The sequence below is a fragment of the Pistacia vera genome, unplaced genomic scaffold (assembly GCF_008641045.1).
Source record: "Pistacia vera cultivar Batoury unplaced genomic scaffold, PisVer_v2 Contig217, whole genome shotgun sequence".
NCBI classification, from domain to species: Eukaryota; Viridiplantae; Streptophyta; class Magnoliopsida; order Sapindales; family Anacardiaceae; genus Pistacia; species Pistacia vera.
Genome location: NW_022196021.1, coordinates 1,656,582 through 1,800,760, shown reverse-complemented (window position 1 = coordinate 1,800,760; position 144,179 = coordinate 1,656,582). Strand labels below are relative to the sequence as shown.

Sequence of the window (144,179 nt, the reverse complement as noted above, 5' to 3'; positions counted from 1 at the left end):
TAAAATAACCGAGTACTGTTGAAGCATCTCCAAGTCGTAACCTTCTAAATTTTTCAATGTAGTTCCTACAATCATTTTGTAAAAACGTCAAATTCTCTACACCTCCTGCCTCAACTAAACATGACTAAAAAATTTTACACGGTCTAATCTCAGCCACATCATTATCTTCAAGCCTCCTTTTCACAAAAGGTTGTATCGTTTGGTTAACCTTGAAATATCTTCTTTTCGTCGGATTTGTAAGATCATCATTATGTTCAAATACAACTGATTTAATTTCCCATTTGCATTCACCATTCAAAGTTGCACTAATCCGACTCTTACAATCTGTTTTAGCAATAGGTTGCTTTTTCAAGGTATTTCTAGATTTACATCTCTTCTTCCCAAAACAAGAACACACCACTATTATGTATCTCATCTCCTCGTCATCTCCTTTCTTTGACATACGTATCCTTGCTTCAAAACCCATTTTGTTACCATACCTTTTGTAATACTTTGCCAGACTATCAACTAAATTAAACATCATTCTAATATGAGGCTCCACTTCTTCCTTTGCACATCACATATCTTCTAATTCATCACATTCATTTTCCTGATCATTTAATAGTTTTATAATTGACAAAATTAAAATGTACTGATACAACACATTATAAGAAACAATACAATACAACAAATTTAAAATCATGTTAACGAAAAGTTAAGGTTTCGAACACAATTTACCTCAACATCATTGAAATGAGGCAAATTGGACTCTTCCATATTCCGTAATTTCATGCAAAACCAATACTAGTTTTTGCGTTCACGAATCTGGTTCACAACAGTCACCAACAAATATTGTCTATCAGTTATTTTCTATTATAACATATATTCAATCCAAAATAGAATACAAAACTAAATAAATGCATAAATTAAATAATAAACTCTTAAATACCTCAACAAATCTTTCTAATCTCAAAAAAGTTTGATCTCCCTAACTCCCTTTTCCACAGTAAATGATTCTTTCATAAAAAATTGGTGGCTTTCTTTTTTGTCACAGTAGCTGCTTGTTGTAGTTGTTGAAGAAGAAATCGGTTGCAACTATTGAGGGAGAAATCAGCAATACTATGTAGAAGGCTAACAAGAACAGGCAGACGAGAAGAAAAAAGGGAATGATGAAGTGAAAGGTATTAGAAGTTCTTTTTTTTCCGTCTAAAAATTTTGGCACTTATTTTGAAGAAGTGTATTAGACAAGCTAATCTTTTTTACAAATCGAAAAAATTATGTAAATTAAAAAAAAAATTATTTGTGTATGGATAGTCATCCATATTATAAGGACGACCGTCCATCTAATATGGAGGCTTGTTCGTATAATACGGACGGGCATCCATTATTATATTACAAAATTTAAATCCTTGCATGGCAATGGATGGGCATCCATCAACTAAGGATGCTCGTCCATTAAATATGGATGCTCGTCCATCATATATGGACGGGCGTCCATGATTTTTGTGTAAAATTTTTTAATTTAAAAATGGATGGGCATCCATCTAATAGGGACACCCGTCCATTCAGTAAGGATGCCCGTCCATAATATATGGATCGACGTCCATGATTTTTGTTTTCAATTTTTTTTAATTTAAACTATGGACGGGCATCATTTCTAACTGGACGCCCGTCCATTGTTATTTTCTCATAGATGGGAGTCCATTTAAAATGAACGATCATCTAATAATCACGGACAATCATCCATATTTGATAGACAACTATTCATTCGCAGAATATTTGTTAATATGTTATGTGGCTACGTCTACTCAACTGACACGTCATTCGGTGCAAGTCTTTGGTGTCCGTAACATTATTGGTATTTGTAATAGGTTACGTGGATGATTATTTGAAAAAAAATTTGTACACCATCGCTAACTACAAACAACAAATTAGCACAGCTTTCACACCAAATTGGTGCAGCTTTTACACCATTTTACTATTGCATCTCTAACACTTTGCACCAAATATTATACTAAAAAGAATATTCTTTAGATTTACTTTCTATTAATTCTCAATAATTAATTTATTTTCAGTAATTATTTTTGTATATATTAATTAAATATTATGAATAATATGTTTTATTAATTAATACTCCCTCTGTTTTTTTTTTAATGTCGTTTTAAGGGTGTAGTTTTTTTTCAAATTAAATGTCGCTTGTCTTGTCTGTCTCCCTTCTCTACTTTTTGTCATGGCCCACATCTCCTCTCTCTCTCTTTATCTTATCTCTTCCCCTCTTCTCCTCTCTTCCACATTTTCCATCACCCAGTTCTTCTTTCTCTACTCTGCGTCTCTGCTTCCATCTTCTCTCTCTTTTTCGCTATCTCTTCCCTATCTCCTCTCTTCCACATTTTCTATCGCCGACGTCCCCTTTCTCTCTTTCTCTATTCCGCCCCTCATCTCTTTTCTCTCTTTATCTACTAAGGTTGTAGAACTTGCAAAAAGGAAGGAAGCACCTTTCAATTAAAAGCATGTATGCTATGATCTCTTGTGTACTCTGTAACCTCTCCATTTTTATTTTTTTTTAAAGATAAAGTTGCATTTTTGTTTAGGTTATTGAGATTCTGAAACATGAAGTGGCTGCCCTTGCTCAACTTGGTCACACATTGATGTTGTGACTCCGGCATTACTCAATCTAGCAGTCTGGAATACGGTTGAGTGGCTGTTATTTCTTCCTTGCTTTGGAAGCATTTAATTGCATTGCTGCCAATGTTTTGTGCTTTGTTTGTTTATGAAGTCAAATGTGTGCGACAAAGAAAAAAATGTTATGGTTGATGTTGTTGCATTATTATGTTCTGCAAATTGAGGTTCTGTAAATACATTAGGCTGTAAACGTAGTGGAGATTATGAGTCGTAAAGTTTCGAATGAAGAATTAGAACAAATGAGGATATAGGTGCCTTTATCATGTAAGTGGTTTTTTTGTGTTTTCTTATGGTAATTTATTCTTAAAAGTGATAATGGTACATTGTTGCATGACTCATTTGACTCTTTAATTTATGAATGATTAGGTTTTGAAGAGAATCATAACATCAACAATGAGGCCAAATTAATTGACACTGAAGGCAGTACAAGCATTGCAAATCAATATGGAATGGTGGATATCAATAGTGGAGGTTTTATTTGATTTTTTCTTTGGTTGATGTCAATACACTTTTTTTGGCTTTCATCAATTCAGTTAATTAGTTACAATATTTTCTCTTATACAGTACATGTTGCAAAAAACAATGTAGAAGGTGCATCAAGATAGATTGTCAAAATTGAAATTTCTGGAGTTTGGAATAACCAAGAAAAATCAGATGTGGGCATTGTAATGCATGATACACGCTGTGGAAATTTGACTTTACTAGAACAGTATGTGTCAGCTTCTAACACACTACATGCAGAATATCTTGCCTTATATCATAGACTGTGTGTTGCTCGTGAAAATGGTGTTAAAGAAGTCCAATGTTTGTCCTACTCTCAAGAACTAATTGACAGCCTTAATAGGAATGATGAACAAAAATGTGTATTGGGTGATTTGCTTGATTCCTTTACATATGTCGAAGTCTATAAAGTGCCTGTTAGTGTGGATATGTTCGCTGATGTTATGGCTCGCATGGCCGCCATGAGATGATCGAGCCTTGTAAGTCTTGGTGAGAGTAATTGTTGGGTGTTTCAATTTTTCTCAGTCGGTTTCTACTTTTGCTGTGGTGAGTCTTGGTTTTTCTGCTAGTTGGGGATTGAAGCTTTTATTGGATTTCCTTGAAGGTGGCTAGAGTTTTGAGACGTTTTGGCTGCAGACCTTTATGTATAGACTGTGCAGTTTGATTTGTGCCTAGATGGCTTGCTTTTATTGCTGGCCTTTTTTTGTCCATGTACAGACTGTAATGAAAATTCATTAGCTTTTATCCCTCTTTACTTATCCATTATGAAGGTTTAGAATGCCAAATCAGTTAATAATTCATATAAATGAAACCCCTTTTTTTTTCTGGGAAACCTCCACAGGACTAGGATAATTTATAAAAATAAAAATAAACTTAATTAATAAAATCTCAAATACTTGCTGATATCGTACAGACTTCTGGCCAACTTTCAAATAATGAAGGATGTTGGCTTGGTATAGGTTTACGCAATGATAATGATATGCTGGAGAAAGATGTAAAATTAAAACTTGTTGTCACACAAACTTTTAACATAGAAGTCTATCATAGGACCTGCAGAAAAGATTAGATTTGTATATGGTTGCTTACTTCATTATCTAAATATCATCGGTCTTAGTTTAAGCTAAAGCTGATTTTCTATATGTGCATCTTTGGCAGGCAGAGTGACACCAGAAAGTGTACTATACAACTTTGGCACCTTGTTATATATTACCATAATAAAAGCTTATATTACAAAATAGAATAAGTTCTTTTCTTGTATGTTGGAGTAGAATTTCTTTACAACAAAAAAACAAAAAAACAAAAAAACAAAAAAACAAAAAAACAAAAAAACAAAAAAACAAAAATCAAAATGAAACAAAAACTACTCCTAAAAGACAATATCTTATCAGAATCCATATGAACATCATGGACAAAACAAAAATAGTCTACAATACTAGATAGGTCAATTGTAACACTTATTGACATTGACCAATTGCTTCTCCAATTAACGCGGGGTCAACATCTAACTGCCGAGGAAGGCAAATTTGTCTCTCCAACCTATGTTTTTTCATGTGTAGAACCTTATATTTGTTTGAACCTTTGACTTTCAAAATTGAAATCATACATGACTGTAAAGTTAAAAACGTATGATTCAATTTTGTTGGCAAGTATTCATCAAATGACTTCTAAACAACCTCTATGAGCGCATCTATAGAGTTGGGCGCCTGTTGGTATTGTAGTCCCTGTATTGCATTAAAAAAACCAAGGTCTAGAACATTCATATCTGGAGAATTCGGTGGTTGACAGATCAAATGTATGTTGAAGCCATCCTTAGTAGCATTACTTTGAAAAGACTCATCATCTAAACCAATATGAGGTTTCGCATTGTCTTGTTGGATAAATATTGGACTTCCTGCATCAATTCTTGGCCACTTATCTCGGATAGCCAGCAAGAGTTTCTCAACTATGTAAGATCGATAAATTTCCTTATTGATAGAATTGATTGTTTTAGTCTCCATGGTTCCGGCAAAACAATTTTACTACTCCTCCTTACAGGTTCTTTATTTATGAAAGGAAATATCTCGATTTTTCTAGAAAATAATTCATTCCCTGATTCATCAAACCTTGGGCGTGTCACTGCAGCCAGAAACATGACTTTAGTAATAAAAGTCTTACTCTTACATTTGCGTAAAGGTTCGTCTTTGTCAAGAAAGAGGTAATACTTCTCTGACTGCTTTGTCATGTAGAACCACTTCTCATCAACATGAATAATATTTTCCATGGTTACAAACCTCAAACAATTGGGGTTGTTGCCATGTTCAATCATCGATAAACAAAAGCGTATTCTAGCTTTCATGTTTTCCACGTTTAATAAAGGTTTTATAGCATTTGAATGACGACGTATGGAGCCCTCTTTTAATCGCCTAAACAATGTTGTCACTGACAAATTTGTGGCAGCAGATAAAGACCTCAGTGTCGTCCTTCTTCGCAATGGAATATTTCAAAATTGACTGACGTCAATTTGAAGACGCTTGCGCCCACAATTGAGTGCCTTTCTGCTAGATACATTAGTGTTAGAATCCAAAACTTCATTTTCTTTTCCCCGTTGCCAAATGTGTTGGACTGTACGCATACTAACTGAAAAAAATTGAGCCACCTGATGTAGTGTTTTTCTTCAATTGTCCATTAACATTTCGCTTCAATAGAGATTCAAAAATTGCTTGCCTTTGTTCATTTGTAAGGTTTTTTCGACTCACATGTGTATTAACTTTCTCGATTATGTCATCAACTTCATTTGTAGCTTCTAATGTTGGAAGAAAATTTAAATCAATTTCCCCAAGCACACCTCTACTATTACATTGTTCGGCCATGGTGACTAACCTAACATAATCAAAGAGATGAAAGTCAGTAAAAAGAGATAGTCATGGTGAGGGACGACAGAATAAAAGAAATGGAACAGAGTAAAAGAAAAGTAAGAGATGAAGATGAGCAGAATAAAAGAAATGGAATAAAACAAATGCAAGTAAGTCAACAATAGGAGAGAGAAAATGACAATATATATATTAAATTATTTAAATAATTCAATGTGTGCAACGGGAAAGTTTTTCTCACCTGCAAAATCAGAGTAAAGTTTTTCCCACCTGCAAAATCAGAGGAAAAAGTCAGGTGGGAGGGAGATGAAATTTTTTTATTAAAAGTCGTGTACACCCTTAAAACGACATTTAAAAAAAAAAACAGAGGGAGTAATAAATTTGAAAATTATACTAATTTAATAAAATTAAGCATTTATTAAATCAAGTAAACATTACATTTAATATATAAAAAAATTACTAACATAAAATGCCACCAAAAACACACAGACACACACAAAAGTAAAATTCCAAAATTCAAGGATCTCAAAGTAGCTCTAGTTCTTTCCAATATTTTGATGATCTTAGAGGATTCGGAACTAATCTACCAGAATACAAAATTATTATTCTAGTTTATGTTGTATTTTCTTTTAATTTTGGTGTTTTTAAATTAGTGTTAATTTATTTTGAGTTATTGAAGTTTAATATTTGAATTGTAATGAAGTTTTGTTTTTAATTTTTCATCATTTTTTTTAATTATATAATTATTATAAATATTAATATAAATAATAATCAAATTAATATAAATACATATTAAAAATAAATAAATAACAAAATTAAAGAAATTAAAAAATACAAAAGATGTTTTGTGGTGGATGAATAGTGTCACACCAAATTTGGACTATTCATCCACACCAATCTGGTGTGCCTTTTGGTGTATGATTGGAGCAAAATCTAGACACCATTTTGGTGTTTTGCATTGTCCCATTGGAGATGCCTTAGGAGGTTTGATGATTACTTTTTTGCATCCAAACTAGAACATGATATAGGTGGCATTCATAGTAAGGAGATTTGTGTTTAGTTTATTCTCAAAATTAGTATTAAATTTAATCCAAAAAAGTAACCGTCAAATCAAATAAGTAAAGAAATACTCCCCCTGTTCCAATATATATGTCGTTTTAGACTTATTACTTTTTTCTAAAATAGGTGTCGCTTGACAAAAAAGTTGAGCGACTCTTTCTCTCTTTCTTGTTTTATGGCCCATGTCTCCTCTCTTTTTCTTTTTCTCTGGCCCCTCATCTCCTCTCTCTCTCTCTCTCTTTCTCTTTCTGTTTCTTGGTATGCCCTTTATTTCCAATAAATTCAAAATCCCTCTTGTCTCAATTTTGAATCTGTCTCCACAGCTTAAACTGACACTGGTCTTAGCTCGTTACAAAGAACTAGAAGCATAGCCTATGTTAGCCTCTTCTACATCTCTCTGTTTATATATTGTGTTTTTGTTCATTCTTTCAAACGCCATTAACTCTTCACATTTCTCTCTAGTTTCAGATAACCGGCATCAAAATGTTATCCTCTCACTAGCTTCTAGCTCGCAAAGCTTCTATGGGACAAATACAGTGACCTTATTTAACTTTTATGAAATTAATTAGCTCGCAAAGTTCTTCAAGGTTCAAAGTTTAAATTATCGGTGCTTTTGTTTGTTTGCTTGAATTTGGTTGATTCTTTTATTTTATGTCTTTGTTTCCATTTCCCAGGTCATTTATACCTTCATTATTGTTAAAAAAATGTTGCTTTCTATATTGGGTATTACTTGGTCGGCATTAAATTACGAAAATTTCATTGACTTTAGCACATATCTGGGACACTGCTAGTCAAGAGAGGTTCAAAGTTGTTACTTCTGCTTACTATAGAGGTGTTGTTGGTGCACTTGTTGTTTATGACATTACCAAAAGAAGTGGCTTTGATAGCATTAAATGTTGGCTTGAAGAGCTCTCTAGTAAGTCTTGTAATTATTCTATTTAGCATTTATCTGTGTTTTAGTTTCTGTTATATGTGATATGGTTGATTCAATAACCTTAATTAACTTGTCAAATTTTGGCTTTTATCGTTGCTGCCTAGTTTTCCAGGTGGAAGTTAAGGTGTTATTGCTATAATGGCGTAATGAGAGAAGGAATACAATGTAATGAGAGGGAAAATACTGTAAAACCAAAAAATTTCCAACCAAACTTTGATAGGGAAGAGTAATTTTAAATTTGATAATTTGTCAATATGTCAATTTTTCGATCATTGAAGAGTAAATAAGAGCTGGCAAAGTAGGAGAAAAAAAATTTGAGTCAGCTTTTGTTAATGTAAAAGAGTGCTAACATTATTGATGAGGATTTGTTTACATTAAAAAATTACTTTCTCATAAGAGAGAAGTATACCATCATTAGCTCATTAAAAATTGTGTAATTTGTTAAAGAGTAGTGCTACTTGGATCAAAAACTTTTTTGGGAAGGTAAATTTACAAATTTACCCTTTAGTAAAAAAAAAAATCTTTTTGGCTCCTAAATCCTACTTTTTGGAGGGAAAACAATTTACACCATTGGCATTATGAAAGAATGAGAGAGAAATAATTATTACTTCAATGTTTCCAAGAACAGAGGTTGGAAAGTAGGAATTAATTTATTGGAAAGTTGAAAAATAGGAATTAATTTATTATAATAATTAAATTGCTTTAAAAAAAAAAAAAAAAAAAAAAAACCATGTAAAGGTACCTTTTTTATCTCCCAAAGTTGCAAGTGTAATCCTTGTTGCAAGTACATGCTTTTTTCTTGTGCAAACCTTTATCACCCAAAGTTGTAAGTGTAATCCCTTATTGCAAGTGTAAGAACCGTATGTGACACATTGATTGTCAACACATTTTCATACAAAGGTACACCCTTTTTATCTCATTTTTGCCAACAAATGAATATGCTAGTTCATCTTGTGATAAAATAGCTACTGGATAAAAAATGTTTTTTGTAATTGATATGAATGTTGTGTGGATAAAATAGACAGAGTTGGATTAAAAAACGTTTTATGTATATTAATCTGAATGTTGTGTGGATAAAAAAGAGAAAGTTGGATAAAAAAATGTTTTCTATATATTGATTTGCATGTTGTGTGGATAAAATAGAGAGAGTTGTAAAAAAAATGTTTTTTGTATATCAATGTTTTATGTATATGTATTCTGAATATTGATAACAAATTTTTTTTTTTTTTACTTAAATACTCTTAATCACCTTAAATCGTGATTATATGTATTTATATATACAATATTATGTGTATGAAGTCTCGTATAGATGTTTTAATATATATTTACACAGGTAATCAAGTATAAAGTCTCGTATAGAATGAGTATTCCATGTCATTATGATAAAAGTCATTTTCTCTTTATTTGTTTAATAAAATTAGATTGTATTAACTTTAAAAATGAACGAAAATATTAATATATTTATTGATCTCTATTTAGAGAATATGATGCATCCTTTTGCATAGATAGTTGTAAACGATAAATTTTACAATCAAACTAGCAAAGAAAGGATCTCGTGATGTGAGCCATTGACAATCTTACAGTTGTAGCATTTGGACGCCGCTAGAGTTTGCTAAGAGCTTGGGAGTGGGAATACTAGAACTTAGAGGTGATTTCTGAATGTCTAATGAGAGGGTTTGCCTCTGTTTATATAGTGAACCCAAGGGGTCCGAATCCTAGTAGGACTCTGAGTCCTACTTAGTAGGAGAGTTCTCCTTTCGGAAGGAGATTAGATTTCTTACCTTTATTGGTTTAGGTTTTCCTCTTTAGGTGAGATTTGGGATCCTATTAGAAGAGGAAATTAACTAGGATTCTGATCCTTATTGTGGACTGCTGTGGGCGAATGGGTTGAACCCCGTTCAGCGTAACTCATGGGATGACCCCACTCATAGAGTAGGCAGTTCACAAGGTATTCTAAGCGTGGGCTTAATCGAAATTGGGCCAAGGCCTTGGGCTGTTACATATTGATGATGCTATTGGACCTCGTCAAGTCCAATACGATGTTTAGCCCATAAAGTTTGTCCCCCACTCTCTAAGTTAAAAGTTATTTAGCTTAGAGAATAGATTCAATTACTCGTATTTTGGATATGGAAAAGTCATTGCTCCTGTCCAGAGGATTTGACTTCGTGGGTGCCTTAGAGGCCGGGAAGAATCGACTCGAAACTATCGGTCGAGCTGGATGGAGTAGGATCACTGAGATCAACCCTAGGTCGATTGGATGGTGATCGCGTAGGCGTCGTTGGCTTAGTCGTGCTCTTCGAAATGGGTTACGGTACTGAGCCGGGGATTCAAAAATGATTTATTCAAATTTTAGAGATTGAGTCGTTCGACTCTACTTCTGCCATGGGATAACAGTTGGCGGCCCATACATAGGGTAGCAAGTGCCGAGTGGTATGGTGGTGGTATCCACATGTCCCCATTCATGCGAGTTGCTTGTGCGAGATATGAGGACCGAGAAATGAAAAGGCTCTATTTTTTTAGCCCTAATAGGAATCTGCCATCTGTCTTTTTGTAAGGGAGGTTTCTTTTAAGGTGATGTCTCCTCACATTCAAAATAAGTTCAGCGTTTTTGTCCAAGAGAGAGAGAATACTAAAAAAGGGGTTAAACTTTAAAGTTTTTGGACTTCTCTGACCATTTTTCACGATAAATCTACATTTTCCTTTCAATATTTTTTTTCTTGATTCCTTCAAATTTTTGGTTGAGTTCTAATAGTTTAGGCCCTATTTTGGAGAAGTTTGGGTCTGTGTAGCATTCAGGATTGAGGATTTGTTAGTAAAGTTGTTTTTGGAGTGTTCTAGTGGTTTTCTAGGCAGAAAGTGGTTTCTGGTTTTGTTTAGGAGGAAGGAGACAAGGGTAAAAAGGGTTTTTTAGGAAAGGTTGAGTTGGGGTAGGTTTAGCCGAACCAAACGAAGGGCGAAACTTAGGACTCTTTGGATAAGCGAGTAAACCCGAGCGGTGATGTCTGGGGGAAACAAATATGAAGGTGCATCCACCATGGTAGTGCTCCTTGATGGTGGTGAGACGGCTCTAACTGGAGGGGTGAACGTAGCTTTCCATGTGGGGTATATGCCGAGCGGCCGTGTTGTAGAAACGAGCGATGACAGTTCTAGTAGTGAAGATTTTGGCAGAGATTCTACGTGGGAGGATGATGCCGATACGAATCAGATAAACGAGAGTGAGGTTCCCTTGACCAGTGGTGGTCTTGGGGATGAGTAGAGTCGTCCTGGAGTTGGGATGTTTGTTGACAACCCGTTGTCCTGACTCAAGCTGGTAGAAATGGCAAAGCTTAGGTATATTTTCAAGATACCTGCTTCCATAGAGATGAGGGTGCCAACTAGACATGAAAGGGTGGATTGGTCCACGCTGGGCTAGATCAGTATCTGTGAACAAACTTTGGTGGAAGGGATGCGTTTTCCCATTCCAAGGCTAGTGCGTGAGGTGCTGAGTCACTATGGGATTGCTCTGAGCCAATCGATGTCGAACATCTGGCAGTTGCTATGTCCATCAAATGTTTGTGCATATGGCTCCGCTTAGAATTCAGAGCAATGGATCTGTTTTACTCATATTACCTCAAGGAGCATGATAAGGAGAAGGGTAGATACCTTTTTATGCTGCGACACGGCTAAAAGTATCTAGTGACTGGGTTGAAGACATACGATAAGAAGTGAAAGGATGGTTATTTTTTTGTGAAGGGCGATTTGATCTTTGGGGAAGGTGGAGCCGAGGGTATTCCATTCTTCTAACAGACGATGGGTGAGTAAACGTTATTTTTGTTTTAATTGTTGGTGTACTGAATCTCATTATTTCCTTTTTTGCAAACTTGCATTACAACAAAGCGTTGTCAGGACTTTGTGTTGAGGAGAAGAGTCGAGCCATTCTCGCTCTTTCAAAGGAAGAGAGAAATTACTACCAGGTGTTAGAAGAGGCAAATCTGAGTAGGAGTCATTTGTGGGGGCACATCTCTAAGGTGCAGCAAGGTACCTTGCTTCCACTTGGAAACTTGTTGCTGTAAGTCCTGTTGGTTTGGTACATCAACCTTGTCATCTTTGGTAGATCTATTCGTCACCCACTAACTATAGAAGAATTGTACCTTCTAGAAGAAAGGATGGCAAGCAAGTTCAAAGTCCCGACCATGAATGAGATAAAGGAGAAGCGTCGAATCAAGTCAGCTTGAAAGAGGAAGAGGTCGGAGCAAGGGGGAACTTCTTTGGCTACTGCTAACGCAAGTCTGAGCCACACGTGTCCACCTGCTCAAAAGGTAGTGCCAGATGATGATAGTGTGAAGATTGTCATCTCATCTGATGCCTTGGCCTACTCCAATACATCTTTTGTCAGGGTTGTCCTAGAATCATTCCCACTTACCAAAGATGAGGGTCAGCTTGGGCAGCTCGATGTTGTGCAGATGGCCAAGTGGACTATGAATCGGCTTTTCCAGGTATCCGAGTTTGTTTCGTCTCGTATTGCTAGTTTTCTCACTTGTTTAAAAATTGTTTGTTCTTCTATGATTGTAAGCTTTTTTCGGGGGTGCCCATCTTCAGAAGTTGGTCACTTTGCAGGAAAAGAGGAATAAAGAGTTGGAACGGTGCAATAAGGAGCTTGCTGATTCCAACTCCGAGTTGGAAGGTAAGCTACTCGTCATACATGAGCAGGAGAAAGAGTCTAAGAAGATATGTACAGAGCTCACATGCCAGCTGCAGAAGGCTCGAGCCAAGTGGGAGGCTGAGAGGGCTTGTCTTATTAAGAGACTAGAAACCATCTCTATGGAAGCGGTCTTGAAGACTCGCTTGGAGCTGATAGAAGAATTTAAGAAAGGGAAGCAGGGCGAATGGGAGTCGGAGAAAGATATAGCGGAGTATAAGGCTTTCCTTGAGGAGTAAGGGCTTGGACCTGAGCCAAATGGTTATTAAGATGGACTTATTACTTCCAAACTCTAATTGGGGAGACGGGTGATGGATTGAAGGAGTCGATGAGGGAGCAGTCGCACCAAAGGCTCAGCCAACTGGGGATGTTGCCAGGCTGAGTGGCAAGACACCTGAGATATTTTAGTTTAAGTTGAAATTGCTTGAGTGTTGAGTGCACTTTTTACTTTTTGTAAGCACTGAGAGTGCTAGATAAAGAACTCAACCCTTGGGGCTTTTTGCTTTTCTTTTTATGATGGGGGCTCGGCTCTGTTTATCTCCATTTTTAATGTCTGGAATTTATTCTTTACTTGCCCGGTGTTGTGGATGTCTGACTATTTGTGGCTTTGACTGTGTGTGAAGGGAGTGTCCCTTATAGCCCTTGGGGCATTTATTGTGACAAACAATTAAACATTTTGTATGACTGAATAATACTTCGATTTATTGAATAATGAAAAACAATATCAATTGGAGAAAAATTGTCTAAAAAACTAGGGGGAGTGGATAGGCCCACCCTTTCTTCCATTGCAAAGAATTCCTAAGTGCAACAAGCGATAGAGTCGAGCCGAGTAGTTTTAGATATGATAGGCCTTTAAATGGGTGGCATTCCAACTATTAGTGATGTTCTTGCCCTTCGGCTTTTGCAGTTGATAGACTCATTTCTCGACAACTTTGATGATTTTGTAGGGGTCTTCCCATGTGGGACCGAGTTTGCTAGCTCCTAATACTTTTGTTTTGTGGAATACTTGGCGTAAAACCTAGTCACCGACTTTGAAGACTCTGGCTCAAACATTCTTGTTGTAGTGTTAAGTTATTTTTTGTTGGTACATGGCGTTACGGATAAGGGCTTGATCCCTTAGTTCATCGGCGGTGTCAAGATTATGGCAAAGTTGTTGCTCGTTGGTGTCTTTGTTCATCCATTGGCGCTGAGTCGAGGGGATTGCCACTTCTACTGGAATAACAGCTTTTGAACCCTAGGCCAAGGAAAAATGTGTTTCCCTTATGGACGACTACGCCATGGTGCGGTAGGACCATAACACCCATGGAGCTCATCTGCCTAAGCTCTTTTTGCCTTTTGCAGTCTCTTTTTCAACGTTTGGAGGATGGTTTTTTTTTAGGACTCGGCTTGTCCATTTGCTTGGGGATAGCGCGGTGTGGAGAAGCTTAACTTAATCCCCCACATTCTACAAAAGTCTTGGAAGCCAAAGCTGATAAATTGGGAGCCGTTGTTAGTGACCATTTCTTTTGGCAGGCCGAACCGACAAATCACATTCTTCCACACAAAGCTCTTTACTTCGCGATCCTTGACTTGAGCGAAGGCCTCTACTTCTATCCACTTAGTGAAGTAGGAGGTAACCGCGAGCATGTATACCATTTGGCCCGACGCGGTTGGCAGCTTACCTACAATATCGATCCCCTACTTTATGAATGGCTAAGATGTGAGGATTGAGCTAAGTCATTCAAGAGGTAGGTGTAATACCTTGGTGAAGCGTTGGTAACTATCACAATTCTTAGCACCGTCTAGGCCAACCGGAGTGACTTCGACCAAGCCAGAAGCAATTGTTGATGCTTATAGGTGTACTAGAGGGATCGTTGTTGGGTGTTGGGTCTTCAGAGCCAAACCGAGATTTGCAAGAGCATCTGCATGGGAGTTTTTAGTCCTTGGGACCTGGGTGATTGTCATCTCTTCGAATGATAATTGGAGCTCTTTGGCCAAATTTAGATACGAAGTCATCTTGGCGTCCCATGCTTGATAAGAGCCTTGGAGTTGATTCACGACTAGCTATGAGTTGGATTTCACTTCTAATTTTTTTTTATCCCTATTCCTTTGGCGAGTAAGAGCCTGGCAATCAAGTACTCGTATTCGGCCTCTTTGTTGGTCGCTTTGAAGCCGCACCGTATGACTTGTCGCAAAATATCTCTTTCTAGGGAGATGAGGACCAATCCTAGTCCGTTGCCATTGATATTGCTTGAGTCATCCACTGATAGAATCCACTTGGAGGGTGCATGTTTTGTCAAACATAAAAGCTCCATTTCTGTTTGAATAGAAGCGCTAGGTGCGAAGTCGACAATGAAGTCAGCTAGCACTTGAGACTTGATCGTAGTGGAGGGTTGAAAGGAGCTATCAAACTCATTCAATTCAACTGCCCATTGGATGAGCCGGCCCAAGAGATCTGGCTTATGGAGTATCTTCTTCAAAGGGTAAGAGGTCAAAACTATGATCGGGTGGCATTGAAAGTACAATCGCAGCTTCCGTACGGCTATGATTAGGTCGAGTGCTAGTTTCTCATGTTGGTTGTACTATGTCTCTATGTCGAGCAAAGACTTGCTGGTGTAATAGACTGGCAGTTGCTTTCCTTCTTCCTCTCGGATCAGCATGGCAGATATGGTGAATTCAGATACTACTAGATAAGTGAAGAGTCGTTCCCCTGTCTTCAACTTGGAAAGTAGTAGGGGTGACGTTAAGTATCATTTCAGTTGAATCAATGCCTCTTCGCATGCTGGAGTCCATTTGAACTTCTTTGATTTCCTGAGGGCGACGAAGACGAGGTGGCATTTCTCTGTCGACTTGGAAAAGAATCGACTCAGTGCGGCTATTCTTCCTAAGAGGCATTGCACGTCTTTTATGCAAATGAGAGATGAGATGCCCAAAACCACCTTAATCTGATCTAGATTGGCCTTGATGTCGTGCTGCGTCACCATGCAACCTAGAAACTTGTCGAATGAGACGCCAAAAGAGCACTTGGTTGGGTTCAACTTCATGTTGTATTTTCACAGCACCTCAAAACCTTGCCGAATGTGGTCGAGGTGTTGCTTAACGATCAAGGACTTTACCAGCATATCATCGATGTATACTTCCATAGACTTCCCTAGTAGGTTGGAGACCATTTTGTTTACAAGTCGCTAGTAAGTGGCATCAACATTCTTTAGGCCGAATGGCATAGCATCACTTTGTAGCAGTAAGTGCCACGTTTGGTAATGAAGGCAGTCATCTCCTAATCGTCTGGGTGCATCAATATCTAGTTGTAACCTAAGAAAGCATCCATGAAGCTTGGTAGCTCGTACTCGACGGTGGCAACCACTAGCATGTCTATGTGGGGAAGTGAGAAAGAGTCCTTGGGGCAAGCTTTGTTCAAGTCAGTGAAGTCAATGCAAACTCTCTACTTCACGTTCTTCTTCTTAACTACCACTACATTCGCCAACCAATCCGAATAATGGACTTCCCGAACCAAACTGTTGCTAAACAGTTTTTCCACCTCCTCATTGATCATTTTATTTCCCTTAGAAGCAAACCTTCTTCTTTTCTATCTTACAGGGGGTAGTCCGGGTCAGTGTTCAGTTGGTGCATCATAACTTCAGGGCTGATCCCCATCATGTTGGAGTAAGACCAAGCAAAGCAATCTTGGTTCTCTTTGAGGAAATCGATGAGCTTTCTTCGGATATAAGGTGAAAGTTAGGCTCCAACTTGTGTCTTCCGGTCTGGAAAGTCTAGGTGAATTTGGACCTCATTCAACTCCTCCATAGCTAGTTAGTCCGGCTCTGCTCTTCTAGTCAGAAAGGTCTATAATTGCTACATGGTGTCTAGTGTTGTCTTGAAGGCATTCTAATAACAATATTTGGAGGCCTTTCTGATCTCTCTTTATCTCTTTGATGCCCCACTTGGTGGGGAACCGGATGGTCTGGTAGAAAGTGGAAGGGATAGCCCACATGTCATGAATCCACGGTTGGTTGAGGATCACGTTGTAAGAGGAAAGGGCGTCTAATATCATGAAGGTGGTTTGATGGTTAATCCCTTTGGTGTAGACCGGTAGAGCAATCTCTCCGATGGTGTATTTTTGCTCCGAGTTGAATCCTATGAGGAGAGTTGGGTGATGGTTGATGCTAGTCTCATCCAGTCCCATCAGCTTGAATGCTTCGAGGAACATGATGTTTGCCAGGGAACCAAAGTCTATCAAGATTCTCTTGACAATGATGTTAGCAATCTGGATAGTAATCACGAGTGTATCATGGTGGGGATTCAAGAGCATCGTTGCCTCATTGTCCATGAACTATATCATCAAGTTGGTGGCTTTCTGTAGTGTCGGTCTAGAATGTTGGAACTGTGGGTTACTCGCAGCTTGAGCATGACGTTTTGTTGATGAGTAGCCCACCCCACTTACTTTTGATTCGCCTGAAATAACACCACACATTTTGTCTGCTAGTGGAGCTTTTGGTGGAGGAGTGACTTAGCGGTTCCTGTCTATCACAGTGTTTTCCCCGTTATCTACCAGATATTCGTAGAGGTGACCCCTTTTTAGCTGTTTGGCTACCTCGAGGCCAAGGGCGATACAGTCAACAGTAACATGGCCATGGTCCCCATGAAATTCACACCATTTGGTGGTATCTCACTTCACTCTGGGGTGTTTTAATTTGGTTGACCATCTGCCCACATTCCCCATCTCCTTGATCACAGCTACTACTTCCACCAGCTTGATGTTTAAGTTGTAATTGGGCATCTTGTATATGGGTGGTGTATTGGAGTTACCCTCGTTGTGCCACGCTAGATGGCGCTCTAGTTGTCGCCTATTGTCACGTACCAAAACTCTTCTTACTGGATCCGGCTCGACCGGTCTTGCGTTGTGGCATCTGTTAAATCAACGGGAGCGACGGTCATCATAGGCGTTCTACTTGGCTCTGTGAGCTTTGTCTTCCTCCCATCTTATTTTGATCCAAGCGCAGGTGAGCACATCTTCCATGGTGTTGCAGTTGAACTTGGTGAGTTCTTTGTACAACTCACCATCCGAGAGGAGGCCTTTCCTGAATGCATCAACTGCAGTCTCTTGGTTACAGTAGGGAATCGAGACCTTCTGTAGTTGAAGAGTCCCACATAGTCTTAGAGCGGCTTATTGCGATGTTGTCGGATCTAGTAGAGATCGCTGGATAGTTTTTCCAGCTTTTTGCTGCTAGCAAATTGCTCCACGAAGGTGTCCATGAGTTGAGTGAATGACACAATGGAGTAATTAGGGAGGTTAGTGTACCATTGGAGTGCTGGTCCTACTAGACTAGAGCCGAAGCTCTTGCACATGCATGCCTCACGAAGGTATCTGAGTATGGCAGCGGCGAACATTTTTTGCTTGTAGGAGACAATATGTCATCTGGGTCGGTGGTTCCGTCATATAGCTTCATATTGAGGAAAGTGAATTTGTAGGGCATATCTACGAGGGCGATGTTGTCTACGAACGGTGACTCGGCGTAGCTTTGGGGTTGGTTCTTTTTTAAGGGTGCTGGATCATGGCTTCCATCTCGGCTAACCATTTGGTTAGTGTCTGCTCAAGGGGTATGAGCATAAGGGCATAGAGGTTGTTTATGAATTAGGGAAACATTATGGGATTGACGTGTATCATCGAGCCATGCGACAAGCTTTGCTGGGCTATGTCAGTTTTTGGGTTCATGGGGTGTGTTTGGTGGGCAAAAGTGGCGTTCAGTAGGGGGTAAGGTAGCTTGTGTAAGTGTTTCAGAGGTTGAGTGGGTGATAGGTGGAGTGGTGATGGCTTGGGTCGGGTCGGCTCGACTCGACCATCGGCATAGTTGTTGTTGGGGCCACGGCATGATGGTGATCGACAGAAACGCCATTATCTGAGGTTAAGAAGAGTTGTCTAGGTTGAATGGGATGTCGAGAGGAAGATGCATGACGATGATTAAAAGACCAATCTAAATAGTAAAATTGGGTTACCTTATCTTGGAATGCTTGGTTCTCCATGCGGATGGTAGCATTTTGAGCCTCCAAGGCCTGATATTTGTTGTTGTTTTCCTCCACCAGTGTTGTGAGAGCCGCGATCTTTGCTCTGCAACATCGGGCGCTGGAGTCTGTGTGTCATTGGTCATGGTAGCTGAATGGGGGGGAGGAGCAGCTTCAGCAGGTCATTTTGGATTAAAAAAAATTGCCAAGACCCCACAGTGGGCGCCAAATTGTAAACGATAAAATTTACAATCAAACTAGTAAAGACAGGATCTTGTGATGTGAGCCACTAACAATCTGGATGGACCTGCGGAGGGTGCCTTTGCGGTTGTAGCATCTGGACGCTGCTAGAGTTTGCTAAGAGCTTGGGAGCGGGAATACTATAACTTAAGGTTGATTTCTAAATGCCTAATGAGAGTGTTTGCCTTTGTTTATATAGTGAACCCAAGAGGTCGAATCCTAGTATAACTCTGAGTCCTACTTAATAGGAGAGTTCTCCTTTTGGAAGGAGTTAGATTTCTTGCCTTTATCGATGCAGGCGTTCCTCTTTGGGTGAGATCTGGGATCTTGTCAGAAGAGAAAATTGACTAGAATTCTTATCCTTATTGTGGACGAATGGGTCGGATCTAGTTCAACTTAACTCGTGGGATGGCCCAACTCATAGAGCAGGCAGTTCACAAAGTATTCTAAGCATGGGCTCAATTGGAATTGGACCAAGGCCCTGGTCAGTTACATATTTATGATGCTATTGGACCTCGTCAGGTCCAATACGATTTTTAGCCTATACAATAGTCGAAGGGTATCTAGGCGATGAATGTTGGGCTACGGGCTATGCGTTGCTCCACCACTACATTATTCATGTGTTCATATATTTCTTGATCTCTATTCAGAGAATGTTCATTGATTTTGTAAAAGGGATTTTTTTATCTATGCACAGACAACTTAAAATTCGATTAAGCCAACCATTGTAATCCAAGTGTTCATGTTTCATTTGGTATGGTTTTGTTTATTAATAAGTGCTAATTTTCGTGTTGGTAGGAAAGCATTATTCATTGTTCAATTTGGAAAGGAACTATGGAATCCAGAAAGTGAAACGCAATATTGGACTCAATTTTCGGCAACAATGAAGATGACAACTCAATGACCTATGACGTGAACAAGGATGGAGTGACCCATGGCAATTTGGATACCGAAGCAAGTACTAATGAAATGGAAGTGACTGTTGAACATGGTCCTCAGCCAGGTATGTTTTTCCGTAGCTTGGAATCTCTCTTCAAGGCATATAAAGAGCATGCAAAATATAAAGGCTTTGCTATTGCAAAGAAATCAGTATGTAAGGGGAGGAATATTGATTGAAGATATCAGACTATAGTTGTGACAAAGGAAGAAAATAATATTATGAGAAGTCCTCGATGCAGACAAATTGTCCTGCTAGGTTAAGCACAGTTCTAAGATCTAATGGGAAGTGGCAGGTTACAAAAGTTCAGACAAATCACAATCATGATTTGGATCCATCAATATGTAGGCTCATGGCAAGGCACATGAATTTGAATCCTGAAGTGAGGAGAAATCTAGAGGCTAATGATATTGCTGAGATCAGGCCTTGCAAAAGCATTAGGTTGCTTGAAGTCCAATCTGGTGGGCCAGAGAATCTAACATGTTTGCCAAAGGATTGTCACGATTTCATTGAAAAAAAAAAAAAGGAGAATGAGACACGGTGAAGGTGATGCTGAGTCAATCCACCAATTACTTTTGAGGCTTTTGAGGATGCAACAAAAGGATAAATATTTTTTTCACTTGATTGATGCTGACAATGATTCTAGGTTGTCTAATATCACTTGGGTTCATCCTCATTCCAAAGCAGCTTACAAGGAGTTCAATGATGTTGTTAGCTTCGACACAACAAACTTAGTGAACTGGTACAAAATGTCATTCGCGACATTTGTGGGCATCAACCACCATGGACAGTCCATTCTATTAGGTTATGCCTTGATTTCACATGAGGATGTTGACACTTTTAAATGGTTGTTCACTTGTTGGCTATCAGCAATGGGAGATGTTCAACCAAAAGCCATAATGACTGATCAATGCGAAAGTATCAAGAAAGCCATCTCATAAGTCATGCCCAATAATGTTCATAGATTTTGCTTGTGGCATATTCTATGTAAAGTCCCAGAGAAGTTTAAGAGTGTTGCAGACTATGGTACTATTGTTTGTGAGTTTAAAGTTATCATATATGACAACTTAACTGTTGAGATGTTTGAGAGCAATTGGAATGGGTTCGTGGAGAGGCATGGGTTGCAGGAAAATGAATGGTTGTTGAAGCTTTTTAGGGAGAGGGCGAATGTGCCAATCTATTTGAACAACATATTGGTGGTGCCGTTTGGGTTTTCAATTGTTTTTAATTATTTTTGTAGAACGAAAACTCTTAGAAACCCAAATGTCTTAAGAATAAACATTTTCAATTGTTTTAAATTATTTTTCGTAAAATGAAAACTCTTGGAAACCCAAACGTCTTAAGAAGAAATATTTGCAAACACTAAACAGCATTATGCGTAAGGATGAAAAACACTGCACCTACACAGCTCCTGCAATTAATATTTGCATTCAATAATGCAGTATAAAGTCGCACTGATCAAATGGTTATTCACTCTATTATTTGTCTCCTTCTCTTGACCGCCCAATGGATCAAACACCTACTAAAGGAAGAATTCCCCAAAACCTTCTCTACCAACTTCTCCATCTGGTCTAGACATTGTACAAAACTAGAAACACCAACTCGATGAGCTCAAGAAAGATATGGATGGTCTTGTCTCTTGATGCATAAAACATGTTGGGATGAAATACATTCGAATGACTCTGCTAAACTCGTCCCCCCTCGTCAAATGCTACCATGCTTTTGAAGAACTCAATAAAGCTCAATTTGCAGCCCCTCCAATAATTGAGATCTCATATGATATATCAAGTTCTAGGGCATAATAGTTTAAAAATGTTGGATGTAATTGTGGCAATTTTATGTTTTTGCTTATGTTTAATCATGTGGATGACTTAATGAAGTATTTTCTTTGTTTTTAAAACCAAGTGTTAAAGTTTGGAAGTTGGATCTATATCAATATCAGATTTAACATTAATTTTTGTTTATCTATATGATCCTTTAAGTTTGCAGTAGGACACTGAAAGCATATAATATATTATTTTAAATTCCTAAGTCCTGCCAATTGAAATGACAGATTAAAGTAAAAAAAAAAAAAAAATACTCTATAAACAAAGAAATGAAGAATATTAAAGAAACCATGGGTGATCAACTTGCTGATTTGAAATTGACATTAACTTTTGAATTCACAGCATAGACTTGACCACGGACTATGCATTAACTTTAAGTCTACGCACTGAAATCATATGATATATTATTTTAAATTCCAAGCCCGGGCAATTAACTTCAAGTCAACACACTGAAATCTTATAATATATTATTTTAAATTCCAAGACCTGGCAATTGATTTAAAATGACAATTAGGTGCCTTTGGTTAAGGGAATATTGAATTACTAAGGATATTATATTAATGGAAAGTTAGATAACTTTGAAGATTACTGAAAATCTTTATGGAAATATGTTTGGCTAGTTGGAATAAATTGGTGGATATGTTATATTAATATGTTTGGTTGAAAAGAATAAATTGGTAGGTATGTTATTTGAATTACTAAATTACTTTAATTTGCAAATATTAATATAATATTATTTTTATTATTAATTTTGAATAATTTCTTTTAGCCCCCAACATTTCAGATTTAGCTAAAATACCCTAGCTTATATAAAACTTTAATTTATAACAAAATCACTCCCACCCACCCTAAGCCACTGCCAGTTGCTAGCCACCATTGCCAGCCACCGCCTGGAGCTATTTGACCGTTTTCGACCATCAATATGGTCGAAAACAGCCATATCATCAACTCCCAGCGACTTTCAGCGACAGTCGACGGTGGTTGGCCAACTGTCGGCGACGGTGGCAGGGTAGCAGTGGTGGTTTGCAATTTGTTTTATATGTAAGGGCATTATTATCCAAAAACTTAATTAAACAAGGGTAAAATTGTAATGGTAGATTAATGTAAATTGATTTTAAAACAAGGGCACTATTGTCCTAAAATTTTATTAATAAGGGGTAAAATTGTAACAAAAACAAGATTACCAAGTAATCTTACCAACAGTAACTACTATTGATATTGAAAGATTACCAAAAACTTATAGTACTTAACAATCAAAGGTGGTAATAAAGTAATATAAGATGACATAACCTCAATCCTATATAACCCCCAACCAAACGCCTTCTTAGATTAAAGAAAAATTTGACTCTTTAAACAAAGAATATTAAAGACACCATGGGTGATCACCACGGACTATGCATTTCCGAAGAGCAAGTCCTTTTCTGGTAATGGAATATAGATTTTGTTTGAAATTGAATTTTTATCAAAAACGTCTTGATTATAATTAAATTTATAATTGTTGACATGAGTCAAGTGTATAATAATTCTTATCATATGATTAAATTAAAATATTAGATTTGTCTCGGTAACAAATCCAATGTTTCGAAAATATCACATTGAAATTTGATTTTCAAACTTAATGATGAGAGAGAGAATTAAATGAAATTTGAATTAATTAAATGAAATTTAAAATTCAAATTTCATTTAATTATCTCTTTCACCATTAAATCATTTTTTCACTTTTTTACTCAAGAAGGACAAATATGCATTTTTATACATGGATCACCTAATGAAAAGTCAAATAAATCCATATTTTATCTAGATCAATTGATCCAACAAATATTTTTGTTTGTTAAAACGACAGATATTTTGAAACGGAGGCAGTAAAATTCATAAATCAAATTAAATCAAATCAGCCTAAATCTTCAGTTTGTGTATCCAGGAAATTAATAATTCATGAAAGTAAAATCAAGTGCACTTTCCATGGAATTGAGCAAAAAATCCGACCATGCTCATTGTGGTGGGGCAATTAATGACTTCCACTTTTCTAAGTACATTGTTTTTTCTTTATTAGTAACAATGTTCTGAAAACCGAACCTGGCCTTGACCCGATCAAGGGCCTGATTCACGGTTTGATTAGTCTGACTAGTTAAACCGACTGGTTGGACTAACGACGTCAGCTTTCCAAAAAAATTTAAAATTTTGCAAATTGGTCCTTTAAATTTTAGTATATTAAAAACAACCCTAAAAATTATAATTAATCCCCTAAAATTTAATATATTTCGAAAAATGCCCAAAAACTTTATTAGTCCCTAAAGTTTTGAAATATTAAAAAATATCCCTAGAAAACTACAAACTAACCCCTATATGTTTAAAATATAGCAAATACCCCCTAGAACCTCAATCGAACCGGAGAGGCTATCGATTCCTGGTCCAACGAGTCCAATCTGGTTTTTAGAACATTGGTTAGTAGCTCTACATTGATTGGTGTAAAAAAAACCATTTTCAAAACTGGTCTAACACCAACTTCTTAGTTCCGATCTAGTGCCAATGGCAGAGTAGTTCGAGTATCTACAACTGTTGCCCAAACTTGAAGTTCAAAGACAATTGAGTCATCTCATTCATCTATTATGTGGTTTTATTCATAGGTTTAAAATGGTTTTTTTTCTTTTTTCTTTTTAAATTAACACATTTGAGGTATATATAATAGGGTAATGAACTGTCTTTGAGAAAAAAAAAATCTTATATCAATTAATTTATTTGAAAAAATAATATATTTTTTAATTATATTAATACATTGCATTTATGTGGTCTTGACATGTTCAATTAGGTATACCTTAAAAGACACCATATAAAACAGAAAAATTAAAATTGATCTTTTTTTTTATAGTTGTTGCATTTATGTTTTTGGTTATAATACATATCATTTGTGTAGGGAAAATTACTTAAAACATCCATTTTTTGTTTTTTGACAAATTAAGTATATTTTTTTAATTGATTTAGTAGATAAAATCTTTCATCTATTTATTTTCCAATTGTACCCTTATAGAACTTTCATGCCTTCACTCTCAACAGTTTTAGCGCTAGTGGCTCACTCGAGCACTAGAAATTTTATTTTAATATTCTTCAAATTATTGTTAGAAATTAAATATTAAAAATGATTTAAGTTAAGAAATTAATTAACTAATTATATTTTTATTAAAAAAAATAAAGGAATAAAATATAAGGTATTTGAAAAATAATAATAAATGTATATAACAGCTATTTTAACTCTACAAAAATAAGACTGTAATGGAAAAATTAAATTTTTTTTACACTAGCCATGCTTTAGAGAGATTTTTTCTAACTACTAGAATGAAAAAAGTGGATAAAAATTATGTCAATTAAGAAGAAGTCAAAATTAGAATATTAGTATGACCTTTAAAAAATTGTTTTCTAAATAATTATTTCTATTTACAAGTATTGTCCTCTGTAAAAACTTAATACAGTATGGGGGCGTTTGGATCATATAATGTTCTATTATAGGGGATGTTATATTAATAGAAAGATAAATCACCATGAAAATTATTGAGAATGTTTAGAAAATATGTTTGGTTGTTTCGAATAAGTGAATAATATTTTTGATTAAAAGGATAAGTGGGTGGGTATGTTATATAGATTACTAAATTGTCTTCCTTTTTAAATATTAATATAATATTATTATTTTTAATCATTTCTTTTAACTCCCTACATTTGAACTTTAATTTGTAGCAAAATCACCTCACCCACCCCAAACACTGTCGGCAACCAGCCACCACCAGCGGCCGCCGCTGACAGTCGATGGAATGGCGCACGACTATGGTCAATCGTGCGTCGACAAACTCATTTTCGACCATGGATCACAAATCCATGACCGTTTCACGGCCAAATCTATGGTCATTTTACAGCCAAAGATGTGGCCGTGAAACGACCATAGAAACGGCTAGATCTGGCTGTTTCCAAGCCTTACCAGTGCAAAATCGGCCAGATCCCGCTGGTCATGCACCGTTACAATGACTGATGCTTGCAATCGGTAGTGGTGAGTAACGGATGATGGTGGTCTTGGGTGGTTGGGGGTATTTTGTTAACTTTTAAATTTTTTATCTCTTAGGTGTTTTAGCTAATTTCTCAAATGTAAAGGGCTGTGTAATTATTATTTGGTAGACATTTTAGGGTAATTATATCTAAAATGGTATTTAATTAAGGTCAAAATAAGTATAAAATCATATTATTCGATAATGTTTTAATCTCATGGGTGAGAGAATGTATCAGATTACCCTCCACATTTCCAACAATAAATACTATTTACAATAGAAGATTCTCATAATATTTTATTACTTGCAAACTAAACACTGAAATCTTACAAAATAAACTAGGATTAGCTCCATTATCTTATTTTTACTTCTTTGATAATTTTAAAGAAGCGGCTCCGTTTGGTTGCCAATTGGGAATACTACTTTTAGTATTCCCAAAAAAGTTAAACAGTAAAATACCCAAAAACTCACAATATTATTCAACTTTATTCAACATTTTTTAAACCCCCTAAATTTGTTAATTCAATTAAATACCCCTAAATATTTTTAATGTTTTTGTTACAGCAACTCCGGCCACCCTCCGGCGGTAGTGGCCGGCTGTCCGTATTTGACATTGGGTTGGGGGTGTTTTTGTTAACTTTTAAGATTTTATTATAGGGGGTGTTTTGTAAAGAAACAAATATAGGGGGTATTTTATAATTTATAAATCCTACATCGTAATACCCGCCCAATTCAACTTTTTTTTTACTTTTTTCAAAAAACTTTTCCCAAAAACACCCAATTGTGAACCAAACGGCTCATTATCGAGCTTCATTTACTATTTTTGTAAGGAGTTTCAGGGTATTTTTGTCTATACATAAAGGATTACAGTGTATTATTAAGTGACAAAAACGACGCCGTTCTTCTCCTTCGTCAAAACCAAATCCCTCGACTACCATTCCCTTCATTCTCTTCCCATGGCCTTGAACAGCATGCTCCGGCACCGCCTCTTCACTCGCTTTGGCTCAAGCCACGCCGGTCCGAGCCGATGGACAAGCCCGGGGCACCAAGAGAAGCCCAACGGCTACCTATTCAACCGGACTCCACCACCACCGGGTCAGTCTCGTAAATGGGAAGACTGGGAGCTTCCCTGCTACATAACCAGCTTTTTGACGGTCGTGATTTTGGGCGTTGGTCTTAATGCCAAACCCGATCTCACCATCGAGACCTGGGCGCACCAGAAAGCCCTTGAACGCCTCGAGATGGAGAAATCTGAGTGATTGATTGAGTGAGTGTTTGGATTTGCGATCTCATGTCTTTTAATTTTTGTTGATAAGTCTGATGTTTTGTTTAGTTGAATAAAGGCTTTTTATGAACCTTGGTAACTGGTTAAATAGCAACAACTTTATTACTTTTCTGCCTCTAGATTTACTGTTACAGTGTTAGCATGCGGAATTGCATGTTTTTTAGAAATTTCTTGTTTTTGATTGAATGTGTTCTCTCCTATAATTATCGAATTGTGCTAATTTCAGTGAATCAAAGTGCATTGATTTTTAAGGTTTTTTGATGTTATAAACATTAGTATTGAAATTGCAGAGACTATCATATTTAGACTTTCTTCGGTTTTCAAATTTTTTTGGTACTATTTTGATTTTGGTTTAGATTTTCCAAAGCAGCTGTTTAAGGACTGACAGTGAGCCACTGGAATAAGCAATATATTTTGTTTAGCTGATGCTCGGTTGCAGTTTGTGGAAATAAAAGAAGACAGCGTTTCGTTTAATCAAATTTTATGAATTGGTAGTTCTGCATAAACACCTTGTTTAATGGTTGGCTCTATCATATGCTGAAAGTTAACTGTATATTTAATTTCAGACTTTTTATTCCTTGAGGGATGTGGGTGCTCAGTGGTGAGAAAAAAAGGGTTTCCAGGACAATGTGTTGAAGAATTAAAATTTAGACTTCCAAGCCCCCGTCCCCCAAAGGAAAAGAGAAAAGATCTAGTTGAGAAAAAATTTATCTAGAAACTGACGTAATTCCCTTTAGTCACTGTGACTCAGCATGACTTATTTTCTCTCTTTTTGATATCCAGCTATACTATGACCTTCCCAGTGTGTTCAACGTGCTAAACTGGGGGCTAGTTCAACTCTGCATCATAGATAGTGGGCTGTTTTTTCCTGTGTAATTCTGTTAAGCTTTTCGACATTAATTGCAATTTTCAAAAATAGTTTACTTCACTCCCCACTAGCTTCTTGGACTTGTTTCTTGAAATGGTTCACACTCTCCCCTAGCTTCTAGGACTTGTTTCTTGAGAAGGTTCACACTTTTTTTTGATAAAACATTTTAATGTAATGTGTGATACATGGCTTTAAATTTCCACAATTATATATAGGTGCATACATGCACCTGCTCTCTAGTGTCTGGTCCTCTTCCTTTATTTTCTTGGGGGAGGGATGGCTACCACTTTCTTGTTTGTCAGCCATGTAGGTTAAGTATCATTGTTGTTATTAATGTGTCTGTGTGTAATTTCATCTTTTTCCAAGTTACCATTACCAAGTGCTAGCTATGTTTGGACAATCATGATTTTACCATTATCAAGTACTAGCTGCTGTGTGTGGACAATCAATATTTTTTTATAACTGCATGGAAAGGCTCTGTGCTTCATACATGATACAACTGAATTGTGAATTCTATTTTTTAAATATCTATTTTCTGCCCAAACCAACCCCCTAAGTTTTCTGCTAAATCAAATTAACTATTCTGCAATTAGTTGCAAAACCATCAGTTGCTTTGTTGTTCTATAAATTACCTAGGTACCTGTACAGATAGTTGTCGGTCGTAATACTTGCACATAACTGCTATTGGTTGGTGTCATTTTTTTTTCCTGTTAATGAAAAAGAATTATATTGATTGTGATAAATGTCCTGCTGCTAGTAGTAATTGTGTGCAAACTCATTAAAACCTGGTTTTTTCACCCATGAATCATGATCTCCGGTTACTCATCTTTTTCACCAACCGGGTTGTTGTCTAGTAGTAATAAGGTCTTATGCCTTGATTTTTATCTCTCAAGAAAGCAGATGGATCTCACAGGTTTTCTTTGAAACATTTTTATACAGTTAAGTTCTCAAAATTTACCATTGAGTTTGATCTAATTTTCTGCCTTTCAACTCTAAATAGTTAGTAGCCTGGATGCAAGGATTATGAATGTACAATTCAGAAATGCTTGAGTTAGAATTACTTCTTCCATTGTTCCATCTGTCCTTTGATAATGGCAGGGGAAGTCAATTCTATGCTACTGTTTTGTCAAGTGGAAGTCGTTCCATGGTTGAGAAACTCTTATGTTTTGGGGGGTTTATCTTTTGATAAAAATATATCGACTTTCTCTGTAGGATAGATTTCTTTTTCTCTTGGAGGCTATAGTATGATTTGGTTATTTACGGCATTCATCTTGAGGGAAGTGAGGAATTAGAATGTGGGCTTTACCACTTTGTAGTGATTAAATTTCTAATTTTACATTTCCAGCACGTGCATGCTCCTCAACTAAAATTAAGCCTAACCTTTTATAAAATTTATAAACATCCATCTATTTTAGTATAATGGGCTTGTATTGACTCGTGTCTTTATTAACTTCAACTGTATTGGCAAAATGCTCGCATTCATTTGAGAAGAAATATGAATCAGGATACAACAGATTACAATGGACATTTCGTGTTGAACATATTTTAGACCCAAATGTGCAATTATGGAGTTCTGCTGTTAAATTCCGTATGGGAATAAACATTCAACTCGTATTGTCAGCCACCACAGTCGGAAAGTGGTTGGAAGGCATTGGAATGGTGCAAAATCGGTTGAATCTGGTCAGTCATGTGTCGATTTGACCGTTGATGATTGCTAGAAATATGGTTGTCGTTTGGTTGTCATCAATGGTCAGATCCATGGTAGATCTGATTGGAAACGGACAGATTGGCATACGATCAACCAGATCCTATCGATCGTGCATTGTTCCAGTGTCGACGGTTGGCAGTGGTTGCTGGTGAGCAACTGTTGCTTGGGTGGGTGGGTGGGGGTGTTTTTGTTTATTTATAATTTTTTATTGAAAAATGTAATTGTTAAATGTTTTGAGTTAAATAAAATATAATTGGATTTGGAATTGAATAGTCAATATTAAAACAAATACGTTTTTCACTTTTTAGGACATGATAGTAGAATAGAATAAAGTTTAAAAAGTTAAACAAACAAAGGAGAAATCTATTTTTAAAATATAGGGATATTATCAATTAAGGTACAAAGTTTTGAGAATTTTTCAATGAGAGGACAAAAGTTACAAAGTGTTCAATCAAGGGAAATCTAACTGTTATTTAATGGGTGAGCATGGGTAGCGGGTAGAACCGGAACCTAGGGGTAGAATCAGAACCTATTTGGAACCGGCATTGTGAGGGTAGGTTCTGATTTCAATTTTTTGGAACCGACACTGTGCGGTTTCGGTTTCAGTTCTTATGTGTGGAGGAACTGGAACCGAAACCTGCAAAGAGAACCTAAAAAGGGTACCCTGTTTGGAACCTGTTTTTGAACCTGGACTGCAATGAAATATTTGTGAAATGTGAATAATGGAGGGTTTCTATTATTTTACATATAAAAAAATTTTAAATAAAAAAACTTAAATTTATAAAATAACCTAATTAAATAAATATACTAATACAATTATACTTATTACATATAAATTACGCCATATTAAAAACTTTAATATATTAATATTAAAGTTTTCATTAATTAAGTAAATAATTGGAATTATGATCCAATTAAAAGTGTTTTAAATTTTTAATGTTATTAAAAGAACTATTTTTTAATAAAATAGTATATTTGATTGAATAATAATAAATTTAATTATTTACTTCAATTATCAAGTTCCAAGTATATCTATAATAAATTAGCAATTAATTAATTATATATGATTGATTGATAAACATTAATAAATTTAATTATTAGTTAAATATCATACTTAATCAATTATAAGTCTATAACATTACATTATAGCTAAATGATTACTTAATTAATTATAATTTTATAACATTACTTAATTGATTTATAGTATAATTAATTATAGCATTACATTAATTGATTTATAGTATAATTAATTATAGCATTACATTAATTGATTACTACTTAATTAATTGACTTATAAGTTATAATATTCAGTATATTACTTAATTAAATAATTAGAAATTTATTTAATTATAACATTACATTATAGATTTATAGTATAATTACTTAATCAATTATAATATTTCATTATAAACATTAGTACAAACTTAATTAAATGATTAAAAATTTAATTAATTATAATATTACATTAAAGATTTATAGTATGATTACTTAATTCACTATAACATTACATTATAGTATAATTACATAATTAATTATAACATTACTACATTAGTACATTACATAATTAAACAGTTACTTAATTGATTATGATATTATATTATAAATATTAGTAATTACTAATTTACTATATAAACATTATCAATTTAGTATAATACTTAATTAAATTATTAGAAATTTAATTAATTACAACATTACATTATAAATTTATAGTACGATTACGTAATTAATTGTAACATTACATTATAATTAAATGATTACTTAATTAATTATAATATTCTATTATAAATAAATAAATTATAATATCATATTAAAGAATTATAGTATGATTACTTAATTCACTGTAACATTTCAATATTTTATTATAATATGATTAGTTGATTACATAATTAATTATAACATTACACAATTAGATGATTATTTAATTAATTATAACATTATATTATAAACATTAATTATAACATTACATTATAAACAAATGATTACTTAATTAAATTATTAGAAATTTAATTAATTAAATATTACATTATAGTTAAATAATTACTTAATTAAATTATAACATCATTACATTACATTATATTACGATCAATTAATTAATTATAGTATTACATAGTTAAATAATTACTTAATTAGTTATAAATTTATAACATTACATTATAAACATTAGTAATTTACTATATTATTATTTATTACATTACTTAATTAAATGATTAAAAATTTAATTAATTATAATATTACATTAAAGATCTATAATCTTATTACTTAATTCACTATAACATTACAATGATCACATAATTAATTATAACATTACATAATTAAATAATTACTTAATTGATTATGAGTTATGATATTATATTATAAACATTAGTAATTACTAATTTACTACATAAACATTAGCACAATATTTAATTAAATGATTAGAAAATTAATTAATTATAACATTACCTTATAAACATTAATTAAGCATTACATTATAGTTAAATAATTACTCAATTAAATTATAATATTATTATATTACATTATATATTATGATCACTTACTTAATTATAGCATTACATAGTTAAATGATTACATAATTACATAATTAGTTATGAATTTATAACATTACATTATAAACATTAGTAATTTACTATACTATTACATTACTTAATTAAACGATTAAAAATTTAATTAATTATAACATTACTTTATATATTTGTAATATGATTACTTAATCAATTATAACATTCCATTATAAACATTAGTATATTAATCAAATGATTTGAAATTTAATTAATTATAATATTAAATTATAGATTTATAGTATGATTACTTAATTCATTATAACATAATAACATTACATTATACTATTATAGTATGATCATATAATTAATATAACATTACATAATTAAAATATTAAATGATTACTTAATTGATTATGACATTATATTATAAACATTAGTAATTTACTAATTTACACAATACTTAATTAAATGATTAGAATTTTATTAATTATAACATTACATTATAAATTTATAGTATGATTACTTAATTAATTATAACATTCTATTATAAACAATATTACAATACTTAATTAAATGATTAACAATTTAATTAATTATAATATTACATTATAATTAAATGGTATATTACTTAATTAATTATAACATTACAATTTACATTATAGTATGATCACTTAATTAATTATAACATTACAAAATTAAATGATTACTTAATTAATTATGACATTATATTATAAACATTAAGCATAAGTAATTAATTAAATTATTATAAATTTAATTGATTATAACATTACATTATTGTTAAATAACTACTTAAATAATTATACGTATTTATAACATTACATTATAGTATGATCACTTAATTAATTATAACATTACATTATAATTTAATAATTATAATGTAATGTTTGAATGATTTTGGTGAAGTTATTTGATGTGAATTGTGATGAATAGTTGTTTGTGTTTTGGTTTTGATTGATGAATTTTATGTGAATTATGTTGAATTGATTGAATTCAAGTGTTGCCTAGAGATTACAGATTATGAGTTACATTGGACACAAATGAATGAATAATCAAAATTTATTAGGGGTGTATTTGTAAACTTTTAAAGTATTTTTGTCATTTTTTAAACTAATAGGGGGGTAATTGATTTTTTATAGGGTACCGGGGAAAGGACTGAAACCTGCATTTTAGGTTCCAGTTCCTTGAATTGAAGAACCTGCACTGTGCGGTTCTGGTTCTTTTTTTTGGGAATCTACACTGTGCGGTTTCGGTTCCGGTTCCCTCGGAAAGTGCAAGATACCCGGAACCGCTCACCCCTATTATTTATGGTTAACTTTATCGAAAAATGACAAAATATCTTAAATGTCCTAGATTTTTTTTCTTTTTTATATATTTGAAGTCAATTTAGTTCTTAAAATCTAAATTTAAATAATGTTAAAAAAATAATTTTTTAATGGAAATAAAAATTAAAAAATTAAAGAAAAATAATAAGAGCTTTTTTTTAGTTTAGTTTTTTATTTTTTATTGTTTTTTATTTTTAAATTTCGTAGTTTTTAATTTTATTTTATAAAAAAGTAATTTAATATATATATTTTTAGTTCCTTTTAATTTTTAACTTTTGATCATTTTAACTTTTTATTATTTATTTTGTGAAAAGAATAATTTAAATTTATTCAATTACATATTTACCCTTGTATAAAGTTCAATCTAACCCTAACTAACTATAATTGTATCTTAATTGAAAAAACTTGTAACTTCTGTCTTCCTATTGCAAAAAAAAGTTTGTACCCTGATTGATTTTATTCTTAAAATTTACATTAAGTTGATAAATATTATCAAATTGTTCTCCGACCATTTATTTTTATACTTAAAACTTAACGGCATGAGAATTTTTATTATTTTGAAATCCTCAAGGATTAATATCATTAACTCTTGAAACTTTATTGGTTTGATGAGCATTTGTTGTAGAGAATTGTTTTTAATTTCACTATTAAACCAATTAAAATCAATTTAAGTGAAGAAATTAAATAATAACAACATTTTTTTTCCAATAAACATGGAAATACAAATCATATAACGGTCTGACATTAGAATGCAACATTGAATGAAGTTATATTCTGTCCAATCCCGTATCCCAAATGAGAAAAGTTGCGGATCATCGACTTCCTTTCAATATATAAACCATAAAAGAAACCTTATCGTTTTAAGCCTTCAATATATAACGCACAGAATTGAGATCAAGAACAAGCTCAAGTTTCTTAAATTTGGAAAAAAGTTACAATTATTTAATTATTGAAGGTTCTATTTCCGTAGATGAAATTCTGCTAAAAAATATTGTAGATAATGATATCAGGAATGTTTGCTTTATTATTTTGAGTAGTTTTTAGAAAAAAACTGAGTTGAATTATTATTATGAGGATAAGATTTGAATTTAAAAATGTGTTTGATAAGATTATTTTTTAATTTCTTACATTTATTAATTTAGTTAAACACCCATGATAATAAAAATTTTAAAATTAATAAAAACACTCTCATCCACCCATTAAATTCCGACAGTCGGTAACCATCGTCGGAGGGTGGTCGAAAATCACTGGAATGGCGCACGACCGACTGGTTGGGGGTGTTTAGTTAAATTAACAAACCTAAGAGGTTAAAAAAATCTAAATATTTGGAGTTAAATGGAATATAATTGGATTTTGAGAATAGTGAAACAAACATGTATTTTGAATATGATAGGATAGAAATAGAGAAACAAACATAGCAGATATTGCTATATTGGTTAAGGGATGCATTCGTCTTCCTTGTTTTGGTTAAAAACTGTAGTTGAAAGCAATGCTTTAAAACCTAACCTATGGTGAAATCCATCAGAGTAGCCGAGTCCTAGGTTGACTGGTTTAACCGATTTGACCAGCAGGTCAAATTTGTATCCAAAAATTTGAAATCTAACAAATATATCCCTAAAAATTACTATAAATTCTTATAGGTTTGAAATTTTACGAAAACACCCCAAACATCACCGTCGAAGTCGACAAATAGGGTTTGTTTCCAGTGACAACAACACTCCCTATCACTACGAAAATACTTCCCTCAGCCTCCTGACCAAAATCCATCTCACCCTTTCCCCATTTGCCTCCCCAATCTTTGACAACAATAAGCTTTTTCTGACGGCATAGTTTTGTGATTTCCGATTGATTCACTCACCGAAGATCACCGTTGTCGCCACCATTACACTCATTGGTCATTCCTCTTCAAAAGCCATAATATTCCAATCTTCAATCGTTCACGGATTGATGTCCTAATTCTAGGGTTTTCAATAAATAGAAAAATTTGTAAATTGACCCAATGAAGCCCCAAGTCTTGGTTGAACCAGCCAAGCCAGGTTTTAAAACACTAGTTAAAAGTTTTAAGGCATTCACTTCAGGCGAGAGTCAACCAATAGTTTGGGTTGGCTATAATTTTCAAAAGAGAAAGTGATGGTATGTAGCAGATCTTTTGTTTCAGACTAGAAGTTATATGTCTTGGTTCTGACGTTGGATAAAGGGAAATGCAAATTAACCACATCGCTCCATAACAATTTTCATCAAGTTGCTCACTTTTCCTATTGGAATCGTCATGCATTTTGTAGCTTCTTTGTTAATTCAGACCATGGTTGTTAGTATCCTATGATATCCGATACGTATCATACGATACGATTCGATACAGGTCGCCAACAATACGTATCAAAGAGTATATCCTAAACCATTTAATACGTTGATATGTATCCTACAATACGATACGTATCCGTTCGTATCCTTGAAAATATCGATATAAATCGATACGACTTTATTAATTTGGACCAAAAGTCCAAAAAAAATTTCGGGTCGAACCCAGGTCACCCAACCCGATTCACTAAAACCTGTCCAAATTTACCTATTTTTCATGAAAGAAGTGAAAAGGAATATGTATTACCCATTTTACATGATAATAATAATAGAAGTGGAGAAATAGATATTGATATTGACTTTAAAATTTTGTGATTAATTTTGATTATATAATACCGTAATTTAAAATCAATAATACTACAAAATTCTTTAATTAATCTTGGAGATTGTATTAATTTTTAAAAATTTTTGATTATTTTATTAATTTTTTTGAAAAAAACGTATCTTACGATACGATACGCGATACACGATTCAAAAAATTAGGTTTTCGATACACGATACGATACACGATTTGATAACCATAGTTCAGACTAAATTCCCTAGTCTATCAAATATTGAATGAAGCATACAGTGAAATTGTGGATACTCCAAGATCCCTATTCCAGAACAGCAACCACCAGATGCTCCTCCGGAATGCAATAGTGATATATACAGTCTAAAACTAACTCAATTCAACTCACCATCTTAATACCGTCCTGATTTTCAGATGCAAGGAATGCTTAAATGCTTACAAAAAGTTTATAACTCAATAAGAGGAATGCCAAATTGCAAAGTTTCTGCGTTTTGACATTAGACAAACAATATTGTTTTCACTGAATGCCACAAATACAACCATAAGTTCATATTAAAAAAAAATATTTGTGTTTCACTTGCACTGAGTTGCTAATATTACTACATTTTAAGAAACCTTTTCGGGGAGTGAGTGTTAACTACCCCTAGTTCTAATACCATCAAACAAAGAACCTACGCCATAATGCAGTAGCTTCAGGATTCATATCCAATCAAATATGATGTCTATGTTCTAAAAAGAGAATTGACAAGAAAGAAAACAAAACTAGTATTATATATCTGAAATAAAAAAGACAACAATTTGAATATACATACAGAAAACTTGTATATATATTCCAAATCCAAAATAACTACTCAGCAATTCCAAATCAATAAATGTCAAACACTAATCAATCGAAATTCAACTATTCTTAGGATGTCCTCTAATCAAACAAGCTAAATCCCATATCATCGTCACTCTCCTCCTTGGGTTCTTCCTGCAATATTTCACAGCCATATAAGATATCACAAACCCACATATAGACCTACATTAAAAATTCAGGTAAAAAAATTGCCCCAACTAAAATTATTAAAGGTGTTTCAAGTTACCTTCTTCTCCTCCGGTGGAGGGGCAGCAGCAGCCCCACCAGCACCTCCAGCAGGGGCAGAAACAGCAGCTGGAGCGGCGGCACCACCACCAGCGCCGACATTCATAATAAGGTCATCAATGTTTCGCTTCTCTGCGAGCTTAGCAAACAAGCTAGGCCAGTAGGATTCAACGCTTAAATTGGATGCTTTCACCAATTGAGCAATCTTGTCCGCCTATTAAAACCGTCAAGGAAAATCCCAACACCCGAAACCTATATCCCATCCCAAAAGCTACCATTTATCTTAATTAAATTGCATAAAAACTCTAAGATAAGAAGATGAAACTAAATTAACAGGCTGATTCAACATTAATTTTTCATTCTATTTTCTCAGCAAGTAAAGAAATTATATATTAAAAGCAAATAAGAAAGCGCATATTAGGATACAGTGATGGCGATACCATCATCATGAAGGATCATACAAGCGTAACTGCAAGCAACCTCTCCAAGCGACATCTTTTTAACTTCACTATAAAAAAAATATAACAAAACTACAAAATTAAAACTTGAAAATTTTTGTCAAAACGAAAAGACTGAAGAAACAATCAATTACAAGGGTTTATTTTTTACCTGACGATCTGAAAATGTCTTCTCTTTGCTTCTGCAACTGGTTGCTTAAACTGCGCCGCTCCAGACCAGAACAACGCACAGCTAGGGTTAGGGTTTAAGTATAGTGTCAATTGGGCTGGGGCTAGATATAGCCGCCCATTCAAAACCTAGTTATTTAGGACAAATTCCATTGAGTACCCCACATCTGGTCCCTGTATTATCCGAATGTTCCAAAGACCTCCTTGCCGTTAGTTTCTCCTAACTTTTGTCTATTAAATGACTGCATTGCTCTTGAAATAAGTTCTTAAAAAAATTAAAAGAAAAATCCTAAACTTTTCAAAAACAAATGCTAAAAAACTTAAAATTACATTAAATTTATAAAAAAAATTAAGGGTCTGCTTGAAAGTTTTTTTTTCACTGGTTTTGAGGTGTTTTAAAAACCCCCATTTGCCAGATTTTTAATAGTCTAGTTTTGACTGGTTTAAAAACCCCCCACAACTAGTGTAGTGTATTTTTGAAGAGTTTATAAAACACCCCAAATCAGGGTGTTTTGGCTGGTTTAAAACTTTTATCCCAAAAAAACCTTTTTCCACTCCCTTTGCTGCACACAAATCTCTCGCTGCTGTTGACTTCTCTCTAGCACACAAATCTTTTGCTGCTGCACATGAAGTGAGTGAATGGTTTTAATTTGCTGCACACAACTCGTTTGGGTCGTCAACCAAATTAGGCATTTTGGTTTTTGATAGTTCCAAGAGAGTTGCTATTTGCAATCGCTAATTCACAAAAGAGTAAGTTTCGTTTTCTTGTCTTCTTTATTTGTTTGTGTCTATATAATTAGTTTATTGTATTAGATTCTCCTCACTTTCAGCATTTTGGGTTTGTATTATAGAGGAAGCTTTGTTGATTGTTTGTCATTTGCTTTGGTAATTCAATTTAACGAATTGTCTCTCACTCTTCTTCACTCTCTCTCTCTCTCTCTCAAGAGAATAATTACACGAGATAAGGTGATTTCCCATCTGGGTTCTTGCTTCTTTTATGGATTTGTTAATGTATTTGCATGATTGATCATTCGTCACTTTTGCTTTAAACTCTTGGATGTGATTGTCATTATCTTTTTTTATATTAATCTGAGTTAAAAGTATGTTAGTTTGGTGTAAAGATTGGATTTTGACGTCTGTTTATGAGTTTGATTCTTTATTTCACTAGCTTTTCTTTGATGCATTATGTTGGAATATGTAATCTCACTGTATGTGATTGCTTTCTTTGTAAAATGGCAATGTCAGATGTTTTTCTTGATTCAGTTTTGTTGATTCTGAGGGTTTCTTTTTTAATTTTTTATATACATGTATATTAAAGGTTCTTTTTTTCGTTTTACGAATAAACTTTGTATATTTGTACGTTTTGATTGGTTTCATTGTGCAAGGGCTTATATTGAATTGGGAATGAGCCTATCAGCCATTTGCTTTGTTGAAGCTTTGTTGATTTTTCCTGTTTCAAACTTGTTTGCAGAAGTTCGTCTTTTATTATTTTTGAAATTCAAGTTTTTTCTACTTTCAAAACTTGTTTATACCAACAGTTGTTTGTAAAACAACATTGCAAGTTGTTAAATCAGGTTGGGAACGCGAGTTTGGGAAGACATAGCAATTTAATGGAGGATCTGTATTTCTCTGTTCATTTTCTTTAAATAACTCCAGAGGATAGAATTTATATGTTTCTTCTAAGGCGAAGAGATCATATAGTTAAATTTATTAGCTAGGTTTGCATCTTTCTTTCATGTTTCATACATAATGACCATATCTTTATGATGTATTATTTTCTTTCAGCTTTGTATATATGGTTTATTTTGAGTTGGCCAGAGTTTATTTGAACACATTTAGAATAGGTTTGCTGTGTCAACCGAGTGCTGCGCAAAACAATTTATGCTCTATCTATTTTATACAAGTTTAGAATACATCACAGCTATTATTGTAAAGCCGTGAGAGAGTTTTCATTAGCCAACTTCAGCAGGAAAGCTACGAGTTAGGAAATTGATTTACATGAAGTTGAGGGACAAACTTCTTGCCTGATTTTTCCTGAGTAGATTCTGGCTTAACACAAGGAAATTCTGTATAAGTCATATAAGGTTGCATCAAATTTCATAACTGGTAGCATCATTAACAGGCCGCTTCCAACTATTATGATGCAACAATAGTAAATATCCAGATTGTTTTTCCCTTGAATTTATAATCAGTGAATACTTGTCTGTACAAACTCGGATTAATACCATAACAATAGAATATGATTTGAGAAATGTTAGCCAACTTCAGCAGGAAAGCTGTTTCATATGTGACATTATATTGCTATACTTTTTGTTCTTTTAATCTTTTAATTTGATAATAACTCTTTTGTTGTGTTCTCATTCTTATTTATTAGATGGCTTGACTATGATGACTTAAATAATGATGATTTGATCATGTACGCTATCATTTGTATATATCATATTCATATGATGTTTCTATTATTAGTTGGATGTGTTTTAGCACAACAACCCACAGCACAAACTACTTCACGTTTGAGTAGAATTAATCGTGCAATACGCTTGCAAAGTAAGCAAATTCGGGATGAAATAATGTAACGTATTGCTGGACCAAGTGGTAGACCTTTGATTCGAATGGGTCCCGTAACATTTGTAGAATTTTGTGGAATTTTAGCAACGAAAGGGGGGCTTCGTTCAACTCAACGAGCTACAGTTGAAGAACAAGTTGCTGAATTCCTTTGGATTATAGATCAAGACACTAGGCATAGTGCGTTTTCATTGCTTTTTCATCGCTCTGGTGAGAAGGTTAGTCGTCACTTTCATAAAGTGTTAGAAGCAATCATCACTTCGTTCACAGGAGTCAAAACACTGTCCAGCATTCCAATTTGATAATTATAGCGTCTTCTACTCTTACTAAATCGACTAACCATGACACAGACTAATGATAATGGAAGTAAAACCCAAAACCAGGTGTTAAATAAGAAACATAAGTACAACTTTGTAAAGACAACTTTTTCACAAGACTGAGTAGCTAAAACATGCAAGTCAAATTTATAACTTCAAAGTTAATTAAGCAAAAGAGAGAGTGTTTTAACTTTATAAGCATTTATGTAAATGTATCATTTAAAAAAACTGTCAGAACAGTTGGAAAATAAACTCTCAAGCACATGTTGGGTATTTTAAAAATTGCTACTAAAAACCCCTCAAAACAGTTACGGTGATTTACCTTTAAAACCGCTACGATAGTTTACCCTCATAACCGCTACCATAAAACTCCCAAGCAGACTCTAAAGAAGAAAAAATCATAAAATAATTTCATAAAATAATCAAAATCTACAAATCATACAAATTTGTCAAATTTATAATTTTTTTTTTATTTTTTAAGTTTTCTTTTGTTTAGGTAAAGTTGTTGAATTTTTATGTTAATTTATATATATTTTTTAAATTAACATATTTTTCATAATTTTGTAGAAACTATTGTAGGGGTAATTTGGTCATTCCATAAGTCAAAATGGTAAAAGTGTTAGTTTTAACTGAAAAAAACTTACGACGAACTCGCAGTCTCTACAAAGGAAAGGAAAGAATCTAAGATCACTGTCATTTCTTCTTATTCTTCTTACCCTTGGATGTCGACGGATCCAAAGCTCTAGAGTGCTGGGATTGGAGCATGGGCCACTCTATGTCGGAGAGGAGATTCACTTCGGCATCTTCGGCGTTCNTCATAGGGGTAATTTGGTCATTCCATAAGTCAAAATGGTAAAAGTGTTAGTTTTAACTGAAAAAAACTTACGACGAACTCGCAGTCTCTACAAAGGAAAGGAAAGAATCTAAGATCACTGTCATTTCTTCTTATTCTTCTTACCCTTGGATGTCGACGGATCCGGAGGTCTAGAGTGCTAGGATTGGAGCATGGGCCACTCTATGTCGGAGAGGAGATTCACTTCGGCATCTTCGGCGTTCTAGTTGTAGTGGGCAACAGACACCATGGTTACCCTTTCCGACCATCCATAAATAAATTGTCGCTCGGCTGGAATGATGTTTGGGGAGTTGAAAGGCAAAGGATCACGAGCTTCAACAATCGGAGCACCATTTGGAAGGACTTCCTCCAAGTTAGAAGTCAAAGAAGTTTCTAGCCGAATGATATTTGGGGAGTTAGTGCTCATAGGGTGGGGGTGGGTATGTGGGGCCTCGAGAGTAGTTGAGGGAGGAGCCTCCTCAGGTGCCTCATGGCCAAACTCAGCATTTTGGACAACGCTTTGGTTTCTATTCATACTCAGTTTCAATTGGAATTAAGTTTCAATGGTACACAGGCATAAATTGGTGCAGAATAGGCTTAGAAGCATTAATCTCCACAAAAACCCAGAGCTAAATATAACTCGGATAACACAGGGAAGAAAAGTATTTGATAACTCAGGGGTACTAAGGATTTTGTCCTTAATATTACTAAAATATATGACACAGTAGTAATAGAAGAAAATTGATAAAGCCCCATGCATACTATTTTGTTTCCCGCTAACTTTCTGCTTTCTCCACTGATATCTCACGAATCTCTTCCTCAATTGAACACAAAACTACCCAATAATAAAAAATTCCCGCAATACCCCAAACCCAAAATCACTCAGTTTTGTTCCATTTCAAGTGTTTCATCTTCTTGTGAACAGACTCCTCTTCACGATGACTGGCCTCAGCTCCTCAAAATCTCAATTGGCTCTGAAGATCTGCAATTGGGTCAAATGGTTCATGCCTTTTTACTAAAATCAGGCTCTCAAAACCACACCTTTCAGGCCAATAATCTTGTCAATCTCTATTCGAAATTCAATAAATTGGATGATGCGCAACGGGTGTTTGATGAAACGCTTGAGAGAAACACCATCACTTGGACTTCATTAATAAAAGGGTATTTAGAGAATGGGGATTACGAGTCTGTGTTTCGAATTGCACTCGATATGTGTCGTTTGGACGAGAAGTTCAACGAGCGTACTTGTTCTGTTGTTTTACAGGCTTGTAGCTCGCGAGAGGATCGGATTCTCGGTGAGCAAATTCATGGTTTTGTCATAAAAAATGGGTTTGAGAAGAATGTTTTTGTTGCAACTTCTTTGATTTCCATGTATTCAAGAAGTGCATTCTTTAATGATGCAGAGAAAATTTTCCATAGCTTGGCTTATAAAGATGTTAGGTGTTTGAATTTCATGATTTTGGAATATGATAAGGCGGGTTATGGGGATAAAGCTTTTGAGGTCTTTGTTCATCTGCTGAGTTGTGGTTTTGAGCCAAATGATTATACATTTACAAATATAATTAGCGCTAGCGGTGAGAATGTAGGTTTTGAAGAAGGGAAGCAACTACACGGGGTTGCTATTAAGTACAGTTTAGAGAGGGAGGTTTCGGTTGGAAATGCATTAGTTACAATGTATGGGAAGTATGGAATGGTTGATGAAGCTGAGAGAATGTTTAATGCAATGAATGAGAGGAATTTGATTTCTTGGACTGCACTTATGTCAGGGTATGTGAAGAGTGGTCATGGTGGGAAAGCCATTAAGGGGTTCTTGGAATTACTAGACCTTGGTATTTTTTGCGACTCAAGTTGTTTAGCAACCGTAATTGACGCTTGCTCGGAGTGTAGAAACTTGGACTTTGGAGTTCAATTCCATGGGTTTGTGATAAAACTTGGTCATTTATATGATGTCAGTGTTGGAACTGGTTTAGTTGATTTATATGCCAAATGTGGGAACCTGAAGTCTGCAAGAATGCTTTTTAATGGTGTATCAGGTAAAAATACTGCTTCATTCAATGCACTTCTTGTTGGATTTACGGAAACAAATGCAGCTGATGAAGAAGATGTGATGATTTTGTTTAGTCGGCAAAGATTAGCTGGTATGCAACCAGATAATGTGACTTTTTCACGGCTAATTAGTCAATCTGCTAACAAATCTTGTTTGGTCAGAGGCAGTAGTCTTCATGCTTATACGTTTAAATCAGGGTATGAAGCAGATTTAATTGTAGATAATGCTTTAATTTCCATGTATGCCAAGTGTGGAAGCATTGAAGATGCCTTTCAAACGTTCAAAGGTATGAGTGGGCACAATGTTGTATCATGGAACGCAATGCTTTCTGCATATGCCCTTCATGGGCAGGGTAAAAAAGCACTCTTGCTCTTCCAAGAGATGAAATGTCAAGGATTTGTACCAGATGAAATCACAATATTGGCTGTTCTTCAAGCCTGCATTTACTCTGGGTTATGGGAAGATGGCATATTCTTATTCAATGAAATTGAACCAATATATGGAATAAAGCCAATACTTGAGCACTTTACTTGCATGGTTGATCTATTGGGCAGGGCTGGTCTTTTGTCCGAAGCCATGAATCTTATTAAAAGTTCCCCTTATCCACACTCACCTCTTCTTTGGAGAACTTTGGTCAGTGTCTCTAAATTAAGTGGGGATTTGAGTTTTGGCATTTTGGCTTCAAAACATTTGCTGAACTTAGAGCCTGAAGAGGCTGGGTCTTATATACTTGTTTCAAATATCTATGCTAGAGAAGGAATGCTAGATGAGGCAGCCGAAGTTAGAACAGCTATGAATGACTTGAAGTTAAGGAAAGAGGCTGGATGTAGCTGGATTGAGATTGATAATAAGGTCCATCGGTTTGTGGCAGGCGGCAAAGACCATCCAAGAAGTAGAGAAATTTATGCAAAATTGGATCTATTAAGTGATGAGATTAAATCAAAGTCTGATGATTGAACGCTTTCCATTTGATTCTGGATCCTATTTAAGTACCAAATCAAAAGAATCATCAATCTTGTCAGTTTTTTCCCCTGGTAGAAGATATTGGCTAATGCTTAGCCAATACAATCATAATTTTTCATCACACATCATTGTCGGCAGTAGAAGATACACCCAATTTATCCAACATTTAGAAATTGTGTTTAGTTCACCCATCCAATCCTTCTATAACAAAATTAATTGAATGCTTAATTACTTTAAATACAGTGTGATTGTGATGGTGGTCACCAGCCGTTGAAGAGCCTATAAAGAAAACTTGGCACTTTCTTGGAGTAGGCTTTGTGGGTTCTACTGCTGAAATGTCACAATGGCCAAAACCAATTAACCCACAAAATTTCTTTGTCAATTAATCAAATCAAAACTATTAGAGCTATCGAAATGGAACATTTGTTTAGATTTTTTAACTTTTTTAATCCTTTGCTAATGATCTAATGAACGTAAATCAAGGGTGAACTGTTGAAATGCTTTTCACTGTTAACTACAACTTTCCTGAGATTTAGTTCCTTCTAAAACATTTTTCAAATGTGGTTTCACATCTGTAAAGCTAATAGTCATATTCTAGCCATCCTCTTTTCATGGCTTTCGGTGAATTTTCTGGACTTTTTATGGAGAGTACTGAAGCTCCACATGTGTTTAACTTTATCATTTGGTGTCATTCTAAGCTATGATGCTGGAATGGAATAGAACTAGATTCTTATATAAAGATATATTGATAGATCCCAATTCATTGTTTTGTACCATAAATAGAGAAAATTAATAAATTAATTATGAATTTGGACATTTTTTTAGTTCATTATGCAACGGTGAGTTTGCCAACTTTGAGAGAAAGAAAAAACATTTCTTCAATTATAAGAACATGTTTTTTTTCTATATTTAGGACATAATTTTCTCTGTTTAGGCCCGTAACTTAGATTGATGATGCATATACATAACCATAAGATGAAGTTGTAGGTAAGATGGCAAGAAAAATAATATAAATGGTTCAACAACAGATGTAAGATTAAACACCTAGCTCTAATTATGAAATGGACATTAAGCAATAAGCACCAACTCTCTACCAACAAAAATAAGCCATTAACAATTTAATATAATTAATTTACAAACCATCAAATAAAAGTTGCTCCACCAACACACATTTCTTCCAAACAACACTCTTTTAAATTTCATAATTGTCCACACTTTGCTCTTCTTTGGAAAGAAAGAAATAAAATCTTCTTCTTTAGTTTATGATACTAATAATAATTATAGAACATAATTAGAAGAAAGATCGTTTGACCGGAGCTCTGCCAACAGCTCTCATCAAATTAGCAACTTCAAGAATTCTTGCCACTTTGGTTCCTCTCTTGGACTCCGATGACGCCCTTCTCTCTTCAGCTTTTCTGCGTGCTTTCACCACATCATTTTGCATCTTCTCCAGGGCTCTCGCTCTCTTCTCTTCTAGCTTCCTCTACACAGACATAAAATGATTAATTATTTATCTTAAACAGATGAGCTTAGGAACCAATAATATGAAATTTCTTTAGTATTAATCATTCCAACTTAAACATATGCTTAATTTTGCAGACTAAAAGATTAGGATAACTTTACTATTATTGGAGGATCAATAAATAATGGACTTAAACTGCTGAAAACTACTGATCATCAACCACATGCTTAATCAAAACTTTCACTAATTATAATCATTAGTTGCTAATAGATTCACTTTCTGCATGTAGAACTAAATACCAAATGATCATCAACTATCCATCATGCATGCAAAAGCCAAAAAGGCTTTTTAATTACTACTAATTAATTACCTCAACTTTCTTCATCCAAGAATTAGCCTTTTCCACTTGCTCACTCTCCCAACCATTAATTATCGCCTCTTCTCTCTTAAACCGATTATTAAGCTTCGAAATCTTCGCGTTTTGCCATGCTGATATCTTCGTCTCCACCTCTTCTTTCTTCACTCTCTGCACCGAAACATCACCATGAAAGCCGCCGGAACCCACCCGTCTCGAATCCAGACTCGACTCCAACGGACTATTATCCGGTACTATAGCCAAAGGATTAGTCTCTTCCGGTATCTCTTCCTCTCCAATCCTCGTCAAGTGACTATTATTCATATCGTTCATCATCACATCACTTTCATTAGTCTCTATAGCCGAACCCGCAAGAACCAAGGCGCTGAATTCTCTGCTCATGGTGGTAAAATTCTCACTTGCAGCTCCTTCACTGGAGATGGACATGGACGATGATGGATGGCTACTAGTCTCCCAAGTCTCTCTTCTACGGCCACGATTCAGCGGAAGGGGATGGGGTGGGGTCAAGGCATGGATGTCTCTGATGTTAGGTTCATCGTCCTGGTGACCCTGATCAGCTTGATCGTGATCGTGGTCGTGGTCGTTCTCGCCATTGGTGATGGCCCTTTGAGGGTTTAACATGTTAAAGTGTGGACAGTGGTGTGTTTGTATTTTTGTGCGCAAAAAGGGGGAAGGGAAGAGGGCGAAATGGAAGGCGGTTTATTTGTAGAAGTAAGAAGAGTTGAGGGTTTAAACATAGTCGACGGATAGTTTGGATTGGTGTTTGTTTTGACTGCTATCAAGAAATATGAACCACAGACATATGAGAGGAGAACTCAAGAATTACCAAAGCTTTAAGTAGAAAAATAGCATAATAAATGTAAATAAAGATGAAACTATGCGAGGTGGTGTAGTGAGATTAAAAGGAGCTTTAGATTTTGAATATTTTTGCTACAAATCAGATAAATCCTTCATCTTTTTATGTTATCGTTTTATTCCCCACATCTTATATAGATTTTTTATTTTTCTTTTTCATCTGAGCCCTTGGTTTGTACTTATTTGAGTTACCTTTTTGTAATTATTTGCACGGACCTATCAGTCAAACTAATTGTAAATCGCTATCAATACCAACAAGGAAAAGGTAATTGTACGTCTACATATTTCGAAGTTTTATTTATTAAATGTAAAATAATTAAGTAAGAATAATTTTAGTAAGTACGATCTTTGTTTTGGAGTCCCACATCGATTAGGCACGTTCAAGTTTACTAGTTTATAAGAGAGGGTAATCCTCCTATTCAACAAGATTTTATTGGGTGAGGAGTCAGGCCGATCTCAAATTTTATCATGGTATCAGAGCCCACCAAGTGAGGAGTTAGAGCCAATAATTATCTTCGTCAACAGGCATGACCCAACATATGAGCTTGACCGTGAGGGGGAGTGTTGGAGTCTCACACCAACTAGACACGCTCAAGCCTACTAGTTTATATATATATAAACTTCTCACCCAAAAGACCTTATTGAGTGAGAGGATTGCCCACTCTTATAAACCCAATGGCTTGAGCGTGCTAATCGATATGAGATCTCCAACACTCCCCCTCACGATTAAGCCCATATGGTCCACTTGCCTATGAATGGAAGTAGTTTGGCAACTCACCGCTGGTCAATCACTCAACTCAAATAGGGTTAGCTCTGATACCACTTGTTGGAGTTTGGCCTAACTCCTCACCCAAAAGGCTTTATTGGGTAAAGAGTCAAGCCCACCTCAAATTCTATCATGGTATCAGAGCCCAGGTTTAGTTAAGCTGAGTGTTTGACCACCGGTTAAGGAGTTAGAGCCAACAACTACCTCCGTCAACAGGCATAACTCAACATATGAGCTTGACTGTGAGGGGAAGTGTTGGAGTCTCACACCGACTATGCATGCTCAAACCTACTAGTTCATAAGAGAGGGTAATCCTCCCATTCAATAAGGTCTTATTGGGTGGGGAGTGAGGCCCACCTCAAATTTTATCACTTCCTTAAAAAACTTCCACATGCATCTTGTGATAAAAAGAGAGCAAAGAGGCTTGAACATACTACTCACTTAGCTGATAGGTTATTTGGTGTTTGTGTGTTGAATAATACTAGCCTTACAAAGAAGCATACAAAGAGACAAATCTAACCCTTAAAAGAAGGGAAAAAGAGAGAGAGAGAGAGAGAGAGAGAGAGTAATTTTAGAGTGAGACATATTATGGTAACGTAAATGCTTCAAATCACCAATGGAATCTGGTAGCTGCCTAACACAATAGCCGCTCAAACTTAAGGGCCTTAAGTATCTTAATTTTGGCAACATATCATGAAGGAGAGTGTTACTTGAGTAGCAAGATGCAACCCAATCTGATGTATGAACTGGTAGTGCTATGAATGTTCTTAAAGACTTCATCTTGTAGCAGACCTTAAATCTTTGAGGGGCTTCATATGTATTACGAGTGAATGTCACATGACGAGTTTTTTTGAAGAAATGTCTCCAACTCATCGCTATCGAACTTACCATCCAAATTATACTATATTTTCTCTGCAAGATGTTTAGCCAAATCATTTATAAGGTCATGCATAACAAACTGCATGTTGTTGCTACTTGATCGTTCAAAAAATGACCTTGCTAATAATTCATTAAAATAACAGCATCCCACATCTTCTTGTTTCTTTCCTTGTTGGTGTTGAAGAAAACCTTCAGCCATCCATAACAAAATCAACTCATCCTTCTCAAATTCATAATCTTTTGGAAAAATTGAGCAGCAAACAAACAATTTCTTCTAATAAGAAGGAAGATGATAGTAGCTCAGCCTCAAAGCTGGGAAAATCCCACTTCTATCATCTGGAAAATCCCACATCTTCCTAGTCGATACAGTTTCCCAATCACTAGGATCCAATTTGCTCCGCTGCTAAAGGCAGACCTTTACACTTTCTCACTACATCCTCACCAATCTTTTTAAGACGTGGGTGCTCATTTAGATTTCTACTTCCCAATGCATGTTTTACAAACAAAGAAAAACAATCGACGTTAGACAACGCCTTTAGATGATAAGTTGGAACAGTACCCATAATTGATGCAAATCTTCATTATGAGTTGTAACAATTGTTTTACTTCTAATATCACATGTTGTAAAGGGTGTTCTTAAAATATCTGATTTTTCATAATTCTCATTCCAAATGTCATCTAACAGAAGTAGAAACCTTTTCCCAGAAAAATGTTCCATTAGAAATATTATTGTTATTGCTTCCACTCATAGTCCCCAAAAGGTGGATCCCACTGTAATAGCCCATAATAATTTAAAAACATGTATTAAGATACGAAGGTTTCTTATTCCACAATAACGAAAACACTTTTTCACTCATTCATATACTAAAGGATTTCACGTAGAAAAGAAAATTTTTCATGCTAATGGATTTGAGTCTATAACCATAGGTATTTTTTCACTCTTTTATATACTAGGGGATTTTGTCGTGAGATAAATTAGACGACCCATGAGCCTTGGGTAATGTGAAGGGTCTTTAAGAGCTGGATCAACCTCTGAAGACGATACTTCATTATCGTATTCTTGAGAAGTTAGCTTGGAATTTTGTTCAATAGGAATAGCACTAGGTTTACAGGCTGATAAACCAAAGTCTAATATGAGCTGTAAGACGTACTTGCGTTGACTCAGAGAAATACCAGCTAGAGATTTTGTAATTTCAATCATCAACAAATATTTAGGCTCTCCTAGACCTTTGTTCTAGAAATGCTCATTGAGATGCTCTTTTAGGGTTTTAATTGCCGCCTCAACAAAATTCTTAAAAGTACACGCCGTTAACAGACGGGCGTTGAAGTCATCTCACAAAACCTAAAGCGTTTCGACTTTAGAATCTGATTACTCGGATCCACTTTAAAAATTGAGACTCACACCTAAGGCTGTATTTGTTTTATTATTTGGAGTAGTATTTTAAAAAAAAAGTAGAGTTGGGTTGTTATTATGAGATAAGATTTGAAAATTACAAAAACACCTCTAGGGTTGTTAATTTAGCTAAACACTCTCAATTAATAAAAAGTTTATAAATTGATAAAAACGTCCCCACCCGTCCACATTTGCCATATTCCGACTACTATTGTTGGAAGGTGGTCTAAATCTGGCGTAATAGCTCACGACCGGCTAAATTTGGTCGGTTAATTGATCGAAAAATGCCAGATTTACGGCCAAAGATATGGTCGTTGTTTACGACCAGATGTGCCCAAAGATCTGGTCATCAACGACTGGATCTTTGGTTGTATATTTGACCTTTTTTGGCTAGATCTATGATGGATTTGGTCAGAAAATGTCAGATCGATGCACTATCAATCAGATCTAGCTGAGAGTGCGCTATTACGCTAGATTCTAGCAANCTCTTCACGTGACTTTCCCACGTCAGCCCTTATTTTCCCAGGCATAACAATATTATAAATTTATAATACGATTACTGAATTAATTGTAATATTACATTATAATTAAAAGATTACTTAATTAATTATAATATTCTATTATAAACAAATTAATTATAATATTATATTAAATATTTATAGTATGATTAAATAATTAATTATAACATTACATAATTATATGATTATTTAATTGATTATGACATTATATTATAAACATTAATTATAACATTATATTATAAACAAATGATTGTTTAATTAAATGATTATAAATTTAATTAATTAAGCATTATATTATAGTTAAATAATTATTTAATTAAATTATAACATTATTACATTACAGTATATTATGATCATTTAATTAATCATAGCATTAAATAATTACATGATTACTTAATTAGTTATAAATTTATAACATTACATTATAAACATTAGTAATTTAATATATTATTATATTACTTAATTAAATGATTAAAAATTTAATTAATTATAACATTACATTATAGAGTTATATTATGATTGTTTAATCAATTATAACATTCCATTATAGATTTATAGTATGATTACTTAATCAATTATAACATTCCATTATAAACATTAGTATATTAATTAAATGATTAGAAATTTAATTAATTATAATATTAAATTATATATTTATAGTATGATTACTTAATTCATTATAACATTAGATTACAGTATGATTACATAATTAATTATAACATTATATAATTAAATGATTACTTAATTGATTATGATATTATATTATAAACATTAGTAATTTAATATATAAACATTAGCACAATACTCAATTAAATGATTAGAAATTTAATTAATTATAACATATTAACATTGCATTATAAATTTATAATACAATTACTTAATAAATTGTAACATTACATTATAAACAAATGATTACTTAATTAAATTATTACGTAATTAATTATAACATTATTACATTACATTATATTATGATCACTTAATTAATTATAGCATTACATAGTTAAATGATTACTTAATTAGTTATAAATTTATAATATTATATTATAAACATTATTAATTTACTACATTAGTCATTAGTACATTACTTAATTAGATGGTTAAAAAATCTAATTAATTGTAACATTACATTATAAACATTAGTACAATATTTAATTAAATAATTAGAAATTTAATTAATTATAACATTATATTATACATGTATAGTATGATTACTTAATTAATTATAACATTACATTATAATTAAATAATTACAATATTATTATATTACATTATAAACATTAACAATTTATAACATTAAATTAACAATTTATAGATGAATAATTGTTTGTGTCTTGATTTTGATTGAGAAATTTTATGTGAATTGTGATGAATTGATTGAGTTCAAGTGTTGCTTAGAGATTAGAGGATTTATGAGTTACATTAGACATAAATGAATGGGTAATCAAAATTTGTTAGGGGTATATTTGTAAACTTTTAAGGTATTTTTGTCATTTTTTAAACTAATAGGGGTAATTAATTTTTTATAGGGTACCTGGTAAAGGAACCGGAACCTGCATTTTAGGTTCCGGTTCCTTGAATTTAAGAACCTGCACTGTGTGGTTCCGGTTCCGATTCTTTTTTTGGGAACCTGTACTATGCAGTTCTGGTTCCCATGAAAAATGCAAAAGTACTCGGAACCGCTCACCCCTAATGAGAGTGATTAAAGAATGAGGAAAAAAAAAATTGTTCCTAAACCACCTTACCTCGTGTTTAAATCAGCTTAAAAGAATAAAATTACATATCTGTTCTTCAAAGAAAATCACGTACCTATCCTTCAAATGCCATCTAGACAAACTGGCTACCTTTCTCATAGCACTTCTCCACTTTTGCACCTTCTCCTCATCATCTCTAAACTCTTCTTCATGTTTATCAAAAGCTTTCTTTAAATCTCCCGTTTGTCTTCGTACATCTAACGAATTTATGTCGTAAAAAACTGGCACCAATGCACGATGTTTATCCACATTTAAGCAATCAACAATCATTACAAGTTCATCCAAACACCAAGTCGATGAGTCGTAATTTCTTGAAAAAATTATGATCCAAATCATGGAATCTTCAATTGCTTTCAATAGCTTAGACGAAATTTCCTTCCCTCTCTCAATACTTTCATGATCCCTAAATATTCTAAGGCCCTTTTGATCCAATGCGGTGCGCAGATGGTCAGTGAAATTCTTTCGAGTGCCTTCACCTTTAAAACTCAAGAATTTTTTCATGGATGATTAAATATGGCCATCGTGAAGCAGCTGGATCTTGATTATTACATAAATGCTTCAAGGAGCGGGATTTAGCAATCGTGATGGGACGACAGAAGCTTAGGAGTTGGTATGAAGAGGAAGAGACTTTTCAGTACACGTGTACACTTTCATGCTGTTGGATGATGATAAGACTTTTAGGCTTGTTTGTTTTAACATTTTTGCCAATCCTATTCCTATCCTGCCCGAAAACGCATTTCCTCATTCTCAAAATTCATTCCTATTATATTCAATTATTTTTAAACCTTCGTAATTTTGTTAATTTAACTAAACAATTTCAACAAAAAATATTTATAAATTAACAAAAATATCCATATTCATCCACATTTATCAGATTCTAGCCACCACCATCGAAAAGTGGTCAGAATCTGGCTTAATGACATTCTACCAACTAGATCGGTAGTGCACTGATCTGACATTTTCTGACCAAATCCACTATAGATCTGGCCGAAAAAGGATAAATCTATAGCCAAAGATCTAGTCATTGACGGCCACATCTGGTCGTCAACGATAGTCATATCTTTGACCATAAATCTGGCATTTTTCTGACCGACAGACCAATCCGACCACTTTCTGACGGTGGTGGCCAGATCTGGCAAATGTGGGTGGATGGAAATGTTTTTATCAATTTATAAACTTTTTATTAATTGAGGGTGTTTAGCTAAATTAACAAACCTAAGAGATGTTTTTGTAATTTTCAAATCATGTCTCGTAATAACAATCCAACTCTACTTTTTTAAAAATACTACTCCAAATAATAAAACAAATACAACCTTTGGTGTGAGTCAATTTTTAAAGTGGACCCGAGGAATCAGATTCTAAAGTCGAAACGTCTTAGGTTTTGTGAGACGACTTCAATGCTCGTCTGTTAATGGCGTGTACTTTTAAGAATTTTGTTGAGGCAGCAATAAAAACCCTAGCAGAGCATCTCAATAAGCATTTTTAGAACAAAGGTCTAGGAGAGATTAAATATTTGATGTGGATTGAAATTGCAAAATCTCCAACTAGTATTTCTCTCAGTTAATGCAAGTACGTCTTAGAGCTCATATTAGACTTTGGTTTATCAGTCTATAAACCTAGTGCTATTCCTGTTGAACAAAATTCCAATTTGACTTCTCAAGAATACGATAATGAAGTGTCATCTTCAGAGGTTGATCTAACTCTTAAAGACCCCTCACACTCCCAAAGGTTCATGGATCGCCTAATTTATCTTATGATGACATGGTCAAATATTAGCTATGCAATTCACATCCTCAGCCAATTTATGCATCAACCAAAACAATCTCACATGGATACAGCATCAAAAGGTTCTAAAGTACTTGAAAGGATTCCCTAGTGTAAGACTTCTCTTGCCTTTGAGATGGGAATATTGATTTAATAGCTTATTGAGATTCAAATTGGGCCACATGCTCTATGGCAAGAAAATCACTCACCAAGTTTTGCATCAAGCTTGGAGGATCGTTCATCTCTTGGAAAACAAAAAAGCAGTCGACGGTTTCTCTTTCATTAGAAGAAGCAGAGTATAGAGCCATGCATGGCCAAAACCACATGTGAAATCGCATGGATCCTTGGACTTCTAAGGGATCTAGAAGTTAAAAAAAAAAAAAAAGCCAGTCAACCTATACTATGACAACAAAATCGCAAATAATATTCCAACAGATCCAGTTTTCCATGAAAGAACTAAGCACATAGAGATCAACTATCATTTTGTTGGAGAAAAAGTTCAAGAGGGTATAATCAAAGCCATGCACATTTATACTATAGAACAGCCCGCAGACATTTTTACAAAACTATTATGCAGTAGACAACATTCATATCTTTTGAGCAAACTTGTAGTTTACGACATATACAAACCACAAGCTTGAGGGGAAGTGATGAAGACTATTTTGGTATGTTGATATTCACTTTGAATAACAAAAATTACATTTCTGATTTAGTGTGATTATGGGCTCTGAGGCGCTAGTTGTATTTCCTTGATTAACTCTTCCAACTCTGTATAAATTAAGCGCTATACAGACACAAAATATACAATAGAAAAATACAAAAAACATTCTGTTCATTATCTTCTTATTGGCATACTCAGGCAGCATAGTGTGCCTCTCTTGCCTTCATCTTCAAACTCTGACAACAATGTACATACTTTCATCAAGACTTGAATGGAACCTTGTCGAAATTTGCATTCTTTTGAAATGACATCCTAATGCATAGCCAATGCAACGATCCATGATTGATGAGAAGAATTCTAATATAATCCTAAATTCAAGTACGAAATCCTCTATAGTCACGTTTTCACAAACTTTCCTCTACATAATTTAATAAGTATAATTGCAAAAGTATATTTCTTCTCTTCAAGGCTTTTAACCTATTAATAGATATCCATTTAACGGGATCAATCAAAAACTAAATTCGGTTCAAATAAGGGGGATCAAACACAAATTTTAATTCAGTTCAAATAAAGTGGGATCGCACTGCAAAATGGGAAAATCTAGCGTATCTTGATCAAAGAATTCAGAACCAAACCTCAGATAGGGGAATGTATGCCATGCTTTTTCCCATGGTTTGGACGGAGCACAAGCTTGAGTAGCATGTTTGAAATAAAGGAATGACAAGATGTGATGTAATATGTGTTCTGGCAAATGAGATATCATATCCACACTCTCAATGGTCAGTACTCTCTTTCTTATTAGTCAAATTTTCTTGAAACAATAAATCATATTTATATTTTGAACCAATTATTTGAAACAATATGAAATCAAGACAGAAAACACACACAAACCACAAACAATAAAGAGAGAGAAAATATATGATTTATTCTGATTCACCTAATTAACAAGTTACGTCCAATATAGTCAATATTATTGCAATATTGTCTCACCTCTCTCATTACAATGAAAGTACGTTTGGTTTAGGGAATGTTATATTAATGGAAAGTTAGATTATCTTAAAAATTATTGAAAATATTTAGGAAAATGTATTTGGTTAGTTAGAATAAAATGATGAATATATTATATTAATATGTTTAGTTGAGAGGAATAAATTGGTAGGTATGTTATTTAAATTACTAAATTGCCCTTTTTTTAAATATTAATATAATATTATTTTTATTATTAATTTTTGAATAATTTCTTTTAACCCCCAACATTTCAGATTTAGCTAAAACACCCTATCTTATATAAAACTTTAATTAATAACAAAATCTCTCCCACCACCCCAAGCCATTGTCGGCCACCGCCAAAAGTCGCTGGAAATCACCGGGAGTCCCCAAGAGTCATCGAGAGGCTATGATATGGTCATCTCTAACCATATTGATGGTCGAAAACGACTCGGCTAGATCTACTCCATTTTGGCCGTTTTCGGCCATCAATATGGCTAGAAACGACCGTATTGGAGCCTCCCAGCGACTTCCGATGACTTTAGGCAGTGGCCGGCTGTAGTTGGCTAGTTGCTGGTGGTGGTCTGCAATTTGTTTTAAATATAAGGGTATTATTGTCCAAAAACTTAATTAAATAAGGATAAAATTATAATTGTGGATTAATATAAATTGATTTTAAAACAAGGGCATTGTTGTCCAAAAATTTTATTAATAAGGGATAAAATTGTAACAAAAATAAGATAACCAAGTAATCTTACAATACCTAAAAAAATGGAGGTTATCAGATTAATTACCTTCAATATTACCAACAATAACTACTATCAATATTGAAAGATTATCGGAATCTTATATTACTTGACAACCAAACATGGTAATTAAGTACTATAAGATATGTCTGCAAAAATAGTTAATCTTGATAATATTCAGGTGATATTAAATATCATACATGATTCACTACAAAATATTGACATCAAATATCAAAGACATGTCTGCAAAAATAATATCAATTGTAAAAAGTGATCACATCATTTTTCTATATTAAATTTATACACTAATTTTGTACGTATAATCTTACTCTATAACTATTATTGTTGGAATCTAATATTATCAAATTTTAAGTATAAAGATGACACATATCTCTATCAATCTTTTTTGAAGTACTCAATGGAATTAATTATTAAACTGCATGCCAATACTAAATGGAAACTAGAGGATGTTTCATTATTGAATAATATATTGTTATTTACATAAAAAATATTTGTTATGCCTGAAAAATATAGAGCTGATGTAAGGTCCAATCAGCATGCAAAAGTCAGAGCATGGGTACACCCACAGCTAAGTCACGTGAGGAAAGGGGTAGTCTTCTTCTGTCAGAATAGTAGGTGCGCGCCAAACCAGTCATAAGCTGTGGTGATTCCACGTGTCCAATCCATGCTCTAAATCGCGTAAATTACTCTAGAAGGTGGGCAATGTTACATAAAGAAGGATTTGTACACTTAATCCCACCAACTCATAGATTCAGTAATCATTAGCCTAATGTATCTCGCTATAAATAGAGAGCTCCTCTCCTATTCAAAGGATGGGCTCATTTTTACTCTTAATTAGCTACCCTCTCTCTCTATAATATAGTTCTCTCTCTCTTGTACTATCATTGGTAAGTCAGTCCGCTAACGCGACCTGCCCTTATCATTAATATAAATATTAGTGGACGTAGGACTTGCTACCTTAGCATCCGAACTACTTTAAAAGCTGTCCCCATTGCATTTATTCTCATTTTTCTTGCATTCACGTGTGTCTTCTAAGCCAGCTCAGCATTGCACACGTGCGTTTAGTTGGTGTAAAAATCACGCATCAACAATATTTATAAATTTTGAAACTTTTTAGAAACTAGGAGACTAGGAGTGCGTTTGGGATATGTCACTTAATAGCTCATTCTTGAACTACACCAACGAACTGTTTGGTAAATTTGTTTGAAAATCCCATTACCCAACCAGATTACTATATAATCTGAACCTTGTAGGGCCGGAGGTGACCCTAGCATACCACCTTTTACCTGCGATGGTTGATGGCAAAATCTCGAAACCCTTATGTAATCTTTGGTTACTTCACTTCTTGTTGATAAAGAAAAAGATAAATGTCGGTTCTCTCTTTGTTTTGAACTGCAAAAATTGGATCTCTCTTTTTTGCAGCTGGTGCGACGGGGAATCTCAAGGGGCAAGCTCCAAGTTATTGATTTTGGGGGGATCAGATTTAATTTTAGGGTTCAAAAATTTATGTTAGATTGAAGGATTTATTTAAGTTATTAATTCACTATTGGGTTTGAGCTTAAGAATATGAATTTGTGTAGTATTATGTTTATCTTTTAAACCTAATATATAAACATGCTTTTCTTTTGTATGAGAGTGATAGCAAATTACTTTTGAGGGGCGTTTGGTTGGGGTTTATACGAGATTACTCAGATAATATCATCTTATAATATTTGATTACCATGTTTGATTGTCAAGTAATATAAGATTCCGGTAATCTTTCAATACTGATAGTAGTTATTATTGGTAATATTGAAGGTAATTAATCTGATAACCTCAATTTTCGTAGGTATTGTAAAATTACTTGGTTATCTTATTTTTGTTACAATTTTATCCCCTATTGATAAAAAATTTAGACAATAATGCCCTTGTTTTAAAAACAATTTACATAAATCCACCGTTACAATTTTATCTTTGTTTAATTAAGTTTTTGGACAATAATGCCCTTATGTTTAAAACAAATTACAGACCATCGCCAGTAGCTGGCTAAGCACCGCTGGCTATCGCCAAAGTCATTAGAAGTCGTTGGGAGGCTCTGATATGACCGTTTCTAGCCATATTGATGGCCAAAAACGGCCAAAATGGAGTAGATCTAGTCAAAAATAGCCAGAATAGATTGGCCATTTTCGGCTAGATCTACTCCATTTTGGCCATTTTCGGCCATCAATATGGCCAAAAACGACCATATCATAGCCTCCTGGTGACTCTCGAGGACTCCCAACGATTTCCAACGACTTTCGGTGGTGGCCGGCAGTGGATTGGGGTGGTGGGGGAGATTTTGTTATTAATTAAAGTTTTATATAAGCTGGGGTGTTTTAGTTAAATATGAAATGTTAGGGGTTAAAAGAAATTATTCAAAAACATATTCATCAATTTATTCTGACTAAAATCTAACTTTCCATTAATATAACATTCCCAATAATCCAACATTTCCTAAACCAAACACACTCTCATTGTAATGAGAGAGGTGAGACAATATTGCAATAATATTGACTCTGTTGGACGTAACCTGTTAATTGGATGAATCAGAGTAAATCACACATTTTCTTTCTCTTTACTGCCTATGGTTTGTGTGTGTTTTCATATTACTCTGTATTGTTTCAAATAATTGGTTCAAAATATAAATATGATTTATTGTTTTAGGTAAATTTGACTAATAAGAAAGAGAGTACTAACCATTAAGAGTGTGGATATGATATCTCATTTGCGTACTAACCATTAAGAGTGTGGATATGATATCTCATTTGCCAGAACACATATTACATCACATCTTGTCATTCCCTTATTTCAAACAAGCTGCTTAAGCATGTGTTCCGTCGAAACCATGGGAAAAAGCATGGAACACATTCCCCTATTTGAGGTTTGGTTCTGAATTCTTTGACCAAGATACGTTGGATTTTCTGATTTTGCAGTGTGATCCCACTTTATTTGAACCGAATTAAAATTTATGTTTGACCCCCCTTTATTTGAACCAGATTTAGTTTTTGATTGATCTTCGTTAAATGGATATCTATTAATAGGTTAAAAGCCTTGAAGGAAGAAATATACTTTTGCAATTATACTTATTAAATTATGTGGAGGAAAGTCTGCGAAAACGAGATGGTAACTATAGAGGATTTCGTACTTGAATTTAGGATTATATTAGAATTCTTCTCATCAATCTTGGATCGTTGCATTGGCTATGCATTAGGATGTCATTTCAAAAGAATGCAAATTTCGACAAGGTTCCATTCAAGTCCTGATGAAAGTATGTACATTGTTGTCAGAGTTTGAAGATGAAGGCAAGAGAGGCACACTATGCTGCCTGAGTATGCCAATAAGAAGATAATGAACAGAATGTTTTTTGTATTTTTCTATTGTATATTTTGTGTCTGTACAGCGCTTAATTTATACAGAGTTGGAAGAGTTAATCCAGGAAATACAATCAATGCCTTAAAGCCCGTAATCACACTAAATCAGGAACATAATATTTGTTATTCAAAGTGAATATCGACATACCAAAATAGTCTTCATCACTTCCTCTTAAGCTTGTGGTTTGTATATGTCGTAAACTATAAGTTTGCTAAGAAGATATGAATGTTGTCTACTGCATAATGGTTTTGTAAAATGTCTGCAAGCTGTTCTATAGTACAAATGTGCATGGATTTGATTATACTCTCTTGAACTTTTTCTCCAACAAAATGACAGTTGATCTCTATGTGCTTAGTTCTTTCATAGAAAACTGGATCTGCTGCAATATTATTTGCGATTTTGTTGTCGTAGTATAGGTTAACTGGCTCTTTTATTTTAACTTCTAGCTCCCTTAGAAGTCCAAGGATCCATGTGATTTCACATGTGGTTTTGGCCATGCATGGCTCTATACTCTGCTTCTGCTAATGAAAGAGAAACTGTCGACTGCTTTTTTGTTTTCCAAAAGATGAGTGATCTCCAAGCTTGATGCAAAACTCGGTGAGTGATTTTCTTGTCTAGAGTATGTGGCCCAATCTGAATCTCAATAAGCTATTAAATCAAGATTCCCATCTCAGAGGCAAGAGAAGTCTTACCTAGGGCATCCTTTCAAGTACTTTAAAACCTTTAATGTTGCATCCATGTGAGATTGTTTTGGTTGATGCATAAATTGGCTGAGCATGTGAATTGCATAGCTAATATTTGACCATGTCATTGTAAGATAAATTAGACGACCCATGAGCCTTTGGTAAGGTGAAGGGTCTTTAAGAGTTGGATCAATCTCTGAAGACAATACTTTATTATCGTATTCTTGAGAAGTCAGCTTGGAATTTTGTTCAACTAGAATAGCATTAGGTTTATAGGCTGATAAACCAAAGTCTAATATGAGCTCTAAGACGTACTTGCATAGATTGAAAATACTAATTGGAGATTTTGCAATTTCAATCCCCATCAAATATTTAGGCTCTCCTAGACGACTAGACCTTTGTTCTAGAAATGCTTATTGAGATGCTCTTTTAGGGTTTTTATTGCCGCCTCAACAAAATTCTTAAAAGTACACGCCATCAACAGACGAGCGTTGAAGTCATCTCACAAAACCTAAGATGTTTCGACTTTAGAATTTGATTCCTCGGGTCCACTTTAGAAATTGAGACTCACACCTAAGGCTGTATTTGTTTTATTATTAGGAGTAGTATTTTAAAAAAAGTAAAGTTGGATTGTTATTACGAGACATGATTTGAAAATTATAAAAACACCTCTTAGGTTTGTTAATTTAGCTAAACACCCTCAATTAATAAAAAGTTTATAAATTGATAAAAACATCCCCATCCACCCATATTTGCCAGATCTGGCCACTACCGTCGGAAAGTGGCCGGAATCTAGCGTAATGGCACACGGCTGGCTGAATTTGGCCTTTTCTGACCAGATTTACGGTGGATTTAGTAAAAAAAAGGCCCGATTGATACACTACCGGTCGAGATTTAGCTGGTAGTACGCCATTACGCTAGATTCTGGCTACCTTCCGATGGTGGTGGCTAGAATCTAACAAATGTGGGTGAGTGAGGATGTTTTTATTAATTTATAACGATTTTTTATTGAGAGTATTTAGTTAGATTAACAAAACTACATAGGTTTAAAAATAATTGAATAAAATAAGATTGAATTATGAGAATAGGGAACATATTTTTGGGTAGATAGGAATAGGAATAGGATTGGCAAAAATCTATCATCATCCAACGGCATAAAGTGTACGCGTGCCCCACGTTTTGCCTTCCTCCAAAGGTCACCATACGTAAAGCCAGGGGTAAGTTAAACACGTACATTCCGAGTCTTTTCCTCTTTATACCAACTCTTAAGCTTCTGCCGTCCCATCAGGATTGCTAAATCCCGCTCCCTGAAGCATTTCTGTAACAATCAAGATCCAGCTGCTTCACGATGGCCATATGCAATCATCCATGGAAATACGATGTGTTCTTGAGTTTTAGAGGTGAAGACACTCGGAAGAATATCACCGACCATCTGCGCGCCACGTTGGATCAAAAGGGCCTTGGAATATTTAGGGATCTTGAAAGTATTGAGAGAGGGAAGGAAATTTCATCTGAGCTACTGAAAGCAATTGAAGATTCCATGATTTGGATCATAATTTTTTCAAGAAATTACGCCTCATCGACTTGGTGTTTGGATGAACTTGTAAAGATTGTTGATTGCTTAGACGTGGATAGGCATCGTGCAGTGGTGCCAGTTTTTTACGACACAAATCCATCATATGTACGGAGACAAATGGGAGATTTCAAGAAAGCTTTTGATAAACATGAAGAAGATTTTAGAGACGATGAGGAGAAGCTGCCAAAGTTTAGAAGTGCTTTGACAAAGATAGCCAGTTTGTCTGGATGACATTTGAAGGATAGGTACGTGTTTGAAGGACAGATATGTAATTTTGTTCTTTCAGGCTGATTTAAACACGGGGTAAGGTGTTGAGGAACAGTGTTTTTTTTCCCCCTCATTCTTTAATCACTCTCATAGTCTAAGACAACCATATAAGAAGACAGAGAAAGTGACAAATTAAACCACGCTATAAAATTTTCAAGATTGATTGCTTTTATTATTTGCAACAAAAGTTATTTTAATATTTTTCATTGCGTTAATGAGTTATTTTGGGTTGGAATTGCAGGTGAAATCTAACTTTTCAAAAGTTTTATATACCCTCGTTCATTCACTTTGTATCAGTGTGGAAGAGTTTGCAAATAGTGTTAGTATGTTTAGCATTATTCATATGATGTATATGCGTAGAAGATGGGTATAGGGCACTTTATTGGGTGCAAATAACCTCACTCCTATACAAATATACAATGCATATTGTTATTGTTATCTCATTTCAATATAATTTATTGTCAAAATAGTGGGCGAGTGTCGAAAATGTGATGAAATATAAATTAAGCATGATACCATTTTGGTAACATACTAAATTTCGACTGGTAAATGCTATCATATTAGTTTGTAGCTGCTAGAGAACTTTTTGTGGGGTTCCTACCATAGTTAGTAAGACTTCCCTAACAGTAATAGATGTGGGAATTTTATTTGAATGGTTTTTGGAGCAAAATTATAATGATACATTGTAATAAAGTGCATTAGCTAATTTTAATTTAATGCTTATAAGATTATATAATTGAGATTGAATGTTAGTTCACATATGTGATGTTTATTGGAAAGCATTCTCTAGTAAAGTTTTCGGTCTAATAATGTGGTATGACCCATAAACAGAGCTGTTAGAATTTAAATAGATAACAAAACTATTAATTCCTTTTTCTTCAATGTTGTATTAAATTTGAATGATGATTACCATTTGATGCACCAAAAGGCTCATATAAAATGTAATCAACTGAGGGAACACGGGTGTCTAGCATCATATAAATGCAAAATGCAATTGATAGCTTGAAGGATTCAGTTATTATTATGAAATATTTGGAGTTAAGAATTAATTATTGACTTAACTACTCGCATTGACGCCATATCAAAAATTCTATGTCTAATTACTAGCTTCAACATTTATGATTTGTTATTAATTTGTTTCTATCCCCATGGTTTTCTGTCATTGTAACACTAGATTTTTCTTCTTTTTCAATCTGTAGGCATGAGTCAGAATTTATTCAGGATATTGTCATGAACATATTGAGTATATTAAAACCTTTACGGTCTATGATGTGTGAGGACATTGTAGGAATAAGTTCTCCCCTGGAGAACCTGATGAAGTTTATAAGGTGTATGCCTGATGATGTTTGCATGATAGGAATCTTTGGAATGGGAGGGGTGGGCAAGACAACGATTGCAAGAGTTGTTTATGAGTTGCTTTCTTATGAATTTGAAGGTCATTGTTTTCTTGCGAATGTTAGAGAAATTTCTGAAAAAATGGTTTGACTTCTTTACAAAAGCAACTTCTTTACCAAATTCTAATGGAAACTCATTATAACATAAACGATGTATATGATGGAATAAGTGTAATAAGAAGTAGGCTACAACATAGGAAGGTTCTTGTCGTCATCGATGATGTTGATAATGTAAATCAACTGAACATATTTGTTGGAAAACATCATTGGTTTGGTTCGGGCAGTAGGATCATAATTACAACAAGAGACAAACATTTGTTGTTGACACATGCAGTGGATGAGTTATACAGTGTTGAGGATGATGCACTTGAACTCTTTTGGTTGAAGGCCTTTAAGAGTTGTCATCCTCCGAAAGACTATGTGAAAATTTCCAAGCGTATTGTGAAATATGCTGGTGGTCTTCCAATAGCTCTCCAAGTTTTGGGTTCTCTTTTGTTTGCTAGAACTATAGATGAATGGAAATGTGCACTAGAAAGATTAAATAAAGATTTTGAAAAAGAAGTTCTAGACGTACTTCAAATAAGTTTTGATGGGTTGAAAGAAACAGAAAAGAAAATATTTCTTGATATTGCATGTTTCTTTAGAGGGGAAGATATGGACTATGTTACAAAAATTTTGGACGGCTGTGGTTTTTACCCAAGTATTGGAATACGTGTTTTTGTTGATAAATGTCTACTAACTATTTTAGACAACAACAAATTGTGGATGCATAATCTATTACAAGAAATGGGCAAACAAATTGTTAAGAGACAATCGATTGAGAATCCTGGAAAACGGAGTAGATTGTGGGAGGAAGGAGATATCAATTATGTATTGACCAAAAATACGGTAAGTTATTCTGTAGAAAAGTGCAGTTTCAGTTCATAATCTCTTTTAACCATTTAAACCTCTACACAATTCTTCAACTCCTTATATTAAAGTTATTAAATAATCGTTTGCTTCTATTTTTTTAGGGAAGTGAAGTTGTTGAAGGCATAAAATTGGACGATCCTAAAGAAGTGTTGCATTTGAGTGCTAAAGCATTTTCAAAGTTGATCAATCTAAGATTGCTAAAAGTCAGCAATGTTCAACTTCCCAAAAGTCTTAAGTATGTTTCTAATGAGTTACGGTTGCTCGAATGGCATGGATATCCTTAAAAATCCTTGCCGTCAAATTTGCAAATGGATAGAATTGTTGAACTTAAAATGCAGTCTAGCAGCATTGAACAACTATGGCAGGGAATAAAGGTAAGATTTTCTGTTTCAAATTTATAGTTTATTGATAACATTATGCACACATCCCTTGAGTAATGTGGTAAATTAATTGTAGGATTTTTTTTTTTTTTTCCTTTTTTGTTTGATTTTCATAGCCTTTACACCAGCTAAAATCCATCAATCTAAGTTTCTCCCAGAAGTTGAACAAGACACCAGATTTCACAGGGGTCCCAAATCTAGAGTATCTAATTCTTGAAGGATGCATAAAGTTGGGAGAGATTCACCCATCTGTGGTAGTCCACAAAAAGCTTATTCTGTTGAATCTGAAGGATTGCAAAAGTCTTACTACTCTTTCAAGTAAAATTAATATGGCATCTCTTAGAAAACTTATACTTTCTGGTTGCTCAAAGTTAAAAGAGTTTCCACAGAATGTTGGACGTATGGAATGTCTGTCAGAGCTGTTTTTAGATGGAACTGTGATTAAAGAACTTTCGTCCTCAGTTAAACGTTTGACTGGACTTGTTTTGCTGAATTTGAAAGATTGCAGTCAGCTTGAGAGTCTTCCAAGTAATCTGAATTATTTAAAAACTCTTAGAACTCTCAATCTCTCTGGTTGTTCTAAACTTGAAACTTTGCCAGAGAATTTGGGACAAGTAGAAAGTTTGGAAGAGCTTGATGTGAGTGGAACTGCTATAACGCAACCAGAGTCATCTCTATTTTTTTTATGGAAAATCTTAGAGCATTATCTTTTCGTGGATGCAAAGGATCAGCACCTAAACCATGGTATTTGTGTTTATCCTCCAAGTTGATGCCAAGAAGTTATAAACATACCAGGACTTTGATGTTGCCTTCTTTCTTGGGTTTGTGCTCTTTAACAAAATTGGATCTTAGTGACTGTGATCTCGGGCAAGGTTCAATCCCCAACGATTTTGGCAAATTGTTTTCATTAGAGGAGTTAAAGCTAAGTAAAAACAATTTTGTTTTTCTACCAACAAGTATCAACCGTCTTTCTAAGCTTCAATGTCTTAAGTTGGAGGGTTGCAAGAGATTTCAATCTGTGCCAGAACTTCCACCCAATATTAATACGATTAGACTTGATAATTGTCCTTCACTTGAAACATTATCAAATGGATTACAATTTCGCAATTCGGAGTTTGCATTGATTTCTTGCATTAATTGCTTAAAACTGTCTGATTGCTGCAGCATGGGATTGTTAATGTTGAACTGATACGTTAAGGTTGCTCTCTCTCTCACTCTCTCTGTCTCTCTCACACACACATTAAACATTATTCGACAATATGACTTTTTTTTTTTTTTTTTTGGTAGGCAATGTCGAATCCAAGAGTGGAGTTTAGCATTGTTGTTCCTAGAAATGAAGTTCCTGAATGGGTTAAGCATAAGAGTGAGGATTCTTCGATTAGAATAACAAGGCCTTCACATGAGTATACTAGAAAATTGGTGGGATATGTTGTGTGCTCTGTTTTTGTTGTTCATAAGCACCAACCTGCCCTTAGTGATGCTTTTGGCACACATAAGCTTTTCTGCCATTTGAAAGCTGATGAAAAACCTTCTTCTACATCTCATTTTATTTATTTCGAAGATAAGTTCGGCGAGGCTGTGTCGGGCCATCTATGGTTGCTCTATTTTTATTGTCATGACTACTTTGATTTAGAGTGGCATAATGAATATAAACACATTGAGTTTTTATTTTAATCTCAGTGGGGGGCAGGATTGGAGGTGAAGAGGTGTGCGGTTGTCCAATATATGAACAAGAATTCAAAGAGTTATGCTAAACAATGAACCAATATAGTAGCTCTGCTTTTGAGGATTTGAATGAGTATTTTGTAGGATTGAACTACAACTAAACGAAGTCTAGCTGACCATGGTAGGGCAAAACCTAGTGGAAATGGCTATTATGATGAGGAACCCCTTACCAAGATTTAAAGAACTTAAATTCTCTTGAAAGGGCAAAGTGTATTTTGGTGTTGTTGGAAGCCCAAATTTTTAGAATGCTCAGAAGAACAACTATATATAGACAAACAAATTGTGGCTATACTTTTAAACGTTGAGGAAGTGCAAGCTGCTACAACATCTTTCTTAAAAGTTCTCTCAGCTTCTCCTTCAGCCTGTTCTGCAAATCAAAAGTCTCAGTTGTCCAGGTATGTTGAGGCTCAACACTTTCTGTTATTGTTACTTTTTCTATTTTATTGACAGCTTTACGTGCTTTTATGGTATAGGAAAGGTAGGGTAGAAGGAATGTTTTTATTTTTGAGAGGAAACATGTCAGTATCATTGATTTAAAAATTCCAAAAAAAGTAAACAAGCCGTTTACTTAAAAAAGAATCATAAATAGATCTATGCAGTGAGGTATAAAAAAGAATGTGACTGTTATGTGTCAAAAATTGCATATGCATTAACTTCAAAAGTTTTTAATCATACTAAATTGTGTTGAGGATGGTAAAAGAAAGAAAGAAATGTTAAGATATGATTAAATAATTGCATGGTTACATGCAAGGGACAAAGTGTGTGATAAACCACTCTCGCTTTAGCATGAAAAGGTTATCTCTTAGAAAAGGACAAACAACTGCATTCTTACTTGTGGTTAATGAAGTTATATACATTTGTGACTCTTCGTGAAAAGATAACGTGATTGTTCATACTATACATAAGTCAATGGACAGTTATGAACATTCATTCTAATATTCTCCAAGTACACTACATATCTTGAAATTGTTTGTGAAAATTCAGTGTTCAGCGTCCTTGCCTGTTACCACCAGCCTTACAGTGGTGTCAAGTTATTTTTAAGAAAAAGAGGTACTGCTATTTTGGTTTAGCCTCGTGGTTAGCTTTGGATTATACAACATATATATTCCAGATGTTGGCCCAACTATTTTGTATTTATGACCAAGACTAAATGATTGGTATCGAATTCAATATGGACATGAATTGGTCCTTAAAAGGTATCTATAGGGTAGTTATTATGAGTCCATAAGGTATCTTTAAATTTTTCAAAAATTTAAATGAGTTTCTAATAATTTCTGAAGCATTTTGTATCTTGAAGTGCTGTAAAAAATATTAACAAATTTAAATACTAAAAGATTAGAACTTGAACCATAATAGCTTTGCTTTGCAGCTAGTTATGAAAGGGTTGGGCAGTAAGACTTCTCTTATTTTTTATTGCGTAATAATTTGATGGCCATCCTCATCTCGTCTATTCTTGGTTGGTGCAGATAACCAGACTCCTTTAAACCTGTGTCTGAATATTGAATAAAATTTGGTATAGAGCAATAGATGCTACTGTCTCCCTCTTGCCCATGGCGTCTATTCTTGTCCTTTGTATTTTAATCTCCCTCACTGTATTACTGGTCCTAAGTTTCTATGTAATTCCTATATTGCCATGTAAACCTCTGTACACCACCCAATCTTCTTCAATTGTTTGAAAATTGCAGTAATCCTAATACACAGCTTCTTCCCCTTTTTTCATGATGTAGTCGCTTAAATAAATCCATGTTGTGTATTTCTAGCATACAGCCTTGCTTCCTGCAGGTTAGCCAGTTTCTATAGTCTTGTGATAGATTTCAATTCATACACCCCAACTATCTTATAACTTCTTCAAAGTGCCCTTTTTTCATAGGTTCAGTGGTAACCCACTTATTCTAATCCATCCACCTTCACACTTTTATTCTTTCTATTCTGGCATTAACATAGACCATAGCTCAGCTGAACATGAAATTTGTCATTTAAAAGCAATTAGATATTTCTTCAAAGTCTCTTTTACTCTCACTTTTTCTGTATTAAGACTACAATATGAGAAACTTATGTTGAATTCTCTTGTATCTCACACAGAAGAATGTAAAAAAAAAAAGAGAGAAAGAATTCCTCTAAATCACCATTGAAACCTAGATTAGTTTAGTTTTATCTTTGATGACTATATTCTTCTAAGATAGTTATATAAAAAAAAAGAACAGAAAGAATTCCTCTAAATCACCACTGAAACCTAGATTAGTTTTGTTTTATCTTTGATGACAATATTCTCCCAACATAGTTTATATACAATTAATACGAGTTTTCCATCTTCCCTGTGCAATGCCAAAGTTTCCTTCTACAAAGTGAAGAGTTCGCTTGTAGGATGTAGTTATGAGTGACCATTAAATCAAGAACCCACTCCATACTTGGATTTGTAACATCACTTCGCCATCAAACAGACTAGCTATATGTTCCTGTCATCTCTTATTTCATGATTCCTTTATTTTCTAAGTCTTGTATCAGAAGCATGTAACTCTTTTCTTATACTCCAGTTTACTTTATCTTTTGTCTTCACATTCTTCAAGCCCTTGCCTTTACTCATATATTTTGTTCCTTGTGAAGAGCTTTTGTATCTCTATAACAGCATTGTTTTTATTTATTTATTTATTTATACTTAGTTTCTCTATTCATAAACAAGTTTCTTACTGACATCAGAAGAATTTGCAAAACATTAACAAAAAGACTAAGAAGGAAGGCGTTTGAGGAGGATTGGGTTGGTCAAACTTAGACAGAGGTACAGGAGTAGGATCATACAAGAGAAAATGGTAATCTATTATGTAATTTTAGATATTTTATGATAATAAAGTTAGCTTAGGAAGGTGTTTCAGTGACACTGTAGTTGGTTGGCCAATTTGCCAAGTCAGTTCTTAAAACTATTGTTAATATGTTAGACCCCCCATACGTAAGGTCTATGAGTCCAGGGGCAAGGGAAGGAAGAAGGGCAAGAGTACAATAAGCAAGGGTCCAGTAGAAGATGTTGACGTGGGTAAGGAGGGAGATTAGGTAAAGTAATTCTGTTGTGGAAAGGGACACGTACAGGGGGGAGTTTGTTATTGAAAAGGACACCTGGCTGACAGTTTGTTAAAGAATGGTCTATTTAAGAAGAGGAAAGTAAGGAGGGAGGTATCTGGAAAATATTAATCATTGGCTGGTTCTGGAGGTCCCCAGCTCCTCGAATTGCTGGGAGTTTGTGATCTTTCTTTCTTTGTAGTGGTGCTGTTTTATTTTCTATCTGAGCTTCCATTAATATAAACTGTCTTTTTCTTCATTTGTGCAAATCCTGTGTTGTGTGCTGTGTGTGCATTGCTGTGGTTCTTTTACAGGGAGTTCCATCAAATTGGTATCAGAGCTGTGTTACCATCAGATTTAGCACTGGGGAATGGTAAAATCAAAAATGGATAATAGGATGGATAATATGGAAAAAGAGATGAAATCAGTTCAAGAAGATATGAGTTCAATCAAAACTGATGTGGGGAGTCTTAAGGAGTACTTGACCGAGATGAGAGAGTTATTGAGGTTGAGAGAGGAGAGGGAGGAGAAACGTGACCAGGAAAAGAGAAGCACCAGTCATCTTCCGGAAATGCAGATTCAGGAGATGGTGGTGAACATGAACAAGACACAGTAGGGGACAGTGGGAAAGGGGAAAGGAAATCCAGGAAGCTGGAGCTTCCAATTTTCAGTGGGGAGGACCCCTTTGGATGGACTTTTCGCGCCGACCGATACTTCGCTATCAACAAATATGGACCGTCGGAGATGGTGGAGGCCGCGGCTGTTTGCATGGAGGGCAGGGCACTAAATTGGTACCAGTGGGTAGAAGGACGAGATCCTTTCAAGACATGGGAAGAGCTCAAGGCTGCTCTAATCGCAAGATTCAGACAATCGTTTCAAGGGTCTGCACACGAGGCTTTAGTGGCACTGAAACAAAGCTCCACCGTGACTTAATATAGGGAAGATTTCGAAGCCCTTACAGCTCTGTTGAAGGATTTGGGAGAAGAATTGTTAATGGGGGTCTTCATAAATGGGCTTAGGGAAGATATTAGAGCTGAGTTGAGAGTGTTAGGGCCTAATTCACTTCAAGAGGTCATTGAACAGGCCCACAGGGTGGAAGAAAAAAATTGGGTGATGGACAAGTGGAGGCCCAAAACATTTAGGGCCCAAGGCACTAGGGAAACTTATTCAAGGGTATCCAACAGCCCAGACCCAACTTGTCAGACATGGTGGCCCAACCCAACCAAGCTGGTTTCTCAATCGGACTCGACCCGACCCGTCTAGTGGCCCAACGCGACAAAACCCATTGAAACAACCCAGATCGCGTCATCTCGCGATTCACGAGCACCCGATAGACGCGAAAGAGCACCAGAACTAGGCACGATGAGTTTCCGAGCAGGATCGAGTGGCGGTTTCCGGCGGCTGACTGAGGTTGAGCTCCAGAGTGAACGTGAAAAAGGGCCTCTGCTTTAAATGTGACGAAAAATTTGGTCCGAATCACCGCTGTCGAAGTAAGTCCCTGCAGATTCTTTTACCCTTGGAAGATGACAGTGATGAAAAGGTCGAAAATCCACTGGAGAACGATGATTTTCCTAGCCCAGAGGGTGACGATGTGGCGCTGTCTATGAACTCGATCGTGGGCCTCACGTCAGATCATACCTTGAAGGTCAAAGGACAGATTGGTAAGAGTGAGGTGGTGGTGCTGGTTGATAGTGGGGCATCCCACAACTTTATTTCACAGGATCTGGTTGAGAGGTTGGGGCTTACAATGGAAAAAGGGAAGCGATTTGGGGTGATGATTGGGAATGGAGTAACAGTAAAAGGGGAAGGGGTGTGCCGACAGATTCAGCTGAACGTGCAAGGGGTACAGATTAAACAGGATTTCTTTCCCTTCCAATTGGGGGGGGCCGATGTGATTTTGGGGATTACGTGGTTGAGTTCCTTAGGGGACGTGTGCGCCAATTGGAATGACTATGAGATTTGAATTGGAAGGGGTTAGGGTCAGTTTGCAAGGGGACCCATCTCTGGTTAAGTCCGGTGTATCCTTGAAATCAATGCTACGCTCCATCAACAGTACAGGAGGGGGGATTCTGGTAGAATTGTGTCAATGAAAAGAAAAGTCAAGCCACATAGACGAAGACATCAACCCGCAAGTTCAGGCACTTTGGATGAATATCGGCATCTCTTCGACCAGCCCTCTAAACTTCTCCACACCGTCCCCAGGACCATGCCATAAACCTAAGGAAAGAGCCCAAACACCCAACCTTAGACCATATAGGTACCCATATTTCCAAAAAAATGAAATTGAGAAGTTAGTTGAGGAAATGTTGGCAGCCCGTATCATCCCACCAAGCACCAGTCCGTTTGCCAGCCGGTATTGTTAGTAAAAAAAAAAAGAGGGGAGCTGGAGGTTTTTGTGTGATTACAGGGCCCCAATGAGATAACAGTTCCCGACAAGTTTCCCATTCCGACCATCGAGGAATTGTTGGAAGAACTGGCGGTGCAACAATCTTCTCTAAATGGATCTCCAATCCGGATACCATCAAATTAGGATCAAGGACGAAGACATCCCCAAAACAGCTTTCCGAACGCATGAGGGCCATTACGAGTTTTGGTAATGCCCTTCGGGTTGACCAACGCTCCCTCAACATTTCAATCACTTATGAACAACATTTTCAGACAGATTCTGCGTAAGTTTGTATTGGTTTTCTTTGATGAATCCTGATATACAGTAGTAACTTGGAGACTCACCTTCAACACCTTCGACAAGTCCTTCAATCTGGGTGACAATGGTCTGGTGGTAAATTGGAAAAAATGCTCATTTGGACAGCCTAGACTGGAATACCTGGGGCACCTAATTTCAGCACAGGGATGGAAGCCGACCCACAAAAATAGCAACCATGGTTTCCTGGCCTGCACCCACCAATGTTAAAAGTCTCCGCGGCTTTTTGGTTAAAGGGATATTATCGCAGGTTTGTTAAAGGATATGGCAGCATAGCCCAACCTCTCACACGACTCTTGAAGAAAAATGGTTTTATTGGGATCAAGAGGCTCAGCAGGTTTTCAAGCCTTAAAGAAAGCTATGACCTCAGTTCCAGTATTGGCAGCCAGATTTCAGCCTTCCATTCAAGATTCAGACGGATGCTTCACGCCAAGGCATGTGAGCTGTTTGGTGCAACATAAGCGACCCTAGCCTACCTAAGTAAAGCATCTCCCTCAAGCTAAACAAAATCAGTTTATGAAAGAGAACTTATGGCGGTGGTTTTCGCTGTGCACAAATGGGTCCGTATCTATTGGGCAGGAAGTTTATCATCCGAACAGACCAGCGAAGCCTTCAATTCCTCAAGGATCAGCGGAATTAAACACCGGAACAGCAGAGAATGGTTGTCCAAGTTAATGGGGTATTCCTTTGACATTCATTATTACCGGCGCCACAAAATAGGTAGCGGATGCACTATCTAGGCGAGACAAGAACCAAGAATTACGTCCTTGTCAAAAATTTAGTTTTTGGAGTATGAGGACTTAGCAACGAAGCCCACCAGGACCCCGAGCTGCGGCAGTTGATTCAGCCTTGGTTTTGGACTCTAACAGCCGACCAAATTATAAACTCCACCAGGGTGGTCTCATGTACAAAGACAGGTTAGTAACCTAGAGGTTCTCGGTTTGTTCAGAAGCTACTGACTGAATTTCATTCCAGTCCATCAAAGGCCATTCGGGGTTTTTCCGGACATACAAAGGGGGTGTCATGTGGCCTACTGGGCAGGTATGAAGACAGATGTCCAGGACTTCGTCAAAAAGCATATCTGCCAGGTTAATAAACATTTAGCTTGAAACCCGCAGGGTACTTCAACCACTTCCGATTCTAGCTCAGGCATTTGATGATTTGACAATGGATTTCATAGGAGGCCTCCCAAGTAGGGCTGTTCAAAAAAATCTGATATCCAATATCTGATCGAATCCGCTCCGCTCTACGAAAAAACCGGATATCCGAAAATTCGGACGGATACGGATCACAATTTAGAAATCCGAATATCGGATGGATACGGATCGGGATTGCTAAAAAGCGGATATCCGTATCCGATCCGGATTTTACTAAAACTATGCCTTTTGTTTTTATGCACACCCCTTCCAAATTTCAAATAACCATACAATTTTAATTATATACATACCCTAAATAACATTATATCTTTAAGGTGCATTCAATTTATTGATATCAGAATGATAATCTTAGAAGATTAATCATACACAAACCTTTCCCTAATATACATTATTTTTGTGTTTACTAATTTGAGAATGTGCTAATTATATCTTTATGGTGCATTCAATTTATTGATATCATAATGATAATCTTAGAAGATTCATCTAAACATGTAGTATACTTAAAATAAAATGGGATTTACTTGTTAATTATTATTCAAATGTTTTAATGATATATTCTTTGTATTGATATTGTAGATGTCATCTACCGTGAAAATAACAGTACTACTTGTGGGACTTCAAATGTCGTTCATACGTCGACATGGTGACAAGTGAAAATGTGAATTACTCCTGAAAATGTATTACCCTAATAGAGTGAAGGCGGTGTGATGAAGTTGGCGTGAAGATAAAAAAATATATAGTATTAAATTGGCTTTTTGTTTGTCTTTTTATAAATTTGTAATTGTAATTTGGGTAAAGATTTTGTGTTAAGTGGCATTAAACAACTGTGGATTAATTTGTGATAATCATGCATTGTAATTTCAATTTTATTAGAAGCATTATTTGATTTTAAATTTTTAATAAGAAATTTCTAAAATTCGGATAGATTTCGGATATCCAGTTGTCTGATCCGAAAAAAACGGAATCCGAAAAAACGGATATCCACATATTTCGGATCGGATTGGATCAGGATATACCTGATCCAAAAATCCGGATCGGATCAGAAAAAGGCCATTCGGATCGGATATCCGGATTGAACAGCCCTACTCCCAAGAACGAAAGGGTTTGACACCATATTGGTTGTAGTGGACCGTCTGACTAAATACAGCCATTTATACTGCTGTCACATCCTACACAGCCAAAGAGGTAGCCTTAGTCTCATCAAGGAAATAGTTAGCTTCATGGGTTCCCTCTAACCATCATCTCAGACAGGGACAGATTGTTTATGAGTCAATTTTGGCAGGAAATTTTCAAAATCTCAGGTACAACTCTGTAAATTCAGTTCGGCTTACCATCCCCAAAAGGATGGCCAAAGCGAAGTGGTGAACGGTGTTGGAGACTTACCTCCGCTGTTTCTGCAGCTCACAGCCCCGTCAAGGCCCAACTGGTTATCATGGGCAGAGTTTGGTACAATACGATTATCATCGCTTACTAAGATGACACCCTTTAAAGCACTATACGGTCGAGACCCTCGACTCTCCTAAATTCTCCGATTACCCATCTGCGGTCGAGGAGAGTAAACCAGACAATCAAAGAACGCAATGCCCTTCTTCAAGACCTTAAACATAACCTGGAGCCGCACAAGCTCATATGAAAAACCAAGCTGATAGCCACCGAAGAGACATCCAGTTTTCCCAGGAGATTTTGTTTATCTCAAGCTTAGCCATACAAATTTAAATCTAGCCACTCAATTGAATGAAAAATTGAGCCCCCGATTCTATGGAGCCTTCCAAGTGATCGAAAGATTGGACGGTGGCATACAAGTTAGAGCTACCACAGCAGCACGTATTCATCCGTTTTCACGTATCCCAATTGAAGCTCTGCCTCCATAGTTCAGTCCCTGTACAGCCCTACCATCTGGTCTCACAGAAGAGCTGGAACTTCAGGTTCAACCCGAGGCTGTGTTGGGGTACAGAAGCTGTTAGATGGCTCTACTGAGGTACTCATCAAATGGAAAGACCTGCCTACTTTTGACGCCACATGGGAATCTTGAGGTTATCAATACTCAGTTTCCTCAATTCACCTTGGGGACAAGGTGGCACTTCAAGGGAGGGGTATTGTTAGACCCCCCATAAGTAAGGTCTATGAGTCCAGGGGCAAGGGAAGGAAGAAGGGCAAGAGTACAATAAGCAAGGGTCCAGTAGAAGATGTTGACGTGGGTAAGGAGGGAGATTAGGTAAAGTAATTCTGGTGTGGAAAGGGACAAGGGGGGAGTTTGTTATTGAAAAGGACACCTGGGTGACAGTTTGTTAAAGAATGGTCTATTTAAGAAGAGGAAAGTAAGGGGGAGTATCTGGAAAATATTAATCATTGGTGGTTTTGGAGGTCTCCAGCTCCTCGAATTGCGGGGAGGTTGTGATCTTCTTTCTTTGTAGTGGTGCTGTTTATTGCTATCTGAGCTTCCATAATATAAACTGTCTTTTCTTCATTTGTGCAATCCTGTGTTGTGTGCTGTGTGTGCATTGCTGTGGTTCTTTACAGGGAGTTCATCATAAATATGTAGTTAAATAGATTGTAGTCTTGACCAAATGTAGGTCTTCATTTTAGTTAAGTTCCAGTCCCTCAGACAGGAGAAAGCCAACATATATATGAACATCACGCTCAATATACAAAATTAGATCAAGCTTATATACAATCACTTTTCCTGTTAAACAATTATATTTTCCAAGCAGAGAAATACAACAACCAGACTTTTAACTCTACAGCCTCCTGATATGAAGCCAAATAAAGGAACACAAACTCAACTATTGCAGAACACATAAAAATAGAAGGCCGCCTGAGCATAACTTTACTTCTAGAAGTCATATGTTATTGAAAAGCATTTGGAGGCATGTTGGTGGTTGACATCTAGGATACTACACTTTATTTGCACCAAATAGTCGCACCCTTTTGTATGCTCGGATTTTGAATATCGTCACATCAGCCTCATTTGTTTCCTTTGAGAAAGTTATTATATCACCTTTCTTTGGATACTTGGTGCAGACATATGCACACCAGGATTCAGAACGAAGTGCCCTACACTTTCAATTGGAATTGCTAACCTTTATGCACTTGCCAGGGTTTAAAATTAGTTGAGGATCTCTTAAATGTTTATTTCTATGTGAGAAAACAAGAGTGAAAGAAAATGAAAATATAAAAACGTATTATTGCAATCTTCTCTACAATACTTGGTGGGTAGAAGTTAGTAATAATTCCAAGTACACAGATGACAGAACTGATATGTATGTTATACATATGTTTCTCCAAAAATAAAAAATAAAATAAAATGCTTCTGGTAACAATTGAGAACTCTAGCCTCATATTTCAAAAATTAAACGTAATTAAAAGTCTAATTTTACATCAAGTCGAATCAAACTATCAAATAAAATAATTGTAGAACGAAATTAAAATATCCAAACATTAAACTCATGAATCTAAATATACAGAAATACGACATCCTTAAGTTTAGAAAAATATATATTAATGGAGATTGATATCTTTAGAACCTTGATGAAATTTTCTTTGTACCAAAATATTTTTTAATCCTTTTGAATGAAAAAAGAAAAACATAGAAAATGGCTGATTAACTGACCTGTATCTTACATTTGTGTTTGTCATGGCTCGGAGAGTCTATGCACCATTTTACAAGCGTAATTTTTTATCTGTCTTTTCTTTCAGCAATGTGATAGCAATTGTTAGGAGATATTTATACAGGTTTGATCTAGAGAATGTATCAGGGATGTCACTGTCATGGTCAGAAAAGTAGGTAGTTTCAACTTAAAGGATTGATTATTTTGTTAAATCACCAAAAGCTATGGAAGTTGTAGCTTTATTATTCTGACGGCACACTCTTCTCCACTCTATTGATTGTTTGCTTTCTTGATAAGATGTGCTAGTGCATATAATTGACAAACTTTTCATTGCAGAATATTTAACTGTCCTTGCATGCATTTGCTCAAATTTAATTGGATTAGCACATTTGATAGTGAAAGTTTTGTTTCTTCCTGGGGTTATTACAGTATTAGGGGCAATGATACCCTTCAATCTCAAACCTCCGATCACCCCCATTATTTTTTGGGAGGTGATCCGGGATTGAGCTGTGGAGGGTTAAGGTTGCCCCCAGCAGTTGCCTAAGTACATGTGATTGTGAAACTTGCCAATTGAGAGTGGTGTTCCCATGTACTAGACAAATTAAGATAACTTTCTTTTTCTTTTTGGTAAGATAACATATCAGGCAACTGCAACTTTGATAAAATTGAAAGAGAGAATCGAGTGACTGAATCTTTTTGATGGATCCTTTCTATCTCCACCATCATGATTCAAGGGTTTTTACCTAGCATTTCACTAATTTTTGACAGAGACATGAGTTGCACATGAAGATGGGAATATTGAAGATTACTCAGTTTGTAAAGGTACTTAAACCTTTAATTTTTTGCTAGTCTATTCTCTAGCTTTAGCTTGGTTAAAATTGTTTGTACAGTTCAATATAAAGCATTAGGGTTATCTAATACATAATTATTTTTTGACTTTAGTTCATTAGATTTGATATTATATTGCCCTGCAATTTTTTCTTATGCTCCAGTTTACTTTACCTTCGGATTTCACATTCTTCAGGCCCTTTCTTTTTTACTTTCACACTGTGTTGCTTGTGAAGAACTTTTCTATATGACATCCCTTTTTTTTTTTTTTTNTATTTATACAGGTTTGATCTAGAGAATGTATCAGGGATGTCACTGTCATGGTCAGAAAAGTAGGTAGTTTCAACTTAAAGGATTGATTATTTTGTTAAATCACCAAAAGCTATGGAAGTTGTAGCTTTATTATTCTGACGGCACACTCTTCTCCACTCTATTGATTGTTTGCTTTCTTGATAAGATGTGCTAGTGCATATAATTGACAAACTTTTCATTGCAGAATATTTAACTGTCCTTGCATGCATTTGCTCAAATTTAATTGGATTAGCACATTTGATAGTGAAAGTTTTGTTTCTTCCTGGGGTTATTACAGTATTAGGGGCAATGATACCCTTCAATCTCAAACCTCCGATCACCCCCATTATTTTTTGGGAGGTGATCCGGGATTGAGCTGTGGAGGGTTAAGGTTGCCCCCAGCAGTTGCCTAAGTACATGTGATTGTGAAACTTGCCAATTGAGAGTGGTGTTCCCATGTACTAGACAAATTAAGATAACTTTCTTTTTCTTTTTGGTAAGATAACATATCAGGCAACTGCAACTTTGATAAAATTGAAAGAGAGAATCGAGTGACTGAATCTTTTTGATGGATCCTTTCTATCTCCACCATCATGATTCAAGGGTTTTTACCTAGCATTTCACTAATTTTTGACAGAGACATGAGTTGCACATGAAGATGGGAATATTGAAGATTACTCAGTTTGTAAAGGTACTTAAACCTTTAATTTTTTGCTAGTCTATTCTCTAGCTTTAGCTTGGTTAAAATTGTTTGTACAGTTCAATATAAAGCATTAGGGTTATCTAATACATAATTATTTTTTGACTTTAGTTCATTAGATTTGATATTATATTGCCCTGCAATTTTTTCTTATGCTCCAGTTTACTTTACCTTCGGATTTCACATTCTTCAGGCCCTTTCTTTTTTACTTTCACACTGTGTTGCTTGTGAAGAACTTTTCTATATGACATCCCTTTTTTTTTTTTTTTCATAATCATTTTATCTTAGTTTCTCTATTAATAAACAAATTGCTAACTGGCACAGTAAGAATATGCTAACCTTTAACAAAAGTGGTAAGAAGGAGGTGCTGATGTTGAGGAGGATTGGCTTGTTTCAAACTTAGACGGAGGTCTTGGTGTAGCCGTGTAGGATCATACAAGAGAAAATGGTAATCTATTGGGTGACAGGCAAATTCTGCAAAGCCAGTTTTATAATTGTTGTTCATATAATATTTTAATTAGATGTAGGCCTGCACTTTAGTCAAGTTCCAGTCACCCGGATAAGAGAAAGCATATGTGAACACCACACTCAATTATACAAAACAAGATCAAACTTAATACAGCCACTTTTCCTGGTAAACAATTTCGTTTTACAAGTGAGGAAGTACTAAACACAGACTACTCTGCAGTCTGCACCCTTTATTACTTCAAACCAAAATAAACTAACTCAAACTCAACTGTTGCAGAATACATAAAAATAAAATAAAAACCACAACAACATAAACCTAACTTACTCTAGAACTCATATAATATTGACGAACTTCTAGACAGCATTTTGGCGATGCTCTTCGTGGTATTACACATCCGTTGTAATATTTTTACCGAATATCTGTATTGTTTTCTGTGCTTTGATTGTGAATGTCACCCCATTGGCCTCATCTGTTTCCTTTGAGAAAGTTATTATCTCACCTTCCTTTAGACACCTGTCTTTAACAAATGCAAGCCAACCTTTTCCATTAAGAACAGGTTTTGGGTGTGGATCCTTTGTACGGGTGGAGAGACAAAAGCGCCATTCGTGCCCTTCCAAATCCAGGGCACAAAAGTTTATTGAGTGATGCCCCTCAGGAATCTTGCCAAATTGCTCCAAACATTCAGTTGGAATTGCTAACCTGTAGATGGTAGCCAGGGTTTAAAATTATGATGGGTCACATTTTAAGTTTAAACATTTTGAAGCTAATATTAGTTGAGGATCTCTTAAATGGATATTCTATATGGAAAAAAAAAATAACAATATAGAAAAAATACTTTTACAATCTTTTCTACAATACTCAATGAGTAGAAGTTAGTAACAGTCCGAAGTGAACCGAATCGATATGTACGTTATGTACATGTTTCTCAGAAAATAAAAAGTAAAAAAATGAATGAAGTATTGATATAAATATAATCAATAAATTGAACTCAGTCAAATCAAACTGTCAAATTTAAGTAATTGAAGAACAAAACTAAGACAATCAAAGATCAAATTCATGATTCCAGATACATGTAAATACAACATGCTTTAGCCTAGGCAAATATACGTTTACTTCAGGTTGATGTCTTAGAACTTGATGAAATTTTCATTGTAATGATCAAACTCTTTTTTATTCTTTTGAATGAAACAGAAAAGAATAGAAAATGGATGGTTAACTGACCTGTTGTTCGCATCTGTGCATGTCAGTTTCTTGGAGAATATAGCCACCATTGTTTAGAAGTGTATTTTTTTGTTCTTTTTTTTCTTTCAGAAAATGTGATGGGCTTGTTTAGAAGTGTATTTTATGGCGATATTTATAATGGTCCTGATTATAGATGTCATTTTCAATCCAGAATGCTAGGTAACAATTTCAACTTAAAGATTGATTATTTTTTTAAGTTACAAAAAGTTATGGAAGTTGTAGCTTTATTGTTCTGCGGGCACACTCTTCTTCACTCTGCTCATTGTTTTGCATTATTGTCAACTATCACTTTCTTGATAAGATGGACTAGTGAATGTACTTAACAAACTTTTCATTGCAGAATATTCAACTGTCCTTGCATTGCATTTCAAATTTAATTGGATTAGTGCTAATGATTGTGAAATTTTTGTTTCTTCTTGGGGTTGCTACTGTATCAGGTGCAATGCTACCCCCCTCCCTCAACCCTTAGATCGTGCCATTACTATTTGGGAGGTGATCCAGTGATTGAGCACATATGATTGTGAAACTTTCCAATTGAGTGCAAGAGAAGGTTCTCATGGACCAGACAAAGATCAAATAGGTGTTTCTTTACCTTTTATTTTTCTTTTTGGTAGAAATAACATGTCAGCCAAATGCAAATTTGGTAGAAAGATTGAAAGAGAAATGAAAAGTGAGATGAGACTCTTGTCTATGGACCCATACTAGATATTAGAGCTTGGTTATTTGACAATGATTCAAGGGTTTTAACATAGCATTTCACTATTTATATGACAGAGACATGAGGTTGCACATGAAGTTGGGGATATTGAAGAATATTCAGAGTTTGTAAAGGTACTTAATTATTTGCTTTAGCTTGGTTGAAATTGTTTGTACAGTTCAATATAATGCACGGACAAATCCATCAAAGAATTATGCGGTCTAGGGAGCTTTTAAAAGTGGGTCCATTACAAAGAGAATGAAAGATGTTGTTCTGAATCTCTTATAACAGTTGTGCTCATTTGTAGTTTGATTAGATTTTTGACCAAATACAATTCTTATATATAGTTGACAATTAGTCCTATGTTTCTTATAAAACAAAAAACAAAAACAAGATCCAAATGTATCACTTAGCCTTGACCATTAGTCATTGATAAAGTCTTATCACATTCACAAGTCAAAGTGAACTTCAACAAGTGTGTGCCCAATTTTCCAAAAGGTAAGCAATCAACAATAACCTCATTGGACAGCAAACAATTTAAAGCTTTTGAAGATTTAGAAACTTCATATGGCACTAAGTTACAAAACAAAACAAAACAAAACAGTTAACTTTATCTTGAAAACTACAGTTTTAAGGGCCCATTTAATTAAATTAATGAAAATATATCAATTATCAAAGCATGCTTCATTGGCCCACCTAACAATAAGAACAAGACATCCCATGAATATGATTTCCAAAGTTTGAAAATTAGATTGCATGAGCATGATCCCACTATTGTCCACACTAAGTGAAGTACCAAAAAACTTCAATCAGCAATAAAAGTGAATTTAAGTGCCTGCATGGGCAGCATGAAATTCCTGAGTTTATATAGTGTTGAATCGTAAAGAGTTTGAGCTTAGAGAAGAGTATTGGAACTGACTCGAAAATAGAAATATAATCACTTTTAAGTTTATTTTGAATTACTAACTATCGACGGCATTAATTTATTTGTTTTTTTTACTTTTATTTGTTCATCAGTGTTCTCAATTTTGATGACAGCTTCCATTGTAACTCGATGTTGTCATTAATGGCTTTAAGCTACTTTAGCCATGCATGCCAGACCAAGCAGTTAAATTGAAAAATATCTAAACCTGAATTGTAAGGTAAAATATCAAATATTGTTATAGGTTAATGTAGAACTGTATAAGATATCATTGCAGATGGAATTGTTCTCATGTATTGCAAGAGAGAAGATCGAATGTGTGTTACTGAAATGCATTTTCTAATCATTGATAGATTTATCGTGCACTTCAAATACAGTAACATGGATTTATGCAGACTGAGAGGATTGTTAACCGCTCCTAAGAAAAACAAAAAATCTAGAATGCACTTTTTATTCTCACTTTTCAGTAACTTCTAATAAATTATTGGAGAACAAAAAGCTACAATGTTGAATTGGATTTTGTATTTTTCGCTCTTTTGTTGGGTAGCAATCATTGAATTTGAAAATTAATAATAAAGTTGAACAAAGATCTAATTTAATAATTTGTTATCACTTTAAATGTCGGTTGACAATATCTTTTATAAAATGTATTTAGCTAATTGGATTTTCTTAACATGTTTTAATTAAATATACATTATATTATAATAATAAGATTCTTTAAAGGTAGAATATGTTTGTGATTAAACAAATAAGATTCTAATATGAAAAGGTCATCATAGTCTCTTTGCATAATTTGGATTCCAAACATTTATGATCTAGATGTGAATGAGTTGAATTTCTTATCCCTTGGTCTATTAGCAAACTCTCTCTCCTAAGATTGTGAAAGATGTTCCATTAGAAATATTATTGTTATTGATTCGACTCATAGTCCCCAAAAAGTAGATCTCACTCTAATAGCCCATAATAAATTAAATACATACATTAAAATATGAAAGTTTCTTATTTCATAATAGCGAAAACACTTTTTCACCCGTTCGTATACTAAAGGATCTCACGTGGAAAAGAATATTTTCTGTGCTAATGGATTTGAGTCTATAACCATGGGTATTTTTTCACTCTTTTATATACTAGGGGATTTCATTGGGACGAGAAAATATTTCATACTAATGGATCCGGGTCCATAACCATGGGTTCCAATACCCGAGATCTTGTAGCACTTACCAATGAGGCCCTATCAATCTGCAAAACAATCATAGGCACAAGCTAACACTAGAGTCGCTGAGGAATTAGAGGAAATTGAATTTTGATGTCTTTTGTCAACAACACTTTCAACTGATTTCCTTTATGATCAAAATATATACACACTTGAAAGCAATATCAATCTTTTAAACTTTCGAAAATATCAACCTTCTAAAATTATGAAGAGGCCTTTATCTCACTACTAGTACTAGATATTAATCTATTGTAGGACAGGCACAACAGGTCAGATTATTGTGCATAGCCGCATAATTGATTGGACATATGCATCCGTTCTACTCAAGACTTCTTCAATTACTAGCTTGCAAATTGCATAATTGATTGGACATATGCATCCGTTCTACTAAACATTTCTTCCATTACTGGCTTGCAAATTGCATTCTCATCTTGCCTACAAGTGACACCGCTAAATTTAAACTAGTATTATTTTCTTTATTTTTTGTAGATCAACTACTTGCTTGACTACTCACATAGTGAGAAAATGTTTGGTGAATTGGACTTCTTCAATAGCTACCATTTGCACTTTCTTCTCATGGTTATCCTTCTTGGAAAACTTATGGGCTCCATTATTTTGCAGCCTCTTTTTCTTTTTCATGGTTCTTTCAAATTTTTTAACTTCTTCTTTGTGGTTCTTTAGGAGCCAAATTTATGTCCTTACAATTGTAACATTCAATATATCAAAATAAACACATAAATTAAGCAATGTTCTGAAACCCAGACCAAACCGGCTGGTGGGACCTGTCTGACCGAGTTTCGGAGAGATAGTCGGTTCACTGAGTAATAAAACTCATTTTTAACAATCAAACTGTTTCAGACTGCTATTAGACCGCCTGTACAGTGACAGACCAACGGTCCAACCGGATCGGACATAAAACCGGTCCAATTAAAATAACCCTAAATTAAAACCATTTCTCCCTCATTTAATTTCGATTTCATTTGATATTTTGCAGTTTTCTTGCCGTCGTTGCATTCTTCTTCAGTTCATCTTAATTCTTCAATTCGAACTTTCAGGTTTGATCTTCTTTTTCGTTTCTTTAACCTTCCATTATCCTTCTAAGTTTTTCTTCGGTTCTTTGTCTAATTTCATCTTTGGTTCTTCTTCGTTCATCTTTCTAATGCCAGCTTCATCCTTCATTCATCTTCAATCAGCAATCTTCTCCTCCGTCTGCCTCCAGGCACTGAATGATCTAGTTGTTTTCGGCCTTTCAATCTTCAAACTTCCAAGCTAATGTAACAATCTAAATATTATATAGATTTAAACTTCAAAACTTCATTTTTTCTTTATTGTTTATGTTTGATTGGAGTTGATTATGTTGAGGAGTGTTTTCAGTAGATTATAGGTAGCTATTTACTACAAATAATCACCAAAGCTGGTTTGTTTTCTTATGTAAAAATGTTTTTTGGTGGTTGCTGTTGTAGTTTGTGGGTGTTGCAGATGGGTTTCTGTGTTTAGGTTGCAGAAGGGTGTTTTTTGTGAGCAGGAGTTTTTGGGTGTGTTTTGGTGCTATTGTGATTTGTTTTGGAAAGACATGCTTGGAGCTTTTGTTTTAGCTTGGGTTTTTGCTCTAGCTTTAGTTTTTGCTGGGAACTTTTGTTTCAGCTTGTGTTTAGGTGTTGTTCTAAAAATGCTTCTACTATTTCTTGATTTATATATAAAACTTTTGAAATGGTTAAGAAATCCTTTATCATATAATTAAGAATTAAAATATTATTGAAAAAGATTCTCATGATTACATTAGAGGGTCTATATCAACACAGATTTGTGAATCTTGGGAGTTGTTGACTGTTGAGAGCCACTAGTTAGCCTTAAAAAATTAGACCTAATGGGTACGCACAAGGCAAGGGCACTAAGCTCCATATACATATACTTTCATGTGTTTTAACTTAATTTTAAAAATTAATTTGGTTATCAAAATATCAATGTTCAGTGACATTTGCTTATGTGCACTTTGACAATTTAAAATGAGTTATCTGAATTACGATATGGTTACCCAATTAAAATGAGTTGTAAGTAGTAATTTATGCCATTTTTTTATTCTAACTCTTTGGTTGTATCTTAATTCATTTGTAAGAATTGAGATTGATGATGGGAGTCATGGGAGTTGATTCAATTAAAATTGGGTTCACATCATTTTACTTAGCTGATGGATGGTGGTTTGGTTGATGGATCGATATTTTGTAATTTTGTGTGCTGACCGGTGGATTGATATTATGAAATTTTGCATGCCTTTGAAGTTTGAACCTGAGGATTGACTTTGTAAATTGTAAGTGGTTAAAAAAGGTCAAACTTTGATGTTTTTATTATTGTTACAGGGTTTGTTTTTACAAAATTGTTAATACTGTATCAAATATTACTAGGAAATAGTTACTTCTTTGAAGTGCACTGGTGACTTTGTTCTGACTTGTTCACTAAAGGTGTTCAAAATCGTGTACCCAAACCGAAAAATTCGGTTCAGGCTATAAAGGTTCCCAGTAACCGAACCGATTTGAGGGTGACCTGGTTTTGAACCGAATTGAATTTTTGGTTTGGTTGCTAGGTACCCGATTTTTGAACCAAATTTCCTTCTTATACTAAAGCCAATCTCTAAACTTCACAATCCAAAACATTACAGACTTCAAAAACCAATCCACCTTGTTGATTAAACAAAACAGTCAACCCCAAAAACAAAGAGCAAATTCCACAAACTCTACATTACACCTTCTCCATGAAATTACCACTAACAAAGATACGAATATACTAAAGGATCTCACGTGGAAAAGAAAATTTTTTGTGCTAATGGATTTGAGTCTATAACCATGGGTATTTTTTCACTCTTTTATGTACTAGGGAATTTCACTGAGACGAGAAAATGTTTCATACTAATGGATTCAAGTCCATAACCGTGGGTTCCAATGCCCGAGATCTTGTAGCACTTATCAATGAGGTCCTATCAATCTGCAACACAATCATAGGCACAGGCTGACACTAAAGTTGCTGAGAAATTAGAATTTTGATGTCTTTTGTTAACAACACTATGAACTGATTTCCATTATCATCAACATATATACACACTTGAAAGCAATATCAATCTTTTAAAGTTTCGAAAATATCGACCTTCTAAAATTATGAAGAGGCCTCTATCTCACTACTAGTACTAGATATTAATCTATTGTAGGACAAACACAACAGGTCAGATTACCATGCATAGCCGCATAATTGATTGGACATATGCATCCACTCTACTCAAGACTTCTTCAATTACTAGCTTGCAAATTGCATAATTGATTGGACATATGCATCCGTTCTACTAAACACTTCTTCCATCGCTAGCTTGCAAATTGCATTCTCATCTTGCCTACAAGTGACACCACTAAATTTAAACTAGTTCTTTATTTTTTGCAAATCAACTACTTGCTTGACCACTAACATAGTGAAAAAATGTTTGGTGAATTGGACTTCTTCAATAGCTACCATTTGCACTTTCTTCTCATGGTTATCCTTCTTGGAAAACTTCTGGGCTCCATTATTTTGCAACCTCTTTTTCTTTTTCATGGTTCTTTCGAATTTTTGAACTTCTTCTTTGTGGTTCTTTAGGAGCCAAATTTATGTCCTTGCAGTTGTAACATTCAATATATCAAAATAAAAACAGAAATTAAGCAATGTTTTGAAACCCATACCAAACCGGCTAGTGGGATTGGTCCTACCGGGTTTCGGAGAGATAGTCGGTTCACTGAGTTATAAAACTCATTTTTTATTAGACCGCTTGTACAGTGACAGACCGGCAGTCGAACCGGATCGTACATAAAACCGATCCAATTAAAATAACCCTAAATTAAACCCATTTCTCCCTCATTTAATTTCGATTTCATATGATATTTTGCAGTTTTCCTGCCGTCGTTGCATTCTTCTTCAGTTCATCTTCATTCTTCAATTCGAACTTTCAGGTTTGATCTTCTTCTTCATTTCGTTAACCTTCCATTATTCTTCTAAGTTTTTCTTCGGTTCTTTGTCTAATTTCATCTTTGGTTCTTCTTCGTTCATCTTCCTAATGCTAACTTCATCCTTCATTCATCTTCAATCAGCAATCTTCTCCTCCGTCAACCTCCAGCCACTGAATGATCTAGTTGTTTTCGGCCTTTCAATCTTCAAACTTCAAAGCTAATGTAACAATCTAAATATTATATAGATTTAAACTTCAAAACTTCATTTTTTATTTATTGTTTGTGTTTGATTGGAGTTGATTGTGTTGAGGAGTGTTTTCAGTAGATTATAGGTAGCTATTTACTACAAATAATCACCAAAGCCGGTTTGTTTTCTTATGTAAAAAGGTTTTTTGGTGGTTGCTGCTGTAGTTTGTGGGTGTTGCAGATGGGTTTCTGTGTTTATGTTGCAGAAGGGTGTCTTTGTGAGCAGGAGTTTTTGGGTGTGTTTTGGTGGTGTTGTGATTTTTTGGAAAGGCATGCTAAGAGCTTTTGTTTCAGCTTGGGTTTTTGCTCTAGCTTTAGTTTTTGTTGGGAGCTTTTGTTTTAGCTTGTGTTTAGGTGTTGTTCTAAAACTGCTTCTACTATTTCCTGATTTATATATAAAAGTTTTGAAATGGTTAAGAAAATCCTTTATCATATAATTAAGAGTTAAAATATTATTGAAAAAGATTCTCATGATTAGATTAGAGGGTCTATATCAATACAAATTTGTGAATCTTCGGAGTTGTTGACTATTGAGAGCCACCAGTTAGCCTTAACAAATCAGACCTAATGGGTACGCACAAGGCAAAGGCACTAAGCTCCATATATATATCATGTATTTTAACTTAATTTTAAAAATTAATTTGATCAGTAGGCAATAAACGTATATATCAAAATATCAATGTTTAGTGACATTTGCTTATGTGCACTTTGACAATATTAAAATGAGTTATATGAATTATGATATGGTTACCCAATTAAAATGAGTTGTATGTAGTAATTTATGCCATTTTTTTATTCTAACTCTTTTGTTGTATTTTAATTCATTTGTAGGTATTGAGTTGGATGATGGAACTCATGGGAGTTGATTCAATTAAAATTGGGTTCAAATCATTTTACTTATGGCTAATAGATGGTGGTTTGGTTGATGGATTGATATTTTGTAATTTTGTGTTCTGGTTGGTGGATTGATATTATGAAATTTTGCATGCCTTTGAAGTTTAAGCTTGAGGATTGACTTTTTAAATTGTAAGTGGTTAAAAAGGGTCAAACTTTGATGTTTTTATTATTGTTGCAGGATTTGTTTTTACAAAATTGTTAATATTTTGTGGTTTTTTTTTTTTTTTTGGCTGATGTTAGCATGATTACATCACCGGTTTGACCTGTAGACCCGATCGGTTTAACCTAGTGATGACAATGGATCAGGCCGGGATCGGGTACCCCTTGGCCTAGGCCCAAGCCTGACCTCATGACAAAGGCCCAAGCCCGTCATGGGTATGACAGGTAAAGCCCAAGCTGGACCTGAGGGGCTTTTTGTAACCTCAAGCCTAGTCCAAGCCAGCCCATTTTTATAATGTGAATTTTTAAATATTAATAAATTGTAATTTTTTTTATATTTTTAATTCTAGAAACAATTTTTAAATTTTAATTTATTTTTGAATACTCACCAAATATATAAATAACTCTCCACAGAGTGCATCCATCCATCCATGTAGGGTTTGTGAAAAATGATACATATATGTAGGATAATCTTGTAATTAAATATATATAGTATAAGGGTAATTTAATATAATTAATACTAAAATTTTCGAGCCGGGCCTGAAAACAGGTTGGGCCTTAAACCCAGGCCCAAGCCCAACCCCGCGAACATCGACAATGAGCTTCTCTTTTTTCATACCTGAAACAAAATATGAACAAAACAACTGTATCAAATATTGCTAGGAAACAGTTACTTCTTTGAAGTGCAATGGTGACTTTGTTTTGATGTTCACTAAAAGTGTTCAAAACCGCATACCCGAACTGGAAATTCGGTTCAACCTATAAAGGTTCCTAGTAACTGAACTGGTTTAAGGGTGACCCAGTTTTGAACCGAACTGAATTTTCGGTTTGGTTCCCGGGTACCCAGTTTTTTAACTGAATTTCCGTCTTATACTTAAGCCGGTCTCTAAACTTCACAATCCAAAACATTGTAGACTTCAAAAACTAATCAACCTTGTTGATTAAACAAAACAATCAACCCAAAAAACAAAGAGCAAATTCCACAAACTCTACCTTACAGCTTCTCCATGAAATTACCACTAACAAAGATACATAAAAAAATCAAACCAAAACACCAACTAGGTAATTCAAAAAATTGACGAATGAAATGAACCAAACCTCAGCACCAGTTTTCGCAACAATCTCAACAACTTGAATGAGCTGGCTAGGAGGAATAGGTCCTGCGGATTTGGCACCAATTTTAGTATACTCTTTCCGATAAGAAGTCTTAGACAACATAGCCTTTGTACAAAGTTTTCTCCTCGATTTTGTACTCAAAAGTGAAACTTTTTTATAGCCAGATGAGGACTTGTCACAGGGTCTGAGAAATGGACACTAGTTTGAGTGATTGAAAGGAAGCAATGATCTGAGTATGTGAGAAAATTTCAGAGGAATGTTTGAGAAGGAAATTAGAAACCTGCCCATCTCAATTGGAAGCAAATGAAAGAGTTAAAGGAGTTACTTGTTCCATACACAATTTTTATTTCAATTTTAATTTTAGGCAAAAAATAGTCAGTTTTTTGCACAGTTGAACCGGTACCCGAACCGAAAACCAGGGTTTCTTTCTATTATAACCTGAACCCAAACCAAATATCCGAGTACCCAGTTTTTTCGGTTTGGTTTGGGTTTGGCTACAGGGTATTTTTTAACACCCCTACTGTTCACGCTCCAAGAACTGACCATAGCTCTACTAGCAACAGAAAGGGAGAGGCTCAAGTCGAGTTCAAAACTGCGTATCCAGCCAAAATAGCAGCCATACTTGTAAGCATGATCATCAAAACTTATGGCAAAAGTCACACCAAACAAAGTTAAAATAAATCTATCATTGATTGTTTAGCTAATCCACTCCAATCATGGCAAACTGAGATATGTAGCAGAGAAGTCCAGTTATAAGGTGAAAGAAAATTTAGAACTAAATTTTGTAATGAGAATAAAATCCATGCATGGAAAACAATTTACCTATTGAAAATAAGAATTGACTTTTGGACTTGCGCTTGCGTAAGAGAATTTTCAATACTCAAATTGTTTCATGAAATGCATTGACCATCCACCTCTATGCACGGAATGTGAGCAACCATGTGCCAACATGCTCCTTTCCCCTTTGAGCATTGTTGGCTCAAAAGAGGACATCCCATGATATGGAGTTTTCCTAGTGAAGCAGGGAGGCTCTTCCAGGGGAAGAACCGAAGCTTAGGGCAATTAGCAATCTCAAACTTTTCAAGCAAGGTGAGATCTTTGAGTCCCACTGTAACACTCAACATTGAGGTACATGATTTAAATTATGTTGTATAGCCCTTAGTTAAATTTTGTTAGAATTATTTTAAGAGAGTATGAAGAAAATACCTTAAACTTGCATTAAAGGTAAAATAGTCTTTTCACTCAAAACTAATTGATTTTGTGGGGAGTGAAAAAAGATAGAAAATCATAGAGAATACAATAAAAGTGAAGGCATTTTGGTAATTGACTAAGGGACAAAGATGGAATTTCTTTCTAAGGGACAAAGATGAAATTTCTATATGCACACAAAATCCTCAAGAACTTAATGCGTCAGGCGCTTTTTAAAGTCGGGTCATTAAAAGAGATGAAGATGTTGTTCTGATCCTCTTATACCGTGTTGCTCATTGTAGTTTGCATTATTTTGTGCCACAAATACAATTCGATCTATATTGACAATTAGTCCTATGTTTCTTATATAAACAAAACAAAAAAAGATCCAAACGATCACTGAGCCTTGCATTATCACTTGATAAAGTCTTCACACTTCACAAGTCAAAGTGAACATTCAAACAAGTGTTTGACCAATTTTTCAAAGTAGCATCAACAATCACCTGCAATTGACGACAACATTTACAAGCTTTTTGGCAGATTTAGAACTTGCCATATGGCACTCGTTTACCAAACAAAAACCAAACAGTTAACTTTATCTTGACACTACATTTTAAGGGCCCATTGTAATTAAATAAGAAAATATATACAATTATCAAAGCATTGCTTCATTGGCCCACCTACAAGAACACAGAGCACTCCATTGAATATGATTTCCAAAGTTTGAAATAGATTGCCATGATATCCCACTATTGGTCCACACTAATGCATACCAAAAACTTCACCAGCAATAAAAGTGAATTTAAGTGCTGCCCTCTGGGCAGCATGAATTCCTATTTTATATAGTGTTGATCGTAAAGGTTTGACTTAGAGAAGATATTGGACCACTGAACTCGAAAATAAATATAATCCTTTTTAAGTTTATTTTGAATTACTAACTTCGACCGGCATTAAGATTATTTTTGTCTTTTTATCTTACATTTATTTGTTCATACAGTTGTTCTCAATTTTGACTACCGCTTCCATTGTAACTCGTATTGATCATTAATGGCCTTAGCTACTTTAGCCATTCATGCCAGACAAGCAGTTAAATTGAAAAATATCTAAACTTGAATTCTTCAGCAAAATATCAATTTGTTTATGCTTATGTAGAACTGTATAAGAATCATCTTGCAGATGGACATCGTTCTCATGTATTTGCAAGAGAGAAGATCGTAATTGTTTACTGTTACGCATTTTTTCTGATCATTGATAGATTTATCTGCACCTTCAAATACAATAACATGATTTTTGCCATAGAGGATTGTTAACCGTTCCTAAGATAGACTTAAAAAAAAACAAAAAAATCTGAATACAATTACTTGATGTTTTCACTTTTAATAATTATTGGAGAAAGAACAAACGTCGTATGTGATCAGAGTTTTTATTTTTTCGCTCTTTTGTTGGGTAGCATCCATTGAATTTGAAAATATAATAAATGACCAAGATCTAATTTAAAACTAAGTTGGTAGCACTTTAACATGTCGGTTGACATATATCGTTTTATTAAAATGTATTTAACTAATTTGGATTTAGCTTACCTATTTTTTAAATACCTACAGTTAACTATATCAATAAGATTCTTTAAAGGTATGAATATGTTATTGTGTTAACAAATAGATCTAAAATTACAGAGGTCATTCATAGTCTCCTTGCATACCCCTAGTGTAACATGAGATTGATTTCTTATCCCTTAGTCTTTAAGCCAACGATCCTCTTTTCGGATTGTACATATGTTCCATAGAAATATTAAATTGTTTATTGCTCGGTACTCATGGTCCCCAAAAGTGGATTCCCACCTAATATCCCATAATAAATTAATATATGAGTTTTTAATTCCACATAAGGAACAACCTTTTCACCTTTTCAACTACGGATCTCACGTGGAAACGAAAATTTTTGTGCTAATGGTTTGAGTCTATAACCATGGTATTTTTCATCTTTATGTACTATGGGGAATTTCACTGAGACGAGAAAATGTTTCATACTAATGGATTCAGTCCATAACCGTGGTTCCAATGCCCAGATCTTGTAGCACCTTATCAATGAGGTCCTTCAATACTGCAACACAATCATAGCACAGGCTGACACTAAAGTTGCTGAGAATTAGAATTTGATTCTTTTGTTAACACACCTATGAACTGATTTCCATTATCATCAACATATATACCACTTGAAAGCAATATCAATCTTTTAAAGTTTCGAAATATCGACCTTAAAATTATGAAGAGGCCTCTATCTCACTACTGTACTAGATATTAATCTATGTAGGACAAACCACAAGGTCAGATTACCATGCATAGCCGCATATGATTGACTATGCATCCACTCTACTCAGACTTCTTCAATTACTAGCTTGCAAATTGCATATTGATTGGACATATGCATCCGTTCTACTAAACACTTCTTCCTCGCTAGCTTGCAAATTGGCATTCTCATCTTGCCTACAAGTGACACCACTAATTTACTAGTTCTTTATTTTTTGCAAATCACTACTTGCTGACCACTAACATATGAAAAATGTTTGGTGAATTGGACTTCTTCAATAGCTACATTTGCACTCTTTTCTCATGGTTATCCTTCTTGGAAAACTTCTGGGCTCCATTATTTTGAGCTTCTTTTCTTTTTCATAGTTCTTTCGAATTTTGAGCTTCTTCTTCTGGTTCTTTAGGAGCCAAATTTATGTCCTTAACATTGTAACATTCTATATCAAAATAAACACAGAAATTAAGCAATGTTCTAAAACCGGGACCGAACAACAATTGGATCGGTCCGACTGGTTTTGGAGAGATAGCCGGTTCACTAAGTATAAAACTCGTTTTTAGCAATCAAATCGTTTGACTGCTATTGACCGCCTGTACGGTGACAGACCAACGGTCCAACGAATCGGACATAAACCTGTCCAATTAAAATAACCCTAAATTAAACCCATTTCCTCCTCATTTAATATTTCGATTTCATCTAATTTGCAGTTTTCCTAGCCATTGCATATCTTCTTCAGTTCATCTTCTTCTTCGATTTGAACTTTCGGTTTGATCTTCTTCGTCGTTTTGTTACCTTCCATTGTTTTTCTATGTGAAAGGCTTTTTGGTGGTTGCTGTTGTAGTTGTGGTGTTGCAGATGGGATTTTGTGGTTTATGCTGCGAAGGGTGTTTTCGTGAGCAAGAGTTTTTTGGTGTGTTTGGTGCTGTTGTGATTTTTTTGGAAAAGGCATGCTGGGAGCTTTTGTTTCAGCTGGGTTTTTGCTCTAGCTTTAGTATTTGCTGGTAGCTTTTGTTTCAGCTTGGTTTAGGTACTGTTCTAAAAATGCTTCTACTAGTTGTAATCTTCAGAGTTGTTGACTGTTGAGAGCCACCAGTTAGCCTTAACAAATCAGACCTAATGGGTACGTACAAGTATATATATATATATATTATATATATATATAATATAACATATATATCAAATATCAATGTTCAGTGACATTTGCTTATGTGCCTTTGACAATATTAAAAGGTTATTGAATTATGATATGGTTACCCAATTAAAATGAGTGTATGTAGTAATTTATGCATTTTTTATTCTAACTCTTTTGTTGTATTTTAATCATTTGTAGGTATTGAGTTGGATGATGGAACTCATGGGAGTTGATTCAATTAAAATGGGGTTCAAATCATTTTACTTATGGCAATAGATGGTGGTTTGGTTGATGGATTGATATTTTGTATTTTGTGTTGGTTGGTGGATTGATTATGAATTTGCATGCCTTTGAAGTTAAGCTTGAGGATTGACTTTTTAATGTGTGGTTAAAAAGGTCAAACTTTGATGTTTTTATTATTTGTTGCAGGATTTGTTTTTACAATTGTTAATATTTTGTGGTTTTTTTTTTTTTGTTTTTGTGTTTTTTCTTTCAGAAAATGTGATGGCCTTGTTAGATTCAGATGATATTTATACTGGTTTCTTGATTATAGATGTCATTTTCAATCCAGAATGCTAGGTAACAATTTCAACTTAAAGACTGATTATTTTTTTAAGTTACCAAAAGTTATGGAAGTTGTAGCTTTATTGTTCTGCGGGCACACTCTTCCTCACTCTGCTCATTGTTTTGCAATTTTGTCAACCATCACTTTCTTGATAAGATGGACTAGTGAATGTAGTTAACAAACTTTTCATTGCAGAATATTCAACTGTCCTTGCATTGCATTTCAAATTTAATTGGATTAGTGCTAATGATTGTGAAATTTTTGTTTCTTCTGGCTTGCTACTGTATCAGGGGCAATGCTAGCCCCCTCCCTCAACCCTTTGATCACCCCATTACTATTTGGGAGGTGATCCAGTGATTGAGGTGCCGGGGGTTAACGTACCCCCCCAACATTTACCTATGCACATATGATTGTGAAACTTTCCAATTGAGTGCAAGATGATGTTCTCATGGACTAGAAAAAGATCAAATAGGTCTTTCTTTACCTTTGTTTTTCTTTTTGGTAGAAATAACATGTCAGCCAAATGCAAATTTGGTAGAAAGATTGAAAGAGAATTGAAAAGTGAGATGAGAATCTTGTCTATGGACCCGTTTCTATCCATACTAGATATTAGAGCTTGGTTATTTGACCATGGTTCAAGGGTTTTAACATAGCATTTCACTATTTATATGACAGAGACATGAGGTTGCACATGAAGTTGGGAATATTCAGAGTTTGTAAAGGTACTTAAACATTTAATTATTTGCTTTAGCTTGGTTGAAATTGTTTGTACAGTTCAATATAATGCACCGGGCTTATCTAATACATGATTATTTGTTCAATTTAGTTTATCAGATTTGATATTAGATTGTCCTGCAAGTTTCTCTAGACTGATTACAAAGGACCGTTAACTTTTCTCTTTGACAATTAGATCATCCAGTATGAATTATTTGCATAAAGTTAGTGTTGAAAAGAAGCTTATTAAATTGTGAAAGATAGGTCGACCAATCCATCAAAGAATTATACGGTCTGGGGAGCTTTTAAAAGTGGGTCCATTACAAAGAGAATGAAAGATGTTGTTCTGAATCTTTTATAACAGTTGTGCTCATTTGTAGTTTGATTAGATTTTGACCAAATACAATTCTTATATCGACAATTAGTCCTATACTTCTTATAAAACAAAAAACAAAAACAAGAGCCAAATGTATCACTTAGCCTTGACCATCAGTCATTGTTAAAGTCTCATCACGTTAATAAGTCAAAGTGAACTTGAGCAAACCTCTTGCATCCGAGTCAACATTTTCAACGAGTGGTCGAATTGTTGAAGACAGAAGATGTTCTTTAACCGATGAGATGATTGAAGTGATAACGTGTTTACGAGATTGGACTCATGCAGTAAGAAGCCTACAACAGCACCCTAAAGATCTCGAACTACTCAAACTCTTTAGGATTATAGATTTGAATGATTTAAATATTGTTGACGATGAGGATGAATAATTTAATAAAAAAAATTATTTAATTGTTTATTTGTGAAGCCTGAATATGTGAAATGTGAAAATTACATTTATGTTAAAATTAACTATTAATTAATTTATTATATTTTTAAATTAATTAAACTTTTAAAAACTTACTAATCTATCCCTGAAAAATACTAAAAACCTCTTACAAAAGTTCATTTCGCCTCTAAAATATATAAAAAGACCAAGGGGAAAATAAATTTTCTAGGCTCATAGGGACTGGTCTGGGTCCTAAAATTGCTCATGAACCTGAGACCGGTCCTAGGCCCATGAGCGACCGGTCTCAAATGGGACCAGTCCTAAACGGGCTGAGGCCCAAGCCTGCTTGAGACTGATCCTTGACCACCTCTAAATTAAAAACTACCGTGTAAACAGTTTAAAGTACTTATCTTTTTAATTAAATTAATGAAAATTTATCAATTATCAAAGCATGCTTCATTGGCCCACCTGCATATGGGCATGTATAACAATAAGAACAAGACATCCCATGAATATGAGTTCCAAAGTTTGAAAATTAGATTGCATGAGCATGGTCCCATGTATTGTTATAGGTTAATGTAAAACTGTATAAGATATCATTGCAGATGGAATCGTTCTCAGGTATTGCATAGAGAAGATCGAATGTGTGTTACTGTAATGCATTTTCTGATCATTGATAGATTTATCATGCACTTCAAATACAATAACATGGATTTATGCAGACTGAAAGGATTGTTAACCGTTCCTAAGAAAAAAATATATCTAGAATACAATAACATGTACTTTTTATTCTCACTTTTCAGTAGCTTCTAATAAATTATTGGAGAACGAAAAGCTACAATGTTGAATTGGATTTTGTTTTTTTCGCTCTTTTGTTGGGTAGCAATCATTGAATTTGAAAATTAATAATAAAGTTGAACAACGATCTAATTTCACTAATTGGTTATCACTTTAAATGTCGGTGGACAATATCTTTTATACAATGTATTTAACTAATTGGATTTTCTTAACATATTTTAATTAAATATACATTACATTATAATAACAGTAATACTATATTTACTGACCAAATACCGATTTTTATATACCGACTCAACTACCTAACAACTCAAATCTCAAAATTTAACTCAGAGTCAGTATCCCAAATCGGTCGCTGGGTCGGTAAGCCTAGCATTACTGTTATAATAATAAGATTCTTTAAAGGTAGAATATGTTTGTGATTAAACAAATAAGATTCTAATCTCCTTGCATAATTTGGATTCAAAACATTTATGATCTAGATATGAATGAGTTGAATTTCGAATTTCTTATCCCTTGACCTATTAGCAAACCGTCTCTTCTAGGATTGTGAAAGATATTCCATTAGAAATATTGTTGTTATTGCTTCGACTCATAGTTCCCAAAAAGTGTATCCCACTTTAATAGGCCATAATAAATTAAATACATGCATTAAAAGTTGAAAGCTTCTTATTCCACAATAACGAAAACACTTTTTCACTCGTTTATATACTATAGGATTTTATGTGGAAAAGAAAAATTTTCATGCTAATGGATTTGAGTCTATAACCATGGGTGTTTTTTCACTCTTTTATATACTAGGGAATTTCACTAAGACAAAAAAATGTTCCATACTAATGGATTCGGGTCCATAACCATGGGTTCCAATGCATGAGATCTTGTAACACTTACCAATGAGGCCCTATCAATCTGCAACACAATCATAGTCACAAGCTGACACTAGAGTTGTTGAGGAATTAGAGGACATTGAATTTTGATGTCTTTTGTCAACAACACTTTGAACTTATTTCCATTATCATCAACATATATACAAACTTGAAAGCAATATCAATCTTTTAAAGTTCCGAAAATATCGACCTTCTAAAATTATGAAGAGGACTCTATCTCAGCAAACTGAGATATGTAGCAGAGAAGTCCAGTTATAAGGAGAAAGAATAGTTATAGCTAAATTTAGTATTGAGAATAAAATCCGTGCATGGAAAACAATTTACCTATTGAAAATAAGGATTGACTTTTGGACTTGCACTTGCCTAAGAGAATTTTCAATACTCAAACTGTTTCATGAAATGCATTGACTTTCCACCTGTATAAACGGAATGTGAGCTACCATGTGCCAACATGCTCCTTTCCCCTTTGAGCATTGTTGGCTCAAAAGAGGATAGCGCGTGATACGGAGTTTCCCCAGTGAAGTAGGGAGGCTCTTCCCGGGAAAGGACCAAAGCTTAGGGCAATTAGCAATCTCAAACTTTTCAAGCAAGGTGAGATCTTTGAGTCCCACAGATACGATTCTCAGATTCTCAAGTCCTCCAATCCAAGAAACAAGAGTTCCTGGAAGCAAATATTCACTATCTGGAAAGGATGTTATATCATGAGAACATACACCACAAATGGTGAAATCTCTAAGAGAGGCCAATCCTTGCAGTTTCCACTCAGATCCAAGGGATCAGGTAAGCTTGTCAAGGTGAGAGATGGACAACCAACAATCTCCAAGTTTTAAAGTTGTGGCATGCAGTTGCTGTTACAATTTTGATTAATTAGCTTAGGTAGAGACAATAGATTTGTACAATAATGGATTTTCAACCTTTTAAGAGTAGGTAACTTACCTACTAGTAAGGATTCAAGAGAAGGACAATTTTCAATCTCCAAGTGTTCAAGGAGACATTTGTAGCTTGTCATCACCTCATCAATCAATAGCTTCAGATCTGGAAAATCTTTTAGTACAAGATGTCTTAACATGGTTAGGAAATCCATATGCAGAAATAACTCAAGCTTTGGGCATGAGACGACATGCAAAACTATAATGGACCTAAGGCCTTGCAGTGGATATGGCATCTTTTCAAGGTTATTACAATTGAAGACAAGTTGGAAACATCCTTTAGTCAATGAATGCTCGATAGAAGCAATGTTTGGTGGTTCAAAACCGTGCGTTCACAATGATGTCAGTTTAGAGCAATTAGAAACTACCACGATTTTAGGTCCTCTATGACACCACACAAATACTTCCCGCAAGCATGTAAGCTCTGAGATATTACTTATTTTTAGACTGGTTAAAGAGGAGAGATCAACCAAGCTCCTCAGCATTGCCTTATTGCATCCAACAATGTTTAGTTCAAGAAATGATGGAAGGCTTATAAGTGAACATTCCAACTTCGAACACTTACAAACAGTAAGCTTCACAGGGGAGGGAATTCGGCTGGGTAATTTCTCAATCAACGTTGGACAATGTCGTAAGGTAAGGTGATAGAGATGTGGAAACATTTCTTAAATTCCTTCATTAAATCGAGCTGGAAAACACCAATTCTCCCATTGCAACATATTATATTCTTAAACTGTAGAATTTCCAATGAAGGAAAAGGCTAAACTAAACCCTTTGCATAAAACTGGAAATCCACTGTTTTTACACCATCCATGCCTTCGATATACAACTCTTTCAGTGAAGGTAGTCTCCCAAGTGATTGAATTGACAAGCTTTTTCAACAATTATATAAGTTTAAGCAAACCATACTAGTGAATAAAGGATCCCCCATCCAAGATGGAAAATCTGTATCACCGTAATGTAAAATTTTAACCTTTTTGAGTCCTCTATCAGGTTGTAGGAAGTTGAGGATATGCATTTCATCTTGTCCATGTCGTGAATTATTGAAGTTGTCGCTCCATTACATAGCTAATTCATCAAGGCCATGCTTCTCCTCTAGATTGGCAACCCTTGCATCTGTTACATCCACGACATTGTGCAATCCAAAAATGAAAAGCTCCCCTTCAAGATTTGACAAGGTTTTTAATTCTCTAAGGCTGAGTTGATTTTTTTCACCCACAACAAATTTGGGCAACACTCGGAGGCTTGTCAAATTACATATCCTTGATGGCATCTCTTGTAAACAGTTCGTATTTCTAATATCAAGATAATACAAGTTCATTGGATTGTTGATCCCTGGAGGCAACTTCCTTAGTTCTGTACAACCACATAATCACAATGTCTGTAAGTTGACAAGATTACTTACTGATGCAGGTAAGAAATAAATTTTAGAGTGAGACATCTTAAGGTAACGTAAATGCTTCAAATCACCAATGGAATCTGGCAGCTGCCTAACACAATAGCCGCTCAAACTTAAGGACTTTAAGTATCTTAATTTTGGCAACATATCATGAAGGAAAGTGTTACTTAAGTAGCAAGATGCAACCCAATCTGATGTATGAACTGGCAGTGCTATGAATGTTCTTAAAGACTTCATCTTGTAGCAGACCTTAAATCTTTGAGGGGCTTCATATGTATTACGAGTGAATGTCACATGACGAGTTTTTTGAAGAAGTGTATCCAACTCATCGTTATCGAACTTACCATTTAAATTATACTATAATTTCTCTGCAAAATGTTTAGCCAAATCATTTATAAGGTCATGCATGACAAACCGCATTTTGTTGCTACTTGATTGTTCAAAAAATGGCCTTGCTAGTAATTCATTAAAATAATAGCATCCCACATCTTCTTGTTTCTTTCCTTGTTGGTGTTGAAGAAAACCTTCAACCATCCATAACAAAATCAACTAATCCTTCTCAAATTCATAATCTTTTTTGGAAAAATTGAGCAACAAACAAACATTTCTTCAAATAAGAAGGAAGATGATAGTAGCTCAACCTCAAAGCTGGAAAAATACCACTTCTATCATCTGGAAAATCCCACATCTTCCTAGTCGATACAGTTTCCCAATCATTGGGATCCAATTTGCTCCACCGCTAAAGGCAGACCTTTACACTTTCTCACTACATCCTCACTCATTTAGATTTCTACTTCCCAATGCATGTTTTACAAACAAAGAAAAATAACCGACATCAGACAATGCCTTTAGATGATAAGTGGGAACAGTACCCATAATTGATGCAACATCTTCATTATGAGTTGTAACAATTATTCTAATATCACATGTTGTAAAGGGTCTTCTTAAAATATCTCATTCTTCATAATTCTCATTCCAAACGTCATCTAACACAAGTAGAAACTTTTTCCCAGAAAAAATCTCTTTCAATTTCACTTGAAGCAACTTCAAGTCATTTCCATCATAAGTCTCACAAGTAAAATTGTTTTTGTTATCTTCACAAGGTTGAATTCTTCAGACACACAAACCCAAACTTTGAAATGGAAATATTCCAAAACTCTATCATCATTGTAGCTGAGAAAGAGTTATCTTACCAATACCACCCATTCCAACAATGGGGATCATACAAACACCATCACCACCAACATTTTCATTCTCAAACAACAATTCGACAATTGCCTCTTTATCATTTTCTTTACCGTAAACACAAGATTTATTAGCCAAAGAAGTCGACTGCGTTCTTTCTTTAATCAAATTAACCTTTCTTGGAACAACATTAACTTGCAATTGAGATTATCTTTTTCTTTCAGTACTTCTTGAAATTTTACAGTTATCTTTCTTAACTCAGAACCCATATTGAAACAAGAATGGTTGATTAAATTCCTCACCTTGGCTTTGATGGCCGGATTTTTTTTCCTCAAAGCTTCAGTGGAAAACTTATCCAATACGTCTTCCAAATTGTAGGTTAAATCTTTGAGGTCGTCCAGCCAGATTTGCACCATGCTATCAGACAACTGCTTCTCTTCGGCATCATCAAGCAGAGGCTAGATATTATTATCTTTTCACACCTTTGGAGCTCAACATGAACCCTTTCTCAGCGAGCAAACTCGAGCAAATCAGAGGAGGTTAATCTTTCAGATAGGAGATTGAAAGTGGCAGAAAGCAAAGCTTCACTAGCTATGTCCGGCATCCTCTCAATCGATGGGATTTTGGGTTTGAATTTCATTAGAAAAGACGAGGTTAATCTTTCAAAGGGGAGATTGAAAGTGGCAGAACGCAAAGCTTCACTAGCTAAGTCAACCATGGTTCGATTTCTTGATTCTAAGAAACATCTATTTTGTCAAAAAATATAACTAAATGTAATGGTTGTCTTTTTAAACTTACCAGAATGCAACAAGTTCAACATCCCATTTGCAGTCAACTGGTGAAATTTTGTTTTGAAACAACTCGGCGACATATTTTAATAGCTCTACTAAATAGCAAATTTGTTGTGTTTGTTTCAACCCTACCCAAAATACATATTTGTTTCAATATTCTCAAAATCTAATCATATTCTATTCAACTCAAAACATTTATATTTTTTAACTCCCTAGGTTTGTTAATTTAATTAAACAACCCCAATTATAAAAGTTTATAAATTGACAAAAACACTTTCACCCACCCACATATTCTCGACAGTTGGCCACCACCGTCAAAAGGTGGTCAGAATCTACCAAAATGACGCATGACTGGCTGGATCTGGTCATCATGTCCTAGGTTCAAGTCAGTAGGGTTGGTACATATATGAATATAGAGTAAACGACATATACTCACCCAAGGTTTTAGCAAAATGGCAAGTTTCCACCCTGGTTTCATAAATTCCATATTCCCACCCCTTACTTGGTCATACGAATGAGGTATTTTAAAGTGCCTTTCTTTTTCTTAAATTTTTTCTAGTTAATTATTTTTCACTTAGAATTATGACAGAAAATGTGAATCAAATTAAGCCTTCACTGGTGATCCAAATGAGGTACTTTATGCAATACTTTTTTTTTCTTCAAATTTTCAATTATATGTATGTCAATCCTGTTACCTTAGTGGTTTCATACCTTGTGGTTTAGCATCAATCACCCGGGTTCAAGTTTTAACACCCTCAAAAAAAGGATTAAAAAAAAAAAGAAAAAAAGAAATAGAGGGGAAGATGATGGAGGAGAAGCTAATTGGATCAAAAAGAGGTATTTTAAATTACCTCCTTTTTTTTTATTATGGTATTTTAAGAGAATATGTATTAATTATATCTTTTAACATTTTTTTGTTTCCGCATTAATATTTTTTCCATTTTTTTTTTTTATATGATGCTGAGGGTGAGGATTGATATACATTATTGACAACCTAGTTGTAACTTCCTTTTTTTTTTTTTTTTTTAAATTAAGGAAAAATAATAATGATAATAGTTAATCAATGAAATATGTTTTTAGGTTTACAAATATGTTATATTATCATACATGAGATAAGAATATCAAATAATTTCTCAAATTTCTTTTTAACTCTCTAATATCCTTACCAAATTGTGAGGAATTAATTGCAAGAAAAGGGGTAAAGACAATAATCGAGAAACCTAGAGGGCAAGTCCCTTGAGCATTGGCTCCATCCATCGCCTTGGGCATCAGAACTGATGTTGTGTTTAATTGTTCGTGTTTGTCACAACAAAATGTTTCTCATGTAAATAATCGCGGTGTCAATATCATCACTCTTATTCAAATCCTTAATTATCAGGCGTAATACATTATGAACGACTTAATAGATACATTATAAGAATTAACAAGGGAATGTACAATGACAATAAAGTTTAAAGTTAGTGCACGTCCCCTAAGCTTCAGCTCCATGTCTCTTGGCAAGCTGCAATGCAAGATTGTGTCTCACAAGCATTTATAGGATTCAATATATCCCCACACATTTTAGCATCCATCATACGTAGCTCGTTACCTACAAGAATTACAAAGTGCATAATGAGATTAGTTCCTTGATCAAAGGATTATGACATTATTTAAAACAAAATTATTTGAGATTAAAAATTAATCTACTTGTAGTGGTAAAGAGAACAAGGAAAAGAATGACAGAGGTTGAGAAGCTTTTCATCTTTGCTCTTGTACAAAAGATTAAGCGAATCCTATGTATATATAAGGGAGATTTAGATATGAGTGAGGTTTAGTTGTTACTTGTTTGTGGCCATGGATGACATATAAAGCAATTATTGTAATTAAAGTCATTAATACAAAACACAAAACCATATCTGGTACTATAAATAACAAAATGTATTTTTCCTAATGAGTAAACAACTTTTTCCCACCCAAATAATACCTTAATGACAGTTATCTAGCCACAGAATATTAAAATACTACTTTATTACCTAAATATATATTTCGTTTCCGGTTCCGGCATCGTTGCGACCCTATACCACCACCATTCTCTTCCCTGATCATCACTCACCAAAACCCCTCAAACCCTACTCTTGCCGACCTTACCAATTATCGAAAATCAAGCGATTAGGGTTTGCACAGTCGCCCCTCCCAAGTAAAATTCCAATCACTCCCAATCACCAAAATCCAACCTTCCACCACCAAAAGATTTATTAGAGTCTCCTCTTTAAAAGCCCCAATAGCTTGGACCAAGTTTGCTTTTTGTTCGCCGCTAAAATATAAATTTGAGTAGTAAAGTGGTATTTTAAAGTCTGTAGGTGGAAAAGTGTTATTAAGCCATTATTTGGGTGAGAAAATATCGTTAACTCTTTCTTAATACATTCATCTTATTATTTTCTCATATGTATTGGGATAGAACACTTTTTGCACCCTTCACTATTTTAATTATCCAAAATCTTCATTCATTTTTTTCCTTTTTTCTAGATCAGTGTTAATGGTAATTCATGCTTTTTCTAATTTAGAGAAAATATTAAGTGGAAAAATGAGATATAAAATGAATGCATTATTACATATCATTTTCTTTTTGTTTCATAACAGGCTCGTAAGCTGTCAAAACATGAAGCTCCTTTGGTATGATTGCTCAAGGATCAAAGTTAGATATTCATGAAGTATTATCGATCATATTAAGAGAGGATCAGAGTTCCACAAGGATTGTAGCTAGAAAACATTAACCATACTACATCTTTTTTTTTAACCTTTTTGTGTTTTAACATTTATATGTTTTTCCATTTTTTTCTATGAATGAATAGTGATGGTGAGAATTGATATACATTTTTGACAAGTTAGTTGTAACTTTTTTTTTTTAATCACGGAAAAATAACAATTATAGTAGTTAATTAAAGAAATAAGTTTTTTATTAAGGAAAAATAATAATTATAATAGATAATGTCATAGAAAGAGAGAGCGAAATTATGGCATTAACATTAATTTCTAGTTCACTAGTTGATAGGCAATAGCATTATTTACTTTGGATTAAGATTTTTTTTCTTATAATTGGTATTTGGAATTTTTTTTTTTTTTTTTTTGGTAATTAAGCTTTCATGAAGCCAAAAAAAAAAAAAAAAAAAAGCGCCTCAACAGGCTACAACAACCTGCTACAAATATAATATTATTGGTATTACTGAATAATAATTATTTGGTATTTGGAATTAATTGATTCAAAGAGCAGATAATTATAACATTTAATACATATGTGTTATTACAATTGTATCTTTCAACATTTTTTGTTTGAGCATTAATATTTTTACCTCCTCTTTTTTTTTTTTTTTTATTATTATTATAATATTTTAATAGAATCTGCACTAAATGTAACTTTACGCTTAAATAATACTTTCACAATCTTATAGATTTAGAATGGAGCCAAATCACGTCGATCTTGTTACCTTGGTTGGTTTACACTTCGTGCTTTAACGTCAACCAACCGGGTTCAAGGTTTGACATCCTCTAAATAATATGGAGGAGAAGCTAATGGGTTTACATGGAATTGATGATTAACTAAAAAAGAGGTATTATAAAATACCTCATTTTTCATTTTACTATGATATTTTAAGAGAATCTGCTTTAGTTATGTCCTCCAACCTTTTTTTTTTTTTTTTGTTTTTGTTTTCAGCATTAATATTTTTTCCATTTTTTTTATATATGATGGTGAGGTTGAAAATTGATATACATTATTGACAGTCTAGTTGTAACTTTCTTTTTTTTTTAATTAAAGAAAAATAATAATGATAATAGTTAATTAGAGAAACATTTTTTTGGATTTACAAATATGTTATATTATCATAAATGAGATAATAATCTGAAATAATTTCTTAAATTTCTTCTAAATCAAATATATTAATGTACTAAAAAAATATTCCTAGTTAGCTTTAGATGCCAAAGAATTTGAACTAATATTTTGCTATATAAACAGTCCATTTCTCCATTTTTTTAATATTAAAAGTTCTATTCTTCTTATTAGTTTCTTCAATGTATTGGGATCATTCTTCTTTCATTTCAAGATGTCTCTTGCCAAAAGTTGAATAAATATGGATAGAACAGTTTTTGTGCCCTTCACTATTTTAATTTTTCAAAATCTTCGTCCTTCTTGTTCTTTTTTCTAGATCAATTTTCATGGTAATTCATGTTTTTATAATTTAGAGAAAATATTAAGTGGAAAAATGAGATACAAAATGAAGGGATTATTGCATATCATTTTCTTTTTGTTTCATGATAGGCTAGCAAGCTGTCGAAAGAATAAGCTCCTTTGGTATGATTACTCAAGGATTAATGTCAATATTCATGAAATATAATCTATCATATTAAAAGAGGATATGAATTCCACAAGGATTGTAATTAGAAAACTGCGATAAAATTTGTATACGAGCCATTGTTAGCAAACTAAAGCTAAATTATAAAATATCTATGGGCATATAGTAATTACGCAATGTGGAGGAATCATCAAGGGTATCTTGGCAATTTTGCTTGTCAACTCTGGTCTTCCATCCAAACTAACAGAAAAAATTCTTGGGAGTGGGTATATTGGTCTAAGTAGCTAATTGCTGAATTGGTGGGTGTCCCAACTTTGGTGGGTGTCCCAACTTTTTTGTGTTTAAACTTTTAGGGGGTGTCCACGGTAAAGTCATGCAAATAAAATTGACGTCAACTTACCTTGCTGCCTTGGGGGTTCATACCTTGTGGTTTGCAACTTGAGGTCCCAGGTTCAAGTGGTGTTGACACACCAAAAAATTAAAAAACCCAAAAAAGAATGGAGGAGATGAAGAAGAAGAGGAAGATTAAGAAAAATAGAGGTATTCTAAAATACCTGTTTTTTTTTTTTTTTTTATAACTTTTTATGTTTCAACATTAATATATTTTTCCATTTTTTTTATGCATGAATAGTGATGATGAGGATTGATATACATTTTTTGCACCCTTGTGTTTCAACATAATATGTTTTCCCTTTTTTTTTTTTTTTCTAATGTATGAATAGTGCTGGTGGGGATTGATACACATTGTTGACAAGTTAGTTGTAATTTCCTTTTCTTTTATTTTTTTAAGGAAAAATAATAATTATAATAGTTAATTATATAATATTTTTTTTTTTAACAACCAGAGTGTCCGGGTTAGCTTGCGTGCAACCTCCTACATAAATATGTTTTGGTTTTACAATACAATAAAACCTTTTGATAGTAATAATGATGGATCAAACTAATTTTATCATTACGAGAAGGTTATAATTAATAAATATATAGTTACAAAATCTTCATTTGAAAATTTACTTCCTTACAATTTTATTTTCTAAATTTTTTCTAATCCCCTCTTTTATTGATTGATATTCGTGCCAAATGAAAAAAAAAATTGTTATAAAATGAAATTATTGCATATCGTTTTATTTTGTAGGCTAGGCAAACATCAAAACATTAAGCTCCTTTGTATGAATTTGTTCTAAAATTTCCAAATAGACCAAAAGATTATAAAGTGAATTAACTCAATTAGAAATGAATAATGTGATAATAAATAAATAATGTACATGTATTAGATACAATTCTTATTTAATTTTGATTAACCTTCCATTTTCAAGGTGGGCAATGAAAATTGTTTATTTTGGGATAATAAATTTTTATATAAAACTAAAGTGTCAATCTTGATCTTTTAGTGGTTGATTTACATGTATTAGATACAATTCTTATTTAATTTGATTAATATTTTTTCCTTTTTTTTTTTTAATTTATGATGGTAACAATCAGGATTGATTTACAATATGTGTTGACAACCTAGTTGACTTAGAACTTCCTTTTTTTTTTTTTTTTTTTTTTTTTGAGAAAATAATAATAGTTAATAAAGAATTACATTTTTGGCTAAACAAATATATTTTATCTATCATAAATGAGATAAGAATTGAAATAATTTCCCCAGATTTCTTAAAATCAACTTTGCTAAATTAATTAATAACATTTCTAATTAGGCTATGATGCCAATGAATTTGACCAATTACTTTACTAGTAAATAGCACATTTGGTGGTCTTTTACGTATCAAATGTTATTATTCATCTCATTATTTATAATTATTTTCTCATTTACTATAATGCATTGATATTTTTTATTTTTTGGGTTCAAGATGACAATATCGAAGGATCAAACAAGATATAAGTCGAGTATTATCGATAACATTAAGAAATGATCTTAATTCAATAAGAGAGAACTAATATTTCAGATCAAGAAATCATGGTATAAAAAGAAATAATTTGAGTGTTGGTTTAATTAAGAAGTTTGTAAGAGAAACCAAAACAACAATAATGAATACAACAAATTTCTCTTTTGAATTAGTGATATAATATGATACTTGCCTTAATTAGCCTTAATTAATACTGTAATATTGATATCAAAATCTCTTGAGATGAGTTTAAAAGGGAGCCAAATGAGAAAAGTCTTGTCGATCTTCCCTGTTACCTTGGTGGCTTCATGCCTTGTGCGATTTGGCATCAAGTACCCGGGTTCAAGGTGTTTGAGGCAAAAACCTTAAAAAAAAAAAAAAAAACAAAAAAACAAAAAAAAAAAAAGGGCAAAAGGAAGATGATGGACGAAGAAAGCAGCCTAAGTTGGATCAAAAAGAGATATTCTAAAATACCTCCTTTTTTCATTTTTGGTTTTAGCATTAATATTTTTTTCCATACTTTATTTAATTTATGCTGGTGAGGGTGAGGATTGATATACATTATTGACAACCTAGCTATAACTTCCCTTTTTTTCTTTTTTTGTTAAGGAAAAATAATAATGATGATAGTTAATTAAATAAATATGTTTTTAGCTTTACAATTATGCTAAATTATCACAAATGAAATGAGAATTTGAAATAATTTCTCATAGTTCCTTTAAATCAAACGTAATGTACTAAAAAACTTGATTAGCTTTAGATGCCAATGAATTAGAACAACTAATGTATTTTGCTATATAAACAGTCCATTTTGTCATCTTTTTTATACAAAAAGTTGTATTCATCTTATTATTTTCTTTTGGGGGTGTTTAGATCATATAATGTTTTATTATAGGGGATATTATATTAACGAAAAGAAAGATCACCTAAAGATTACTGAGAATATTTATAAAATACATTTGGTTGGTTCGAATAAATTGGTGAATAATATATTTGGGTGGGAAGATAAATGGGTGGGTATATTATATAGATTACTAAATTGTCCTCTTTTTTAAATATTAATATAATAGTATTTTTTATTATTATTTTTTGAATCATTTATTTTAATCTTCTACATTTGAAATTTTGTTAAAACACCCCAGTTATATAAAACTTTAATTTATAGCAAAATCACCACCACCCACCCCAAGCCACCACCGGCAGCCAGCCACCACCACTGGTTGCCGTCGGCAATCAATGGAATGGTGCATGATTGGCCGTATATGGCCAACCGTGCACCGGCAAAGCCATTCAGGCCATAGATCACAAATTCATGGTCGAAAAATGACTAGATCTATGGCCATTTCACCGCCAAAGATGTGATTGTGCCATTTCCGGTCATGGATCACAGATCCATAGTCGAAAAAGGTCTTATTGGCACAAGATCGATCAGATCTCGCCGGTCATGCACCATTATGGCGATTGACGCCAGTGGACAGTGGTGGTGAGTCACAGCCGACAGTGGTCTTAGGTGGCTGGGGGTATTTTGTTAACTTTTAAATTTTTTTGTGGCTAGAGTGTTTTAGCTAATTTCTCAAATGTAGGAGAGTTGGCTAATTGTTATTTGGTAGACATTTGATGGCAATTATGTCCGAAATAGTTTTTAATTAAGGGCAAAATGGGTATAAAAATTAGATTACCCTGGTAATGTTTTAATCCCAAGGGTGGGGGAGGGTATCGGATTACCCCCCATATTATCAACAGTAAACACTATTTGTAATAAAAGATTTTTATAATATTTTATTACTTGCAAACTGAACACCAGAATCTTACAAAATAAACGAAGATTACCCTCGTTGTCTTTTATATATATATATATATTTCAAAATGACAAAATGCACCCCCAAAAACTTACAAATACACTCCCAACAGTTTACAAAAATAATAATTCAATCTCATTCCTACCCGAGTATCTAGACCTTAATTATGGTTCTAGTTCCAACGCTTCAGGAACCAGAACTGGACCCGGGAATTCTCGATTCTAATTTTCTAGAACCAGAATCGAACCCTAATGGGGCCAGTTTTGGTTCCTACCTGGAATTGGTGAGTGGATACTTGCCAATTCCGGTTCTATCCTTTACCCATGCTCACCTATACTTGTATCTGTTTTAAACATATTATCATTGTCCTAGTGGATGCTTTGATTGTATGCAAAACCATCGAGTAAAAAATTCCACTAATAAAAACAGAATTAACCAAAAGTGAGGCTCATGTGTTTTTCCTACATCTTGCTATTAAGTGAATTGGATCAACATAAAATTTATACTACTTATCTTTACAAATTATCATTTTTAATTTTCTTTTTATAATTATTGTAAAATATAATCTAATTAAGTTAGGATGAAAGGGCGAATGGTTATTGTACAATAAATTCAATGCATCAAAACTAATCCAATCCACAAAGATATTAATTCTAATCCATTAAAATGAATTTAAAGTTTGAAATATGCAATATAATCAATCTATTCGATGGAAAAGAATCTAAGGTTTCAATATGTTATAAAAAACACTCATACGAATTATAATAAAATTTTATGGTGCAATTATATAATTGGTTCAATTCATCCAATCTAATTCAATCTTAAATATATTTACAAATTAGTTTATTCTTATCACATCAATTTTCTATACTAAATTATATGCTAATTTTGTACGTATAATATACTCTATAACTATAATTATTAGAACCCAATATTATCAAATTTTAAGTATAAAGATGACACATATCTCTATCAATCTTTTTTGAAGTACTCAATGGAATTAATTATTAAACTGCATGCCAATACTAAATGGAAACTTGATGATGTTATTTACACAAAAAAATATTTATAAATTTTGAAACGTTTTAGAAACTAGGAGACTAGGAGTGCGTTTGGGATATGTCACTTAATAGTTAATTATTGAACTGGACCAACGAACTGTTTGGTAATTTTTTTTGAAAATCCCATTATCCAACCAGATTACTGTCTAATCTGGACCCTGTAGGGTTGGAGGTGACGCTAACGTACCACCTTTTACCAGCGATGGTTGATGGTAAAATCTCGAAACCCCTATATAATCTTTGGTTACTTCACTCCTTGTTGATAAAGAAAAAGATAAACGTCGGGTCTCTCTTTATTTTGAACTGCAAAAATTGGATCTCTCTTTTTCAGCTGGTGCGATAGGAATCTCAAGGGGCAAGCTCTAAGTTATTGATTTTGGGGAATCAGATTTAATTTTAGGATTCAAAAGTTTTTATTAGATTGAAGGATTTATTTAAGTTATTAATTCACTATTGGGTTTGAGCTTAAGAATATGAATCCATATAATATTATGTTTGTCTTTTAAATCTAGTATATAAACATGTTTTTCTCTTGTATGAGAGTGATAGCAAATTACTTTTAGGGGGACGTTTGGTTGGGGGTTATATGAGATTACTAAGATAATGTCATCTTATATTATTTGATTACTATGTTTAGTTGTCAAGTAATATAAGATTCTGGTAATCTTTCAATACCAAAAGTAGTTATTGTTGGTAATATTTGATGTAATTAATCTAATAACCTCCATTTTCTTAGGTATTGCAAGATTACTTGGTTATCTTATTTTTGTTACAATTTTATCCCTTATTAATAAATTTTTTTGGACAACAATGCCCTTATTTTAAAATCAATTTATATTGATACGCTGGATTTTCCGATTTTGCAGTGTGATCCCACTTTATTTGAACTGAATTAAAATTTAGTGTTTGATCCCCCTTTATTTGAACCGGATTTAGTTTTTGACTGATCGTCGTTAAATGGATATCTATTAATAGGTTAAAAGCCTTGAAGAGAAGAAATATACTTTTGCAATTATACTTATTAAATTATGCGGAGGAAAGTCTGCAAAAACGAGATGGTAACTATAGAGGATTTCATACTTGAATTTAGGATTATATTAGAATTCTTCGCATCAATAATGGATTGTTGCATTGATTATGCATTAGGATGTCATTTCAAAAGAATGCAAAGTTCGACAGGTTCCATTCGAGTCCTGATGAAAGTATGTACATTGTTGTTAGAGCTTGAAGATGAAGGCAAGAGAGTCACACTATGCTGCCTGAGTATGCCAAAAAGAAGACAATGACAGAAATGACAGAATGTTTTCTGTATTTTTCTATTGTATATTTTGTGTCTGTATAGTGCTTAATTTATACAGAGTTGGAAGAGTTAATCAAGGAAATACAATCAGTGCCTTAAAGCCCCGTAATCACACTAAATCAAGAACATAATATTTGTTATTTCAAAGTGAATATCAACATACCAAATAGTCTTCATCACTTCCCCTCAAGCTTGTGGTTTGTATATGTCGTAAACTACAAGTTTGCTCAGAAGATATGAATGTTGTCTACTGCATAATGATTTTGTAAAAATGTCTGCAGGCTGTTCTATAGTACAAATGTGCATGGCTTTGATTATACCCTCTTGAACTGTTTCTCCAACAAAATGACAATTGATCTCTATGTGCTTGGTTATTTCATGGAAAACTGGATTTGCTGCAATATCATTTACGGTATTGTTGTCGTAGTATAGGTTGACTGGCTCTTTTATTTTAACTTCTAGATCCCTTAGAAGTCCAAGGATCCATGTGGTTTTGGCCATGCATGGCTCTACACTCTGCTTCTGCTAATGAAAGAGAAATTGTCAACTGCTTTTTTGTTTTCCAAGAGATGAGCGATCCTCCAAGCTTGATGCAAAACTCGATGAGTGATTTTCTTGTCATAGAGCATGTGGCCCAATCTGAATCACAATAAGTTATTAAATCAAGATTCCCATCTCAGAAGCAAAAGAAGTCTTACCCTAGGGCATCCTTTCAAGTACTTTAGAACATTTACTGCTGCATCCATGTGAGATTGTTTTGGTTGATGCATAAATTGGCTGAGCATGTGAATTGCATAGCTAATATTTGACCATGTCATCGTAAGATAAATTAGACGACCCATGAGCCTTTGGTAATGTGAAGGGTCTTTAAGAGTTGGATCAACTTTTGAAAATGATACTTTATTATCGTATTCTTGAGAAGTCAGCTTGGAATTTTGTTCAACAGGAATAGCACTAGGTTTATAGGCTGATAAACCAAAGTCTAATATGAGCTTTAAGATGTGCTTGCGTTGACTCAAAGAAATACTAGCTGGAGATTTTGCAATTTCAATCCCCAACAAATATTTAGGCTCTCTTAGACCTTTGTTCTAGAAATGCTTATTGAGATGCTCTTTTACGGTTTTTATTGCCGCCTCAACAAAATTCTTAAAAGTACATGCCGTTAACAGATAGGCGTTGAAGTCATCTCACAAAACCTAAGACGTTTCGACTTTAGAATCTGATTCCTTGGGTCCACTTTAGAATCTGATTCCTTGGGTCCACTTTAAAAATTGAGACTCACACCTAAGGCTGTATTTGTTTTTATTATTTGGAATAGTATTTAAAAAAAAATAGAGTTAGGTTGTTATTACGAGGTAGGATTTAAAAATTACAAAACACCTATTATGTTTGTTAATTTACTAAACACCCTCAATTAATAAAAAGTTTATAAATTGATAAAAACATCCCCACCCATCTACATTTGCCAGATTTCGGCCACCATCGTCGGAAGGTGACGGGAATCTGGCGTAATGGTGCACGACCGGTTGGATTTGGTCGGTCGGTCGCAAAATGCCAGATTTACAACCAGATTTGGCCATCAACGATGACTAAAGATATCGCCGTCATTGACCACTAGATGTGGCCAAAGATCTGGCCGTCAATGTAGATCTTTGGCCGTGGATTTGACCTTTTTTTGCTAGATCTACGATGAATTTGGTCAGAAAAGGTTAGATCGATGCACTCCCGGTCAGATCGAATTGGTAATGCGTCATTACGCTAGATTCTGGCCACTTTTAAATGGTAGTGGCTAAAATCTGACAAATGTGAGTGGATGAGGTGTTTTTGTTAATTTATAAATATTTTTTATTGGGATTGTTTAGTTAAATTAACAAACTTATGAATGTTTAAAAATAATTGAATATAATAAGATTGAATTTTGAGGATAGGGAAATGCATTTTGGGTAGTACAGTAATAGAAGTAGGCAAAACAGGTAAAACAAACAAGCTTGAGAGCATCTTCAACGGTGTTCTTTATTTTGAAGAATATCTTTCTTATAAACAAAGAATATCTTCATTAATTTTAAAATATAAAGAACACAATTTTTATTCAAATCCAATACTCTTTAAATTTAATGAAAATGCTGATTATTTTTAAGAAGGAGATTTAATGAAAGAGAGAATTACTAAATAAAATACATAGTAATTTATAGTTTATTAATTAAAATTAGGATAGAGAGTGAATTTTGACTCTCTAAATATGAAGAGTCAAACTCACTCTCAAATTTATATTTTAAAGATAAAGAGTCTGTTGAACTCTTTGTTTTTATGGGTAAACTCTTTATGTGTCGTGTAAAAAGTTTTTAGATATGCTCTTAACAGTCTTATCATCATCCAACGGCATGATAGTGTACACGTGTACTGAAAAGTCTCTTCCTCTTTATACCAACTCTTAAGCTTCTGCCGTCGCATCACGATTGATAAATCCCGCTCCCTGAAGCATTTCTGTAACAATCAAGATCCAGCTGCTTCACGATGGCCATATTTTATCATCCATGGAAATACGATGTGTTCTTGAGTTTTAGAGGTGAAGACACTCGGAAGAATTTCACCGACCATCTGCGCACGGCGTTGGATCAAAAGGGCCTTAGAATATTTAGGGATCATGAAAGTATTGAGAGAGGGAGGGAAATTTCGTATGAGCTACTGAAAGCAATTGAAGATTCCATGATTAGGATCATAATTTTTTCAAGAAATTACGCCTCATCGACTTGGTGTTTGGATGAACTTGTAAAGATTGTTGATTGCTTAGACGTGGATAGGCATCGTCCAGTGGTGCCAGTTTTTTACGACATAAATCCGTCAGATGTACGGAGACAAACGGGAGATTTCAAGAAAGCTTTTGATAAACATGAAGAAGATTTTAGAGACAATGAGGAAAAGGTGCAAAAGTGGAGAAGTGCTATGAAAAAGGTAGCCAGTTTGTCTGGATGGCATTTGAAGGATAGGTACGTGATTTTCTTTGAAGGACAGATAATGATTTTTTTTTCTTTTAAGCTGATTTAAACCTGGGGTAAGGTGGTGTAGGAACAGTTTTTTTTTTTGTCCTCATTCTTTGATCATCCTCATAGTCTAAGACAACCATATAAGAAGACAGAGAAAGTGACAAATTAAACCACGCTATAAAATTTTCAAGATTGATTGCTTTTATTATTTGCAACAAAAGTTATTACTCCCTCTGGTTCTTTATCAAAGTCAAAATCGTTTTGACGTTTTCTGACCCACATCTTCATTCTCCACCCTGCCCCTCATCTCCTCTCTCCACCTTTTTCTCTACCCGCTCCACACTCCTCTCTGTCTCTCTCTTTATCTATCTCTTCCCCTCATCTCATCTCATCTCTTTCACAATTTCTCTCTCTTTATTTTAATATTTCACACGTGTTACAGCGGGGAAAACAAAATTTTCCCACCTGCAACGAGGAAAAAGCCAATTCTCTGTCATTTATATTGAAACGGAGGGAGTACAATATTTTTCATTGCGTTAATGAGTTATTTTGGGTTGGAATTGCAAATGAAATCTAACTTTTCAAAAGTTTTATATACCCTCGTTCATTCACTTTGTATCAGTGTGGAAGAGTTTGCAAATAGTGTTAGTATGTTTAGCATTATTCATATGATGTATATGCGTAGAAGATGGGTATAGAGCACTTTATTGGGTGCAAATAACCTCACTCCTAAACAAATATACAATGCATATTGTTATTGTTATCTCATTCCAATATAATTTATTGTCAAAATAGTGGGTGAGTGTCGAAAATGTGATGAAATATAAATTAAGCATGATACCATTTTGGTAACATACAAATTTGGACTGGTAAATGCTATCGTATTAGTTTGTAGCTGGTAGAGAACTTTTTGTGGGGTACCTACCATAATTATTAAGACTTCCCAACAGTAATAGATGTGGGAATTTAATTGAAAGAATTGCAATGGTTTTTGGAGCAAAATCATAATGATAGATTGTAATAAAGTGCATTAGCTAATTTTAATTTAATGCTTATAAGATTATATAATTGAGATTGAATGTTAGTTCACATATGTGATGTTTATTGAAAAGCATTCTAGTAAAGTTTTTGGTCTAAAATGTGGTATGACCCATAAACAGAGCTGTTAGAATTTAAATAGATAACAAAACTATTAATTCCTTTTTCTTCAATGTTGTATCAAATTTGAACTGATGATTACTAATTGATGCACCAAAAGGCTCATATAAAATGTAATCAACTGAGGGAACACGGGTGTTCTAACATCATATAAATGCAAAATGCAATTGATAGCTTGAATTCAGTTATTATTATGAATTGTTTGGAGTTAAGAATTAATTCTTGACTTAACTACTTATATTGACGCCATATCAAAAATTCTGTTTCTAATTACTAGCTTCAACACATATGATTTGTTATTAATTTGTTTCTATCCCCATGGTTTTCTGTCATTGTAACACTAGATTTTTCTTCTTTTTCAATCTGTAGGCATGAGTCAGAATTTATTCAGGATGTTGTGAAGAACATATTGAGTATGTTAAATCCTTGACGGTCTGTTATGCTTGAGGACATTGTAGGAATAGATTCTCGCCGGGAGAACCTGATGAAGCTTATAAGGCGTACGCCTGATGATGTTTGCATGATAGGAATCTTTAGAATGGGAGGGGTGGGCAAGACAACGATTGCAAGAGTTGTTTATGAGTTACTTTCTTATGAATCTGAAGGTCATAGTTTTCTTGCTAATGTTAGAGAAATTTCTAAAAATAGTGGTTTGGTTTCTTTACAAAAGCAACTTCTTTCCCAAATTCTAATGGAAACTCATTATAACATAAACGATGTATATGATGGAATAAGTGTAATAAGAAGTAGGCTACAACATAAGAAGGTTCTTGTCGTCATCGATGATGTTGATAATGTAAATCAACTGAACACGTTAGCTGGAAAACATCGTTGGTTTGGTTCGGGCAGTAGGATCATAATAACAACAAGAGACAAACATTTGTTGTTGACACATGGAGTGGATGAGTTATACAAAGTTGAGGAACTAAATGATGATGACGCACTTAAACTCTTTTGTTTGAAGGCCTTTAAGAGTTGTCATCCTCCGAAAGACTATGTGGAAATTTCCAAGTGTATTGTGAAATATGCTGGTGGTCTTCCATTAGCTCTCCAAGTTTTGGGTTCTCTTTTGTTTGCTAGAACTATGGATGAATGGAAAGGTGCTCTAGAAAGATTAAATAAAGATTTTGAAAAAGAAGTTCTAGATGTACTTCAAATAAGTTTTGATGGGTTGAAAGAAACAGAAAAGAAAATATTTCTTGATATTGCATGTTTCTTTGAAGGGGAACATATAGATTATGTTACAAAAATTTTGGATGGCTGTGGTTTTTACCCAAGTTTTGGAATACGTGTTCTTGTTGATAAATGTCTACTAACTATTTTAGACAACAACAAATTGTGGATGCATGATCTATTACAAGAAATGGGTAAACAAATTGTTAAGAGACAATCGATTGAGAAGCCTGGAAAACGGAGTAGATTGTGGGAGGAAGGAGATATCTATTATGTATTGACCAAAAACACGGTAAGTTATTCTGTAGAAAAGTGCAATTTCAGTTCATAATCTCTTTTAACCATTTAAACCTCTACACAATTCATCAACTCCTTATATTAAAGTTATTAAATAATCGTTTGCTTCTATTGTTTTTAAGGGAAGTGAAGTTGTTGAAGGCATAAAATTGGACCCTGAAGGAGAGTTGCATTTGAGTGCTAAAGCATTTTCAAAGTTGATCAATCTAAGATTGCTAAAAGTCAGCAATGTTCAACTTCCCGAAGGTCTCAAGTATCTTTCTAATGAGTTACGGTTGCTCGAATGGCATGGATATCCTTTAAAATCCTTGCCGTCAAATTTGCAAATGGATAGAATTGTTGAACTTAAAATGCGTTCTAGCAGCATTGAACAACTATGGCAGGGAATGAAGGTAAGATTTTCTATTTCAAATTTATACTTTATTGATAACATTATACACACATCCCTTGAGTAATGTGGTAAATTAATTGTAGGATTTTTTTTTTTTCTTTTTTGTTTGATTTTCATAGCCTTTACACCAGCTAAAATCCATCAATCTAAGTCTCTCCCAGAAGTTGAACAAGACACCAGATTTCACAGGGGTCCCAAATCTAGAGTATCTAATTCTTGAAGGATGCATAAAGTTGCGAGAGATTCACCCATCTGTGGTAGTCCACAAAAAGCTTATTCTGTTGAATCTGAAGGATTGCAAAAGTCTTACTACTCTTTCAAGTAAAATTAATATGGCATCTCTTAGAAAACTTATCCTTTCTGGTTGCTCAAAGTTAAAAGAGTTTCCACAGAATGTTGGACATATGGAATGTCTGTCAGAGCTGTTTTTAGATGGAACTGTGATTAAAGAACTGTCGTCCTCAGTTAAACGTTTGACTGGACTTGTTTTGCTGAATTTGAAAGATTGCAGTCAGCTTGAGAGTTTTTCAGGTGATCTAAATTATTTAAAAACTCTTAGAACTCTCAATCTCTTTGGTTGTTCTAAACTTGAAACTTTGCCAGAGAATTTGGGACAAGTAGAAAGTTTGGAAGAGCTTGATGTGAGTGGAACTGCTATAACGCAACCAGAGTCATCTATTTGTTTTATGGAAAATCTTAGAGCATTATCTTTTCGTGGATGCAAAGGAACAGCACCTAAACCATGGTGTTTGTGTTTATCCTCCAAGTTGATGCCAAGAAGTTATAAACATACCAGGACTTTGGTGTTGCCTTCTTTCTTGGGTTTGTGCTCTTTAACAAAATTGGATCTTAGTGACTGTAATCTTGGGGAAGGTTCAATCCCCAATGATTTTGGCAAATTGTTTTCATTAGAGGAGTTAAATCTAAGTAAAAACAATTTTGTTTTTCTACCAAGTATCAACCGTCTTCCTAAGCTTCAATGTCTTAAGTTGGAGGGTAGCAAGAGACTTCAATCTCTGCCGGAACTTCCACCCAATATTAATACGATTAGACTTGACGCTTGTCCTTCACTTGAAACATTATCAAATGGATTAGAATTTCGCAATTCGGAGTTTGCGGTGATTTCTTGCATGAATTGTTTAAAACTATCTGATTGCTGCAGCATGGGATTGTTAATGTTGAACCGATACCTTAAGGTTGCTCTCTCTCTCACTCTCTCTGTCTCTCTCACACACACATTATACATTATTCGACAATATGACCTTTTTATTTTTTTATTTATTTTTTTTTTTTGTAGGCAATGTCAAATCCAAGAATGGAGTTTAGCATTGTTGTTCCTGGAAATGAAGTTCCTAAATGGGTTAAGCAGAAGAGTGAGGATTCTTCAATTAGAATAACAAGGCCTTCACATGAGTATCCTAGAAAATTGGTGGGATATGTTGTGTGCTCTGTTTTTGTTGTTCATAAGCATCAACCTGCCCTTAGCGATGCTTTTGGCACGCATAAGCTTTTCTGCCATTTGAAAGCTGATGAAAAACCTTCTTCTACATCTCATTTTATTTATTTTGAAGATAAGTTCGGCAAGGCTGTGTCGGGCCATCTATGGTTACTCTATTTGTCTCGTCATGAATACCTTGATTTAGAGTGGCATAATGAATATAAACACATTGAGTTTTTATTTTCATCTCAGTGGGTGGCAGGATTGGAGGTGAAGAGGTGTGGGGTCTGTCCAATATATGAACAAGAATTGAAAGAGTTATGCTAGACAATGAACCAATATAGTAGCTCTGCTTTTGAGGATTTGAATGAGTATTTTGTAGGATTGAACTACAACTAAGCGAAGTCTAGCTGACCATGGAAGGGCTAAACCTAGTGGAAATGGCTATTATGATGAGGAACCCCTTACTACAAGATTTAAAGAATTTAAATTCTCTTGAAAGGGCAAAGTGTATTTTGGTGTTGGAAGCCCAAATTTTTAGAATGCTCGGAAGAAAAACTATATATAGACAAACAAATTGTGGCTATACTTTTAAACGTTGAGGAAGTGCAAGCTGCCACGACATCTTTCTTAAAAATTCTCTCAGGTTCTCCTTCAGCCTATTCTGCAAATCAAAAGTCTCAGTTGTCCAGGTATGTTGTGGCTCAACACTTTCTGTTATTGTTACTTTTTCTATTTTATTGACAGCTTTACGTGCTTTTATGGTATAGGAAAGGTAGGATAGAAGGAATGTTTTTATTTTTGAGAGGAAACATGTCAGTATCATTGATTTAAAAAGTACAAAAAGAGTAAACAAGCCGTTTACTTAAAAAAGAATCATAAATAGATCTATGCACTAAGGTGTAAAAAAGAATGTGATTGTTATGTGTCAAAAATTGCATATGCATTAACTTCAAAAGTTTTTAATCATACTAAATTGTGTTGAGGATGGTAAAAGAAAGAAAGAAATGTTAGCATATGATTAAATAATTGCATAGTTACATGCAAGGGACAAAGTGTGTGATAAACCACTCTCGCTTTAGCATGAAAAGGTTATCTCTTAGAAATGGACAAACAACTGCATTCTTCCTTGTGGTTAATGAAGTTATATACATTTGTGACTCTTTGTGAAAAGATAACATGATTGTTCATACTATATGTAAGTCAATGGACGGTTATGGACATTCATTCTAATATTCTCCTAGTACACTACATATCTTGAAATTGTTTGTGAAAATTCAGTGTTCAGGGTCCTTGCCTGTCACTACCAGCCTTACAGCGGTGTCAAGTTATTTTTAAGAAAAAGAGGTACTGCTATTTTGGTTTAGCCTCGTGGTTAGCTGTGGATTATACAACATATATATTCCAGATGTTGGCCCAACTATTTTGTATTTCTGACAAGACTAAATGATGTTATCGAATTCAATATGGACATGAATTGGTCTTTAAAAGGTATCTATAGGGTAGTTATCATGGGTCCATAAGGTATCTTTAAATTTTTCAAAAATTTAAATGAGTTTCTAATAATTTCTGAAGCATTTTCTATCTTGAAGGGCTGTAATAATATCCCTTAAAAAATATTGACAAATTTAAATACTAAAAGATTAGAACTTGAACCATAATAACTTTGCTTTTTAACTCGTTATGAAAGGGTTGGGCAGTAAGACTTCTCTTATTTTTTATTGCATAATAATTTGATGGCCATCCTCATCTTGTCTATTCTTGGTTGGTGCAGATAACCAGACTCCTTTAAACCTGTGTCTGAATATTGAATAAAATTTGGTATAGAGCAATAGATGCTACTGTCTTCCTCGTCTATTCTTGGTTGGTGCAGATAACCAGACTCCTTCAAACCTGTGTCTGAATATTGAATAAAATTTGGTATAGAGCAATAGATGCTACTGTCTCCATCCTGCCCATGGCGTGTATTCTTTTCCTTTGTATTTTAATCTCCCTCACTGTATTACTGAACCGAATCTATATGTATGTTATATACATGTTTATCAGAAAATCAAAACTAAAAAAATGAATGAGGTATTGATATAATCAATAAATTGAACTCAGTCAAATCAAACCGTCAAATTTAAGTAATTGAAGAACAAAACTAAGACAATCAAAGATCAAATTCATGACTCTAGATACATGTAAATACTACATGCTTTAGCCTAGTCAAATATATTTTTACTTTAGGTTGATGTCTTAGAACTTGATGAAATTTTCATTGTAATGATCAAACTCTTTTTTATTCTTTTGAATGAAAAAGAAAAGAATAGAAAATGGATGGTTAACTGACCTCCAGTTTACATCTGTGCATGTCAGTGGCTTGGAGAATATATCCACCATTGTACAAAAGTATATTTTTTTGTTCGTTTTTTTCTTTCAGAAAATGTGATGGCCTTGTTAGATTCAGATGATATTTATACTGGTTTCTTGATTATAGATGTCATTTTCAATCCAGAATGCTAGGTAACAATTTCAACTTAAAGATTGATTATTTTGTTAAGTTACCAAAAGTTATGGAAGTTGTAGCTTTATTGTTCTGCGGGCACACTCTTCCTCACTCTGCTCATTGTTTTGCAATTTTGTCAACCATCACTTTCTTGATAAGATGGACTAGTGAATGTAGTTAACAAACTTTTCATTGCAAAATATTCAACTGTCCTTGCATTGCATTTCAAATTTAATTGGATTAGTGCTAATGATTGTGAAATTTTTGTTTCTTCTGGCTTGCTACTGTATCAGGGGCAATGCTAGCCCCCTCCCTCAACCCTTTGATCACCCCATTACTATTTGGGAGGTGATCCAGTGATTGAGGTGCCGGGGGTTAACGTACCCCCCCAACATTTACCTATGCACATATGATTGTGAAACTTTCCAATTGAGTGCAAGATGATGTTCTCATGGACTAGAAAAAGATCAAATAGGTCTTTCTTTACCTTTGTTTTTCTTTTTGGTAGAAATAACATGTCAGCCAAATGCAAATTTGGTAGAAAGATTGAAAGAGAATTGAAAAGTGAGATGAGAATCTTGTCTATGGACCCGTTTCTATCCATACTAGATATTAGAGCTTGGTTATTTGACCATGGTTCAAGGGTTTTAACATAGCATTTCACTATTTATATGACAGAGACATGAGGTTGCACATGAAGTTGGGAATATTCAGAGTTTGTAAAGGTACTTAAACATTTAATTATTTGCTTTAGCTTGGTTGAAATTGTTTGTACAGTTCAATATAATGCACCGGGCTTATCTAATACATGATTATTTGTTCAATTTAGTTTATCAGATTTGATATTAGATTGTCCTGCAAGTTTCTCTAGACTGATTACAAAGGACCGTTAACTTTTCTCTTTGACAATTAGATCATCCAGTATGAATTATTTGCATAAAGTTAGTGTTGAAAAGAAGCTTATTAAATTGTGAAAGATAGGTCGACCAATCCATCAAAGAATTATACGGTCTGGGGAGCTTTTAAAAGTGGGTCCATTACAAAGAGAATGAAAGATGTTGTTCTGAATCTTTTATAACAGTTGTGCTCATTTGTAGTTTGATTAGATTTTGACCAAATACAATTCTTATATCGACAATTAGTCCTATACTTCTTATAAAACAAAAAACAAAAACAAGAGCCAAATGTATCACTTAGCCTTGACCATCAGTCATTGTTAAAGTCTCATCACGTTAATAAGTCAAAGTGAACTTGAGCAAACCTCTTGCATCCGAGTCAACATTTTCAACGAGTGGTCGAATTGTTGAAGACAGAAGATGTTCTTTAACCGATGAGATGATTGAAGTGATAACGTGTTTACGAGATTGGACTCATGCAGTAAGAAGCCTACAACAGCACCCTAAAGATCTCGAACTACTCAAACTCTTTAGGATTATAGATTTGAATGATTTAAATATTGTTGACGATGAGGATGAATAATTTAATAAAAAAAATTATTTAATTGTTTATTTGTGAAGCCTGAATATGTGAAATGTGAAAATTACATTTATGTTAAAATTAACTATTAATTAATTTATTATATTTTTAAATTAATTAAACTTTTAAAAACTTACTAATCTATCCCTGAAAAATACTAAAAACCTCTTACAAAAGTTCATTTCGCCTCTAAAATATATAAAAAGACCAAGGGGAAAATAAATTTTCTAGGCTCATAGGGACTGGTCTGGGTCCTAAAATTGCTCATGAACCTGAGACCGGTCCTAGGCCCATGAGCGACCGGTCTCAAATGGGACCAGTCCTAAACGGGCTGAGGCCCAAGCCTGCTTGAGACTGATCCTTGACCACCTCTAAATTAAAAACTACCGTGTAAACAGTTTAAAGTACTTATCTTTTTAATTAAATTAATGAAAATTTATCAATTATCAAAGCATGCTTCATTGGCCCACCTGCATATGGGCATGTATAACAATAAGAACAAGACATCCCATGAATATGAGTTCCAAAGTTTGAAAATTAGATTGCATGAGCATGGTCCCATGTATTGTTATAGGTTAATGTAAAACTGTATAAGATATCATTGCAGATGGAATCGTTCTCAGGTATTGCATAGAGAAGATCGAATGTGTGTTACTGTAATGCATTTTCTGATCATTGATAGATTTATCATGCACTTCAAATACAATAACATGGATTTATGCAGACTGAAAGGATTGTTAACCGTTCCTAAGAAAAAAATATATCTAGAATACAATAACATGTACTTTTTATTCTCACTTTTCAGTAGCTTCTAATAAATTATTGGAGAACGAAAAGCTACAATGTTGAATTGGATTTTGTTTTTTTCGCTCTTTTGTTGGGTAGCAATCATTGAATTTGAAAATTAATAATAAAGTTGAACAACGATCTAATTTCACTAATTGGTTATCACTTTAAATGTCGGTGGACAATATCTTTTATACAATGTATTTAACTAATTGGATTTTCTTAACATATTTTAATTAAATATACATTACATTATAATAACAGTAATACTATATTTACTGACCAAATACCGATTTTTATATACCGACTCAACTACCTAACAACTCAAATCTCAAAATTTAACTCAGAGTCAGTATCCCAAATCGGTCGCTGGGTCGGTAAGCCTAGCATTACTGTTATAATAATAAGATTCTTTAAAGGTAGAATATGTTTGTGATTAAACAAATAAGATTCTAATCTCCTTGCATAATTTGGATTCAAAACATTTATGATCTAGATATGAATGAGTTGAATTTCGAATTTCTTATCCCTTGACCTATTAGCAAACCGTCTCTTCTAGGATTGTGAAAGATATTCCATTAGAAATATTGTTGTTATTGCTTCGACTCATAGTTCCCAAAAAGTGTATCCCACTTTAATAGGCCATAATAAATTAAATACATGCATTAAAAGTTGAAAGCTTCTTATTCCACAATAACGAAAACACTTTTTCACTCGTTTATATACTATAGGATTTTATGTGGAAAAGAAAAATTTTCATGCTAATGGATTTGAGTCTATAACCATGGGTGTTTTTTCACTCTTTTATATACTAGGGAATTTCACTAAGACAAAAAAATGTTCCATACTAATGGATTCGGGTCCATAACCATGGGTTCCAATGCATGAGATCTTGTAACACTTACCAATGAGGCCCTATCAATCTGCAACACAATCATAGTCACAAGCTGACACTAGAGTTGTTGAGGAATTAGAGGACATTGAATTTTGATGTCTTTTGTCAACAACACTTTGAACTTATTTCCATTATCATCAACATATATACAAACTTGAAAGCAATATCAATCTTTTAAAGTTCCGAAAATATCGACCTTCTAAAATTATGAAGAGGACTCTATCTCAGCAAACTGAGATATGTAGCAGAGAAGTCCAGTTATAAGGAGAAAGAATAGTTATAGCTAAATTTAGTATTGAGAATAAAATCCGTGCATGGAAAACAATTTACCTATTGAAAATAAGGATTGACTTTTGGACTTGCACTTGCCTAAGAGAATTTTCAATACTCAAACTGTTTCATGAAATGCATTGACTTTCCACCTGTATAAACGGAATGTGAGCTACCATGTGCCAACATGCTCCTTTCCCCTTTGAGCATTGTTGGCTCAAAAGAGGATAGCGCGTGATACGGAGTTTCCCCAGTGAAGTAGGGAGGCTCTTCCCGGGAAAGGACCAAAGCTTAGGGCAATTAGCAATCTCAAACTTTTCAAGCAAGGTGAGATCTTTGAGTCCCACAGATACGATTCTCAGATTCTCAAGTCCTCCAATCCAAGAAACAAGAGTTCCTGGAAGCAAATATTCACTATCTGGAAAGGATGTTATATCATGAGAACATACACCACAAATGGTGAAATCTCTAAGAGGGGCGAATCCTTGCAGTTTCCACTCAGATCCAAGGAATCAGGTAAGCTTGTCAAAGTGCACATCCAGAGGAGCAGACTAAGTGGAACAAATTGTAATTACACATGAATTTTTTACTTAAAAATCTTGTCTCTTCTGTGCCTTTTCTGCAGCTTTATGCAGCTAGCAAATTAAATAATTAAAACCTTTTTTGTATAACTAAGTTGAGTTTCAATCGGTTTTTATGTAACTCCAAAATTAAGCCGGCTGCACAAAAGCAAATCACACTTTTGAAGAACTAATATATAAATTCCAAGTTTTAAGACCGGTAAAATCATAAGAAAAATGTCGCCTTAATGCTTAAGGATACTCGCGAAACTAAACTTAATTACACAACTTGCTGACACGGGAATTGCTTGAAGCTATGATTGATCTCCTTCTGCTTCTTCAAATCTTTGAGCATCTTTGGCCAAGTCCTCAAGACAAATGATCGTTACTCTCTTTAATAATTTTGCGTTCTCAAGCAGACATTTTATGAAACAAATCGTCCATGACATTTGTTAGGGCCAAAAATCATCCTTGGCCCAAATAAGAAAACAAAACCGCTAGTGAAGAAAAGATCGGGCCCAGTCTTAAAGAGGCCCAAGCCAGGTCAGTCCCATTTGATACAAGATATTGCCGACCTAAACCATCTGGGCACGGGCCTCCCAGTTCTAGTTCACTTCTTAGGCCTATAGGCGAGTTCCAAGCCCACGGCCCACTGATCATATTCCTGTTCCTGATCAATTTCCTACTCGAAGTTACTTTCCTGATCAGAATCACTTTCCTATCCGGACACTGGTAAGACAGCTTACCACGGCCCTAATTCTTCTAGGGTTTGCATCAGAGTCACATTAGGACTACCCCCACCAGGATTGGGAGACTAGACAGTCACTATATAAACAGAGGTCATCCCTCTCACAAGGGACATACTACATTACACCTTCACACCCGAAGCTCCTACTTGAGAGCTTCACATCACTGCCGTAGTCACAGTCCCCGACTAGACTTCCGGTAATGTCTCTACTCCCTAGCCCTCACTATATTAGCTCTTTCAGTCTTGCTGACTTGAGCGTTGGAGTGCCTACGGCAAACACCACCCCGGTGTTTCCTGTTCGCTTCACATGTTTGTTTCTCTACGTGTGCAGGTGCAGCGGATCGCTAGTGGCCTCAACCTCACAGGATCAGACCCCACTTCCGTACAGGTAGATTTTCATGTCTACAGTTTGGCGCCCACCGTGGGGCCTCTAGCAATCATTTAGCTCAACGAACCTTGCTACGTAGAGGAATTTTCCATGGCTAACCCTTCAGACAACGCTAACTCTGGCCTCGAGGCTAGATTGGAGGCTCTGACCGCTCTCATGCAACAAAATTCAGATAAGATGGCCGCACTGGAAGCCGAGAACAATGCACTTCGGAGAGAAAACGCATCCATCAGGGCCGAAAACCAGTCTCTTAAAAAGAAGGTGAGTCAGTTCTATGATCTGGAGCTTCTGCCTTGCCAGGTACCTCCCAATCGGTTCTGCGCCCCTATTCCATCCATGCAACCTCTCTCCACACTAGAGCATCGGCCCTCGGTCTCCGGTAAAGGGCCGCGTCCATTAAGCACACTAGCACTCGACGACTCCGTCTTGACTAATGGAGACAAAGATATGCCAACAGAACACCATCTAGCTGATCCATCCCAGCCTCGTGATCAAGACGATCCAGTAACAGAAAGCCCGCATCCGCAAGGCCAGCCCATCCTTACCATCTCGCCTCACCTCCAGTCAACCACCACAACACAAACCCCCTTCAGCTCGGTTCACCCTCGCGGGTTGAACGACCAAATCAAACTAACTCCAACACTCGAGCTCATCCATCCTGATGGACCGAGCGACTACCAGACAACTCCCCTGACCATTCATATAGGGCGAAGTAATAGAACAGTGACAATGGGAGTCATCCAACCAGAAAGAATGAACGAAGATCCATGCTACCAAGAAATGCATGATGGAATGATCCATCAGACTGCCCTTCGAGGGGTGACCCAATGAAATGTGTCGAGGATGAATGCAATAGCAGACCCAGTAAGACGGGATGACTCGGTAGTATCCCCTTCTCCTATGGAACAAGTTCTGGCTAAGAGGCTGGCCGACGTCGAGGCAGTGATGAGATGCATTCCAGGAATGCCGGTCCCAACCAAGAAAAGCAGGCCCCACTGTTACGCTGATTCACCCTTTGTGGATGAGATCGCCCTAGCCGACATGCCCTAGAAATTCACCATCCCCGACATGAAACCGTACGATGGTACCACAGACCCGGATGACCACATAGCCTCGTACAAGCAGTAGATGTTCACAGTCTCAATACCCCGATCACTTAGGGAAGCCTGCATGTGCAAAAGTTTCGGTTCTAGTTTATCCGGCCCAGCACTTCAATGGTACACGAACCTCCTGAACGGATCCATCAACTCATTCGCCCAGCTTACCAACACCTTCGTGGAACAGTTCACCAGCAGCAAGAAACTAGAGAAACTGTCGACTGACCTATATTGAATATACCAGATAAGGGGAGAGCCACTGAGAGAATATGTTAGCAGATTCAACAAAGAAAATATCTCTATCCCATCGTGTAGCCCCGAGACAGCTATGGATGCTTTTAGGAAAGGCCTCCTCCTGGACAGAGAACTGTACAAAGAACTTACGAAGCTGGGTTGCACCACAGTGGAAGACGCTCTAGCCCGGGTAGTGATCCAAATAAGATGGGAAGAAGACAAGATGAATCGAGCGGCTCATTCCAGATATGAATCAAGACAGAATGACAGGAAGCCAGAGCGCAGACCGGTACCAATCCCTAGCACGTAATACGGGCCGACTCAGAAAGCCACATGATCACCGGCCCGCGAGAAACGATATTAGGCAGTTCGGATCGAACCAACACAAAATACCGGAGTACAACCTCAACATCGAACCAACGCAGGTCATAGCAATAATGAAAGGAATGGGATCCACCGTCAAGTGGTCTGGCAAGCTCACCCCCGAGGTCAAAGACGTCAACAACAGTTGGAATGCCGTTCACCTCAAACGCTACTACTTCTAGGTGAACTTTGTCTTTGTCTTTTTCGTTTTTCGTTTTTTCATTTTAAAAAGGATGAGTGGGCCTATCCACCTCCTCTTAGACAGTCGGCCTCATGGCCAAAATATTTAATGAAGTACTATTCAGAAGTTTTTGTCTCCAAATCGACCCCGGTCGATGAATTACATACACCTTCGAATCGACCCTGCTCGATTCACAATGACACCTTCAGATCGGCCCTGCCCGATAAATGTACTAACTCCTTCAAATCGACCTTGCCCGATAAACGTACTGACACCTTCAAATCAGCCTTGCCCGATAAACGTATGTACATCTTCGAATCAACCCTGCTCGATTCACGATGACACCTTCAGATCGGCCCTGCTCGATAAACATACTGACACCTTCAAATTGGCCCTTCCCGATAAACATACGTACACCTTTGAATCGACTCTGCTCGATTCACGATGACACCTTCAGATTGGCCCTGCCCGATAAACGTACTAACACCTTCAAATCGGCCCTGCCCGATAAACGTACGTACACCTTCTAATCAATTCTACTCGATTCACGATGACACCTTCAGATCGGTCCTGCCCGATAAACGTACTGACAACTTCAAATCGGTCCTGTCCGATAAACGTACGTACACCTTCGAATCGACCCTGCTCGATGCATGATGACACCTTCAGATCGACCCTGCCCGTTAAACGTACTTACACCTTTGAATCGCCATGCTCGATTCATGATGACGCCTTCATATCAGCCCTGCCCGATAAACGTACTTACACCTTCGAATCGACCATGCTCGATTCACGAGGACACCTTCATATCGGCCTTGCCTGATAAATGTACTTTCACCTCTGAATCGACAATGTACTTACACCTTCGAATCGACCCTGTTCGATTCACAATTACATCCTCGGATCGGCCCTACCCGATTCGCGAGTTGCACCTTCGTATTGGCCCTACTTGGTCTATGAAACTTAGCACGACTTATGATTCATACCACCCAGTCGGTCAGATCCGACCCAAGAACTGAACTACAGCTTGACTTCGTTCATCCAAGGGAATGTACAATCGGTCGACCAGACCGAATGAATGGTCCTTACACCATTGACAAGCAAAGCACCAACCCAGCCCAACATAAGGCCTACATGCCTTAACCACCTGGCCACTCTAAAAAACATACACGACGTAGTGCACCTACAAATGAATAAACAATGAACAGTTCATTCACCCAAGGAGACAACACCAGAAGTCAAAATGGTCAAATGTTATATATAGCATCAAACGGTCCAGTTCAGAATACAAAAAATGGCACACACGCTAGACAAAAGGGCATCGCAGGCCCCAAAATACGTAAATAAAGAAAAACGCTAAGTATCCTCAGCACGAGCCTCATCCTCCATTGCCGAATCGGTCACCATGTTCGCACTGCTAGCGCTCGGCCCAGCAGCCTGGCCGTCGCATCATCAACACTCGATGGCCTCGGCTGGCTGAGGTAAGGCACTTGCTCGTCGTCTTGCCTCCCCGGATGACTACATCCTTCTTCCAGCAACTCCTGCATGAGTAGGATGTCTTAATCTGGATCCCAATGAGAGGTCTGTCCTTCCTTGAACTCCAGCATGAACTCACCTTGGGCCTTAATGATAGCATCATCAGCAATGGAGATGCACTACTCCCTGAGAGACTCGACCTCTGCGGTTCTCTCGGCTAACTCACGCCTCAATCTCTCGACCTCATGCTCACTATCCCTGAGGTGCTGCTGACTCTCATGCTCAGCCTTCCAGGATGCTGCCTCCTTCTGGCACAAGCTAGTATTGACCTTGGATACGTCATGTATCTGCTTCTCCTGCGCCACGACAGACTTCCTCAAATAAAGACTGCTAGTAAGTACCTGCACAATAAAACACTGCCATCAGAACAAAATTCAATAACAAGAATATCGAACAAAACTGCCATACCTGAACGGCATGGGATACCCCCCAATCGGCTGCAGCAACTGCACCCATCTGGTTTAGACGCGTCTCGTCCGCCGGAAACAAGAAAGAATCGGCAAGCTTGCTCATAGAAGTCGTATCGGAATAAGTCGATGCAGTAGCTGAAATCGTGAATGTAATCGTCCCGGCCTCTTCATCCACAACTGCAGCATGGGAAGACCCAGCTCTGGCTGTAGGCTGCTGACTCGGCGATGTCGTCAATACGTCCTCCACCCTCACGTCTGCCCTGGTCATCGACTCCCTCCTCCTCTTCTCGCGACGTCAGGCGATAGACTCGCTCGCACTCGGGACACTTAACTTCTTCATCAGTGACTCTACAAGTGCAAACTCTCCAACGGTTAGTGGGTTCAGCCTGAACTCACCAAAAATCAGCTGATTGCAGTACCGACTCAGGAGAACTTCCCAAGTCTGCTTCAGTGATGGGAAGGGAGTACCTCGCTGGATTGCCTCTACACCGGCCCGAAGAATGCTAGTCCTCAAATTTGACTCAGCCAGCACCACTCGCCAATCCCTCCGTTCCGACGGAATAGCCAACACACTCTAGGTGCAACGTCTAGGCCGTCTCCGCTCTGCTCAGCCCGATTATACTCAAGCTCTGCAAATAAAAAACACAATCAAGATTTAGTAATCAAAGCACAAAAGAAACTACTAAATTCTCACCAGTGGCTCGCCAACCACCCGGGATCTCACCCTGCCCTCTCTCTCCAAAACCGGCCTGACCCCTCAGGAAGAAGTAGCGGTCTTTCCAGTTCTTATCACTGGACCACAGGATGGTAACCAGGTGAGAGCGATCATGCCTCAAGTTTAACAAGTACCGACTTTTCTCCTTATCATTCCCTTTCAGGAAGTACGAGTACAGCAGCTCGTGCAACCCGAACCTAACTTGGTCTCGAACACACAAATCCTCCAGGGCCATTAGCAATCTCCAAGCATTTGGCATAAGCTAGGAGGGGGCAATCATGAAGTGGTTCAGTACCTCCCAGACGATGCGAGGCACAAGCAACCTCAACCAGTCATGAAACCACTTCTCATAAACACATATCCAGCCCTAGGCCTCCCAGTCGACCTGCTCATACGACCGCGGCACCCGGATATCAACTGAACTGGGGATGTGATACAAGGTCCGGATACGCCAGCACGGGAGGGTAATCTCTGGTCAAAATCTCACTGCCCGGCTGGCTCGGCACTTTCTCAGAGCTACTACTGGACGAAGATGGACTATCGGCCCCTCCGGAGTCTTCCCCACTTTCCCCACGCCTGCCTGAGCCACTTGGCCCAGCCTCACTCGACCCTGGAGCAGTTATACTAACACCAGTCGGCACGCCCACCGGAACGCCCCCCTCAGGCATCATCACTATAGTCAGGGCACGCTCATACTCATCCCCTGGGTCTGCCACAATCCCGCTCGAACTAGCCGATTCAGAATCTGACATGTTGGCTTGATCGCCCAACCCGACAGATCGACCCAAGCCTCGCTCCTAACTGCCAAAAATGATAAGTGTCAAGTAACCACCCGAACCAAGATACCGACCGATCAAGATTAGAAACAGAGTTGTCACTCGTCCCTCAGTACCGATCTACCTACCCAGAAACAATTTCCCTTAAACCTTGGTCGACCCTCCCGACTCTAGATTCAAGCCTTCCTTGGCTCGCCCTGGGTGATCGATCCAGCCAATCCCTGATCAAAATATCCCCTCGCTCGCCCCAGGCGACCAACTCGTCCTCAAGGTCAATCTAGAGTCTACTCGCCCTTGCCCACCGACCTATCAACTCAGAGTCACCTTCTCGATCTGGACGACCGACCACTTCTTCACTCCGCTTCGCTCGTTCGGAGGGACCAGACGACCTAACTACTGCGATTCCAACAAGATTGCAACCTATTCGGTCAGGAAGACCGACCGAATAAACTTACATCTAACTCGACTTTGCCTTCCCGAATACCATCCAAAACGTCTAAAAAAGGCCCAAAAATCAGTCAAGACGCTGGAAACCCACCGAAAATACCAAAATTCATGCCTATTCCAAAAATCTATATTCTGAACTCCTCAAAACCCGTCGAAACTACTTGAAAGCTTAAGAACTTCAATCTATCTTCCAAAAACACAGCAAAAACTACCAAAATAGACAAAGAAACGCAGAAACATCATGAAAATGAAATATTTACCATGAAAGGAGCCAAAGTCTGCCGTGAGAAACTGCCGTTGTTAAAAAGAAATTGAAAACGCAGAAAGAAAAAAAAATTTGTTGTTCTGCAGAAGAACAGAAAAAAAAGAAGCAAATGGGAGACAAACGGCCTGCTAGTTCGTTTTTTAAGGGAAATCTTCCAGATGAGGACAAGTGGCGTCTCGCGATTGGCTGGTAGTCAACAACTCTTCGTTTTCCCGCCTCGAAAACAATGGGTCGATCCCCACCGAACACGTGGCAGGCATCCATGGCACCTAGGAGATCGTGATGCCGTACGAGAGTCGTACTCGATCGCCCTGTCATTTTGATCGATCCAGCACACTACTCACGCCTGGTCGACCAGCTTGGAATGACCCTGTCCGAACTCCCTACATTCGAAAGGTAGGAGGCCTTGTCCCTTCATCCCTCCATAGCGGAAGAATAGACAGCCAGTGGTCGAAACTTGCATATCCTTTCTACTCGATCGCTCAACCCTCCTGACCGACTTAACCCTTGACTCGTGAAGGCACTCAAAATGCCCCACTCTTTTATAGCCCGGAAGGCCCGGCCGACCGATCGGTCAGTGTGGAATAGCCCAGTTCGAGCCCTCAAAATAAGACAGGAGGCCTCACCCATTCATCCCTCTGTAGCGAATGAATGGGCAACCTATAGTGAGATGCCTCACCCACTCGATCGCTCCAGCATCCCAACCGAGTGAAACTTTTTAGCAAGCTTATTAATTTGTTCGATCTGGCATGACGAGTGAGTACCCCGTCTTAACTCACCTTGCTGGTCTAACGGATGTACCGAATGATCACGTGAGCACTGATGCCTAGTTCTATCCTTTCAGCTTGTCGCACCGATTAGGCACACCGCAACAATGGCATACTCTGGGTCAAGAGCGGAAACCGAACGATGTCCAAACCAAAAATCACCCACAACGGTCAGATCGTCCACACCGATGATCGTTCATCCACGAAGGAAGACCGAGCTCGCCTCGAGCGCTACCTACTCTCTGACTTAAAAGACTCTTAACTCAAAGAGTGGGGGACAAACTGTTAGGGCCAAAAATCATCCTTGGCCCAAATAAGAAAACAGGACCGCTAGTGAAGAAAAGACCGGGCCTAGTCCTAAAAAGGCCCAAGCCAGATCAGTCCCATTTGATAACGAGATATGGCCGACCCAAACCATCTGGGCACGGGCGTCCCAGTTCCAGTTCACTTCTTGGGCCTATAGGCGAGTTCCAAGCCCACGGCCCACTGATCATATTCTTGTTCCTGATCAATTTCCTACTCGAAGTTACTTTCCTGATCAGAATCACTTTCCTATCTGGACACTGGTAAGACAGCTTACCACGACCCTAATTCTCCTAGGGTTTGCATCAGATTCACATTAGGACTCCTACTCCCACCAAGATTGGGAGACCAGACAGTCACTATATAAACAGAGGCCAGCCCTCTCACAAAAGACACACTACATTATACCTTCACACCCGAAGCTCCTATTTGAGAGCTTCACATCACTGTCGTAATCACAGTCCCCGACTAGACTTTCGGTAATGTCTCTACTCCCTAGCCCTCACTATACTAGCCTCTTTCAGTCTTGCTGACTTGAGCGTCGGAGTGCCTACGGCAAACACCACCCCGGTGTTTCCCGTTCGCTTCACGTGTTTGTTTCTCTACGTGTGCAGGTGCAGCGGATTGCTAGTGGCCTTAACCTCACGGGATCAGACCCCCCTTCCGTACAGATAGATTTTTACGTCTACAACATCCAAATCAAAGTATGAGTTATGAACAGCTTTGAGGGAAGACATTAAACAAGGTGGAAAAATTGTCAAAATGAATCATTTTTCGATAGTAGAACTTGCATAACAATTGCGCATTTGATTACTTTTCGAAAAGTAGGCTATAGATTTCTTTTCAATCAGCAATCTTCTCCTCCATCCGTCGTCGGCCACTGAATGATCTAGTTGTTTTCGGCCGTTCAATCTTCAAACTTCAAAGCTATGGTAACAATCTAAATATTGTTTTGATTTAAACTTCAAAACTTCATTTTTATTTTTATTTTTATTGTTTGTGTTTGATTGGAGTTGATTGTGTTGAGGAGTGTTTTAGTAGATTATAGGTAGCTATGTACTACAAACAATCACTAAAGCCGGTTTGTTTTCTTATGTAAAAAGTTTTCTTGGTGGTTGCTATTGTAGTTTGTGGGTGTTGCAGATGGGTTTCTGTGTTGGTGTTTATGCTGCAGGAGGGTGTTCTTGTGAGCAGGTGTTTTTTGGTGTGTTTTGGTGCCGTTGTGATTTTTTTAGAAAGGCCTGCTAGGAGCTTTTGTTTTAGCTTGGGTTTTTGCTCTGGCTTTAGTTTTTGCTGGGAGCTTTGTATTCTGTCCGTTGTGTTTTGGTGCTGTTCTAAATTGTTCTACTTTTTTAATTATATATAAAATTTTTGAAATGGTCAAGAAAATCCTTATCATATAATTAAGGTTAAAATATTATTGAAAAAGATTCCCATGATAGATTAGAGGGTTTATATAGATTGTGTGTGATATAGACCCTCTAATCTAACCAATAACTCTTAATTGAGTTTTCTTGAATGTTTTTTTTTTTTTTGTAGTTCTGAGAAGGCTTCACGTTCTTTTCATATTTAGTATTTGACCTAGCATCTATTTCTAAATCCTAATTTATTGACCATATTCTAAATTAGATGCCGGAGTTTTACACTAATCAAACCTATCGTCTACTCCATCAGGTTTTGTAGTTTTCTAGATTATGACCATATTGATATATACTATCCATTATAATTCATTATTCACTTCGAGTGAACGGGCTAAAATCTTTTAATAGGGATAAATTAAAATTAAAACTCCCATATAGGTATAAATCGGAAAAGTTCATAAATAACGAACTATTGGTTCTAAGCCATCTTCAAGTAAATCAACCATACAAAAATGTTTCTTGCGTATTCTTGATGACCATCGTCTTATACTGAACTAACATTTAGGTATATATATAGATATAGATATCTGAAGTATCTGTCATTATCTTTCTAAATGTATAATTTAAGTCTTATCAAAGAATAAGCGATTAGCTAAGGCGCTTGTACCCATCCCCCTCTTTTGTTTGGAATCTGCATACTCTCTTTTGAGCAGTTGTATCCATTCTTTTGTTTTGTGTGTCTAAAAAGATGGACACATTTGTTTGTCTCTTTTTTTTTTAGGACCTCCTCTTGGGGTATGTCCCTTATTAGTTTCCTATATAGTCTCTATTCTTTTATAAAATTTACCTTATAAAAAAAGAATAATGATTAGTGAACATGATAATATTATAATTAAGGTTGACTGATCAACCTTAATTATAATATTATTCTTAAGTAAGATATTTAACAAAAGCATATAATTACGTGTAAACAAGAAAGTATATTACAGAATTTGAAAAACGCCTTCAACCACGCTTATATATGTAAGATCCTATGCTATTAGAGGTAAACATGATGGAAACAAGGTAAAATTGGTGTAATATGAAGTAAGGTTCCTATGGCATGTATTTATACAAAATTAGGGTGGATTTGTGACCTTATTAAGCTTTACAACTCTTGTAACTTGAAAAAGGAGTTCAAGATCTTCAATAAATTTGATGAAAATCCTTAAAGTGTATCCACCCCAAGATGAAGAAGAGAGAACCTATCTTGAGCTTGAGAGTGAGATATTTTTCAATTGAAAAATTAGGTTAAATTCGGGGATAAACACATATTTATATACAAGGACCATTTTGCAATAATTTGAAATTGTTCTCAAGTCCTTGAATTAATATGAATTCTATATTTACACTTAATACAAATTCAATATTATTTTCAAGTCCTTGAAATAATTTTAATTTAATATTAAATCATTATTGATCCTAGGTCCTTGAATTAATTTCAATTTAATATTAAATTCTTGATTTAAACAAATTTATAATCAAGGCATATAAAATAATCTCATTTAATATTTAACCCATTATTGAATCCAATTCAATAATATATTTTAGTTCATTATTGAATTATTCAATAATGACCAAATTACCTTATTACTCTTGGTAAGTGCTAGCTTTCCATGAGTAATCATTTCTCATCAATACATAAATTTGGATGCACACGTTTAAATCTGAACATCGTTAACCTTTAACGATATGTATTACTCTCTCTTCTCATACTTGGTTTTTAGGTGTGACCACTTAGGTTCACTGTAACCTAGTTGTGGGCCCAATATTGCAATTCGATATGTTTTATCATAACTCTTTATGATCGAAACTTCCACCGATCATGGTAGGTATCTAGCAATGCTCCATAACCCCTGAGCCACAATGAAGTTAACCTCCAATGAACCTTTTTCCCGATCATACATTCTATGTAGTAAAATCGCTCCATCGTCTAATCTCGATTAAGTATAGGCTCATGGCATGTGAAAACCCTTAACTTAATCTTTATCCAAATTGTCAATCAATATAATGGAACATGTCATCATAAAACTCCTTTTCATATGACTGTTTTGTACTCTAGCAAGAGATTTATTTTTTCCAATGTTTATTGACATTCATCTAGGAACTCGGGATCAAACTATTTCAAGTCAACGAGCCCATCTTGACTATACACCATATAAATCATATGCATCATATGTCGAATCCAATCATGATGTCTTCGGTCTAACGATCAGTGGTACACTAGTACGATCCTACAATGTATCGTTGACCACATTCTAAATGTCCATGTGATTCATCGTAACCAATCATATTCAATAAACAATTTACCAACCGTTTATCCATGCTAATGCTTTAGTGATATAACCCTTATAATAACCCACACTAATACCATCTCATGATATTTAATGGAGACATTCAGTATGTCTACTATGCAATGTTATTGCCCAATTAGCATTACTTATGTAGAGAATGCTTCGATGATTTGATCTTCTAAAGATCTGTATTACCTGGACATCTCGCATGCATTATAAATACTATAAATGAAGCAGTAAACATGTGAAATCAAAACTCTTTCTTCCATTCTTAAAAGAACATTTACAAGATATAATGCCCTAAAACCGACAACACAATTGATTCCTAGAGCATACACTAACAATATACATGCACAAAACTTTGATATTTAATATATATCCCCTTGTTTTTTCACTCTTTTCAATCATTTTTCTGCTATCCTATTTGGATTAAAAAAATATAATATGTGTTTGTTTACTTATTGGGATCATTATTTTGAAAATCAATCCGAATCAAATAAGATTTTTTCTATTAAAAATGAAAAGTGGGTGGGACTTGTTTTCTATTATCCTATTCTAATACTTTTCCAACTCAATTCAACTAAAAACAATTATCTTTCACAATAAAAGTTTATAAATTAACAAAAACACCACCACCATCTCCCAAGCCATTGCCGACCGCCAACAACCATCGCTGGCCACCACCAACTACGGCCAGATTTTGGCCATCATTGACGGCTTCATTTTTGGGTTTTTTTTTAAAAATTTTTTGTGGGGTTTTTTTGTTAATTTCTAAAGTTTTATTGTGGGGGGTGTTTTTGTTAATTTTTAAAGTTTTATTATGGGGAGTGTTTAGCTAAATTAACAAATATAGGGGATTAAAAAATCTAAATATTTTCAAAAAAAATGTTTTTAAAAAGTGTACCAAACAACTATTCAGCATTTTATATTACTTTGATATAATTTTTCAAATATTATATCAAACATATTCTCAGAATCCTATCATATTCTATTTAATTCAACTCAACTCAACTGAAAATAGTTTTTTGGAATATTATGGCTGTGTTTTGTACACTTTTTAATATGGCATTTCTAAAATCTTTTTCTGAATAGGATACGATGGGATTCTAAAAAAATGTCTGGCACATTATTGGAAAATACTTAGATTATTTTAACCCCCCTACATTTGTTAATTAAGCTAAACACTCCCAATAAAAATTTATAAATTAACAAAAGCACCCCCACCCACCCAATCAACTGTTGGTAGCCAGCCACGACCGCCGGACAATGGCCATAAATTAACAAAATGGTGCACGATCAGCCGGATCTGGCCAGTTGTGCGTTGATCTTGCCTTTTCCAACCAGAATCTGGTCGTTATCAATGGTCAAATATAGCTGGCCGAAAAAGGCAAGATCAGCACATGACCATCCAACTGGCAGTGCATCGTTCTGATGCCAATGGACGGCAATGGCTAGCTGCGAATGATAGTGACTTGGGTGGGTGGGGGTGTTTTTGTTCATTTATAAACTTTTATTGTGAAAGGTAATTGTTAAATGTTTTGAATTAAATAGAATATTATTGGATTTTGAATTAAATAGTCAATATTAAAACAAACACATTTTTTACTGGATTTGATAGGATAAAATAGAGTATGAAAAGTGTACCAAACACATATATATTTCAAATAATCTACCAAATAGGCCCTGTCAATGTTTGATTTAGATATCTTACGGTTACTTTCTTGGTTGTGTTATTTTATTTTATTTTATCACTTTGAATGCATTAAAAAGGGAAAACCTTTATTTGATATGTTTATGAATTCGGACGATTTATTTTATTTATTCATGAGTTGAATAATATTACTTGTACCTTAGAAATTTGTTTTTATTTATGTTTAAAATGATAGTTTGATAATAATTACTATCAACTTCCACTTCGTTGTTCCAATGGCCTACACCAACCAGTCAATCCAATTTTAGTTATTTTTATATAAAAAAAAAATTAATTATTTATATAATGAATTAATTAAGTTTTAATATAAATTTCTTTTGTGATTGAAGAATAATATATGGGTACATTCTACACATGCAAAATCAACTTTATAAATAATATGATTTTTATAAATATTTCAAATTACAAATTACAAATGAAATATATTATTAATTAATTAATAATTTATTTAATAATTCATCTTGGTTTCATGGGGAGTTGGTTTAACCGCCTAATTACAAAAAGATTGTAAATGTGAATTAATCTATTTGGCGGCTGCTTCTTTTTTTTTTTTTTTTTTTTTCCTGAAATAAATCAGAATGCAGTACAAAATGAAAAATTTTGACAAGGTGGCTACCAGCTCTCCGTTGACTCGGTGGTGTCCATGCTTTGGATATCATGTTGTTGGTCCCGGGTTCGATCGTGGAGGGCTGGTACACAGAGTAAACGACTTTTTCCCACCCAAGGTTTGCTTAATGACACTTTCCCACCCAAACAAATGAGGTATTTTAAAATACCTTTCTTTTTCTACAAATTTTTCTAACCTTTTATTTTTCTCTTAAATTTATGACATAAAATGTAAACCAAATTTGGTATTAGCATTTAAGTTGATTTTGCATTTTAAATCCATTGAATGTACATGTTTAATTTGCAGTGGACATTCAATTCTTTGTATTTGATAATATGTAAATATCATTTCTCCGTAAAAAAAAAAAAAAAATGTATTTGGAATCATTACCATCTATGGACATTACGAGAAGCTTGGATTGAAATAGATGTGTACAAATTTCATTAATCTCATAAGAAAGTAAAAAAGACACAAAGGGGGAAAGTTATAGTGAAGTGTAAGAGTAAACCATTTAATTGACTGATTGATTTTCATACTTCTTACCTAAATTCCATACTGAAGCTGCAATATATGACACTGGTGCTATTGTTATTTCTATCACTAGATTAAAGCTGAAAATATAAATGGATACAAATATCAAGATCAGAGCTATCAAATAAACCGCCATTAGATCAGCAATATTAATGATTTTACATTCAAACTTACAGCCACGCTTTTTCAAATTATTAAAAAACAAAAAAGAATAACTCTAAAATATTATTAATAATTTGCCAGAAAACCCTAGTCAAAATATATTTAAATTGTTAAATTAGGAAATTATGGTATAAAAGGAGTGTTGGTGTAGTTAACATATTTCTAGAGAAGCCAAACCACCAATAATAAATAAATACAACTTTTTTTTTTTTTAACCTAAGCTATTTTTTTTTTTTTTTTTTCTGCTAATAAAGAGCCAATGACACTTTCACCCCCTTAAAGGCTAAAACAAAAACAACTAACAAGGTACCGCCACCAACTCTGGAATTAGCCACTTGGGCCCCGTACCATCAATTTTTTGTGTTAAAGTTAACTGAAAAGAGGGCAAAATTGACCTTTCAAGTTGAAATACAATACAAATTATAATATGAAATATTTCAAAATAAAAAAATTAAAAAAAAATCAGACCTACACTATAAGATCAGGATTGCGATCTGAAATGTAAAATTATTCTTTTTTTTTTTTTTTTCTCAAATACCAAAGAATCAGAATGTACGAACAAAAAAAAAAAGATATGAAAATACTGGTTACCAGCCATCTGCATAAAATTTTTAATTTATTTGTATCCAAGTTTTTTATTTTTCACTTAATATACTTTGGGTTATATTTTTCTTAGATGGTATTAAGGTCAATGATGTATTATTTTTAAACAAATTTATGCCATTAAATGAGAGCCAAATTATGGCATTAGCATTATCTCCTAGCGTGACAACAATTAATTTCTAGTTGATTGGCATTAGCATTATTTACTTTGGATTAACATTTCTTTTCTTACCTTTTTCGTGGTATCCCCGGATGAAAAGCCTGCAAATAAATAAAGACAAAATAAAAATTTTCTTGTCAACATACCTGGCCACCTTCGCGGTCAGACCTTGTGGTTTGGGCCTTTGAGGTCCCAGGTTCAAGTGTTGACAACAAGTGGAGGAAACGAAAAAGAAGAAGAAAATTAAAAAAAAAAAAAAAATAGAGGTATTCCAAAATACCTTTTTTTTTTTTTTGTTTGCTCCCCCTGTAACCTTTTCTGTTTCAACATCAATATATTTTTCCTTTTTTTTTTTTTTTTTTTGCATGAATAGTGATGATGAGGATTGGTATACCTTTTTTGCAACCTTTTGTGTCTCAACATTAATATGTATTACCATTTTTTTTTTTCTAATGTATGAATAGTGATGGTGGGGATTGATATACATTGTTGAAAAGTTAGTTGTAATTTCCTTTTTTTTATTTTTTTAAGAAAAATAATAATTACAATAGTTAATTACAGAAATATGTTTTTAGCTTTACAAATACAGTAAAATCTCTCTATAGTCATAATAATGAGACCACACTAATTTTATTAATATAAGAAGGTTATAACTTAATAAATGTGTAGTTATAAAATCTTCACAATTTTATTTTCTAAAATTTTTCTAACTCCCTTTTTGATCATTTTAATTTTGTTTCATGTTTGTAGTGTAAGATTAATAGCATAAATTTAATTTATGCAATCTCAATCATTGAACCACAAAACCAATTTATAGTTTCAATTCAATGACAATCCAAGATACACATATTAGTTTATGAAGAACTGAATAATAAATTAGAGATAAGGCAAACTTGACTACGCCATAGTCCGTGCAGAAAGCTTTTTCTGAAATCTGGAATTGATAGATTGTCGATCGTATGGACTTGTCTTTCTTTCCAGTAACGCACAAAATGACAATATTTTATAATAAGGTTAATTTGTCGTGTGTTTGTAAATGGGACCTAGCCCATTTAATAATAATTTATTAGGCCCTCCTATTAAAGGCTCAATAAATTAGGTAACCCACACTTACATCGTTATAACCCATATCAATTAAATATGAAGCATATAAAACTTTCAAAATAAACAATCACACATTAGAATGTCTTATTGTACTATGTGTTTACTCGATCTAATTAAATCAAAATATAATTCATGTAAAACCATAATTATGAAATTTTCCAACATGTAGGCCAGGCAAGCCA

At 35.0% G+C, this 144,179-nt stretch overlaps 7 protein-coding genes and 1 pseudogene across 9 annotated transcripts; 5 read left to right on the top strand and 3 right to left on the bottom strand.

Annotated features, from left to right (window-relative positions):
• The first annotated feature begins 26,589 nt into the window (after nucleotides 1-26,589).
• LOC116130124 lies at nucleotides 26,590-27,161 on the top strand. The gene has a single exon (XM_031415887.1). It carries the CDS (start codon nucleotides 26,652-26,654, stop codon nucleotides 26,952-26,954), a length of 303 nt encoding a protein of 100 aa, XP_031271747.1. The 5' UTR covers nucleotides 26,590-26,651; the 3' UTR covers nucleotides 26,955-27,161.
• A 9,569-nt stretch (nucleotides 27,162-36,730) lies between these two features.
• On the bottom strand, nucleotides 36,731-37,895 carry LOC116130103 (60S acidic ribosomal protein P1-like). 2 transcript variants are annotated; one of them, XM_031415854.1, is made up of 4 exons: nucleotides 37,744-37,895; nucleotides 37,561-37,642; nucleotides 37,136-37,348; nucleotides 36,731-37,023 (listed from the first exon to the last, which is right to left on the bottom strand). In XM_031415854.1, the coding sequence occupies exons 2-4, from the start codon at nucleotides 37,627-37,629 to the stop codon at nucleotides 36,970-36,972; spliced, it is 336 nt and encodes a 111-aa protein (XP_031271714.1). In that variant the 5' UTR covers nucleotides 37,630-37,642; nucleotides 37,744-37,895; the 3' UTR covers nucleotides 36,731-36,969. The 2 variants fall into 2 exon arrangements, with proteins under 2 accessions (XP_031271714.1, XP_031271715.1); XM_031415855.1 differs by having other exon boundaries at nucleotides 37,561-37,637; nucleotides 37,744-37,858.
• Nucleotides 37,896-41,933: 4,038 nt separating this feature from the next.
• Nucleotides 41,934-44,776, top strand: LOC116130115 (pentatricopeptide repeat-containing protein At2g33680-like). Its single transcript, XM_031415872.1, has one exon. The coding sequence runs from the start codon at nucleotides 42,229-42,231 to the stop codon at nucleotides 44,476-44,478; it is 2,250 nt and encodes a 749-aa protein (XP_031271732.1). The 5' UTR covers nucleotides 41,934-42,228; the 3' UTR covers nucleotides 44,479-44,776.
• A 795-nt stretch (nucleotides 44,777-45,571) lies between these two features.
• On the bottom strand, nucleotides 45,572-47,248 carry LOC116130063 (remorin 4.1-like). Its single transcript, XM_031415810.1, has 2 exons — nucleotides 46,317-47,248; nucleotides 45,572-45,967 (listed from the first exon to the last, which is right to left on the bottom strand). Exons 1-2 carry the CDS (start codon nucleotides 46,941-46,943, stop codon nucleotides 45,776-45,778), a joined length of 819 nt encoding a protein of 272 aa, XP_031271670.1. The 5' UTR covers nucleotides 46,944-47,248; the 3' UTR covers nucleotides 45,572-45,775.
• A 2,248-nt stretch (nucleotides 47,249-49,496) lies between these two features.
• LOC116130044 (TMV resistance protein N-like) lies at nucleotides 49,497-52,985 on the bottom strand. The gene is made up of 2 exons (XM_031415790.1): nucleotides 52,540-52,985; nucleotides 49,497-49,593 (listed from the first exon to the last, which is right to left on the bottom strand). Exons 1-2 carry the CDS (start codon nucleotides 52,983-52,985, stop codon nucleotides 49,497-49,499), a joined length of 543 nt encoding a protein of 180 aa, XP_031271650.1.
• Nucleotides 52,986-62,084: 9,099 nt separating this feature from the next.
• Nucleotides 62,085-62,543, top strand: LOC116130043 (TMV resistance protein N-like). Its single transcript, XM_031415789.1, has one exon. It carries the CDS (start codon nucleotides 62,085-62,087, stop codon nucleotides 62,541-62,543), a length of 459 nt encoding a protein of 152 aa, XP_031271649.1.
• Nucleotides 62,470-82,068, top strand: LOC116130010 (annotated as a pseudogene).
• A 33,605-nt stretch (nucleotides 82,069-115,673) lies between these two features.
• On the top strand, nucleotides 115,674-121,407 carry LOC116130009 (TMV resistance protein N-like). Of its 2 annotated transcripts, none has more exons than XM_031415759.1 (5): nucleotides 115,674-116,266; nucleotides 117,880-118,886; nucleotides 119,014-119,283; nucleotides 119,402-120,478; nucleotides 120,580-121,407. In XM_031415759.1, the coding sequence occupies exons 2-5, from the start codon at nucleotides 117,906-117,908 to the stop codon at nucleotides 121,045-121,047; spliced, it is 2,796 nt and encodes a 931-aa protein (XP_031271619.1). In that variant the 5' UTR covers nucleotides 115,674-116,266; nucleotides 117,880-117,905; the 3' UTR covers nucleotides 121,048-121,407. The 2 variants fall into 2 exon arrangements, with proteins under 2 accessions (XP_031271619.1, XP_031271618.1); XM_031415758.1 differs by having other exon boundaries at nucleotides 117,791-118,886.
• The last annotated feature ends 22,772 nt before the right edge of the window (nucleotides 121,408-144,179 follow it).

Excerpts from the sequence above, each read along its gene's own strand:
- LOC116130124 (XM_031415887.1), top strand. The coding sequence starts at position 26,652 with ATGGCCTTGAACAGCATGCTCCGGCACCGCCTCTTCACTCGCTTTGGC.
- LOC116130103 (XM_031415854.1), bottom strand. The coding sequence starts at position 37,629 with ATGTCGCTTGGAGAGGTTGCTTGCAGTTACGCTTGTATGATCCTTCAT. Across the intron at positions 37,349-37,560 it reads ATGATGGTATCGCCATCACT|GCGGACAAGATTGCTCAATT; the intron begins GTATCCTAATAT and ends CGGTTTTAATAG. Across the intron at positions 37,024-37,135 it reads CTCCACCGGAGGAGAAGAAG|GAAGAACCCAAGGAGGAGAG; the intron begins GTAACTTGAAAC and ends GAAATATTGCAG.
- LOC116130115 (XM_031415872.1), top strand. The coding sequence starts at position 42,229 with ATGCATACTATTTTGTTTCCCGCTAACTTTCTGCTTTCTCCACTGATA.
- LOC116130063 (XM_031415810.1), bottom strand. The coding sequence starts at position 46,943 with ATGTTAAACCCTCAAAGGGCCATCACCAATGGCGAGAACGACCACGAC. Across the intron at positions 45,968-46,316 it reads CTTGGATGAAGAAAGTTGAG|AGGAAGCTAGAAGAGAAGAG; the intron begins GTAATTAATTAG and ends ATGTCTGTGTAG.
- LOC116130044 (XM_031415790.1), bottom strand. The coding sequence starts at position 52,985 with ATGAAAAAATTCTTGAGTTTTAAAGGTGAAGGCACTCGAAAGAATTTC. Across the intron at positions 49,594-52,539 it reads AGATGGCATTTGAAGGATAG|TGGGATCCACCTTTTGGGGA; the intron begins GTACGTGATTTT and ends GGGCTATTACAG.
- LOC116130043 (XM_031415789.1), top strand. The coding sequence starts at position 62,085 with ATGGCCATATGCAATCATCCATGGAAATACGATGTGTTCTTGAGTTTT.
- LOC116130009 (XM_031415758.1), top strand. The coding sequence starts at position 117,861 with ATGCTTGAGGACATTGTAGGAATAGATTCTCGCCGGGAGAACCTGATG. Across the intron at positions 118,887-119,013 it reads ATGTATTGACCAAAAACACG|GGAAGTGAAGTTGTTGAAGG; the intron begins GTAAGTTATTCT and ends ATTGTTTTTAAG. Across the intron at positions 119,284-119,401 it reads AACTATGGCAGGGAATGAAG|CCTTTACACCAGCTAAAATC; the intron begins GTAAGATTTTCT and ends TGATTTTCATAG.